Raw genomic sequence first — 137655 nt, forward strand, 5'->3', positions numbered from 1 at the left:
CCCTGCCATCCCTCAAGGGGAAAGAGTGTGATCTGGGCTCATGATGGAGGCCAGTATGTGATGGGGGAGCGTGACCCTGAGATCTCAGCAGATGGCAGGGGAATTCAGGGACATGTATGGATGCCAGGGCAGCAGTGAGTGCTGGGGAGAGCTTGGGGGGCAGCTCCCTGCTTTCTTGGCAGAGCCCCAGACTGAAGTAACCTTAAAAAAGCAATTAAATCACCTTTTAAAAAAAAACCTAGTAAAGAAAAATCAATATTGGGAGAAAGGGGAAGAGAGAGAAGGATGGGGAGGAGTGTGTGGGGGGGAGCTCTGGAAAGGTCTGGAAGTCTACCAGGGAGGGGAGAGTCTGGGAGGGGGCTGCCAGGGTATGGGGCATGGGGGCTGTCTGTGGTCACTTGGATCCAAGTAGTACTGTGGCAGCTGCTTCCAGTGCCAATCTCACTTTCCCCTCTAGGATGCTGTGTCCCAACCAGAGTCAACACCAGACCTGACCCCAGAGGTCTTCCCAGTTTGTCAAGATTCTGATCCTGACTCAGCCTCATGGGGAGCTGTGGGGAAACCCAGCTGTGGGACTCCTGGAAGCCACTTTGTGGAAAGGCTTGGAACAACCTACTTGGGGCACCATGGATGGCCAGGGCTGGGTGTGTGGGCAGACTCCATGCTGAGGTGACCCTGATAGGACCTGACCTGGCCTTGCAGACGGAGTGGGCAGAGCAGCTCCCTGCTCCGGAGGGAACCATCCTTGGGCCCCTCCCTCGGGGCCAGGTGGAGACTGCGGGGCCAGGCCTGTCGCAGGGGAGGGGTGGCCGATGGGCAGGGGTGGACCTCGGGCTCTAATCCCCAGCAGCTGCCGTTTCCCTCAGATCGATTCCCTTCTCACTTTTTTTTCAGCTGCTGGTTCCGCGGCTTGGATCGATGGAGCCGCCTCCCCCGCCCCTCAGAGCTTCCTCTCCCTGCTGCTCATTAGCGCCCCGATTAATCAGCCCCCCCTTCCTCCGGGGGACAAGTGCTTCCTCCCCCGTAAGGGTTCACACTCTCACATGCCGCCCCCCCGCCCAGTACAAGCCACCCATTCTTGCCACCCTCGCCCTGGGGGCCACCAGTGCATTCCCTCCTGGCCGGCCAGCCGGGCCTCTTTCCCCTGCCTGTGATGACAGCCCACGTGCCCACTTCCCCCTCCACAGGAATAGGACAGTCCCCCGGGGTTCCCCTGTCCCTATCTGCCAGGTGGCAGGGCACCTCAGCATTAGTTTCCTGAGGATGGCATTCTCTCCCATGGAAGCCCAACACATCTTCTCCCTCCCTAGGAAATCTCCATCTGGGCTCATCCACTCCATTAGAGAGCTCCCCTCTCCTCCCTGGCTTGTTCCCCAGCACCTCCCCACCCCCCACCAGCCTGGTTGTGGCAAGGGACCTGGGGGACATTCAGGGTAAAAGTGTCCATAGACATGCAAGTCAGCCAGGGTGCCCTCACTTCCAGTCTTATAAGTGGCTCAGAGTGGGGTTGGGGACAAGATGAGAGAGAGGGACCCAGTCTCCTGGAGCAGGGGCAGGGGTCCAGTGGGGTGTTGAAGTCAATAGCAAAGCTCTAGGGAAGCTAGAATCTTAGTGGAGTCACAGTTGTCCCCTAGCCTGTCTCGCATGCCCTTTCTTCCCTTCCCCTCCCTCATTCAAACAAGTGGCTCTCTCAAGGAGTTTCTGGAAGCTGCTGTGAGCCTGTAGTGGGATCAGGTGTTGGCTGGAGTCAGGAGTCAGGGAGGCTGGGAAGTGGAGGACAGAGTTGGCTGACCTGTCCTGGGGTGTGGTTCAGAAAAGTGGCAGAGTAGGCTGAGCACTCTGGGTGTTGCACTCTTGCCTGGGTGCCCCGGGAGTGGGACATCTGGGGCTCCCCATGAGTGGCTAGGGTGTAGCAAGACTTTGGGGGACAGCCCCAATCCTTGGATCCCTGTCCTGGACCAGGGGTTTCCCCTCCCCTGGCCTGGCTCCTGCCGCCCATGCCGCCGGTGAAACGCTGTTGACATGTCCTGAATTATTAAGCACGGGGTGGGCTCCGGAGCACATGCTGAGCGGAGCGGCTGGGGCTGCGCGGCGTGGCGGAGCAGCGCTAGCTCCCTCGCTCACTCGCTCGCTCGCAGGGACACACGCAGGGGCTGACAGCTGTGCTGGTGCTGATAAGGGAAGCCACAAGGAGACGATCGAGGAGAGAGACAAGCGGCAGCAGAGGCAGCGGCGGCAGAAGCAGCACCAGGGCTGCGGAGCTGCTGGGAGTGGGAGTGACGCCCCCACCTCGGGCCCCCACCCTGTCCCTGTCCTCCTCCTGCTTGCCCTGAGTTTAGAAGAGCAGTCGCTGCCACCACCGCCACTCCGGAGGGCACCAGGGCTGCTGGCCAGGGAGGGACAGGGGCAGGGAGGCTCTGGCCAGTCCCAGCAGCCGGGGACAGATGCCGATCGAGATTGTGTGCAAAATCAAATTTGCTGAGGAAGATGCGAAACCCAAGGAGAAGGAGGCAGGGGATGAGCAGAGCCTCCTGGGGGCTGCTCCAGGGGCAGCAGCCCCCCGGGACCTGGCCACCTTTGCCAGCACCAGCACTCTGCATGGGCTGGGCCGGGCCTGTGGCCCAGGCCCCCATGGACTGCGCAGAACCCTGTGGGCATTGGCTCTACTCACCTCGCTGGCTGCCTTCTTGTACCAGGCAGTTGGCCTGGCCCGGGGCTACCTGACCCGGCCTCACCTGGTGGCAATGGACCCTGCTGCCCCTGCCCCAGTGGCGGGCTTCCCAGCTGTCACCCTCTGCAACATCAACCGCTTCCGGCATTCAGCACTCAGCGATGCTGACATCTTCCACCTGGCCAATCTGACAGGGCTACCCCCCAAAGACCGGGATGGGCACCGTGCTGCCGGCCTGCGCTACCCAGAGCCCGACATGGTAGACATCCTCAACCGCACTGGCCACCAGCTTGCCGACATGCTCAAGAGCTGCAACTTCAGTGGGCACCACTGCTCCGCCAGCAACTTCTCTGTGGTGAGTTCTGCCAGCTGGGCCGCCTGGCCTGGGGTGGTGAGGCTGGCGCGGGGCGGGGGTGGTACGTGAGGGCATCCTCAGTAGGGCTTCCCTTCCTTCCGCCACCAGAGGCGGGCCTGGTGTCTCCCCAGCCGGTGTTTCCCGCTGGCTTCCCAGCCCTGGAGCGGTGGACAGTCCTAGGGACTTACCCTGGTGCTGCTGCTCCTCTTCTTGGTCCTGCTGCTGCTGCAGTGCCCAGGGCTGGGGGTCAGGGGCTAGCCTGGGGGTGGGCCCAGGGGTCTTGAAGCTGGTCAGCTAGCAGGGAAGGGATGTACCATCCCAAGGCTAGACGGACTGATCCCCACTTTGCTCTTGCTCCCCTTTTCTTCTGGAGCAACTGGATTCTTCTTCCCACCAAATGAAGGTGAAAGGGAGGGGTATTTGGGGGGGTTGGCTAGCGAAGGACTCGGGGCTCCCTTCTGGGGAACTGGCCTCGCTGGCAGGCTGGGTAGAGATGGTCGGTCTTCGTGTACACTGGGTACCAGTGTCTCTCACTGCCCCCCTTCACGGATACCCTCACACATCCCTCTTTCATGCTCCTCCCGGCCTCGCCTGCCGGTGCCCCCCTCCGTCCCCTGTTCTGGCTGCTCCCTTGCCCAGCTCTGGCTCCTACACTGAGAATCACTCATTCACTCTATGTGCATAATTCACCCTCAGTGCTGGCACATGCACACACACACACTCCTACTGCTCAGGGACACAGTTTCCTGCACACTCCCTCTCACACGCACTCAGTGTCCCTGTCACTACACTCCTGTGCACACCTCACGCCCACACACCCACACACCCAGAGAGCTACTCATCTCCATGCCCATATTCCAACTCTTAGCTGCCAAGGATGGGGTCATGCTGTAGGGCCATCTCACTTCACGACACCCCCTCATCTGCCCCCTGCTCCCCGTTCTCCATGCAGGGGCTGCTGGCGCCATCTCTCACACATGTACGAACACAAACACATGAACCCTCACTGGGAGTGGAGTGTCGGCTCGGGCTGCTCTCCCTGCACACCTCCCACAGTCAGGTGTGTGAGTGCGGGGGGTGTGTCTGGTGTACTGTCTGTCTATCAGCGATCCGTTCACCCACAGTCACAGGCTATCTATTATTCACGGTGCTTGAGATGCCTGTCCCCAGTCCACAGATGACTCCCAGCACTGTGTGTCTGTGTTTTCTTCCTGGTTGCCCATGCAGTGCCCATGCAGGTGCTAATGTGTGGTGTCAACATGGTGCCCACTCAGGCCCAGCCTCCAGCAGCAGTGGTGCCTCCTCATGACCCAGCCCCCAACCCCAAGCTTTCACTCACTCGCTGCCTCAGTGTCACCAGGAAATGCTCTCCACCAGGTTCCTGGCCCCTACCGTGATTGCTGTCTGGGGCCTCCTACCTCTGGATGGGGGCAATTAGGTAGCAACAGAGGGCCAGGAGGGAGAGGATTGGGCTGGGAGCAGAGTCAGAGGACATTGGTCCATTGTCTGGCTATACACCTTGTCTTCTAAGAAAACTCACTGCTCCCCAAAGCCAGGTCTGGGAAAATCCCAATGGAGGAGGTAGGATATAGAGTATGTGGCCTCTAGGATCCGTGGTCTCCTCTGTCCTGCAACCTCACCCCTCCTTATTGGGGGTGTGGGGTGTCCAGTCTTAGCAGGTGCTGTTGGGGCAGAAATCAATGGGGTCTTTGTGTCCCTAAGCAAGCTCAGCAGGAGTTTGTGTCTCAGGCCCCTGTTGGGGGTGGGCAGGAAAGGGGAAGGGTAATGACACATCGGTGGGAGGGAAGGGGAGAAAGAGATGGAGGGGGGCTGAGGAAGTAAAGGGAGGGAGTCAGGGTTCCTGCCCAGCCTCCAGGGAGGGAGGAGGTGCCTGGAGAATACAGGGACTGGGAGTCCCCTGATCAAAGCTGGCGAGTCCCTGGAAATCCTGGGAAGGGCTCGGAGGAGTGAAGATGGATTTCCCATAGGCCCTTTGCTACCCTGGGGCTGCAGAAGGAAGGATGGAAGTTTGTGGGTTTCAGTTCTGGGGCTGCAGCAGAATAACAAGGGGAGGAGGGGCGAAGTGAGCATTAGGGGGTGGATCCCCTTTGGGGTTCTTCTCCCAGTGCCCAACCTAGATTCATACCCTCATGCCCATACCCTGTTCCCATCTGCTGAGTGTAACTTCCCTTGCATCTGGCACTGTCAGGCTGAGCCTGCTGCATGTGCACCAGGGTCTGGAATTACAGATTGGGGCAGGCCCCATGTTCCAGGGCTTCGGGAGAAGATGAGGGCATGTCATCTGAGCAAAACTGGAGGAGGGATACGAAGACATGAGGTCTTTGGTGAGGACATGAGGTCTGTAATGGTCTCTGTGGTGGACATGGAGTCCATGTGGGGATTTGGGGGATCTGTGATGGGGAGATGGGTATCTGAGCCAGTTGGTGGGGAACATGCCAGCAAGTGGGTCGTGAAATGGTCAGTGACAGCGACAGGCTTCAGTAAGGGGCTATTATGTGTTTTCTGTTGCTTTCCTTGTTTCCTCTTTCCCACTCCCCACTCTGCTGTGACCTTTCCTCCGGAATCCAAGTTAATAAATGTCACATTTTCCAGCCTATTTTTACTCCTGGTAATGCGCCCTCCCCCAGTCCCCTAAGCTGCTGCTCTTGCTTCTGTTACCACTGCAACTGCTCTCACCCTGTGCTCCCACATAGCCCCTCACTCATTCCCAATCAGTCCATCAATATGGAGTTTGGTATCACCTACTATGTGCTGGGCTCCCTGCTTGGAGTTGTGGGGGGACAGCAAAGAAGGGAATGCCTAGTCCCTGGTCCCTGTCCTCAAGCAGCCTACAGTCCTGTGGTAGAGCAGGGACAGGGATGCTCAGAAGCTTAAGCAACCATGCAAGAGTTAATCAGCCATGCAAGCGGTGTCATAAGGTGCCAGGATTAATTGCCAGATGAGGTGCATGGATAGTAAGAACCTGAGTTCAGAGAGAGAGGCCACTTGGGCTGAAGAGGGCTGGCGAGGCTTAAGGGATGAGGCAGGCTGGCCACAGCTTGGAGAGGAGGAGAGGGAAGACAGGGGGAAGAGAGAAGAGGATGCTGGGGCTGGGGTGCTCTCCCTTCCCACACTGTCTCCTGCAGCTAGTCCCCAGCTCTCCTCCTCTTTCCCTTTCCCTGCCACGCTTAGTCTCACACCAATCCACTCCCACTTATACCTCCTACTTTCTCTGTCACCTATGTGTTCCCCTGCCACCTTGCAGACGGTTCTCCCTTTCTTCCCCATTCCTACCCCACCTGCTCCCCCAGCCCTGTGCTCCAAGCCCCAGCTCCGCTTTCCCTACCCGGCTCACGCCCAGCCTGCCCGCTTCCTAGAAGGCAGACATCCCCCTTTCCCCCTCGCCATCATCTCTGGCTGTACAAGGCAAAGGTGGCTCTAAAATTCAGCATGTCCTCTTAGCTGGGGATTGTACCCTGGAGGGGTCAACTGTGTGAGTTCTGGAGTCACCCGATTGTGTGGATTGGAACGTTGGCTTTACCCTTTCAGCTGGGTGACTTTGGGGGACCTAAAACAATGCTTCTGTGAGCCTCGGTTTTTGTATTCATTAAATGGGATATTAGAACCTAAACATTTGGGGTTGTTCTGAGGATTAAAGAGATGCCCGTAAAGAGCGCAGCATGCTGCCTGGCACCCGCATCCTATGCACTTCGCAAGTGTCAGCTGTCAGAAACGCCGCCAACCCTGCTCCTGGCTAGCTTTAACCTGACTGTTCACAGCACCACCTACTGGTTTCGAACCCCTGCTCTGGCCTTGTCGCTACTCTTCATCACCTAGTCTTCCCTCCTGTGACCCTCGGGCCCACGCCCCCGTCCGTGCATTGTAGCATTCCCGTTTGATCCAGCCCTCCCAAATAGGCATGCACGTGCACATGTGCAGGAGTGTACAGATACTTTAGGTTAGTGCTAGCCAAAAGAACATTCTGTGATGACAGAAATGTCCTGTGTCTGTGCTGTCCAACATGGTAGTCACTAGCCACACGTGGCTGATAAGCATATGAAATGTGATTAGGCACGTGTGGCTAGGGGCTGCTGTCTTGGACAGTGCGGCTCTGGATGATTCTAGGAATGAGGTTCAGACTGCCTGAACTGGGATCAAGGACATACCGTAATGGCTGTGGATTATAATCTCCTCTCCAGGCTGAGGTCCCAGGTTTAGCTGAGGAGGGTGCCTGGGGCACTGGGACATCTGGATAGACCCAGCAAGCAAAGGCACCTTTGTTCCCAGGTACAGACCAAACCTTGGCCTTTTGTCTTCCATTCCACTGCTGGGAAAATTAAGGCATGGGGGAGGGGGAGAGTCCCTATGGAAGGATGGGTAGGACCCAAGCCCTCTTCATGGGGTCCTCAGGGGTTTAGACAATTCCTGGAGGAGTGGGAGGAGAGGGCCTGCGAGTGCCTCACTGTCCCTGTCCCTTCTTGGCTCCCAGGCTTTCCTCCCCCTCCCAGCACTCCTTCCCCACACGCTGGTGACTGCCGTGACTATTAATCACTCGCCCTGTTCTCTTCCTCTCTACTAATCAGGCACAATTAGACAAGGCCTCTTCCAGCTGGGCAGTCCCCCTCCCTGCCCTCCTCCCTCCTCTCCCAGCCCTACCCAGCCGCCACCCAGGGCAGCTCTGATGCAAAGGGAAGAGCATGTAAGCCTTCTCTCTCTCTGGCTGCCCCAGATCCCCATGTGGGGCTCCTCAGCAATCCCCTCCTTCCAACCCAGCTTCCTCCTTAGCCCCTTCAGTTTCTTGGTATGGTCAGACCAGTACTGCTAGTCTCTGCTCCCCCACTCTACCCCCTGCCCTTGGCCATGGGAGTGGCCACTCCATGCTCCATCCCGACTTCATTCTTTACCTTTGGGTCTGAGGGCCTAAGGGTTACCTCTAGCCCCACTGGCTCTGGAAGGATTCCCAACTGGTCTCAGGGATTCCTGCTGGGGTTGGTCCAAGCCTCTTATATACCAGATGAGCTTAACTCTGACTCTCATCCCCTATGCCCTGTCTCCTCTGGTACCATCTTCTTCCAAGATGTGAACCTTGAGCACAATTAGTTCAACATCTAGTTCAGGTCCTTCAGGAGCAGGCAGTCAGGTCAGGGAGGGTGCACAGTGGGGAAGGGTGGGTCTGGGGAGAACTAGAGATTACTTAGCTTTGAAGGGGCAGGTGCTCCTCGGTTCCAGTTAACTGTTGTTCCATGTGAGGGTGCCCAGTGTTGAAAAGTCTTCTACTTTTGTCCAACGAAGCTCCAAATCTTGCTTATTTTAATAAAACTTTTACTGACTTAAAAAAACAGAGGGCTGCCTACAACTCACCCAGAACCCAGTGTGATCACTGGTCCTGCCTACCTCTTACTCCTGGACCCTGGCTGCTTGCCCCTCAGACCCTCCTGCAGGGGGCGCCCTGAGTCTGGCTTCTTTGACAGTGGAGTTGGTGGACCAGGATTTGGGTGGTGTTGTCCTGCAGGAAAGGGCAGAGACTGTTACTATCATAGAAGGCAGGTCTGCAAGGGTAGTGGGGAGGGTCATGAGGAACGAGCCCCACCCGGCCCCACTCAGCAGCCCTGTGGCCTCTTCATTAATCAGGAATCAGCCCTTAGCTGGGCTCATTATCAGCTCAGCTTCTCCTGGCACTGCCGGAAGATGCTGATTAGCATTTGAAGAAATGGCCCCCACGTACTGTCCCCCTCCTGTCCTCCCTGTTTCTTCCCTACAGTACTCCTTCCTGGACACCCATTCCTGCCCCTCAGCTTCCTAGAAGGAATCTGCTCCCTCTTGTCGTTGGTGGCAGGGCTGCCTCTGTTAGATCAGGGCTGGGGGGCAGAAAGGATCAGGAATGTAGGAGGGCTCCAGGGAGCACGGAGAACACCCAGCCTCAAGGCTATTCCTGCTGAGGCCTGATTCAGTGGGTTAGGGGGTCCGACTGGAGTGGGGGTTGGAGCCTAAGGGTGGTTCAGGACAGAGGCACCCTGGAGGAGGAGGAGAGGGCAGCCTCAGCTGGGGAGTTAGCAGTGTTGCCAGGCCTTCCGGGTTCTTCTGCATCCCACCTCCTTTAAGCAGCTGGGCAGAGGAGGTGGGGACAGCTGGCTCGGTGGGCGGGAGGCCTGAGGGGAGAAGACCTACCAGGGTATTTTGTTGTGGTGGTGGTTTTTGTTTTTGGCAAATCACGGAAGAGGATTTGGGTGTGTTAGGGAGTGGGGTGGGGGGACACAGCCCCTGAGGATGGCGACAGGAAGACTCATTCTCTGTGTTTTCCAGGAAGGTGGTGGGGGTGTATTTCTTCCTTTGGTCCCCAGACTCAGGGACTGGCAGCGCTGGAAATCCAACCCACCCCTCAAATGTTCACGGTGCCCTTGGGACACTCGTTTTGGTTGGAGGGGGAGCAGTTCCAGAGAGATAGGCATAGGCTGCGGCAGCCGAGGCAGCAGCGAGAGTTCAGAGAGGAGCCACGGGATGATTAAGGGGAAATGGAGGATTGATTTAGGAGGAAAGATTAAAGGAGCTAAATCCGTGGCGCTTGGCTCAGCGGTGACTAAGCGTGGACAGGATAATAGCTTACAAATGTGTGAAAGGTGTAAATACCAAACGGGGGGAGGGGAGGCGGCTAGGCGGGCCAGGAGAGCGGGCCCGGGGGCTGGGGAGGCCCACCGGAGGGCTGGGACCCCAGGGCGACTGCTCCGTGGCGCTGACCCCTCCCCAGCGGGGGTGCAGGAGCACGGAAACTCGGTATTTGGGACCCCTGGGTTCCAAGCAAGGGTTTCGTTTCTGGGGCTCAACTTCCCAGGCCTCGTCTGAACTCCACGTCTCATTCCCGCCCGACGAGGGACCTGAGGTCGCGGATTCAAATCCCACCCGTGTCCCTCGGTGCCCCTTAGCACCAGGCCTTCGGGCTGTCCCCAGGCCCGTCGGCCACCCCCAGCTCTGCATGCATCTCCTCGCGACCCTCTCCGGGCTGTCCGGGCTCCCGCCCCCTCGTCCCCTCCCCGGCCGCGGCGGGCGGCGGGCGACGGTGTCTCCCTCCGCCGTGGAAGCCTCTGGCGCTGCTGTGTGCGCGGAGGTCACTTTGCCGAGGAGCCGGGAGCCGGGGGAATGCAAATGAGGCAAACCCAAGGAGGAGAGCCGAGGCGCCCGCCCGGAGGAGAGGAGGAGACGGGAGGAGGGCGCTGGCGCGGTGATGGATGCCTGCCCCGCAGGAGCGCGCGCGGGCGCGGGGAGCGCGGCCCGGGGGTGCGGCCCTCGGCTGCGGGTGGGCCAGGCGTGGGCTTCCGCGGGGTATGTGCGGGACAGGAGCGGGGGCACCGGGGGTCGGAGTTCCTGGTGGGCGCACAGCCACCCGTCGGGTCCCCGCGGCCTCCTCTGCCTTGTTAGGTACAGGCACTCACGCCGGGCGGTGGGTGTGTACCCCACCGTGTCCGCACAACTCTCAGGGACAACTTTGCATGGGAGGGGGAGGTCAGGGAAGGGCTTCGTAACCAATTAAAAACATTCTCGCCTGAAAAAATTGATTTTCTAGGGCTTAAGGCCTAAGCGTAGCTGCCAGGGGAACAGGTTTAACTGTTGACCTGGGTCCTGGTCCTGCTTTCTCCTCTTGGTTGGAAACTGGCGCTTCCTGGACCACGGGCATTCTTCCACCGCTTGAGCTCCTGGCTCAGAAAGCTCTAGGCTTTGACAGTCCTCTTTCCCTTCCACCAAAATGTTCACATTTACATTTAAACAAACACAGGGACCATTGCTTCTTAGACTCACCTTGGGGAGGAAGTGTCCTTGAAAAGCACATGGGTGACAGTGGGGACTAGGGGGCTGTTGACCATAAGGTAATGGAGACCTACACCATGCACATGAGAGCCAGGTCTCCTGGAGAGGGCAAGTGTATTCTCCTGTCTTGACTGTGGCATAATCCCCATGCCCCTCCTGGGCAGTGGAAGGTAGGCCTGTGGTCTTGCTCAAAGAAGCTCTCCCTGACCCGTCAAACCAAATGGTCCTGTTCCACCATCAGAGGCCTTGTCTGGGCCCCATCATAGCATGGACGACAGCTAACAGCCTCTATCTATGCATGGTTGTTTGATTCTTGTGTTTTCTTCCTGTTTGTTGACTTGGCACTTAGAATATACCTGGCATGTAGTACAGGTGCTCATCACTTTTTGAATGAATGAATGCCTAAGAGCCAGATGGCAAATTCCTTGAAGGTAGAGATTATTTTGTTCTAGAATGCAACCCAGCACCAAGCTCAGTGCCTGGCATTGTATAGGCTTAACCAATAGTGTGGGACACGCATTGCTTGAACATCCACCATTCCTTGATCACCTGTGTGCTAGGTGTGTGTTGTACAGTGGCTATGAGTGCAGACTCTGAGCCAGACTGCCTCGTCGCCTGATCTGTCATGCTTCGTGACCCTGGCAGATTCCTTATCTGTGCCTCTATTATCTTGTCTGTAAAACAGAGACAATAGGAATACCTCCTATCATTTTTGTCAGCATTAACAAGCAAATTTATATAAAATACCTAGGACTGTGCCTGTCGCAGAGTAAGCACACATTAAATGTTAGCTTATGCTAACATGTTATGTAATTATCTCTTCCTTCATAACACCTCAGACAGGTACCTATTTTGATTTCCATTTTATAGATGAAAAATGAAAGATCAGAGCAGTTAAATCCCATGAACTGAAGGGCAAGGTCTGGAGGTAAACTAGGTTAGGCTTTCTAGCTAGTTGGAGAACCACAGCTCAGAGCCTGGGGGTTTCTCTCTGACAGACCTCCATCCACTGAGCAGCTCCCAGATTCCAGAGAAAGCCTTTACCAAGCAGTATGTTGCCCTGTGAGGATGGTCCCAGTGGGGATCCAAATCAAAGCTACCATACCATCTTGGCAGGAAGCTCCATTTCCCAAATGGGCTTCCTGCTCTTAGAGCACCTACTGTACATCACTCTGAACTTGTCTCTAATCCTCACTCCTCACCTTAGGAGAATGAATTACCACTCCCCTTTTACAGATGTGCAAGCTAGGTCTCAGAGAGGTTAAATCAAGCACCCAAGATCCTTTGTTCAAGATAGATGGAAGAGGCAGGATTTGAACCCTCTTCTGTCAGGCTCCAAAAATCTGTGCTCCTTTCCCTGTGTTATGAGACTTCTATGTATCTATTTCCAGCATGACATCCAATGGGCAATTCCTGTCCCTAGCTTGATGCATACTGGTCTCTATTATCCCCTTATTACTAATATTGAGGCCCCATGTATATAATTTCATCTCACAAATGCCTTTTTTTGGTATGTGATGGGACATCACTCTGTTGCTCAGACTAGCCTTGAACTCCTGGGCTCAAGCAATCCTCCTGCCTCAGCCTCCTAAGTGGGTGGGTCCACAGGTGCATACCATCATGCTTGGCCTTTTATCACTTTTGAGACTTACAACTACCCTGTGAAATGTCAAACAGGTATTTTTGTCCCTACTTGAGAGATGAGGAAACTGAGGTCTAGAGAAGTTGATAAATCACTTTGCTAACCAAGGTCACAAGCTGTTAATGGTAGAGCTGGAGCTGGGACCAGCGTTTACTGAATCTCAGAGACGTGGCTGAAATGAGTGGAGAATGCTGGAGCTTTTGTGAGGAGTGGAGAGTAGGTTCCAGATTTGAATTTGTCAGTTTTCTGTGTGTTCACTTTGATATGGACCTTGCCAATTTTTTTTTTTTTTTTTTGGCGGTGCTGGGGATTGAATCCACGGCCTTGTGCTTGCAAGACCAGCATTCTACCAACTGAGCTACATCCCCAGCCCCTTGCACCTTGCCATCTTAAGGCTTCTGTTTCTGTCCTGTGCAAAGAGGGTTTAGACTGAGTGACTGCGAAGTTCTGACTGGTGCAAACACCCAGAAGTTTTGAGTTGGTGCCATTTTTCTTCCTCTGCTCCTGGAGAGGATAGAGAAGGAGAAGGCTTTGATCCTGGTCACTCCTGAGTAAAGCCAGGGCCTGGGAGCTGTCCCACTGCAGGGTGCTAGACCCAGTCCGGGCAGAATGAAGATGTACCCCCTTCCACAGGCCCACTCTGAACCCCGGGGCATTGCGGGGGTAAGGGAGTTCATTCCACGGGGCCTGAGTGAGAGGCATGAGGGTGGACTCATCAGAGGAGGGCTGGTGGAATTTGGGGGAAGGGACTACCACGGAAAAGTGGAGTGGGAAGGCGGGTGCCAGGGTCTTGGCAGAAGCAGGGTGCCCAGAAGGTGGTGGAGATAAAGCCTGGGCTGCAGATTAGCTCTGGGATTAGCCTAGTCTGGTCTTCGCTGCTCCTGGCTGCTTCTTATCTCCTGAAGGCCCTCTCCCCCACAGCTCTGAGCCCTGGCCCTGCTAATTGCCTATTAACCCTGTGGGCTCTGTGACTGCAGGGAGGATGAGGGACTGGGGAGGGCCCAGGGAGAAAGCCAGCCAGCCAGCCAGCCAGCCAGCCAGCCAGCCAGCCAGCCAGCCAGGGAGAGCTATCTGAGGAAATGGGAGCTGCGGATAGATGGAGCTCAGGGAGGTGAAGGAAACCATCACTCAAGGGAGCAAGCTCTGGACAGATTGCTCCCAACTCCCAACTCCTGATCATTGTCTCAGACAGACCTGGAGAGGGGCTAGGAGAGAAAGGGGATGGGGCACCTGCAGGGGATGACCTCAGGTCCAGGGGAAAATCTCAGAGGAAGAGAAGAGCCAGAGACCGTGCACCAGACTAAGGGATGGACAGAGAGAGAAGCAAATGAGAGATGCAGAGAGCAAAGGACAAAGAGACCACACAATGTAAGAGAAAGACAGAGGTGGGGGAGGGACAGGCCAACAGAGGGCCAGGGGCAGAGGAAGTCCAGACGGACAGTTGATCAGGTGCCAGGAGCAGATAGGCCGGGGGATAGAGAAGCACTGGAGAGACAGAACAAGATCAGGAAACAGGCTCGGGGGGCAGACTCAGGCTGGGCTCCAGGCCAGCTCCGTATGGGAGACAGAGGTAGTCAGAAGGGACAGGCAGAGGGCTGACCAGAAAGGAGGTAGTAGAGAGGATCCAAGAGAGTCCTGTCGGGGAGCTTTCACCCTGAGTCCAGAGGGGTCTCTGGGAGGCCACATGCTCCAGGTAGGGTCAGACCTGGATGCCCAGGCCCAGAGGAGGGAGAAGCAGACCAAAGGAGGTGGTAGGGGTCTGAGAGTAGAACAAGGTGCCGCGGCTCAGGGCCGGTGTGGGTGATCTAGAGATAGCCTGCTGCCGTCAGGACACTTCTTGGCCTGGGACCTTCCCCTCTAATTGGGTCGTGGACTCTCAACTCCTGTACACACACCATCCTTCCAGGCCAGTCCATGTGGAGGGCGCAGTGGACTGGCAGTGGGACCTTGTGGCTGAGCAGCCGTGCCGTCTCCATGGAGGAAGCTGTGGGCTGTGCTGCCACCGGAGTTCTGCCACTTAGGAGCTGGCGGCCCCACCACTGCTGCCTGGGCCAGGGACTGTCTCCGGGGCAACGCTGTGCTCTGCCCAGCAGTGGGGCCTGACCTGGGCTGTGCAGGTGGCCTGGTCCTTTCTGTCTGTCTTGTTCGTTCCCTGCAGAGTGACCCTCTTAGGCCTGGACTACTTCTACCTCCCTGTGACTCCCCCCACCCACATCACAACTACCTCAAGGGCACATATGCCAGGTAATCACCCGCTTCCCAAGCCAGGGATTTGTTCCGTTCTATATGGGGCTGACTGAGCATCCTGTAGCGTGTGTCCCTCCAATGCTGCCCCACCCAGGATCAGGAGCCTCCAGGAATCACTCACTCACTGAACACCCACCCACCAACCAGGTGTTTCGTGAGCACCTGCTGGGCCTTCACATGGGTCTGTTCCATTTCCATCTTGTCTGTCACTTACTTGCTGTGTGCCCAGTGCCTTTTCTTCTCTGAGCTTCAGTTTGCCTCATCACTAAACAGGGGGCAACACTTACCTCATGTGGCTTCCTTGGAGGCTCAAGAGAAAACAGATCAAGAGCACCTATCAGAGGACCCCGTAGGAAGTGGGCGTGTTTGATGGCGTTTGCCTTCCTCTGTCACTCACCTCTCCTCTGCAAATCTCGATGGGTTCTGAGGATGCCAAGAGGGAGGCAGGACTTCAGGGAATTCACCCACCTCCAAAAGATCTTGGCATTGCCTGACAGGATTCTGCCAAGGTGGTATGAGTGTGGAGGGAAAATGAGTGAACAGCTCATCACCCGGGCCCCCCACACAGTCCAGGCCTCGTTTATCCTCTCAACTGGAGCATGCCCTCAAAATTGGCTATGTCAGCAAGAGCTGATTCCAGCATCTTCTTGGCTGGAAATAGTGTAAGTTGGGCAGGTCGAGACGTGTGTGTGTGTGTGGTGCTGGGGATTGAACCAGGGCCTCACTCGTGCTGGGCAAGCACTCCACCACTGAGCAACATCTCCAGCCCTTCTTATTTTATTTTGAGACAGAGTGTCCTTAAGCTGTCCAGGCTGGTCTCAAATGCTACCTTCCTGCCTCAGCCTCCCAAGAAGTAGAATTACAGGCAGGCACCACCACGTCCTGCTCACTTTGAAATTTTTGCAAATACTTACATATTCCCTCCATCTGCCTTTTCACCACCAGGGATCCAGGGATCTTGCACCCACCCACTTTGGGGTTCCCCTACCTCTGGTGACATGTTGTAAGAGCACAGGTCTCGGTCAGACCATTTTGCTGGCCTCTTTCCCCTTCACCTAGCACCTTTCTTCTCACAGTGTGGTCAGCAGGTTGTTGGAAACACGGAATCTCAGCTCTGTCCAAATCCAACCCCATCTATGAAATCAGAATCTACACTTTAAAAAGGTCCCCAGGTAGCCATTTGGGCACAGTGGCACATGTCTGTAATCCCAGTGACTTGGGAGGAGAGGTTCTAAGCAACTTTGTGAGACTCTGCCTCAAAACAAAACAAACCAAAACAAAAAATAAAAAGGGGATGTAGTTTATTGGTAAAGTGCCCCTGGGTTCAATCCCCAGTATCAAAAAACAAGACAAATAAAAAAGGTCCCCATGTAATTTGTGTGCACATTGGGGTTTGAGAGGCACTGATCTTGGAGACCTTGGCATATCAGTCTAATTCTCTGAGCCTTGATTTCCTCATCTGGAGAATGGGGAGATAATAATACCAACCTCATAGGGTAACTGAGGATTCAATAAACCAAACATGAACCAAACATGCTAAGTGGTTAGCACACTGCCTGGGGCATATAGAGGGCTCCCACTCAGCCCCTCAGATGGACACAGATGCAAGCAGGGGTGATAGGGGTGTCAAGGACTGGAAGGCAGAAGCTGGGGAGGGACAGGTGAAGAACTCAAAAGCAGCAGATATGGAGGGGAAAGAAGGTGGGAGATGAGAGGAGTGGAGCAGAAAGAAAAGAGGTACAGGAGAAAAGACACACTGGGACACATCCAGTCTCATTTCATCTGGATGGAGTCAAGAAGGATCTTGAGGCAGAGGAGGTTTGGGATGGGGATGCCAGCAACTGACTGTGGGAACAGCCAGAGCCCTGCATCGGCTGAGTTCCACCATGCCTGCTCAATGGCTGTGTGACCTTGGACAAATCACTTCCCCTCTCTGAGCTGCAGTTTCTTCATCTGTAATAATAGAGATAATTAAACCTACCTGAAACCAGATTGACCGCATGGATGAGATGGAGCAGCAGTAGATGTTCCCACGTTTTGTAAACTCCGAGGTACTTGTTATGCGTGTGGTTTTGATTTAGGAATTAGGCAGGGTAGCCGGATAATGGAAGAACTAACTGCATGATGGGGAGGAGCAGGTGGGATCCCTGTAGAATTGAAGCTGGGTGGTTAACCCAGCAAGGGAGGGAGGACTTAACTCTGACCCACGGGGTGTCTCTGAGCGCCCTCCGCCCCGCCCTGCTGCCAAGTCTGCACTACATTGTCCTCAACCCAACTCTGTCCTTCTGCAGCGAGGCCTCCAGGAGAGCTTTTCCTTAAACACAGCCTCTTGCCATTTCTCCCAGCTTTTACAGTGTGAGCATGTTCCGAGGTGCAGGGAGGGGGAGGCGGGCGCGTGATTGAGTGCGCTGACCCCCTGCCCCCAGGGAAGGTGCTGCCTGTGATGGGTTTGACCCAGGGGCTTGTCTCTGTGGGGTGAGCCTGGCAGGAGGAACGAGAATCCGCCTCTCCCTCAACCGCTTTCCCACCCCAGCAGCCGCACTACTCGTGGCTCAATCCCCAGCCTGAGCTCGGCTTCCATCTCCGGGACGTCAGCGCCATCTGGTGTCCATTCTGGAGAACTCTCCGCAGAGGAATAGGGAGAAGGCCTTGGCTCTGCAGTAACTGCTTATTAAAGCTTCCCTTGTGCCAGGTACTGGGGAAGGAGAGGGAGACCGAAGGCAGGCTCGCTGCTCCTGTGCAGCCTACGCTCTGGTGGTGGTGAGGAGGTGGACAATGGCCAGGAAGACAGGTAGATGAACAAGATCATCTCAGGTCTTGGTAACTACCAGAGCAAACCAACAAACTGAACATAGGTGTGTGGTGTGTGAGCGAGATGCCTAAGCTCAGGCTTAACAGCTATGCCAAGAGCTATGTGCGTGCCCACACGTTCCAGAAGAGTGAACAACAACAACGAAGACCAGAGGGGAAAGGGAGAGCTAGATGTTTGAATTTGTCACAGATCCAGGGGTAGAGGGGTAGGCAAGGCAGGCAAGGGTCACGTCACATGGAGACTTTCAGGCTAGGAAAGGAGCTTGACTTAACTTTCTGGAAAAATGGGAATCCATTGTTGTTTTTTAAAATAAAATTTATTGTGTGTATTTGAGGTTTATCCCATGATGGTGTGGGATGTAGACAGTAAAAGCCAGCAGGTGGTTTGATGGCGTCTAAGTTTTCTGTCTTCTGTGCAGAGGATGGAGGGGAAGGGATGGATGATGGGAGACCAGTTAGGAGATGAGGGTGGGAGGGGGGGTCACTGGAGAAAGAAGGAAAGAGGAGGGATTCTGTTTCAGCTGAATGGCTGGGGACTCGTGAAGGTTTGGATGTGGGGGTGAGGGAGATGGAGATTTCAAGAATCCTCACTTGGAAAACCGAATAGCAATTGTGGGGCTCTCTATTGGGAAAGAATGGTGTGGGGGGCAGGATTTGAGAAGATATCAAGAGTTCTGGCATTGATGTGAATTGGAGCTGCGTTTTAATCATCGAAGTGGGGACAGTGGTACAAAAGATGGTGCTCAGGAGAGAGTTGAACTGTACTTCAGTTGCTGGGGTAATGGACAGAGGAGGCCTCTGGGGGCAGGTGTGGCCTTGGGGCAATAGGGACAGGGACTTTGGAGTTGTCTCATCTCCTCCTCTTTCACCCTGTCCTCCAGGTCTATACTCGCTACGGCAAGTGTTACACCTTCAACGCGGATCCGCAGAGCTCACTGCCCAGTCGGGCCGGGGGCATGGGCAGTGGCCTGGAGATCATGCTGGACATCCAGCAGGAGGAGTACCTGCCCATCTGGAGGGAAACAAGTATACAGGCGGGAAAGGGACAAGGGCCAACCTGGGGACTGGGGCCTGGGCCCTTTGTCTGGGATAGGTTTCCAAAGATCCTCATCTCTGCTGTGCAGATGAGACATCATTTGAGGCAGGCATCCGGGTGCAGATCCATAGCCAAGAGGAGCCACCCTATATTCACCAGCTGGGGTTTGGTGTGTCCCCAGGCTTCCAGACCTTTGTGTCCTGCCAAGAACAGAGGGTGAGCACTCCCAGCTAGTCTTGGATTGGGCATGTCGTTGGGCCTCCATGCTCAGAGGGGGTCCCAATCAGACCTGCCTTCCAGAAGCTCACAGCCCACCAGATCCCATGATCCTTTCGAGGCTGTGGGCATTGGAGGGCTGGCCAGGACTCCTGGCCTTGACCCCTCATGCCCCACCTCTGCAGCTGACTTATCTGCCCCAGCCCTGGGGCAACTGCCGGGCAGAGAGTGAACTCAGGGAGCCTGAGCTGCAGGGCTACTCGGCCTACAGCGTGTCTGCCTGCCGGCTGCGCTGTGAAAAGGAGGCTGTGCTTCAGCGCTGCCACTGCCGGATGGTGCATATGCCAGGTAGGCACCCACCCCAGCTGCTTCTCTGTGCCACTTTCCCAGGCTCCAGAACCTCTGGGGGTGGGGAGGTGTGCTCTGGCACCTGCAGGTGTACTACATGTACCTGAGTCTTAAAGCCATGTGAGCGAGCTTGTCTACGTGCTTGGGATCTTCTGCATGCTTTTAAAATAGACATTTGAGAATGCATGTTAATATGTATTTGTGCATGGTGTGCTTATATACATGCTGTGTGCTTGTGTATTTTGGGGCATTATGTGCATGTGCTCAAATACATTGTATGCAAATGTGTGTGTTTGTGCAAGGATGTATATTTTCGTGTTTATATGCATGCATGCATTTCCATGCTTATATGCAGGAGTGTGTGTAGGTTCATCTGTGCATGTATATATGCAAACATGTGCATTCGTGTACATATGTGTGCGCATGCCCACACTGGATGTATGGTGAGAGGGAGAGGAAGGGATTGTAGATTCCAGGAATAATGTTCTCTCCTTTCAGGCAATGAGACCATCTGCCCGCCAAATATCTACATCGAGTGTGCCGACCACACACTGGGTCCGTGCTGCCTCCCCCCTCCCCCACCTCTCCATCATCCTCTTCCATCTCTCTGTACACCCTTCCCCTCACTGTCTTGGCTCCTCTCTCAGTCTCTCTCTGGAGGATTCTTCCTGGGAGTTGAGCCTTATCCCACACCTCAGGGGTGTCTGAGAACCTCTGCAGGTGCAGACACTTGGGTAAGTGATGACAACAGGGTGAGGGTTGCGGAGAGCCCAGGACTGGGACTGAAGGGCTGGGCTTCCAATCTTGGTTCAGCCAGCGAGTTCACCTTCTCTGAGAAAGTGAAATGACTTCTCCGTCTCAGGAAGAATGCGTTGCTGCCTGTCAGTGTGGGCCAGGCAACCCCATCTGTCGGCAGGTCTCGCCTGATTTGCAACTCACCCATCCATTCACCCATCGATTGATTCATTCATCCTCCAGAACTTTACATTCCTGCAGGGTGCTAGAGTGGGAGTGGGAGCAAGAGGGAGAGGCCAGCCCTTGCAGAGCTTACAGCCCAGGCGGGCTGTGGACACTGGGGACAGGGAGCCTCGGATGCGACAAGGTCCCAAGGAGGGCATACAGCCCCAGCCCAGGAGGGCAGGGAAGATTCTTAGGAGAAGTGAATTATAGCTGAGGCTTGAAGAGTGCATGAGAGCCAGCCAGCTGCAAAGGACACGTTTTAGGCGATGGAATGAGTGTGCACTAAAGATCTGTCTGCCAGCAAGTGTGCTTTGTTTGGGGCTGAGAAAGGTCAGTGTGGCTGGAAGCAGAGCAGGAAGGGGAGTCTCTGGGAAGCCAAGGAAGGCTTAAGGCAAGGCAGGAATGCCATCGAACTTTCCGAAGGTGAGTCTGTTAGGACTTGAAGCGGGGGCACTGGCCACAGCTCATTGTAATAATCCAGAAGTGATGGGACCCTGGGGGTGGGCTCGAGAGGCTGGGTGGCCGACTGGCACATGCAGATTTTTCTGACCTCCACACTACCTGCATCCATTCAAGGGGTGATTGAAGAATGTTCAATGAAGGAACAGATGTGTGAGCAGGGATAACGGAGACACGAGGGATGTGAGAGTCCACAGAACTAGAGCCTTTACTCTCCCAGGTCAAAAACAGGGAGGAAGGGAGCACCATGGAGCACACAGAGAGACTTGGGGCAGACTGATGGCAGCTGGCCAGGTGAAGAGGAAACACAACCTCTGCCAACCTGCAGTCTGATAGTCAGGAAGCTGGGGGAAGTAACACCCTGGCATCTCCTACCTGGAGTCCTCTGACCTGCCCAATTCAAGGCCAGAGGGCAAAGGAGTCTAGGTGATTCATTTGGCAAATCAGCCTCCTGGGCATGGAACAAGGGAGAGGAGAATGGATCTGAAAGGGCATGTGGAGAAACAGCAGCACAGTGAGCTTGCACATCTTGCCTGCCTGTTTGTTCTGTTGTCTGTCTGTCCATCCATCCATCCTCACATCCTCTCCACACTCACTTGTGTGCCTGAGGCCTCATGGTTGATTGGGTTTGCAGATGGGCTCTGACCTCCCTCTGAGCATGAGGCCTCTCTGTCCCAGGTGGAGGCAGAGGGATAAGCCTATGGGATGGTTCTGCCTACACCTGCCTTCTTGGGTATTCTAAAACTGGCCCAGCAAGAACTTATGACCAGTGTCCTCTAGGAAGTGCCAGGGCCAGCTCTCAGGGTGGACGGACGTGCCTGCCTAGGGACAGCTCCTGTGCCTCCTCCCTGCAGCAAGTGGGCCTGTGGGCCACCCTGCCCCACTGCAGTTGATGCCTCTGTGTTGCAGATTCCCTAGGTGGGGGCTCTGAGGGCCCGTGCTTCTGCCCTACCCCCTGCAACCTGACCCGCTATGGAAAAGAAATCTCCATGGTCAGGATCCCCAACAGGGGCTCAGCCCGGTACCTGGCAAGGAAGTACAACCGCAATGAGACCTACATACGGTACGTGCCTACTTGTGGGCTGTGTGGTGTGTGAGTGTGTGTGGGGGGGTCTGCCCTCAACAAACCTGCTGCATGGTGGAGACTGGGAGTGGTCTGGATCTTTGTTTGATGAGTGACCCTGCAGCCAGCAGGTCAACAAATGCTGAGTGTGGTCTGCATGCCAGGCCCAGTGCTGGGGGGTGGGGACAAATGATACGACAAAAAACCTACATGCCACAATTTGGAACAAGCCATGTTTGATTGTTATTGCTGATTCTGACCCTGGCAGGGGAAGGGATGTAGGGGAGGCATGAGTTGGGCCTTTGAGGACTCTGAGTTTGGAACCATGGGGGAGAGAGGGGAGGCATCCCAGTTGGAAAACTGTGGAGCGGTGGGTGCCCAGAGGAGCCTGGGCAGCAGCGAGGCCGTGTGGAGGGAAGCTGAGAAGAAACGCGTTTGGATAAGAAGACACATCGGAACAGGTCCTGGGACCCTTGAAAGTTGAGGAGTTTTAGAGGGAACCGATGAGCAACAGGGAATTACTGAAGGTTCTAGAGAGGCATAAGGAAGACTCCGCTGCTTTAGAGGAGTCAGGAGCTCTCCTGGGCTTTTGCCAACCCTTCAAAATATGAAGCTAACACATCTGGAACTACCTCCCCTCATAGACCTTAAGAGTCTGAGAGAGTGGTCACAAGCTCCCCAGCACACAGAGGATTTCAGATCAGAATCTTCTAGAGTTGGGGTGCCACTGCCAGCTGCCTCCTCAGGAAGAGTGGCCCCACATGGATACCTAAACTCTTTCCTTTCTCCACAGGGAGAACTTCCTCGTCCTCGATGTCTTTTTTGAGGCCCTGACCTCTGAAGCTATGGAGCAGCGAGCAGCCTATGGCCTGTCAGCTTTGCTGGGTGAGATCTGGCCCCTGCCCCTGCTCCCATGGGGTGGACCAGCCCAGCCTGCCCTCTGACCCTGCCCTCCTGCTCCCCAGGAGACCTCGGGGGACAGATGGGCCTATTCATCGGGGCCAGCATCCTCACGCTGCTGGAGATCCTTGACTACATCTATGAGGCAAGGGATTTAGGAGCAAGGAAGGTGGGAAACCCAGAGCTGGGCAGGGCAGGCTCCTGGTGGAGCTGATCTGGCTGGGCAGTCAGCTGGAGCTGGGCCTGGCTGGCTGGAAGAGCCCAGGGCCCTGAGGAAGCAGAAGGGTTTGGGCCAGAATGATGTGGGATCTTGCGAGTTGCTGGGCACCAAGTAGTATAAGCTGGCCCTCTCTTTACCAAATTTCCTGAGTCTGCTGCTGTTCCCCACTCTGATCCTCAAGGTGTCCTGGGACCGACTGAAGCGGGTGTGGCGGCGGCCTAAGACCCCCCTGCGAACCTCCACTGGAGGCATCTCCACTTTGGGGCTGCAGGAGCTGAAGGAGCAGGTGAGGGCAAGCTTGAAGAGTATGCAACCAGTGCCCTCTCTGCAGGGCACTGAAGTATCTGAGGGGACAAGGAAAGGCTGTCACTAAGTTCCTGTCCTGCTCCCTCTTCATCCTGCAGAGTCCCTGTCCAAGCCGGGGCTGTCCTGAGAGTGGGGGCGCCAGCAGCCTGCTCCCCAACCACCACCACCCCCATGGCCCCCCAGGAGGCCTCTTTGAAGACTTCGCTTGCTAGGATGGTGCTGTTAGAAAGAACCCAGGAGTCTGGAACCCCTCTCTGGATCCTCAGTATTATCTCCTCCTGCTCCTGGGACAGAAGACCTGGGGCAGTGCAGGGCTGAGAGGAGCGGGTGGTGCTCACGGAGGGCCAGGACTCAGTTCTCGCTCTCACCTGATCCTTGCCTCTGCTGCTCTGCAGGAGGGTCTCCCCACCCCCAGGCTGGTGCCCAGCAGGGGTTGGGGACTAGACCACAGGCCCTGTGCAGGGGGAGGAAGGAATAGAGGGAGGTGGAGATAGAGCCCACCCCAGCAGGGTGGAACTCTCTGTACATTTGTATATATTTAGGGAAGACAGGGTGGGGGTGGGATACAGATGTAGAAGGTGGGTGGGGCTACAGGGGTAGGTGATCCGGGACAGCCAGGGTCTCAGAGCCAATGTCAGCCGGAGAGGGCAAATCCCTGGGACTCAGTGTGTTGGGCTAGTCCTACTTCCTCCTCTCCAGGCCCAGCTCCCCTTTTGGCAGGGGGAGTGGCAGCCCAGCAGGTCTGGCCCAGCTCCCAGTCCCCCTGCACCAACCCCTCTCCACAGGGGGCGGGTAGAACTTTCAGAGCTTGACTGAGCTTGGTGGTGGGAAGGGAGCCTTCCCAAGCCTCTCTCCCTCCAGACTGGTTTTATAAAGTGCTGACAAAATTGAAATAAAGAGGCATAAAGAATTCTCTGAGTGTGTGTGTGACCTAGCATATGCCAGTGGCTGGGGCTGGGCTGGGCATGCTTGTGATTTGGTTCCCCAGAAGGAAATGCAGGCCCCAGCAAGGACAAGGCACCTCCATCCTCAGGGTCAACTCCCCACCCCGCACTCCTACCTTTCAAAAACTCAGAATCACCAGTCCACATTCACCCGGTTTATTAAGGGAGCTTCATCAGGGGTCCAAAAGGGAGAAGGTGGGAGATGCCCCCCTCTCTCAGCTCCCCCTGTCTCCAACTCATCTGCAGCCTGGCCCCTAGGATGAGACACTAGGAGACGTGGCTGGCGTCAGGCAGACTGTACTGCATAAATACACAGAGGCCACAGCCTGGATCAGCAGCGTCATGGGGAGACTGGGCTTGGGGTACGAAGGGGTGGCTCTGGGGGGTACCTCCCCCAGGGTTTGTCCTGAGCCCAGGAAAGTCAGAGCAGGGGACCAGTGGGCTGCCCTGGGGTCCGAGGCTGCGGCCAGCCCTGTCTGGTGAGGTTGGCAGGTGCCTCTGGGTTGTTGGGAAAGAGCAGAGCAGGGTGCAGCCATGCCAGGGTGCAGGGGCTCCAGGGTGGGCAGGGTCAGGTACTGTTGCCCTGCTCCTGCTCAAAGAGCAGCATGGCGAGCTGGGTTCGAGAGCCGAGGCCCTCGAGCATGCTCTGGCGGCAGCGATGGTATAGGTCCTCACTGAGCCGCGCACTGCATGACTGGGCCCGGTATCGCTGCAGCAGTGCTGGCTCCACAGCCCGTAGCACGTGCAGGCTGGAGTAGCGCAGAAACAGCTCATACACATCCAGGCTCTCCAGCAGCTCCTCCTCCTGCTCGGAAGCTGCTGCCAGCCGCCCTCGGGCGGTCACATAGTCGGAGTTGTAGAAGCAGGCCTCACTGGCTGCCTGGCGATCAAAGCGGCCTGTGTCACGGCCCAGCTCTGGTGGCCCAGGCCCCTGTGGTGGAGCCACAGCTGGGTGGAAGGCCTGAAAGTGCATGGGAAAGAAAGCCTGCCAACCAGAGATGGCATGCATGCGGCAGCGGTTCAGGAAGTCAGGCGTAAGCACCGTGTCTGGCCCGGCCAGCAGGAACAGTGTGTCCAGTGGGTGCTTCTTGGAGAGTAGATCCATGAGGCGTAGTGGGGAGGGGGCAGCTGTCTGCACACTGAGCCAGGGAACCCGGGCACCAGGGAAACGCCGCTCCAGCTCTGCCACATGGGCCTTGACAGGTGCAAAGACATCTGCATGGGCTGCCCGCTGGGCCTGTCGTGGTTCATACAGTAGCAACAGTGTCAGGGCTGCTGCATCTCCAGGCTCCAGTGCTGCAGTAGCAAAGGCCTCCAGGAAGGCAGGGGCCAGGTCACGCTCGGTCGCAGCCAGAGGCAGCAGCACAGTGAGACGCGAGGCCTCAGTGACATAGGGCACAGGCAAGATCTCCACACGGCTCAGTGGTCGAAGTAGCTGCACCCTGTGGGTAAGGGGCCTGCGGCCACCCTGGGGAGTCAGTGCCTCCAGCTGCAAGTCCAGAGTGTACTCCATACCCCGGGCTGGATCAAAGCGACGGTAGCCATTAACCAGTTGCTGCTTCTGGAGTCGTAGGGCTGGGTGGTAGCGGCGGTTGAGCTCCTCCAGAGCTGCCCCCAGAACATCAGCCACATCAGCCCTGTCAGCCCCACGCAGTGGGCAACGGGGTGAGCCATCAGCACAGGAGAAGGCATGCTGCTCTGTGAAGTAGTCCCAGCGTAGGACCTCAAAGCGCGAGGTGGGGCGGGATGGTGCTGGGATGCCCACAGGCCAGGCAGCAGCCCGCTCTCCATCAGCAGCCAGACGGCTGGTGTTCTGGATCTCCCACTGAGCCAGAGAAACAGGCCATGAGCAAGGCAGAGACCCTGGGACTAGCAAACAGCAGGGGTCCGGGTACATGGCAGGTGTCACGCAGGATGGAAGCCCAGTCCTCTACCCAAGTCTGCCCACCTGGGGCCCCCACCTATTCTTTATGCAACCGAACAGTTATAAGGTGAGGAGGGCTTTTGGAGGCTCCTCAGAGAAGGTGGAAACAGACAAGCACTGGGAAACAAGCTTGTTCTGTGTTTCTGGCTCTAGCTTTATATTTCCTGGGATCTGAGATATTAGGGCCTGTTTGTTCCACACTCTTTTCCTCCCCACCCAACCCCAGACCATACCTGCAACTCCTGGATCTCCTGGTACGTGCGTTCCAGCTCAGCTCGAGCAAAGGCCTTATGCAGCTGGTACATGTGCACAGGGTCACGCACAGGATGGGCTGTCAGGGCGCTTTGGAAGCGAGGGTCCCCCTCCTGCACAGGCTCCCCAGGGCTCAGTTCCAGATAGCTATAGTGTACCCCCTGAAGAGAGGAAGGGAAATGTTCTATAACAGGAAGAACAACTGAATTGTCTTCCCCCTTGTCTCAGAGTGAGTGTCACATCTCCTCATCCTACAACCAATGGTGGACTTAGAGTCAGATTTCTGTGGGTTTGAGTATACTGTGACCCACTGAGCTTGAGTGACCTTGGGCAAGCCTCTGCCAGCTCATCTGTGAACTGGACATGCAACCATCTCAGAGCTGTCCACAGGTTCAAATAAAATAGCAAACATTGAACTCCCGCTGTTTGTAAGGCTCCCTTAATTTCTCTAATCCTTATAATAACCCTGGGTAATAATTAATTCCATTGGCATGTATGAGGATACCAACACTCAGAGTTAGTTTATCTGCCCAAGGTCACAGGGGTAGAAAATTGGCACGAAGAGCAAAGCCTGTATCTCCACCACTCCTCTGCTTCTCAGTGGGGTGTGCAAGCTTAGGTAAGAGGCTCACTTCCTACCTCCTGGTCACCAGTGCAGCCCACCCCAGTGGCATCAAGGATGCAGCGCCCCAGCCACTCGTCTGGGCGTGCACTGACTATGTCATTGCGGCAGCCTTCCAGGTGGGGGCGCAGCTGCTGTAGTAGTGTGCGCGATAGCAGCACCCCAAAGCCACCGTGGCAGTAGCGGCCGGGGGTGGGCTCTCCACCAATGAAGTCCTGGGGTCGGCCAAGATAGAGGTGGGCAGCGGAGGCCAGGCTGAGACGGCCAGTTAGGCGTGCCAGTCCGTGCGCCTCGGTGTAGGTGCTGTCAGGCACGAGGAAGAACCAGTCAAAGTCATCCCCGTGCTGCTCCAGCAGGTGGCGTAGCACCAGGTGCAAGTGCCCGATGGGCCGCTCCTCGCCCAGCGTCACCACAGCCATGCCACTGGGTGTCCGGCGGCCCCGCGATCCAGTCAGGAACACCACACGCTCTAGTCGGTGTCCTAGAGTGCGGTTCACGGCAACGCCCAGAGTGGGCAATGTGGCCTGTGAGGTCAGCACCGCCACCAGCAGCCTCTGCCTGATGCCCAGTTCCGTGCTGATGTAGCGGGTCCTGGGGGAAGAGACAGGACAGGATTATTAAAAAAAAAAAAAAAAAAAAAAAAGACACCATACCTTCTCTGGGCCTGTTTCCTTGCCTATGAATAGGATAAGAATAGTATAGATCTCCAGGGGTTCATGAGGCTTTAAGTGAAACACTGATCTTACCCACTAGTACTTTTTGCATTGGGGAATGGCAATATCCATGCAGATAGGAGAGATATATTATGGCTCTGATTCCTTATTTTATTACTTAGTAGTTGTGTACTTGAGCAGAATTTAACCTGAGCCAACTTTAAAAGGGGATATAAAGGGATAGCATCCATTTAAAGCACTTAGCCAAATGCTTGACATAAGTATATACTTATTTCTACATAATATTTTGTAATAGCACAAGCACATCACATAAATGATGTAAAGGAATATATGGCACTGGGGTGTATTGTATTGTGTTCTGGGTAAGGACAAACTAGGACAGGAACTCACCTTTGTAAGGCAGAAGGTAAATTGTAGAACTGGAATTTGAACCCAGTGTTACTTAGGAGAAATGATTTCAACTCATGAGCAAGGACATTAATGAGTACATTCCCCATTCCACCCCAAGGTGGCCCCTGTAATCCATCAGGAATAAAAAACAGGTAGATCTAGTTTTCTCCTCTCTTTATACACTTATTCTATATACTAGTGATTTCTCCAACCCCAACAGTCCAGACAAGGACCTAAGAAGAGATTTGGGGAACCACAGGGTGGAGCCGGCTTAGGACAGAAGCGGGTAAGTTCAGCTCACGACGGGTTGGAGCCCAGAGAGGGCTTCAGACTGGCCCCAGGGTTTCAGGGAGGCAGGGCCATCGGAAGTTATCGGGGCCCAAAGACTTCCTGGCCGGCCAGCCCCTTCCTTCCGGAGCCTGACCCGGCCTCCGGCGGCCTCCCCCACGCGCGCGTCCAGGCCGGTGCTCGGGGGTGGGGCAAGCGGAGCTGATCACTACCTGACGGCCTTCTTGGCGGCCTGGCCGGGCTGTGCCGGGTGGTAGGGCAAGACACGCGGTTCCCAGTTCTCTGCGCCAGCCCCGGGCCTCTCACGCTCCGCTCCTGGTTGCACCGAGTTGGGTCGGCGAGCCGCGTTGGTGTTGCCGTGAGGCGGCAGCTCAGAGTCTCCTGGTTGCGGGGGCCCTGGGCCGCACGGCTCCTCCACCCAGGTGACGCTGAGCAGGCTCAGGGTGAATCCCAGGGAGATGCCCACAGCCACGGGCCCTGCGGGCCGCAGCACCGACAGCAACAGCGATGCCCGCATGGCGCCCGGACCGCGGGCCCCCGGCCCCAGCGCAGCCCCAGAGCAGCAGCAGGAGGCTCCGAGGGGGCGGGACCGGGGAGGGGGCGGATCCGGAGGGCCGGGGCCCAGCGGGCGGGCCCGCTCCCTCCCCGCCGAGCGGAGCCAGCAGCCCGAGCCGAATCCCCAGTGCAGTGCTTCGATCTCCCTCCAGTTGCGCTCGGCGCGGGAGCCTCGGCCGCTGCAGCCGCTGTCCGACGTGTCACTGCGAGGGCCCCGCCCCCGGGGTGGGGTCTCAGGCTCCAGCTACCGGAGAGGGAGGAGAAGGGGGAGGTTAAAGGGGAAGGACCCCCGGAAGTGCCCCCTCCTCAGTGCCGGAGAGGGAGACGCCGGGGGCGGAGTCCCCTACCTCCCCCTGGCGTGGTTGGTGCGTCCCGGGTGACGTCAGAAGCAGCCCGCCCCTGCTTGGATGGTGCGCCCTGAGTGACGTCAGGAGTAGAGGGCCGGAGCTGTCCATCAGCACCAAAGGCCGCGGGCGGGCTCAGGGCATGGGGCCGCGGCTCTGGGGCAGCCCGAGCCCCAGCTCCTGCTCTTTTCTCTTTCCCGGGGTCCGTCCTGAGTCCCCGAACGCCGCGGGACTGGACTGCCAGCCGGCGTTGGAGGTGGAGCGGCGACGCCGCCGCGCAGAGACCGGTGTCTCCGGCCCAGCAGCCCCATTCCCCACACGGCGGACTTTCCCTAGACCCCTGTCAGTTGGATCCTCTGGCACCCCGCAACCCCGGCCCCTCCGGCCCCTGCACGGCCTCTTTCGCTCAGAAGCCCAGGTCGCCTCCAACCCAGGTAGATCTTGGACAATCTCAGATTTAGCCTCCCACAGACGGGTCTCCTGGCTGCCCCCTCACCGACTGCAAACTGCCCTCATCCCCCCCTCCCCCAGTCCCACTTTTAATTTCATCCCAGCCTCCTCTACTCAGGCACTTTTGTTTCCCTTTGTCTTTGCTCCCCACTCCAGGGATGCTTCCCGAGCTGCATGAAATGGGCACCGCTCCTTTGTCCACCTTGTCCTTGCTGAGTTCTCCTATTCCCACCCTCATCCTAGGGATACCCAGGACTCTTCCTTGACTTCAACTTCCTATCTGTCAGGTTGATCTGGGAGGGCGATCCCCTTCCATTCCCAGCACTATGCCGGGCACTGTGGAGACACTGCGGTTCCAGTTGCTGCCCCCTGAGCCAGATGATGTCTTCTGGGGTGCACCTTGTGAACAGCCCCTGGAGCGCAGATACCAGGCACTGCCAGCCCTCGTCTGCATCATGTGCTGTTTGTTTGGAGTCGTCTACTGCTTCTTTGGTGAGATCCCTCTCATTCCTCACCTGGGTTCCCCACTGCTTCCCCCAGTTCTTTTCCTGTGGCTTCTCAAATCACCTCCAGAATCCCTCCTTTCATTTCACACGTGTTTATTGATCATCTAGATTCTAGGGAACACAAGGTTTTGAATAAGGTATGCTCGACTTGAACCTGGCTCTGTACTTTACTGATTTAATGCCTTGGGTATATTAACTTTGTCTGAGCCTCAGTTTTCTCTGTAACAAAGGGAACAATGATATTTGTCTCACATAGACTTGTTAAGAGAATTAGTAGGCACCCAATAAATAGCTATTGTAGTGGAGAGGAGTTTGGGTCAATATACTAGGGAGGCACTGAAAACACTTAGCAAAGTGATTGAACATGGTCCCTTACAACAGGGCATACTGCATGATGGGGGAGAGACTCCTAGAATAGTCACACTTGTGATACATATTAGAGTGGGCTGGATGGTAGTCACACACATGGAGATCGCCTACAAGGCAGGCTTCAGTAATCAGGGCTGCTGTGAAGAGTTGTATAGGATGGGTACTGCAAAAGGGAGCTCAGTTGAGTAGGCAAAAGGGGCTGAAATCCAGCTCATGCTCCACTTGCCAAACTTGAGGCATTGACACAGGCTCCCTTTCTAGAGAACAATACACCTTTTTCTAATCTTCACAAAGTTATCACATGGGCTAGTGGCAGCCTAGAATAAGTGCCCAGGGGTTCTACAGAAAGAATTTCAGAAAGAAAAAGTGGGTAGGGACCCAAAGAATGCCTCAAGCAAGAGGATTATAAGTGTCTGGAACTCAGGAGGCTGGTAGGTTTAGGCAAAGGTGTGGCAAGGCTTGTCTCTGCAACCTATGCCCTAGAATGGGTAGGCAGATGGAGTGGGAGTCAGACGGTCCCTCCCCTTCTCCTCTACAAACCCTGGGCTGAATAACTGCAGGAGGAAGTACTCCCCAAAAAGGTTCAGAACAGGTTCTGGTCCTCTAAAGGGTCTATATCCACTATTCACACCTACTCCCTCTGCATGGTGCTCAGTATGGCCTCATATTCCTTTTCCTGAGGTTGCTCTAATGTCCTACTCCTCTTCCTAGACTCTGAGACCTTGTCTAAACCCTACTCCTCTCTCTGACCTCAGAAACTTTTGGACTCTGATACCTACTCTCATTCTTGGAACTGAATCTCTTCTTTATTATTGTTCTCTTTGGCTCTCCTTGACCCCATCTCTGACTTCCATCTTCCCAACTGCTCAGGATCTACACCTTCCTCACTCTTTCAGGTACTGCTAAGGCCCTATAACCTCCTTTTCTCCTGAAACCCACAACTATTATTTCACCCTTTACTCCTCTTTCATTTCGTATTGCCCATTACAAGCCCTAGTGACCCACTTCCCAGCTATCTCATTACCTTCCATCCCTCTGAGCCCCTCTATGGCTTTTAGCTCTGATCTCTCATTCCTACCTCTTTGGTCCCTGTAACCCCATTAGTAAATCACCCCTTTCCACACTGATCTCAGTGATCACATTTCTCTGGTCTCAGTGTTCCTATCTCTCACAAACCCTTTAAGAGTCCCAATGATTCCAGTTCTATCAATTCCCCTGACACCCCACCCCACCCCATGGACCTTCAAAGATCTCATCTTTTGGAACTCCTCTCCAATAACCTACCTCTGTCCTCTTTGTCACCTTCTAATGATGCTTTATCTCTGAAGCCCTGCGACCCCCTCAAAGATCTCATCTTTCTGAACCATTGTGACGCCTATTTCTCATGCTCTGATTCCCAAATAACTTATCTCTGAACAATTCCTCTCCAAAGACCTCAGTGACTCTGTTGTTGATCCCCTTGTGGCCCCAATGACCTATTTCTCTGAGCTGTATGATCCCAAAGACTACAGTGCCCCATTACCAATTCACTCATGACTCCATCATTGATGCCCTCATGACTCCAGTAATTCCCAATTCTCTGATCTTAGTGTCCTCATCTCTGATTCTGCTGTGCTCCCATGTCCCTGACCCCTCTGAGCTCCTCCCCTAGCCCGGTCACCTCGTTTTGGCCCCTCACTGGCCTCTGTTCCCCTCTAGGTTACCGCTGCTTCAAGGCAGTACTCTTCCTCACTGGGCTGCTGTTTGGCTCAGTGGTCATCTTCCTGCTGTGCTACCGAGAGCGGGTGCTGGAGACGCAACTGAGTGCCGGGGCGAGTGCAGGCATCGCACTGGGTATTGGGCTGCTCTGCGGGCTGGTGGCCATGCTGGTGCGCAGTGTGGGCCTCTTCCTGGTGGGGCTACTGCTCGGTCTGCTGCTCGCCGCTGCCGCCCTGCTGGGCTCTGCACCCTACTACCAGCCAGGCTCAGTGTGGGGCCCACTGGGTCTACTGCTAGGGGGCGGCCTGCTCTGTGCCCTGCTCACGCTGCGCTGGCCCCGCCCACTCACCACCCTGGCCACCGCGGTGACTGGTGCGGCACTCATCGCCACTGCTGCTGACTACTTTGCTGAGCTGCTGCTGCTGGGGCGCTACGTGGTGGAGAGACTGCGGGCCGCACCGGTGCCTCCCCTTTGCTGGCGGAGCTGGGCCTTGCTGGCACTCTGGCCCCTGCTCAGCCTGATGGGCGTTCTGGTGCAGTGGCGGGTGACGGCAGAGGGGGACTCCCACACCGAAGGTGAGAGGGCAGAGGCCAGGGTGGGCCTGGGAAGAGGGGATGGCTAGGGATGGGGGGGCAGGCGCTGGGGGACTTTGGGGAAGGGACAGAAGCTGTACACCTTGGCAGCAAAAGGCTCAAGCTCAGGGTCTGGGAGGATGGGACCAGGTGCCACCATTCATTCCATGACAACGTATGGAGCATTGGTTCTGTGTCAACCCCATTCCAGGCACTGGGGATTATAGCAGAGATAAAACAGAAGAGGAGGGATGGGGAGATAGCTCAGTTATAAGAGTGCTTGCCCAACATGCACAAGACCCTGGGTTTGATTCCCAGCACACAAAACAAAAAACAGAAAAGTTTCCTGCCCTTACCTGTGTACAGCTAGGGCAAATGAGAGATAATAGACAAGCAGACAAACAAGATAATTCTGGTTATGCAGAGTGATATGAAGGAGATACACAGGAAGCGATTATAGTTAAGATGGTCAAAGAAGGCTATTGAGAGGAGGTGATATGTAAGGAGAGGCCTGAAGCATAAGGGGCAAGCATGCCAGGAACTACAGAAGTGGGAACAGCAAGGGCAAGGGGCCTGAGAAGGAATGAGCTGAGTTTATTTGAACAAGAGGGCTGGATTATGGTAGGTGAGGTTGGGGAGTTGGGCTGATGATGTGGGTCTTCTGGGCTATGAGGAGAACTCTGGATTTTATTAGGAGGGCATTGAGTTCCTACTGGAGGGTTAAAGTGGGGAAGAATATAATGTAACTCAGTGTTCAGGATTCTTGTTCTGCTGCTGAGTGTAGAAAGCCCTAGAAGGAGGCACACGTAGGGGGCACTAGTGAGAAAGCCATGTGGCTGTCCACTTGAAAGATGGTGGTAGCTGGCCCAGGAGAGTCACCTGTGGCTTAGGATTGGAAGAGGAACAGCAGCCATGAAGGGTGTACCTAGAAGTCTAAGAATCTTACATAAAGACCTTTGGAAGAAAGTAACAACTGCAGGAAGTCCTATCTGGGAGGTGGGAGACCAGGAAAGGAAGTGATAGGGTAGTGGTAGGGGGTAATGGACAAGAAGAATCTGAACGCGTGAAACACCAGCTGGGAAGTAAGGGGAGGGCTTTGAGGAGAAGAGGCATGTGGCTCTGAGACCCTTCTCTGTCCATCCCTCCACAGTGGTCATCAGCCGGCAGAGACGGCGTGTGCAGCTGATGCGAATTCGGCAGCAGGAAGAGCGCAAAGAGAAGCGGCGGAAGAAGAGACCCCCTCGGGCTCCCCCCAGAGGTCCCCGGGCTCCTCCAAGGCCTGGGCCCCCTGACCCTGCTTATCGACGCAGGCCAGTGCCCATCAAACGTTTCAATGGAGACGTCCTCTCCCCGGTGAGCACCCATCCAGCCTGGATGGGGAGGAGGGAACATGTAGACTCTGCCTGAGCGTGATCGGGCTTCCCCAGGGCTGGTCACTATCTTGAAGGCCTGGTGTTGGCCTGTCCACTGGAACCCCTGAACCAAGGGCGGGATGGAGATAGCTTTGGGGTTGGGAGAATGGTGTCCTAAATATGAATTTTAAGTGGTATGTGGTGGGGTTTCAGGGCTGCAGACTCTGGGAATGGCAGTCTAGGGGAGTATCAGGCTGGTGGAATTGGGGAGAGAAGTGGGTTTCAGGACAAGGGTCTGCAGTGGGACTCTCACACCTGTGTTTATTTCCCCACAGAGCTACATCCAGAGCTTCCGGGACCGGCAGACTGGGAGCTCCCTGAGCTCCTTCATGGCCTCACCGACAGATGCAGACTATGAGTATGGGTCCCGCGGACCACTGACAGCCTGCTCAGGACCCCCCGTGCGGGTATAGCTGTATCTCTGCCTGTGTAGACTCTGCAGTCACCAGCTCTGCCAGCCTATGGAGGCTTGCCAGACCACCACCCAGGCTGCCTGGCCCTGCGGCCTTTGGCTGTCCCTCTCCCCTCCCTGGAGAGGACTGGCTGGCCACTAGAAGGAAGATCTATCTCAGGCTAAGCCTGGCCTGAGGGGAAAGCTCCCTTCCAAGCTCCCAAGGGACTCCTGGGGGACTCGGGGTGTGAGCCCCACTGGGGTGTGCTCAGGGGAGTGAGTGTGTCACCTATGTATGAGTGTGTGTGAGGCGGTAGGCTTGGAGGGGACACTGGGACCCTTGCCTTAGATTTCTGATTGGTAGGGCTTCTCTAGGGCTGGCCCCGCTTCCTCTCCTACTGCTGGGGTCCCATGGACCATGCTCCTGCATGTCTACATGGAGGAGGCCACCTTCCTCCCTCATCACTCCACCTCCCAACCATTCATCTAAAGGTTCTTGTCCCTGTCTACAGGGCAGACTGCAGCACCCTTCACCCTAGTCCCCTGGCCTCTGCAAAGCCACGTGCCTGAGGGCATTGTCAGGGGATGGGGTGCTGCTGTGGGCTGGGTTGGGGGGGAGGGTCAAGGGAGAGGGGCTTAAATGCACGGTGCATGTCTGGTGTCTGTCATGCCACCCTGGACACCTCATGCTTCTGTCTCTCCCCACCCCACCCTGTTTTACAATCTTTTATAAATGTGCCAAACTGCATGGCCTCTGCCAGGAGTGGTGGTCTTAAGTGGCTGGCACTTCTGTGGGCCTTGGCCCTGTGCCACTTACTACAGGGGCTTCAGGCAAGGTCTGTCCTCACAGAGAGGCACACAGAGAGGCAAGAAAATGAGCTGCAGCACTTTTATTGTTTCCCAACACCTCTGGTTCCCATCGCCCCACCACTGCCCTGGGTAAGGGCAAACGCCTTCCAAGCTGTCCGAGGGCACCTGCCTGGTCTTGGTTGGGTCCTGCTAGTCACCTGCAGAGGAATGACTCCACGTGGGGCTGGGGGAGAAGGGGCCACTTTCCTCCTCCCTGGCAGAGCCTGGGCACCCACCGGGGGAGAGCTGGGCCCTCAGCCTCTGCCTCACCCTTTCACAGCCTCTGTCAAGGCTGTCTGTGAGGGCAGGAAGGTGGGGTCATTGAGGGTGGGACAGAGCAGGGCATGTAAATGGAATGCAGGGATTTGGGGTAGACTGGCAAGGTATCTCCTACATGGAAGAGGAAGAAACGAGACTAGCTTAGGAGCCCTTTGTCGATGTTGAACTTGCTTAGTGAGGCAGAAGCCAGCCTGGCAGGGAGCAGGAGGGGTAAGTGTCAGTGTCAGTACAGCTTCTGGTGGATAAGTGGGAAAGAGAGGAACTGGTAGAAACGGGGTGTTCAGGAGAGCCAAACAGGGTCCAGAGGCAGGAGGGAGTCAAGAGAAACCTGATGGAAGGATGGGTAGGAATATGGGGACAGCAGACCTGTAACGAGTCACTCTTGTTGAGGAATCAGGTCTCCCTCCTCTCAGTCCTGGTTGTGATCTATCACACCCTCTCCCGCCCCCACCTCCAACACACCCCAGAACTGACTACTATGAACCTTTCCAAGTCCTGCAAAACCTTTCATAGGGGTGTCTCAGCCCAGCACCTCCAAAGCACCCCCTCCTACCTGGCCAGCCGGCCTGCCCCTCTGACCTCTGCCCAGTGGGCTTTACTCACCCTCTACCAGCAGCCGTGTGTTAGCACTGTCCTGGCCAGCCTGGCAGCAGTAAGTGCCCTGGTCCTCAGGTCGCACGTCATGGATAACCAGGCTGTGGGTGGGACCGTGGCTGCGCATCTCATACTTCTCTCCCGGGCACAGCTCGACCCCCTCCCGCAACCAGCACACGTGGCCCCTGGAGCGGGACACGGTCACCTCCAGCACCGCCCGGCGGCCAGCAAGAACAGTCTTCTCGCGAGGGGGGCGGCGGCACATCTGGAGAGGCAATGCTGGGAGCGGTTGGGGGGAAGGAGCTTAAGTTAATAGAAACACCCATGGCCCCAGGAGGAGGAAGGTATCTTCCCTCCCTATGGCCTCCACTCCTGGCATTAGCCCTTCGTACCACAGTCCATTCCTCTGCATCCCCAACCCACAGTCTCTTCTTCCCCAGGAAACGCGTTGCCCTCTGTGACCCGCCCTAAGACGCCCTTCCGAGAGAGGGGAGGCAGCGTTACTAGGAGGAGCCGCCAGTCCGCCAATCCCAGGGCCGGGGTGATGCCCACTACCCTGTCATCCCCGCCTCAGTAGCTTACCCTCCACCTCCAGCAGAGCCAAGGACTGGGCGGGTCCCGCCTGGAAGCGGACATCACCGGCGTCCTCCACTCTCAGCTCGCTCAGCACCAAAATGTGTTTCTTCCCTGGGGTGATGGGGGGCAGCTAGCAAGGCCGGAGCCGCCTCTGGGAGGGTTAGGGGACGAGGGTGGAGCTAGAGAAGGCCCCGGGTGGGTTGGGACGCGGAAGGTGTGCGTTGGGATGCGGAGCGGGAAGAGGAGCGCTCGGGGACTCAGAGCTGGGGGCGGAGAAAAGTCCTGAAACCCGGTTTGTCGGGCCGTGGGGCGTGGCCTATTCGAGCTAGAGGCGGAGCTTATTGTGGTGGGCGGGGTCTGTCTGGACCTGGGGCGGGGCAGCAGGCCAGAGAGGGTAGAAAGGCGGCCACACCTTCTTGTCGGATGCGGACGCGGCCTCCGGGTCTCAGCGGGCGGCCTCCGAGCTCCCAGCGCCCCGTGGTCTCGACCTCCGACACCGTGCACTCGAACGTGGCGCCGTCGCCTTCGCGGGCGCGCACGGACTGGAGCTCGGAAAGCACTGACACCGTGCGCTCTGGGGCGGAGCCGGGGCGTGAGGTGGGGTTGAGTGGAGGGGGAGGCGCCCGACCACGTCCACGCCCCGCCCCCTCTCTGAAGCACCTGGGGTCAGCCGAGCGGAAAGACCGGTCAGCGGTCCCATAGCCCACGGAGCGTCCAGCCCCCGATTCGCCCCGTACCCACCACGCACGGTCAGACGAACCGGCCCGGCGCGGGCGGTCCCCACCACACAGCTGTAGGTCCCGGCGTCCGAGGAACTGCAGCGCCGCAGCTGGAGAAGGCGGCGCGACCCAAGGGCCTGGAGCCGGAGCCGGGGGCTGGGGCTGAGTGCGCAGCCGTCCTAGGGGTGGGAGTTGCAGTCTGGCCGAGCCCTGCTGAGTGCTGGCAACCGCGGGCCCTGGAGGGCGGCGCCCTCTGTGGATGCCAAGTAGTCTGGAGGCGAGTTTACTTGGGCCTCCTGTTCCCAAGCTAGGGTCGGGCAATCCCTCGTCTTCCTTTCCGGGCTGCGCCAAGAGCCTCACTTTAGGGACTTTAGGGCCCAGAAGGGGCACCACAGGCTCAGGAAGCCAGATCACGGGGCGGGGGGGCGGGGGGTGAGCGAGAATTCTAGAATTAGGCAAATCTGGATTCAAATACGGGCTGTAGCCCTTTTGTCTGCCCTTGGGCAAGTACATTCATCTCCTTAGCTCAGTTTCTTCCTAGGCAACAAACACGGTGGAACCAAGACCTACCCGTAAGGGTTTCAAAGATTAAAGGTTTAAATGTAATGTCAATCTTGGTACAGTGCCAGGCACATTCATTCAGTGAGTATTAGTTGTTCTGTCCAGGTCATTACTGTGGTTATGCAGACAAGTTTGCACTGGGGCTGGGCTCTGACCTTCTCCCAGGTAACATCAGCCAAGGCCTGGGAAAGCTCGCACTCGAATGTAGCCGTGTCTCCCTCAGTCACCTCTAGGTCCTGTGGCCCCTGCACAATGGTCACTGGAACCTCTGAGAGTGGGAAAGGAAGGTCAGTACACAGGAATCATGGACAAGGGCAAGATGACCCAGCTTGCAGGGATGAGGAGGACACATGTGGGCATAAGGGGTCAGTGTCCAACACATTTAGACAAATTATCAGTGGGGGCCACTGAGTGGGGAGGGGACATGCAGGTGCAAATGTTTTAAGGGGGACACAGCTGGGCCAGAGGATCAATCAGGTGGGTGTGGCCAGCTGGAAGACACACTTTAAGGTGGTCAGTGGGGGACATGCTGGGAGACAGAGGGGAATGCGGGAGACTGGAACAGAGGTGTCCGTTAATTCATGTGCAGACAGGCCTGGTTAGTCGGGGGCCATGCTTGGCTGTGGTGGGTAGCAGCAGACACTGGGCAATGGGGCACCCTAGAGTAATCTAAATGTGGTCAGTGAGGAGCACACTGGGGCTAGAAGCAAAAGTGGGGGACGTTCAAGCAGGGTCTCTAGTGGAATCACCGATAGGCACCATCAGTGGATCAGAGGAACTCGGGTGGTCACAGGGACTACACTCAACCAGGCACAAGGGCTGCAAGAGGCAGGTGTGATCAGGGGCTCTTTTCAGGCAGCCAGCCAATAGGGACCACAGTGGCATCGCCATGCTCAAGGTGGTGAGGTCAGTGGGTTTTCAGGGTCTGGCTGGGGCAGTGGGGCCACACACGGGACTGGAAGGGTCAGAGGAATCACACTCTGGCAGGTAGGTCAGTGAGGGCCACACTGGGACAGGCAGGGTCAGTGGAGGCCACAGAGCTAGTAAGACCAGGGGTCACACACAGGCTGATCAGCCGCACCTCTCACAGTGAGTCTGGCAGCGCAGCGCAGGGAATCCGCCGTGAAGGAGACACAGCCCGAATCCGCCAGGCCCAGGCCACTGAGAGCCAGACGGTGAGTGTGGCCCTCCGTGTGAATGTGGCACTTGGGCCCGGGCTGCAGCCGGACTCCACCCCGGGCCCACTCCCCAATCACACCCTCCTGGGACAGCTGCAGCTGGAAGGTGGCACTGCCCCCTTCGCTGACTGTCACATCTTCCAGAGGCTGCAGTACTCTCAGCTGCCGCGCTGGTGTGGGAGGTGGTGAGAGTGAGCTCCAGCTCTGGGCAGGGGTCCCAGGGGCTCACCCCCTGGCCCTGCCCCCAGTCCCCAGCCCCCAATCTGAGGCTCTGACTGCAGAAGTTGAGAAGCGGTGGAGGGGGCAGGAGGGGAGCACAACTGCTGGACTTGTGGGGGTGCATACTGGGTTTAGGAACAGAGGACACATGAATCTGGTGAGGTGTGGTTTAGGGGGTTGAGGAATCTGGGTGAGGAATGCTGTGAAACTACACAGAGCAAATTTTGGAGTCAGACCCACTGGGATTGGAACCTAGCTTTGCCATGTAGTTTGTGTGCTGTGTGGGCTCAGGCAAACTGCTTGACTTCTCTGGGTCCAAATTTCTCCAATTGTACAAGATAAATAACATTAAAACATGAATTTATTGTTATGACTAAGTTAGCAGAGAACATGGATCACCAACAATAACCATTTACTAAGCTCTGTGTGAGGTTTTTCATGTTATCTCAGTTAATGTTCTTAAGACCCTGAAGGTAGAGATCAGTCTCATTTTAAGGAGATTTGGCTCAGAGAGGTTAAGTAACTTGAGTGAATTCACACAGCTAATAAAGAGCTCCAGTTGGGGTTAAGGGGTGGAAAGTGCTATGTGTCAGTCACCCCAGGTTCTTAAATGGGCATATGTATCCCTGGGGCATGTGACTAAAGGTTAAACACGAGAGTCTTTTTGAAATATAATATTTATGTGTATAGCAAAGCCACCTTGGAAATATGAAATGGAATGCAAAATCCACATGGGCTTCTGAGGTAAATAGAAAACATTAGAAAAAGAAGATTTGCTTTGGGCAGGCTGCTTCAGGTTCCTCCCCTGGACCAGGATGGCCAGGGCCGACTTTCCTCAGTGGCAAGGGGCACTTTGGTGGGGGTTTCAGGGACTCTAGGACAGTCAGCAGAGGTTGTGTCATGGGTGGGTGATGCGTTAGGAGAGGACGGGGCACTCACGCCTCACGCTGAGCCTGGCCAGGGTGCGATCGTGGTGGCTCTCGCAGCCGTAGGTGCCCTGGTCGGCCAGCACAACGCCGTGGATGAAGAGGCGGTGGACATGGCCATCCTGGGCCAGGGACAGGCGGGGGTCATGGGGTAGGGGCTCCCCGCCACGCATCCAGCGCACGGCCCCTGCCGCGCTCACTCGGCCGGTCTCCACTTGCAGGCACACGTCTTGGCCCTCCTCTGCCCGCACATCCTGCAGCCGCCGAAGGAACAGCAGCTCCGTCTCTTTGGGGAAGCAGAGAGGAGGCCATGGAGCCTGTTGGGCGCTGGAGCCTGGGGCCTCGCTAGGTCCATCCCCAGGCAGAAGCGCCAGGCTGCTGGGGCCAGGGCAGGAGGACGCCCACCTCGGACGTGGAGCCGGGCGCTTGTGATGCTGCCCCCTGCCCGAGCGGTCACCGTCCCCGCGTCCTCGAGCCGGCAGCCTCGCACGGTCAGGGTGTGACTTGAGCCATTCCTGGACGTCTCCAGCAGGGGCCCTGGAGTGACAACGAGGCCGTTGCGCAGCCAGGTGACCTCTGCCTCTGGAGGTGAGACTTCACACCGGAAGGTGGCATCGTCACCCTCGTGGACCGTTAATGGTGTCAGCTCGGAGAGAAGCTTCACTGGAGGTGGCTCTGGGGGGGGCAATGAGCCAGCGGATTTCCCCTTCTCTCCTTTTAACCCCCACCCCCACCCCGCCTCAGGGACAGGCCCTGGCTCCCCATCATTTAGCACACCTTTGCTGAAGACCTACTGTGTGTGGGTTAGGATGCCAGCTCCCTGCCACTCACTCCTGTTAGCCAGGTCCTCTCAGTCCCAGCCTGTGCCCACCCGCCACTTGGTAATAATAATATCATTTACCACGGATCCTATTTGTAGCACTTAATTGTCACAGCAACCTTCTAGGACAAGCACTAACCCCCCATTTAAGAGTTGGGGCTCAGAGAGGTTGAGCTTAGCTCACTAATGTCACACAACTGGGGAACAATCTGGTTGGAACTGAGGTGGGTTGCCTCCATGGCTGCTGCTCTTGGCCACTGGGCCATGCTTTCTCTTTTTTTGAGGGCTCCTAGGACAGGGAGCCCTGTGCCCTCGTCCAGGTTTGTTGTTGTGCACACACTGGTGGGAGCCAGAGGCTGTGAGGTGGGCTGGGACATGAAAAGGGTCCAGAATAACAGGAAGTGGTCTTTGGGTTGCCAGGGGTCAAAGGGCGTGAGGGGCGGGTGCACTGTTACCTTCCACGCTGACGAGGAAGATGCGGCTGTCCTGGGGCGCATCGCACAGGTACTCCCCTGCGTCCCCGCTCCGTGCCCCCCGCACCCGCAGCACCTGCCTGGCCCCGGCCTGCTCCAGCTGCACCCGCCCCTGGCTCGCCAGGCGCTCCCCGTCCTTGTACCAACGCGCAGGGCCCCCCCGGCCCGGAGAGGTGCACCACCAGCTCCAGGTCCCCGCCTGGGGTGCTTCGGACCCTCGTCTGGGCTGCCTCAGGGGCCACCACCCGCACAGGGGGCTCTGTGGGGTCAGAGCTGGGGGTCACCGGACGGAGAGGCTCCAGGCCAATGAGGAGGGGAGAGGGAGGCATGATGGAAAAGGAGCTGAGGGCCAGGCAAGGGGTGGATGAGGTGTGCTACAGAGGAGGCCCATGCGTTCTGGGGTACTACTCAGGTTTTCTGCCCACGCTTGACTCACCAGCCACCTGGACGGTGAAGCTCAGGCTTGGGGCCTCCGGGGCAGCCCCAGTCTGGCAGGTATAGAGACCTGCATGGGTTGCATCTGCAGCCTGGATGCAGAGGACACGGCGGGGGCCCTCGGCTTGGAGCTCCAGGCCCTGGCCCTCCTGCACAGGCCTCCCGTTGTGGCTCCAGAACACAGGGGCACTAGCCCGGGACAGCTCACAGATCAGCATCACTGGCTCCCCAGGGGCCACGCAGAGCGGGCTGGGGGCTGCCTCTGGTGCAAGGAACTGCACCGGGGGCTCTGCGCAAAGAGAGGAAGGGGTGAGCCCGAGCAGGCCTCCAGCTCCCCGCCCGGGGCCCGCTAGGAGCACCTACCAGCCAGGCTGACGTTGAAGGTGACAGCCTCATCGCGGGTCTCACACACATACTCCCCGGCATCCTCGGGCTGCGCATGGGGCAGGGTGAGGGTTCGGGCAGGGCCCTCCGCGCCCAGCTGCAGAGCATTTGATGCCTCCACCTCCAGGCCGTCCTTGTACCAGCGCACCTGGGACCCGGCAGGGGCCACCTCGCAGCGCAACTCCACGCGCCCTGGAGCACCAAACTGCAGTTCCAGGGAACGGGCTGCTGGATGCACGATCCTCTCTGGTGGGGCTGGTGGGTGAGCAGAGAGGGGCAAGGGGTTGCCCAGCAGCCCTCTGCCCGCCTTGCTCACAGATTCTCAGCCTGCTCCATCTGCAGCACAAGCCACGGGCACCTGCTGTGTGCCAGACACTGTGCTGAGCACCTGCAGCTCACTCCTTAGCTGCTCTGGACGACTGCGCTGCACAGATGAGGACCTGGGGTCTCCACGGAGGAGAGCGACTTGTCCAATGTCCCACAGGCAGAAAATGTAGATCAGATCCACACTCAAAACTGATCTCGACATACCCCCACCTCCATCTGCCCTCCTCACCTCCCTCTCCTTCCCCTACTTTACCTCTGGTGCATTTAGCACCACCCGTCAGTGCACCCTCACTAGAGTATAAGCTCTGTGAAGATAGGTTTTGTCTCATTGGTTTAGCACCTAGAACAGTGCCAACCATATAGTAGTCGCTCAATAAATATTCGTGAATAAATGAATGAACGACTGGTTCTAACTGCTGGGATTCCTTCCACCAGGCCTGCAGTCCCTTTCTCAACTTGATTTGGGATAGCAGGGCTCTGCGAATGAAGAGGCTGGGGAATTCCTAAGATACAAGAATTTGGGACAGGTGAGTGTCTGTCCCTTAGTTCCCTGCCTTGCTACCTCCCTGTGTACCCCGGAGTCTGCCCACCTGTGACAGTGACAGTAAAGAAGGCCGAGTCATCTCCAGCATCACACACGAACTCGCCCCCATCCTCAGGCTGGGCAGCGGGCAGCACCAGCCGGCGGTAGGGGCCATCACTCTCCAGCACCAGGGCCTCACTCTCCTCCACCTCCAGTCCATCTTTGTACCAGCGCACCGGGGCGTCCTCTCGAGACAGCTCACACATCAGCACCACACACTCCAAGCTCACGGCGATCAGGGTCACCTCATCCCGAGGGTATATGATCCTCACGGGGGGTTCTGCAAAGTGGGGGTAACCACAGGCTGTCGAAAACTCAGTGTCAGCCTCCCTGGAGATATTTGGCAGCATGAAGCCCTGTTGCCCGTATGATGATAGCAGTGAGTAGAACAGTAATAACAACAGGTCCATGATCTGCTCTCTGTAATCTCCAGCACCAGAGGTGTTCACAAGGCTGTGGATTCTAGAAATGATGCATTTCTCATATATCACATACCCTCAGTCCCCTGGGGCACCTCTCCCAATAATCAACCCCATCAACCTTTCTGCAATGTAACATGTATTCACCCTAAGTAGGATATATGAAGAGATTCATGTTCTAGATGTAAAGATACACATACATTGACTCTAGTAGATAATTAAAGAGTAGAAATGACTTCATAGCAATTAAATTCAGGGTTCACTGAAATGAGTTTGCATACTAAACTTACGGAAAGCCTTTTGATTTTAAGAGTTTTCTTTTTTCTCTTTTTTCTTTTTTTCTTTTTTAGAATTGTGAATAAGGGGTGGTGGATCTGAAATAGCGAACACTTCTATACCACTTCCTAAGGTTTCAGGACCAGTCCTTAGCACAGTGCACATTTAAACTTCACAGCAATCCCAAGAGGTAGGTATTATGTGGTCTCCATTTCCCAGATGAGGAAACTACGGTGCAGAGTGATAAAGCAACTTCCTCAAAGTCATAGCTGGCTACAGTTACTCAAAGGCAGAAGGAAGAACATCATTTGTTCAAAGGAGGTGCACACTCTGCAAAAAGCTGTAGGATTGCACACCTAGGTTTGGAGGAACTCAGTAATGCTTTTTGCATTCGTGTATGAGAGTTGCCAACACCTAAGAGTTCCCAGAGTTGCCATGCGCTAGATCCTGAGGGCTCATCTCCAAGTGCTGGTCACTCCTCCACTGAAAGGAAGTCATGGCCCTATTGGAAGTGACCAGTGCAATGAGCGGAAGCCTATCCACATCCCCTGGTCCCCTTGTTCCCTCAGGATCTTCAGGTCTTCAGGAAATTTTAGTACCTTTCGCCCCCTTGTGGTAGGGCCGGGGAACTGCTAGCTGCCGGGCCAGGATTTTTTTTTTTTTTTTTTTTTTTAAGGTGTGTGCATGAGCAGAAGTATCCAAAGCGCGCACTGAGCCTTCCGCCTCCATAGGGACTGCTGCCTTGAGCTCAGGCAAACCCGCCTCCCTACATGGGCTTGCTCTAAGATACTGGAGGATGCAGCCTAGGTGTCCGGGGCCCATGGAGGCTGGTAGACTGCAGAGAGTGGTGGTTATGAGAGCAGGGTTCAGTGATGGACCTGCACAGCCCTGGGATTTGAGCTTGGGGTGGACTTGATTCAGTCTGGCCTAGAGCTGAGGTGGTGTTTGTGGGACGCCCAGGTGCAGGCTGGAATTAGGTGGCTGTGGCCATTATGTCTGGCCAGGGCTGGGGGCGGAGGGAGTGAAAGTGGACGGACAGAGGCTAGAACGTGGGCACAAGGCCTCATTGGCACTGCAGCCTGGGGTGCCATGCTCAGCTATCTGGGGTGCAGGGAGCCGGGGCCCCTAAGCAGCTCAGCTGGGCTAGGCGTTGCTCCTAGGGCATGGCAAGGGAGAAACAGGAGGGTACCAGCAGTGGGATGGTCTCTCCAGGACAGCCATCAGGGTTCTTCTGTCACCCAGAACTTCCTAAACATCAGTCACCCCATACACACACTGGAACTGGTGCTGTGAGCTGTGAGCTGTAGCCCCAAGTCTCCTGTATGGAACCAGTATTACTGCCCCAGTCATCCTGTGCTTTTCCTGTCTAGATTGTTCTCTGCCCACCCCCATCCCCACTAAACTCTGCTATCAGTTCTAAAGGCACTGCCTGCTGCCCTCACCAGGGGAGCAGCCCCCCGCCTTGGGATTCCTATGGTGGCCCTGGTCTACCCACTCTCTGCCATGTCTGGCTTTCCTGCCAGGCTGCGCATGCTGGGAGGGCAATGACAGTTTTCTGCGAGGTGCTAAATATTCGGAGCCCAGCCCAGACTGGCCCTGTGTGTGCAGTGGCAACTTCCTCTGAGGCCCTCCCTGCCTCTCCTCTCTGCTCTCAAGCCCTCTTCCCTTACCACACTTATCACGAGTGTCACTGTGTGTTTATTTGTGTGTTTATTGGTTTAACACAGGGGTCGCAAACGCAAAAGCCCACAGGGGCCAGGAACATTAGGTCAGTAGCTGAAGCAGTCTGGGGAAAGGCAAAAAGGAATGGCAGAGAGGGCAGGACAGAGGAATGGGGGCCCCGTCCTACGGGGCTACTCAGCACCAGCCGATCGTCGCCATGGGGGGAAGCGGGACCAGAGCCGCCGGGTCTTCGGCTTTTTCAAGAGGACGCATAACTCCGGATTGTTATTTGAACTGTCCTGACTTTGGTAAGACTCTGCAGGCCAAACAAAACACATCCATGGGCTGCCTGGGGCCCCAGGGCCTGCCCGTTTGCGACCCCTGGTTAACAGCTGCCTCCCTGCTGGACTGGCAGCTCCCGAGGTCAGAGACTGTCTATGTCACTCTCCAATTACTCCTGTGCCTGTCCCAGAGACAGTGCTCAATCGATGAGCTGGCAGAGCACAACCAGTCCTGGCCTTGGCACTGAGGAAGGGCCTGTTCACTGGAAGGGGCGTCCTGGCTCTTCCCTGCAGGGGCCCTGGTACATGCACCCGTGCCCAGGCCTTCCTCCTCCCGTGCGCATGCAAGCAAGGGGACAGTCGGCCAGCTCCCCCAGGGGTCAGGACTGTTCTCTGGTCACTCTGGGGAGTTGGGGGGGACCCACACCTGTGACCGTGACAGTGAAGGAGGCTGACTCGTCATCAATTTCACACAAGTACTCGCCGGAGTCCTCAAGCTGCACAGCGGGCAGCACCAGGCGACGGACAGTGTCCTCCTTCTGCAGAAGCAGTGCTGGGCTCTCTACCACCTCCTCACCATCCTTGGTCCAGCGCACCTCGGCCCAGGGCCGGCACAGCTCACAGGTCAGCACCACGCGCTCCAGGCGCACAGCTGCTACATACACCTTGCCGCTGGGGTACACAATCCACGAGGAGACATCTGGAGAACAGGGACAGCCACCACTGGGCATGAGGGGCTGGGGCCAGTGTGCCCTCCTGCCCTCCCTGATCCAAGCCTCTTCCCCATGCCTGGGCAGTAGGCCTGTGCTGAACAAGAGGAGCCTCCCTTAGGTGCTCTCAGCTAGAGACACAGTCTGCTGAAGACAGCTGTCATGGCCAGGGGTACAAAAGTGCAGTCACCAAAGCATTCAAGGCTGTATGAAGGGTGGAGCTGGGGGTCACCTGCAGGCCTCTGAGATCTTTTGGCCCTCTAGTCCCTGGGACTCCTGGCCCTGAAGTATATTTGCTATCCCCAAAGATTCCCCTTGGTGGGGTCTCCAGGACAATGGAGAAGGTAGGGCTTCCCTGGTGACACATAACCAGGACCAATGTGCTCACAACACACTTCCAGACTATGGCTTGGCCTCGGTGGAGAAAGGGAGGGGGTCTGATCAGCTGGACACAGGATTGAGTAGGACAGTGCTGCGGCTGGCCCCTGTGGCCTGCTGGCCCCCCACCTGTGATGGTGACAGTGAAGTAGGCTCGCTCCTCTCCAGCGACGCACTGAAACTCGCCCCCATCGGGGGGCTGAGCAGCGGGCAGCACCAGGCGATGGTGGGGCCCCTCGTTCTCCAGCACCATGAAGTCGCTCTCCTCCACCTCCTGCCCGTCTTTGAACCAGCGCACAGGGGCGTCCTCTCGGTCTACCTCACAGGTCAGCATGACACACTCGGAGGTGATGGCATGCACGAACACATGCTCCTGGGGGTCCACGATATGCACTGGGGGATCTGGGGTGGGGAAAGAGATGGATCACACAGACACCTGCACACGGAGACAGGAGTCCAAACTGGCCTCGAGGCAGGAGACACTGTCTCTGCATGCGAGGACACTGCCGGGTGTTTAACGCTGCTGCATAGGAGGTTCAAGGACAATGATATTGGTTTGGTTTTTTTGTTTTGTTTTGTTTTGTTTTGTTTTGTTTTGTTTTGTACTGGGGATTAAGATGGAACCCAGGGCCGCTTAGCCACTGAGCCACACCCCCAGGCCTTTTTGTATTTTATTTAGAGACAGGGTCTTGCTGAGTTGCTTAGGGCCTTGCTCATTTGCTGAGGCTGGCTCTTGACCTTGTGATCCTTCTGCCTCAGCCTCCCAAGCCCCTGGATTATAGGTGTGCCCCACCGTGCCCAGTAATGATACGGGTTCTTGATAGCATGGCAGGCGAAGCCATGACAAAGATCATGTGGCCCTTGAGTGTTCCATGGGTCCCCAGTGGATCAGAGGTAGCCGGATGGGGACATGGAGGGAGGGAGGCAAAGAGTTCACACAGAGGCATCCACATTTGTCTGGGCAGAAAGGAGGTCACTGCCATGAGCCACACTCACTGAGCTTGCTGCTTCCTTCACAATAAAGTCCCCAGGATGGACAGGAGGTGGAGAGTGATTTACTGGTGGCAACTAGCTGTTCCTATGGGTAGTCCTATGGTTTGATATGAGTAGTGTCTCCAAACACTCCAGTGCTAAAGGCTTAGTCCCAGGGTGGACCTTTAGGAGGAAGGGCCAAGTGGAAGGTCTTTAGGTCACTGGGGCATGCCCTCTAAGGGGCCTGTGGGACCCCAGCCTCTTTCTTTGCTTTCTGGTCATGAGGTGGGCTGTTGGCCACTGTCACTAAGCACCACCAGCAGAGGTTCAAAGCAGTGGATCCCCCCGATCTTGGAATGGAAACTCTACAAAATATGTCTCCTCATAAGTTAATGATCTCAGGTATTTGTTATAGTGACAAAAGGCTAACACAGTAGTGAGTTCCCTGTCATGGGGTGCACTCAGGCAGGGGCCACAGGATCTCCTGGCAGTGGTGTCGAGAACAGGATTTCCACTTAAGAGGGACAGGATGAGCAGGATGAGTACTTTCCTACTGCCCTCCCTGAGAGTTGACTTTGTTAAGAGGACCCTCAGGCCCTCAGGCCCAGTCCTGGATGGTGGCTCTGGAGAGCCCAGGAAGCCTGGGCATATGCTTTTATAATAAACCTCCAGAGTGGTCCCAAAGCAGTTGGACCAGGAATTGTCTGCTGAGGACCCCTAGACCAGGCACTTAACACTTCTGTATGATCTGACCACCTGGAGCAGGAAGCAGAGGCTAGTCCTGGGTGTGATGTAGGGTTTGCTGGCTACATAATAAAGGGGTAAGTCACATTACCTCTTTGAGCCTCAGCCCCTTTGTGTGAACTGGAATTGTTTATCCCTCATGTAGATGTGAAAATTAAACCAAATAGTATATATCTGAAGTCCTACCATAGCACTAGGCTCAGAGTGAGATGCCCAGTAAATGTTACCTTAAACAGTAAACCTTTTCTTCCCTTAATTGCATTTTGTTCTTTCGCCCACCTAGCAGATGGTGTGCGGGGGTCAAGTGTGCCAGAAGATGATGAGAGGGTAAAGAAGCATGTGCAGCATGATTTAAACTATGTACCCACGAAGCCCTCCCTCTAAGGGAACCCCAAGCATACAGATCAGGGGGCAAGGCTTTTCCTACCCCAGAATTGGCCTCAGCTAGAGGCGCCTGGGCCAGTATGGTTCCTGACCTTGGACGGTGGTTCCTGACCTTGGACGGTGACACCGAAGAAGGCCGAGACCCCTTCTGTTCTGCACTCAAACTCGCCGCTGTCTCTGACTTCAGCCTCAGGCAGGATCAGACGGTGTCTGCGCCCATCCATCTTCACCACCAGTGACTCGCTCTCCTCCACTTTCTGCCCATCTTTGTACCAGGTTGCTGGGAAGTCTACTCGCGAGAGCTCACAGGTCAGCACCACCCGCTCAGAGGTTGTGAAGGTCAATGACACCTTGTCCTGAGGGCTCAGGATATGCACTGGGCTCTCTGCATGGGGAGAAATAGTCATACCCAGTGTCCTCAGCATGCTCTGCCTCAGATAAGCACCCCTCTCACTGTGTGCGTGAACGTCAGGGAAGACAACTGCTATCTGTGCATTTGGTGGCATTTAAAAATATAAGTCTGAGTTTTTGTGTGGTCTGGAAATGATTTAAATAGGAGCCCTAAAGGTTCATAGTAGCTTGGTCTTCACTGTGGTGGTACTGGGGACCCTTCAGAGAGAGAGCCGAGTGGGAGGAATCGAGGTCGCTGGGAGCATCACCTTTGGCAGAGATCAGTGTCATTCTCATAGTACCCCAGTTAGGTCTCGAGAGCAGCTTGTTACAAAGTAAGGCCGCCTATGCACTTGTCCTCACACAATGCCTTCTCTTTCCACCTTGCTGCCATGTTGTGACTCAGCCAAGAGGGCTCTCCCCAGAGGTGGCCCCATCTTACGCTTTCAGCCTTCAAAATGGTGAGTGAAACGAATCTCTTTTCTTTATAAAGTACCCAGCATCGGGTTCTATTATGGCAACAGAAAACCAACTAAGAAAGCCTCACACACCAACTCTTAAGAGCAGTGGTTTTAGGATACCTAAGAATTCCTAGAGAGCCTACCCAAAATGCAGATTCTCAGAAGTCTGAATATGCAGGGGCCAGAGAATCTGCATTACCAACTAGCCCTCCGGGGGAGTCTGACGTGGGGAATCCTGGGTGCTGCTGCAGCTGCTGTTTATTTCTCCCCTACCCTATGCTTGCTTGGTTGGCAGCTGGCCCCCTCAAGGCCCCATACTTGGGTACTGCTCAATTCTTGATTGGTCTTACAAACTCCAGTGATGATGAAATGGCAAATGCTAGCATGTTCCTTGAATTTTCAGTCACCCTACTCCAACTATCCTTGGGGATGCCTCATCCTCTGTCCTTCCTTGTCCCAATAAGTGTCATGAGGGAATTCTGGAGTCAGACTGCCTGGGTTCATGATCCAATACTACCACTCATTAGCTTTGTGATGCTGGACAAGTTATTTAACCTCTCTGTGCATCTGTTTTCTCACTTTTAAAATGAGGATGACAAAAGATACTATGTCCTAGGGCTGTTGAGAGGATAGTGTTCATTAATGTCAAGGGACTAGTACGATGCCTGGCACATAGGGAGGCTGCTATGACAGAGCAGGAAGCAGTCAGGGACTAGAGGCCAGGGTCCCTGCCTCCCAAGTAATATGACAAAACGCTCCAGAGAATTGGGATATGATGCTATGGAGAGAATGAGTGCCCGTATGTCGTACACAGGTTGCAACTGGCCTATTGGGTCTCTGAGCACTCAATATGAACCTATCGTGGATGCTTATTAGTCTGTGAGAAAGGGGACCAGCATTTGCTGTGTTTGGCCAACAGAACTTCTGTGTCTCAACCCTGCCTGTCCCCTCGGGGCCCCATCAGCACCCACCTTGGATGGTGAGGGCAGCTGAGTCCTGTACACCAGGGCAGCTGAAGCCAACCAGGGCCCCACTGTCCTGGTGCTTGACGGCTTGCAAGATAAGTCTGTGCTGCAGGCCCTTCTGCTCCATTCGGTACCTCAGGGCCCCAGGCTCCACCTGGCCTTCTGGCTTGTTACCCTTGAGTTCTTCCCCGTTAAGGAACCAGGTCCCCTGGATGATGGTGGAGAGATCGAGGGAGAAGACGGCATCTTCCCCGTCGTATACCTGCACATCCTCCAGACCTGCCACCAGGCGAGCTGTAGGCACTGAGGTAGGGACAGAGTGCAGCCATATCAGAACCAGAAAGGGGACAGAGTGCAGAAACCAGAAAGCGAGGACTGTGCTGACAGATGGAAGAATACGAGGACAGGGACGAGGGCAGGGAAAGGGAGGAGAGGTGATGGAAGGACATGACTTGGGGCACAGCCACTGACAGGCAGGGTCTGACTGGACTCACTCACCAAGGTGAGCAGAACCATGGAACACAACGTGGGGACTGCGACCATGTTCGCTGACGGTGCAGACACGGAAGCGGTAGTCACCCTCGGAGGGCACACAGTCCCCGGGCACCTCCACGGCTCCAGCTTTCTCAATGCTGAAGCACTGGACCCAGTCTCCAGAGCCCACCTCCTGCCGCTCCAGCCGGTAGATAAAGGGGGTCTCAGGAAGTGGCTCAGGAGGCTTCCAGGTCAGTAGGACCGTGTTCTTGTGGCCCTTGAACATCTCAGCCAACACAGGAGGTCCTGGAGGATTATGCTTGACGCCTGAGACAAGGGTGAGGTTTGCACTTGAGTCTTGCTCAAGCCTCCCACAGCCCTGTCTTTGAATATACTTTGCTGACCCAGGCTCTGGCATCTGGTCACCCTCCCACCCTGGCCTTCCTGTGCAGAGGCCTTCATGTCCTCACATTTGACTCTGAGCAGAGTGGTGGTACGGGAGTTGCCCAGGCTGAAGGTGACCTCGCCCGCATCTTCTCGGGTGACCCCTGGAAGGACCAGGGCGTGCATGTGACCAGAGCTGCTCTGGCAGGTGGCCGGCAGCTCCTCCCCATCACGGCTCCAGCGCCCCTCGACCCCAGCCTCTCGTGTCTCCACCAGCAGCACCGCGTTCTCTCCCTCCAGCACATCGAGCTTCCGGGGCAGCCTCTTCAGGATGGGCCCTGGGACGTGCATGGGAAGCTGTCAGCCAGGTCTAGGCACCTGCCAGCCACAGTCTCAGCCTTGATCTCCTCCCACTGGCCAGCTGACCTTTGACTGTCACATTGGCTACTGTGCGCACCCGGCCTCTCATCTCGCACAGGTAGACGCCATCGTCATCTGCCTTCAGCCTGTGGATGATGAGGCGCCTGACGGTGCCCTCTTCAATCTGTTCATACTTGCGGCAGGGCAGCAGCCGCTGGTCCTCTCGGAACCAGGCTGTGGGGATGCGGGAGTTGGGCACTTTACACTCCAGCACAGCAATCCCATGCTCCCGGCCCTCCACGTCCTGCAGGGGCCTCGAGAAGCGGAGGCGGGGCTCTGCGGAGAGGGGAGAGACAAGAGAAGGGTCTGGAAAGAGGCCAGCCCAGGAAGAGGGCTCCTAAACACATATGAGGCCATGCTGTTTACTCTTTCCCCAGAGACAGCAGGCATGTGGAATCGTAAAATCCTAAATCACAAGAAGGTAAGTCAAATGATGGCCTTTTCATCTGGCCCTGACACTTGCTAGCCACATCACCTTGAGCAACCTGTACCTCAGTTCCCTTACTTGTAAAATGGGGAAAGGGAGGGGAGAAGTTAGATCAGTCCAGTGATTTTCAAACTGTCCCCTCAGGCCTCTCAGAGGCACCTTGCAGGGTCCAAGTTGAATTTCATTTTTAAGGTATTCTAATCATTTTCAAAAACATAGTAACGAGACAGAAAGAGAGAGAGAGAGAGAGAGAGAGAGAGAGAGAGAGAGAGAGAGAGAACAGAAAAAACAAAAAAAGAAAAAGAAAAAAATTAAAAGACATATGATGCTGGAAACTACCAGCAGGTTAACTTGGGCTGCTGGAGAAGCTAGTTTTTTTATGGCACTCTGGGAAGTTCCTCTTGCCTTCCCTCTGGGCTTTTCTTTCTTGATGAAATTCCAGTTCAGCACCGGCCTGGCGAGTTTGTGCACATCAAGCTGTACCAGTGAAGCCAACGCCACAGCCCAGGTGCCACATGCTTGACTGAGTGCCAGGCAGGGCTCAGAAGAATTTGTCAACATTTTTTTCCCAGCGAGAAAGTTGGGTAATAACCAGTGAAGGTTATAACCCCTCAGGTTGTGAGGAAATCTTATTATGGAGAGCTTTAACTTCCATTGTGAGTATGGGGTGTGTTTTTGTTTTCCATAAATTTTCTGTTTATGAATAATGTGGGCATTTATTAGATATTATTGGTGATTCAAGTTCGAAAAATAAACTTTCTCCATAACCTTTCTCTTTTTTCAAACTTAAAAGATCAGTTTAATGAAAGAATGGCCAAAATTTGTGGACTATCTTTCCTGTGAATGGGTAGTTTCTCTAATGTCAGCATCAGGGCCTTCCCATAGGTTCAGAGGCTAACCCACTGTAAGTACAGTCTCCACTCCAAATGTGTGCATTCAGTATGGCAGCCCCTTGTTCTCACTGATTATTAGCCCTATACATCTAGACCTAGCCTTATTCGTTTAGACAAAGAAAAATGTTCCTTTTATCTGTCTTACATACTGGGGTTACGAATGGGAATCCAATTGAGGAAGCGCTAAAGTACCACAGGTTGGAAACTACTGAAGGAGAGGTCTAGGGTTTTCACCGTTTGCACATCAAACATTTCTTGGTGACTCGGAATGGGCTAAGAAATTCTCGAGTACCCTGGAGACCTATGAATTCGAATCCCTGAGGGTGAGAAGCAGGCAGGAAACTAATATTTAATGTTTCCACCTGTCGCCCAGTCTCTGGGCAGAGCCGGGCACCAAGCGGGGGCACGAGGAAGAAGGGCCTCGGAGGGCGCTGGAGGCCCCTCCTCAGCCCCAGGACGCTCAGAGGGCGCTACCTTTGACGTGCAGCTGCACAGCGCTGAGCGTCTGGCCCGCAGAGTTCCGCGCCGCGCAGACATAGAGCCCCCGGTCCTTGGCCTGGCAGTAGAGCACCTTGAGCACAAAGCCGCCATCGCGATCGCGGTACATGAGGCGGCGGCGATCAGGGAGCAGGGGACGGCCCTCCCAGTGCCATTCGATCTCGGGCTCAGGCTTGCCCATCACGTAGCAGCGGAACTTGGCGTGCTTGCCCTCGTTCACCCAGAAGGTCTTGGGCGCGCACTTGAGAGGCTCCACCACCGGAGCGGGGGCCTCTTCGGGGTCCTCCGGCGGGCTCTCGGGGGGCTGGTGCACCTGGAGCAGCGCGCCGGCCTGCGCGTGGCCGTGCGCGTTGCGGGCGTGGCACACGTAGACGCCCGAGTCTGGCAGACGAGCCGCCAGGATGCGCAGCGCCAGGCTCGCGCCCGGGCCACCCGCGGCGCGGCCGGGCTCCAGCACAAAGTGACTGCTGTCCCACACCTCGTCCAGGGCCATCCCATCCTTCTCCCAGTACAGCGTGGGCTCGGGGAGGCCCCCCACCTGGCACGTCAGCACCACCTCCGCCCCGCGCAGCACCCACTGGGACCGGGGCCCCGTCAGGAACACCGGGGTTCCCTCCCCGGTTCCCGGCGGTGGCAGCGGGTGCTCGGCGGGCTGGGGCTCGGGCTCGGGGGCTGGCGGCTCCAGCACGGTGACCGCGGCCGCCGCGTAGGCCTCTCCTGCCGCATTACGAGCGCGGCACACGTAGACCCCGGCGTCGGTGGGCAGCGCGCCGCTCAGCAGCAGGCCATGCTCGGCGCCGTCCGCCGGGAAGCTCAGGCGCTCGGAAGCGGCCAGCTGCTGCCCGCCTTTCTCCCACACGACAGTGGGCGGCGGCTCCCCCAGGACCACGCACTTGAGCTCGGCCTCCGCGCCACTTACCACCCGCACGGGCCGCGGGAAACGCAGGAAGCACGGGGGACTCCCCTGATCCCCTGAGACCGCCTTCATCGCGGTGGCTGCGGATGGCCTGCCGCGGCGCGAGGGAAGGGCGGGCGGCGGTGGCGCCGAGGCCCGGAGAGCAGCGCGAGTCCCCGAGGCGGGAAGTTGGGGACCCGCGGAGCTCTCCTCCGTCCACCCCTTCCCGGCTCGCCTCCTTACCCTCGGCCCCGAGCAGCAGCTGTGGCGCGCGGCGGAGACTCCCCGGCCCAGAGCCCAGAGCTTAGGGGGCAGTCCTTCCTGTTTGCCTTTCCAGCAAGGGGCCCCGCAGCCTCCTCTGCCCGCGGCCTGGCTTCCTGCTCTCTTCCCAGCCCCCTCCCACAGCCTGGGCCTCTTTCCCCTCCTCCCTCCCACCTCCAGCAGCCAGGTCCCAACTGCCCGCCAGGCTTGGGCCTGAGTGGCAGAGGCGCCTGCAGCTGCCAATCCCAAAAATATTCTCTGATGACACAGCTGGAGGACAAGAGCCCAGACTGGCTCCTCCAGGCTAAGTATAGAGCAGGCTGGACCACCTGCCCCCTGCCCAAGCCCCAGTTCTAGTTGCAGCCCCAACCCTTCCCACTAGGCCAGCCCAGCAGCTGCTTGGTTGAAAGGGGTCTCAGAGGGTCTAAGGGAGCTGGCATTTTCCCTTCCTGACAAATGACACTTTCAGAAGCTGGCCAAACCCAGCTCCCAGGCTACTTCTGTCCCACCTAGTGTCACCTCTGTGCTGGGTGCTGAGATGTGAGACTGTGTGTGTGTGTGTGTGTATGTGTGTGTGTGTGTGTGTGTACCTGGAAGGGGCTGTATGTTTGTATGTGTGGGTCAGGTCACCCGGGGTGAACATCCTCCCCAGCCCCCTCCCCCACATTCTTGGCAGGAGTGGGAGATAAGGCTCAGGGCCACAGACCTGTGCGTCACAGATAGGAGGTCTCAATGCCATGGGCAGGGGTAACTTGGACTGCAGGGCGTGGGCAGGGCTGGGGAAGACGGGTGAGAAGGATAGAAGAGGGCAGGTGGTGGGATGGGGAGAGGAGGCTGCAGAGGCCTTGGGCAGACCCTGATAGAGAGGACGCAGGACTGGGTGTGGTTCCCCACAGGGCAGGGTGTGGGTTCTCCAGTTGGCAGGGCCAGGTGAGCTATGGTGCCTCAGCTGCCCCTGCTGCTCCTCTTGCTGTTGGCCCCGCAGGGTGGGCAGGGCTGCCATGGGCTAGAGCTGGACCGGGAACTTGTCCTTGCCAAGGTGAGGGCCCTGTTCTTGGATGCCTTGGGGCCTCCAGCCGTTATGGGGGAAGGTGGGAGTCCTGGAATCAGGCGGCTGCCCCGAAGACACGCCGTGGGTGGCTCCATGCGCAGGGGCTCTGAGCCCGAGGAGGAGGATGTCTCCCAGGCCATCCTTTTTCCAGCCACAGGTAACATGGGTGAGGGACCAGCAAGGTGACTTTGAGAAGCAGCCTGGTACTGCATGGGCTTGGGAGCAGGCTGACCTGGGTTTGACTCCCAGCCCTGCCACTCAGCTGGCTTTGCATCAGTGGGTCAATTACTAAAGCCCCCTGAGCTTCTGCCTTCTCATCTGTTGAATGGGCAATAATGTCCACTTCTTAGGAGGGAGTGAGCTGGTGAGCCTATAGAGTGACTGGGACATGGGAGGCTCCTAGAGGCAGAGCTGCCTGGGCTGGGCTCTTATCTCTGCCTCGGCTCCCTGCCCCAATCCTGGTTTCTTCAGCTCCAGGTAGCTGAGACCTGAGGAGATAGCAGGGAGGCGGGAGGATGATTTGTTGGAAGCTCGTCACCTTCTTTTGAGTTCCTGTCTCTCCCCATAGGTGTCTTCGTGTTCCACTGACTGAAAGAATAAAGCCCTCCTCTGGGCATGCCTTCACCTCACCTGGCCCACCTTTCTCCCAGCCCACTTGCAGCATGCTGGAGAAAAAGCGTGGTTCCGGAATCAGGCAGAATTCCAGTCTGGCCACTTAGAAGTTGACTATCACTTCATCTCTCTAAGCCTCAGTTTCTTATCTGCAAAATGAATCAATTTTATGAGTTTATAATGAGAGAACCTGTGTAATAGTATAGCCCCAATTCCCTGGGGCTGGCTCATGATTACTTACTATCATCTAGGTATATGTTGGGGCAAAGATGCCAGCTGCTCTTTCTTGGGGAGGATAGCCCTGTATTCTGTTATATCCCTAGTCCTCCTCCTCCTTTTCTTCTCTTTCTTCCTGTCCTCTGTGTGTGTGTGTGTGTGTTAATCTGACTTTTAAAAATGGAATTATTTTAAAGAACTTATCACATAATGTCTCTGACATTCCCAGAGTTATGAAGAGTAATGTAGCAAACACCCATGTTAAGTCTAACAATTCTAAATATTGGTGAAGGTAGAGAGTGACAGGGACCTTTCTTTCTTTCTTTCTTCCTTCCTTCCTTCCTTCCTTCCTTCCTTCCTTCCTTCCTTCCTTCCTTCCTTCCTTTCTTTCTTTCTTTTTTCCATTGGTACCGATGTTTGAATTCAGGAACAGTTTATCATTGAGTTACATCCCCGGATTCCCAGTTCTTTTTATTTTGAGACACTGTCTTGCTAAGTTGCTGAGGATGGCCTTGAACTTGCAATTATCCCCCTGAATTGCTTGAATTGCAGGTGTGTGCCACTGAGCCCAGCTGACAGAGACTCTTACATATTGCTCTTTGGAATATTAATTTGAAAACCACTTCAAAGAGAAGTTGGTGATATTGTGTGTGTGTGTGTGTGTGTGTGTGTGTGTGTATACACTTTTCTTTTTTCTTTTCTTGCAGTGCTGGGTGTTAAACCAGGACCTCATGAATGTAAGGCAAGCACTCTACCACTGAGTTCTATACCTCAATGCCTATTTTGTATTTTTTTTTCTGTCATATAATTCTGCTTCACTGAGGATGATCCACAGTGGTTGGAGGGCTTTGGTGAATTGAATTTCTCCTGTTTTGGCCTTTCCTTTCTCTTGCTTTCCAAAACATTTACCAGGTAAACATATCTTCTTTAAAACCAAGGAGTTTTATTCTAATTCTAGGCCTGATATTGTTTTCCTTTTTTCTTCTTTTTATTTTTATTTATTTATTTATTTATTTATTTAGATATTGGGATTGAACCCAGAGGCCCTTTACCACTGAGCTCTTTTTATTAATTTTTTTGTTTTGGGATGGGATCTTCCTAAGTTGCTGAGGCTGGCTTCAAACGGGCAATTCCTCCTGCCTCAGCCTTCCGAGTTGCTGGGATTATGGGAGTGTGCTACTGCACCAGCTCTGTTTTGCATTTTTTAAATGCTTTAATAATGAAGTGAAAAATGGGAAGCCTATGTCAGTTCTCCCAAGACTTGGGAGGAGCTGCAGGTCAGAGAGGGCCCTCAGCAGAGCATATGGCATATCATTAGCACTGTGAATACTGGCCATGTCTCTCCTGAGGAGGCAAGGAGAGAGGGTTCCAGGGCTTTCTGGTCAGGGCTGCCCTTTCTTTTTGCTTCTGTCCCTTTCAGGTATCAGCTGTGAGGACCAGCCAGCTGTTGGAGGGCTGGCCCAGGAGGCTGAGGAAGGTGTCTTCACATACGTTTTCCGGCCATCCCACCACACACGAAGCCGACAGGTGACTTCGGCCCAGCTGTGGTTCCATACGGGGTTAGACAAGAAGAGCACAGTGGTCTCAAATAGCTCTGGGCCCCTGCTAAGCCTGCTGGTGCTGTCATCTGGGGGACCCATGGCTGTGCCCATGTTCTTGGGCCAGGCACCCCCTCGCTGGGCGGTGCTGCATCTGGACACCTCTGTTCTTCCTCTGCTGACTCACCCTGTCCTGGTGTTACTGCTGCGATGTCCTCTCTGTTCCTGCTCAGCCAGGCCAGAGACCACTCCCTTCCTGGTGGCCCACACTAGGGCCAGACCACCCAGTGGAGGGGAGAGAGCTCGGCGCTCTACTCCCCCAATGCCCTGGCCTTGGTCTCCTGCTGCTCTGCGCCTGCTGCAGAGGCCTCCGGAGGAACCTGCTGCCCACGCCTACTGCCACAGAGCTGCACTCAACATCTCTTTCCAGGAGCTGGGCTGGGACCGCTGGATCGTGCACCCTCCCAGCTTCATCTTTCACTACTGTCATGGTGGCTGTGGACTGCCCACCCCACCAGACCTACCCCTGCCAGTCCCTGGTGTTTCCCCTACCCCTGTCCAGCCCCTTTCTTTGGTGCCAGGGGCCCAGCCTTGCTGTGCTGCCCTCCCAGGGACCATGAGGCCCCTACACGTCCGTACCACTTCAGATGGAGGTTACTCTTTCAAGTATGAGATGGTACCTAACCTTCTCACGCAACACTGTGCTTGTATCTAAGGGGTTCCGCTTCCTTAGCCCAAAGCTGGTGACCAAACCCCAATGATTGTCAGCTGGAAGGAAGGGCAGAGTGCAGAAAATAAATGGTTTCCCCTCCCTTCTTCCTTCTATTTCTCTGCCAGAGGCCTCCCCTCCCCATTCCCCCTCTGTCCCATGGGTATCATGTGACAATAAAGAACAGTGCATATGACTTGGCATGCATTCTCAGGCTTCTCTGATATGGTGTAGGGTAGGTTCGGGTTCCAAGAGCATAGGATTGTGGGATTTCAAGTCACTTAGCCACATTTGACCTCATAGATCTGGGATCCAAGAGCTGTAATTGGGTTGGTTTCTGTTGGGAAGTTACAAAGGTGTCCCAAGCTCCTTGGACAGCCACTCTGGAGAATTGGCCCTCCTGCAAGCTGACATGTCATTCAGGCTGCCTGCCCTGCCACACCTAAAAGAAACTGCTATACTCAGTATCTCCATCCACTATGGCCATAAGCCCCTTCCTCTGCCATTCTCTGTCCTTGTTGAGAATGCCTTGCTCAGAGTCAGGGGATTTATTGCCTGGCCTTTGGAACCCCCTGGAAAAAATTGTTCAGAGCTAGTCAGATCTTGGGATCTTTCGGGAGGCTGGCTGGGAAGAAAGGGACAGATGTACGAGTTGGTGGTGTCAGAAAGAAGTTTAAAAGGGCAGAGAGGTGTTAAATCAGATCACCAGAATGAATTCAGACCCAGGAATGAGGTCTTCATGAAATTTGAATTTTGAGGTTCCTGGAATCTGAATCTTCCCCTGGCTTTTGAGGTAGATTTCATGAGACCTTGCTGAACTGGGGGTCTGGCTCTTGAAATTCTTGGCTCCATTGAAGCCCCTCATATATCTTTAGGTAACTCCTTAACTTAGTACTTAATACCAGAAGGGTGGAAAGACAGAGACCACTGCTGGGGGACTTGCACCATGGAGAGGGCAGGGCATAGTGCCAAATGACCCTTTTCTTTTCCCATTTGTTTCCTATTGTCCATTCTGTCTCTAGAGTTGGGATAGGGACACCCCCTTCTCTGGCCTTCCTCTCTTCTTTTGTTATGCCCTCATTGTCTCCAGCTTATTCACTCCAGGGTTCTGGCTCTCAACTGATTGGTTCCATTATCCAATCTGTGTGTGTGTGTGTGTGTGTGTGTGTGTGTGTGTGTGTGTAAGAGGCTGGGATGTTCCATCTATTAGAAATTCAAGAGCACTGTCTGATACTGACTGCACAATTTCAGTGTGTATTTGACTAACAGAGTCTGATTTGTCAAAGGCTTCCTGCTACCAGTTCAGCTCAGCGGGTGGGTGAGGAAGTGCCTGCCTCAACAAGGGGGAATGGAGGGGAAAGAATCTCAACAGGTCACACTTGTGCTAACACCCTTCCCCCCACCTGAGCAAACCTGAACCGCAGCACAGGGGCCCTCCAGAGCAGCCCAAGTGCACTGCGTGCTCCAGCACAAACCCCAGGTTGTGTTCACAAAGTCCCCACTTCTGCCCTACACTGGAGGGGCGGAGCGTTCTGTTCATCCTCTGGAGTCTCCCTTAATCTCCACCCAGCATTGCAACTACTTGTGCCCAGAGCCAGTGGGGGGCTGGAGAATGTCCCTCAAGGCTATTTTTGTTCCCAGTTCCCTGCCCTTCCCTAGGATACTGGGGCCTCTAGGTCTCTGAGCTCCCTGTCCCAGGGAGGTGGATAAGCTCTCAGGGCTGGGGACATTCTACTCAAGGTCACAGGACTCTGCATTAGGTCACCGAGTAAATTGGTGTTGTAAGTAAAGTTTTCGTGTGTCTGAGGCAAAGTGAGAAAAGTGAGTACAGCAAAATAAATCACAGTGCCAAGTGTATTCATTTTAGAGGGCTGTTCTGTACTCTTGTTACTTTTTCTGTGTGTGTGTGTGTGTGTGTGTGTGTGTGTGTGTGTGTGTGTGTGCATGTGCATGCATGCGTGTGTGTATGAGAGTTATTTTCTTTACGTGCTGGGGCTGTGGCTCAGTGGTAGAGCGCTTGCTTAGCACATGTGAGGCACTGGGTTTGATCCTAGGTACCACATAAAAATAAATAAATAAAATAAAGGTATGGTGTTCATCTACAACTAAAATTTTTAAAAAGAGTCATTTCTTTTATGATATTAAGATGGTAGAAGGTAGTGGGCTTTTTACTATTTTTTTTTTTTTTTTTAAGTTTCTACTTAACAAAATTAAACTTAGCAACTCTAGTTTGGATCCTAAGATTTTTCTTTAGATTTTGCTGCATGGTGAAATCCCAGTCTGGATCACTGTTCTGGGCCATCCTTTTGAAGTCTCTGAGTCCTTAGATTCTGCTAATTTAGCAAATCAGAGATCTATGACCATCCCTTTCTGAAAGGGACCCAATAGTGGCTAAGGACATCTTTTTCTTCTTGCTCCTCATCATGAGACTAACCCAAGAGCAGAGGACTTCAGCTACACTCCCTGTTCCCAGTGCTGATCATTAGGGCCACTCTGTGAAAACTCTTAATACAGACTCAGATTAAACAGAAACCTGACATGAACAAAAAATAAATTAAATAATAACTGGATCATTGGCTCACGACCTCCACATGTACCACTGGCTAAGGTATGGCTTGATTCTAGGTTCGAAAGATGCTACCAGCATGTACCTGCAGGAGCTACTTTGCCTGGGTCAACTCCATTCGAGGTTTAGGGTAACCCTGGGTAGCTCAGGTTCCCATCAACACACCACTTGGTCTAGCATCAGGGAGTTGGCTTCCAAAATTCCTGGGAGAGGTGCATCCTCCACATGACTATGTGCTCATGTCACTTAGGTGACTTAAAATGCTGTTTACACAAAGTTTAATTTCTTTTGTGTGGTGTGGAAGTCTTTGGCAATCTATCCTAAATCTATCTTTGCAGCCTGATTTCCTGTGCATTTTTCTCTTCCTCTTTCTACCTGTTATGGCCTGAGTATTGGTGTCCCTCCAAAATTTGTATGTTGGAATTTAACCCCCAAGGCGATGGAATTAAGAGGTAGACCTTTGGGAAGTAATTGGGTCACCAGGGTTCTGCCCTACTGTGTGGGATTAGTGCCTCTATGAAAGGACCCAAGAGAGGAAGTTTATATGCTTCCTTTCCTCCCGTCCATCTTGTGAAGATGCAGCAGCAAGATACCATATATGGAGGACACAGTAAATCCCCATCAGACAATGACTTTGTCAGCCCCCTGATTTTGGACTTCCCACTTTCCAGAACTGTGAGAAACAAATTTCTATTATTTATCTGATGCAGTTCAAACCCAGAAACTTGCACATGTCAGGCAAGCATAGTACCACTGAGCTTTCACCTCCAGCTCAATTTCTATTATCTACAAATCACCCAGTTTAAGGTATGTGTTATAGCAGCAGGAACAGACTAAGACAGCATCCAACCACACACACCCAGACTCTGTGGATAGTAATCCTGGTCATTCCTCTAATACATCATTATCTTTTCAAGCAGCCCTGCCTTTTGCATGTCTCCATTTCTTAAGCAATGCCTCCTTTAAGACATGATTCTGATGCCATCTATTCTGTGACTCTTTCCTTGATTCCAGTTTTTCCTTTTTCATTGCTTCCTGGACACTTCTTTTAAATTTTAATTTTCCAAAAAAAAGTTACTTTTTTAAAAAAAATTCATAAGTAGCATAGATCTATTCTCAAAGTAACAATTCAAATATTGAATATAAAGCTGAGGTTCCCCTTGAACATTACTATTAATTTCAGTTCCCTAGACAGAGACAGGTATCCTGCCACACACTGTTCTGAATTTACATATGTAAACATACCTTGTAGAAAGTCTTTCTCCACAAATGGTAGGTATCATGCCATAGGTATTGAGCTGCAATTATTTTACTTTGTGAATTTTCATTGACTTTATTTTCCAGTCTATTACCTTTTTTCCTGTAGTAACCCCCCCAGTAAGAAATAAACTTCTTTTGTTAATTTTATTACTTATACATCAAGTGTTGATATAGCACTATGTGCTAGGCACATTGCAACTGAAAGCTCAGAGCAATTATATGAGGTAGCCATTGATGTTTTGCCCACTGTATAGATGGAAAAACCAAGGCATGGAGAGATTAAATAATTTATCCAAAGTCGCATCCCTGGTAACTTGTGGAACCAGGATTTGGACTGCAGAAGCCTAGTTTAAGATTCTGTGTAAGATCCATAGTATGTTCCTCCCAATGTTTTTCAAATGTGATTCCCGAGATGAAGTTATTTCTGTCCATTGATGGAAACTATGACATTCCTGTTTCTATGGTAGTTCTGGAAATGGCAATTGTTTTTAATCTCTGAAATTTATTTCCCTCCCTCTCTCCCTTCTTTCCTCCCTTCTCTTCTCCCTCCCTCCCTCCCTTCTTTTCTCCTTTCTTTCCTCCCTCCCTCCCTTCCTTCCTTTCTTTCTTTCCTGGTGGTTGAACTCAGGGGCACTCTACCACTGAGTTACAATCCTGATCCCTTTTTTTTTTTTCTTTTAATTTGAGACAGGGCCTCATTAAGATCTGAGGTTGGCCTCAAACTTGCAATCCTCTTGCCTCAGCCTCCTGAGGCACTAGCATTACAGGTGTGCACCAGCTCACCCAGCTTAATCTATGAAGTTTCTCATCCTTTTATTGTTTATTTTTCTTTCCCCTTCCCTCCTTTCTGCCTCTTTTGTCCTATTCTTGTCTTATTCTGTGGTTTGAACAAATCTACTAAAATCTTTGCTCATATTGCTTTTCACCTCTTATTCTCCCTTGTGGATTCATTTTTCTTGGTGCTGATATATCCCTTTTACTATTTATTTCAGAGTATGTCTGTAGGTGATACTTTATGAGTCCCTGCCTAACTAAAAAAGTCTTTATTTTTCACACTTGAATGATGACTGGGATGTGCATATAATTCTAGATTCAAAGATATTTTCCTTTGAACTTTGAATTTTTTCCCTTTCCTTCTTGCACCTTCTGTTCTTCAATGAATGACTCTGTTTCAATGATTCTCAGACCTTTGTAGCTCATCTATTTTTTTTTCTTCCCTCATTGGATGTTTTCAGGATTTTCTCCCTATTATGGTATCTGAAATTGTATCATATTAGAGCTATATGTTAGTTTTATGAATGGATCCTGGTTTGATAGGGCCTTTCAAACTGAAGGTTCATGGTTTTCCTCAATTTCAGGACTTTTAAAAAATTATTTGAATATAACATCATCTCACATTTTTTCCATTTTCTACTTCAGAACCTATAGGTGATATCATAATATCCTCTGCATATTTTAGTTTTTTAATGCACTTTCCATATTTCATCTTGTGCTACATGATAGATAAATATATTTGCTCACTCTTTCAGGTCATGCACATACATTTTAGCTGTGCCCTTTCTGATCATCCTACTGAGTGAATATTGCTTCCTAATTACATTCAGTTTTTCAGTTGATTTTAAAAAATGAACAGAGACGGGCATGCTGACCCACACCTGTAATCTCAGCAACTGGGGAGGCTGAGGCAGGAGGATCAAGAGTTCAAAGCCAGCCTCAGCAATTTAGCAACTGAGATCCTGTCCCTGAATAAAATATAAAAATGGGTTGGGGATGTGGCTCAGTGGTTATGAACCCTGGGGTTCAATTCCCAGTCTGAAAAATAAAATAGAATATCCTTCCATAATTATTCCAAAATAATTTTTCTAAAATCCTGTTCATATACTGTCAGCAATTTTACTAAGGGAAAGTTCTTTGAGATGTTGGATCTGATATTCCTCTTTGGAAATGTTGACTTTCTTCAAATGTTGGGTACTTACTGGTTGGGAGTGTCTTTCATCCGAGATTCTCTGTGAGCCTGTTCGCCATCTCTGTTTGTATACTCCTTGGCAAACAGGGTGTGAGATAATCCATGATGTATGCCATAGTCTATTGTCAACAAATGACGGGGATGGGATATATTTCTGAGTGGGGCACTTTGGTCTTCTGTAAATGGGTGCTTCCCTTTGCTCTCCTCCTAGGTGTCATTAGCCACTGGGAACACTGTCCTTTTTTCTACCTAATTAATGATTTCATATCCCCTGCTCCCATCTCCAGGCAGAGAGCTCTACCAGTGTTTCTTGGCACCAAGAAGAAGTGGGACATGGAGCAGTTGACATGTTTGGTGGTGCCTGTTATAGTATCCTAAATAATCAGTGCCCCGTTGGTTGCTCTGAGTACCCTGCTTCTGGAGGAACCCACCTCTGTTGAGCATGCAGTACCATTGGTGCAGTTTTCTACTCTTGGAGCAGTATATTGCTCTGCATGTTTTGTGCTGTGGGTTTTTTTCTTTGACTGGTGTCCACCTGCCATTCATCTTTCAAGGACTTCTCATAGTTCTGGTCTACCCAGGGCTCTCCTTTTTATTCAGGGTGATTATGAATTATTTTTATTTCTAAACATCTTTCTATGAATTCTAAGCATCTGGGATGGGAGAGAGAGGCAAGAGCATGTATTCAGTTTGCAGTCTAGAACTGGAATCATCTCCCACAGAACTTTGTTTATTGTAACATGCCTCATGTTTGTGCTAGATGGAAGATAGCCACATCCTAATCCTCAGCACCTGTGGATATTTTATGATGCCTGCCAAGGGAATTAATTGCAGGTGGAGTTAAGGTTGCTAATCATCTGACCTTAAAATAGGGTGATTATCCTGGTTTATCTGGGTGAACCCAATGTAATCACAAGGGTCCTTAAATGTTGAAGACGGAGACTGAAGAATCAATATCAACAACATGTGATGTGGGGATGACTCAGACAGCCATAGCAAACTGGCAGCCACTTGGAGCTGGAAAACACAAGAATACATATTCTCTCCTGGAGACTGCAGAAAGGAATATGTCCTTGCTGACACTTTAATTTTGACCTACTGAGACCTATTTGGACCTCCTGACCCTTAGAACTGTAACACATGGGTCGTTTTAAGTAACTAATGTTGGTATAATTTGTTACAGCAGCAATAGGGCACTAATACAATGTTGTCATGTGATTTTTAGGGACTGTCTTTTCCACTACAAGGTCAGCTTCTTGAGAAAAGGGTCATACCTTTGTCTCCTTTATTTACCCAGAATCTATATGTCTGGCACATACTCAAGGCTGAGCAAACAAAGAACAAAAGACTGCTCTTACTCTGGTTCTTTGGAGGGTTTAAGATTACAAACCAACTCCTACCTGTCCCATTCCCCAGCCCAGGCCTAGTTGTGTTCTCATTTTGCTTGTTTTGTGTTGTGCCATGTGTCACTTTGCAGGTTTTACTGCTATTGCACTTGCAGGTTGTTCCTTTGCTGTGGCCCATTTCCTGCCTCTCTCTGGGTCTGTGTGCAGGGAGAGTCAAGATGGAAGGCATGTGTCACATATGTATTTGGTTTTCCCAACAGGCTTTTGGCAGGCTATCCCTGAAATGGTCTTTTCCTACTTCGTTCAGATTCTGTCTGCTTTCCTTTCCTCTCCTCTCCATAGCTGCCCCACCTATATTTCCTCCCAAATTTCTGCTCTTTTCAAACAGTTTGAATGGGTAATAATGTAGTCTTCTCTCCTTTTTCTTCCTATGTCCTGAATTAAGTACATAGTCCTGGTTTTTCTATTTTTCTATAGCTCTTCTTTACCCGCTTCTCAGAAGATTCCATGGATCTCCAGGATAGGCAGTGAAGTAAATTAAGCCACTCTCAGGTTCCCTCAAGGAATTCCTCTGCTTATTTTATCCAGAACTGCAAAGTCCTGCCAGGATGAGAGACCAGAGCTGATACTAGGTCCCTGTAGTGGCTATTTTTGTTGTTTCCTTCTCAGTCATTCTCAGGCCCAAACTTCTCTGATTTGAAATTGAGCTTGACTTCTGGCTCTCTCTTCTGGCTCTCTGTGTGTCTCAAGTTCAGTTCAGTCTCTCCAGGAACCAGATGCTGGTAAGCAGGGTTGGTGATGGTCTAAAGCAGAGTTCTCAGCCCAGACATCCTCCAATGCAATTGCTAGGTTCTCTATGTTTGACTTGGGCACCTGGCCCAATTCCTGTGCCAATCTTTTGTGGTCAGGTCTGGTAGCAGAGCCAAGAGACACAATGTGGCAACTCATCTAGAAAGGACTGGCTCTGACTGCTCAATCCTGGTGCTGAGGATGCTGGACACACGGACTTTTTCTAGTACAAACGCTTTCACCAAACTTTATTTGTAGAGGTCATTCTTTTCAATCTGTCTGCCTTTCCTGCTACGTGAAGACAGCAAGTTGATAGAACACATAGATCATCCAATTCCTCTCCCCAATTCTAAGTGTAAACTTCATATTTTGAAGGAATCCTTAGGTCTCAGACATCTGATCTGTTGAAGGTTGTAGCATCAGAGGGTGAAGGTAAGGACAATGGCTCAAGTCCCAAAGATAAACTATGACCTCTCTTACTCTGTAGACAACATTCCTGGGTCTTATATGCTTCAAACTATCAGAAATAAGCAAGCTTTGGACCAGGTTCTGAGGTCTGTATTCTCCTGTAGATGACTGTCATTCTTGTATGAAAATACTCCTTTTCTCCCTTCTTTTCATGCCAGCAGCTTAAGCCTGAGATGAATACCTTTTCTCTTCTTCCTTCCATCCTTCCCTTCTTCCCTCCCTCCCTTCCTTCCTTTTTTTTTTGGTATTGGGATTGAATCCAGGGGCTCCTAACCACTGAGATACACTCCTATTCCCTTTAATTTTTTAAATTTTGAGACAAGGTTTTGGTAAGTTGCATAAGGCCATGCTAATTTGCTGGCTGGCTTTGAACTTGCACTTCTCCTGCCTCAGTCTCCCACGTCACTGGGATTACAGGTGTGCACTCCTGCTCTTGGCTTACCACTTTTTCTTAAAAGCATTTGCAAAGGCTACTCCAGGGAACTTAGGGGTGGCAGGGAAACTATTAACAAAAGGGTTCTCCTCATGCAACCCGAGAGTGGAAGGGGAGGGAGATGAGTTATAGATCCATGTCTGGGCTGAGAAGTCTTAGTCACGTGCTTAGAAGGATCAGTTTCACATTTCTGATTTTTGGTGATGTGTTACTCTTGGGGACTAAAACTCAGAAGAATGTTTAGAAGTTAAGGGTGTGATATAATCTCATTTCTTAGAGAAAACAATTTAATGTATGATAATAAATTATGCAATGCTATCATCTAATAACAATTTTTTAAAATGGCATTACCTTTTTTTTTTTTTGTGGTGCTGAGGATTGAACCCAGGGCCTTGTGCATGCAAGGCAAGCACTCTACCAGCTGAGCTATAGTCCCAGCCCAGCATTACCTTTTAAAATAAAAAAAAATCTTAAGTAAATTAGTTTCAAACTTTTAAGAGTGCTTAGATTTAATTTTTAAGAAACTGTTTCTTTAATCTTTCTGGAATTGAATGTGCAGGATGTAAGGGAAGAAACAACTTTTTCCAGATGGACATTTAGATGTTTCAAAACTATTGAATAGCTCATCATTTATCCGATTGATTTACAGTCAATTTTATCATGTAGAGTAAAAAAATTCCCATGTAATCATGGCTGCTTCTGTGTTGCGTCTCACTGATCTATTAATATTTGTCTATTTCTTTGTCATTACCACACTGCTTTGGTCACTGTGACTTGATAAGACATTTTGCTATCTGGTAGCACAAGGCTCCCACTTGTGCCTCTTGTTTTGTTTTATTTTTCTTAGTTTCTTGGCTATGCTCATGTGTTTAGTCTTCCAAATGAATTTTAGAATCAACTCGTCAAGCTCTAAAATCACCCCACTGGGATTGGGATTGAAATTGCATTGAATTGACATCATTGCAATATTGAATCTTCCCATGATGAATATTGAGTTCCCTTGTTTTCTTCATAAAGCTCTGGCATATTCTCAAAATGCTTCATATATATATATATGTATATATATAACGTACATGTATTTTAGGGCACTGTTATAGTAGACAGGGCTTTCGTTTTCCTTTTGACTAATTTTTAAAAGGGTTTAAAAGCATTTTGTCTTAGTCAAGATTCTTATGGTAACAATTTACAGAAGTATACTCAAGCTAACTTAGGCTGGGGGAGAAAAAGAATTCTTTGGAAGGCAGCCAAGGCTCTGCCTGTAGGCCAAGGGCAGAAAGGGGAGTGGGCCTCACAGGGGGATGGGAACACGAACTACTTTATCTCCCATTGCTTTTTTCAGTAAATCTGTTTTTCTTTCCCTCGTAATTCAGTTTTCTTTGCTTCTCTCTGTTTCACTTTCACAGGTCTGGAAGCAAAGGGATGTAGAACAAACCTGGCTACAGTTGCTACCCCTATGAATGGAGCAATTCTCAGAAAATAACTGTAGACTGGGGAGGTCAGATGAAAACAGTTCCTGCAACATTAGGAACTTCAAATCTGTTTTTTTCCTGAGATATTGAGTTGGTAGTTACAGTGAGGGAGACCCTGCCCTCCCCAGTTCCAGGTGATTGATAAACAGGGACTGACAATCACCAAATCATAGGATTAACAATTCAACAAAGATTTATTGAGGCTCTGTTCTGACTTTATATTTGTGTACCGCTTTGCTGTTCATGACACACTTATTTAACCATCTTTTAGGCTCTTGACTCAGATCACACATAATATGCTGTGAACACAAAATTAATGTGGTTTAGGGGCATACATTGCTATTTCAAATATGTCTTTAGAAAATAAGATCCTTTAAATTTGGCAATTAAAGAAAAAGATAACTGAGCCTATTCCTACTCTCTACTGTCTTACAATTCATTTTTACTCTTCTGTGCAAAAAAGGAGCACGTTATAAAAGAAACCCTTCCAGAAAACCAGAAATTGTTGACGTTTTTCTTAATCTACTTCAGTAGCTGACGTTAGCATTTGACCAGAAGTCCAGTAAAAGCTACAATGGGAACTCGCAACCAAGAAACTTTTGCAGTCTTGGCGCTGTTGGTTACTAATTGAATGACCTTGGCAACTAACCTGGCCTTCACGAACCTGTTTTCTCATTTTCAAACCCGGGATGATAATTTTTCGGTTCAGGTGTGATGAGACCAAACAGTAAAAACAAAGGGCTAGGTTCACGTGGAGCATTGCCAGCGGCCAATTTGAGAGCCTGATATTGCTTAAGGAGGAAAATAAAAAAAAGTTTAAAGACTAAGAAAAGAGACAGAGACCCCAGAGGTGGCACCTCCGCCAGCCTCAGTTCTTTCACAGTTACCGAAAAACTCCTGGGGTGGACACCCTTTAATTGGAAAACAAGTGTCCGCTCTGAAAACGTTTTTTCCTAATTAACAGAAAAATCCCATTTCTCCGAACTGCTTCCCCTCCCAGTCTGCAAAAGAGTCAAGTTTTCCTCAGTGGCCCGAGTGACGACCGCGAGCCAAGCCGAGCAGGGTGGGAAGGTGATGAGGGGCCCCCTATTCTGGGCCAAACCGCACCTCCCGGCAGAGCCCCCGCTACCCCGTCCCATCCGACACGTTTGCGGGCCTTAGGGCGTGGCTTCCGGTAGTAGAGGCAGCTCTTCCGGTCGTCCTCGACTCACTTCCCTTCCGGGGCGGGACTTCCCGTCCATCACATCTAAGCGCCGGGCTGCAGGACTGGTAGGAGGTCGGTACTCAAGGCTGGGACTAAATGGACCAGGCCTTATGCTCCTCGAAAGGGCGCCCTGGAGGACGCTCTTTCTCGCTCCTCTTTCTTGCTTTACTGTCCACAAGACGCCTTGGTTTGCGTTGACACCCTGGGCTTTTGGCACCACCGCCCACCTGAGGCTCTTCCGCTTCCTCTTTTCCTAGGCTCCGCCTCCCGCGTCCCGTGACCATGACGACCGCTTCGCGGGACTCGGTGGTGTGGAAGCTCGCGGGGCTGCTTCGGGAGTCCGGTGAGTGGACTTCCGGTTGAACTGGGCCTCAGGCGAGGTGGGGTTCTCCCTACCTTCCGGAGACGCTCCCTGAATCATGGAGTTACGACCAACAGGGTTAATTGGTGTTAGGGTTCATTCATGTCTTTTGTCCTACGGGTTTTTTTTAAAACTGTTTGCAGTGCCCTTTGTCTTTGACAGTTTAAATTCTAGCCATCCATAGAGGTCAGACTCCAGTGTGACTTCCTCCACGCATTCTCTCATATCGCAAAGGGAAATGATCCTTACTTGGAATCCTCTGCAGACCAGGGGCAGATCGTAATCACTGTTGTATAGCAAGGCACCAAGTGTGGTACCTTTTAACTCTGAAATTAAAAGCACGAGATTTGGAGTCAAATCCACTTAGATTGAAATCTCAACCGTCTTTCAAACTTGGTCAAATTGTTTTAAATTTTCTGAGCTTCAGTTTTCCTCAGCAGAAATCAGACATAATCACTGTACTTAACTGGAAAGTATAAAACATGTAATACGGTGTATGCACACTTAGTGACTGTACAAAATTGGAAGCTTTTATTGTTATAGTTGCTTTGGAACTTCAGTAGTTGTTTAATACAAGGTTGGCATTAGTTGCGATAGAACAAGCCTTGGCTTTGAGACCAAAAAGAATTAGCAACTCCTACCAGTCATATGATCGCAATCAAGATCCTTAACTTTGTGACTCAGTTTTCTCTTAAGAGGGAGTTAATAGTGCTTCACTTTGGGAGATTCTGATGAGACTTAAATGAGGTAATGCAATCACTGGGCACATGTTACCCAGTTAATATTAGCTGTCCTCTCTCTCACTCTGCACTCCCATTGATGGTATCTGTGGAATCTCTCTTTATAGCAGTGGTATTTTCTGGTTTGTATTAATAACTGTGCACATGTCTCCTTTTCTAGACTGGGAGGCTCTTTGAGTGTGGAAAGAGGCCTTGAACCCTGTCTGTATATATCCTAGTGTTTGGTACATAGAAAATCCTTCATGCAAGTTGTAGGATTTGTTTATGTATTCACCAAAAATGTGCTATGGCTCTAGGGTTAGAAATGATGTGAGTTTGTGACTATTAAGTAGTAGTGGGAGGCAGATCTTTTTGGTGATGGAATAGTTTTGTATCTTGATTGTGGTGGTGGTTGCATGAATCTACACAAACAATGTAGAACTGTGTATTGCACAGCATATTGTAGCAATATTAATTTTTTAAAAGTTTTAAATAACTATTAAAATACATTGTTATATTTGTTTTATTTTATAATTAATTACTGTTGTTAGTCTCTTATGGTGCTTAATTTGTAAATGAAACCTTATAGTTATATATTTGTAAGAAAAAAACCATAGCACATATGTAAAGAGTTTTATACTATCCATGATTTCAGTCATTCACTGAGGGTCTTAGGAAATATTCCTTATGGATAAGGAAGATTGTTGTAATATAGTCTCTCCTTGTATTTGAACTGCTTCCTGATTTTAATTCAGAAAATTTTATAGTGGGAAACAGTTTTCCTTTGATGATAATAATCAGTTGGACTGATTCTCTACCAAGCAATATCAATTTTTGATATTGACATTGTACTATAGATACATAAAATGAAAACATTGGGTGAAGGGTATAGTGTAATGTACAAAGCTGCTCCCCCTGACTCTTTGGTCCAGCCATTTTCCCCGCCTCCCAACCACTTGTCAATCTTGGTTCATCAGTAAGCTTGCAAGTATCCTTCTCAGATATTGGTCCCCTGTTAGCCCTGCGGAATTCAATTGCTTTACTGTAGCTACCCCGCCATCTTTTCTCATCCTTCTGTCTCTCCTCCTCACTTTCTCTATCCTCCTGGCTTTCACACTCTCTCTAGTGCACGCCCTTTCTCATTCTCTTTCTTTTCCTCTCATTTTCTCTCTTACCCTGCAGGGAGACACTCTGTTTGCTTAATAAACTCCCTTATGTGATGTCCCGTGTCCGGCGTGGTTTCCCGGGGATCCCTTACATATAGTATTTCTGTAACATCCTTTGGTTCTATCCTTATTTTCTAGAAAAAGCTTTTTCAAAATTGTCCTTGTGTAGCTTATAACTGTACTTTAAAAATATTTTTAGTAGTAGATGGACCAATATCTTTATTTATTTTTATGTGGTGCTGAGGATCAAATCCAATACCTCACATATGGTAGGCAAGCTCTCTACCATTGAACTACAACCCCAGCCCCATAACTGCCCTATTTTAGATGCAGTGACCAAAAGATGGCAGGGTGACCAAAAGATGCACTCAAGGATAGCAGTCTCATTACAGAGAAGTTTTTACATAGAGCATTAACAATACTATAGCACTCTAAATGTAAGATTATTCCCTGACATTCATTTTAGTATTGTTTGAAAGTTTCTATAAATGCATGTATTACTTTTGCAATTAGAATAAGAGCTCAAGATAAAACATGCATTTGACTTATGTAAAATTGAGTAATTGCAGCATGGAAAGTTCAGCAGTATTACTTACTCAGAAGACTTGAAAAGGGAAAGACCCTTTCAATATACCCTCCTTCCCATCTGTCCCTCTCCCTGCAGGGGATGTGGTCCTGTCTGGCTGTAGCACACTGAGCCTGCTGACCATCACACTGCAGCAACTGAACCGTGTATTTGAGCTGTACCTGGGACCATGGGGGCCTGGTCAGACAGGCTTTGTGGCTCTGCCCTCCCACCCTGCTGACTCTCCCATCATCCTCCAGCTTCAATTCCTCTTCGATGTGCTGCAGAAAACACTTTCACTCAAGGTTCTGTGGGTGGTGATGGGGCAGGATGTGCAAAGAGCTTGGGGGAATGATAGAGACTGGGGGTGGGATAGTGGTGCAGGGAGTCTGCCGGACCAAAATCCAGATATGGGCGGTTGTGCTGAGAGGGGGATGCCAAGGAAAGGGATGCTGTGCCTCAGTAACCTGTAATGATTTTCTTGTAGCTGGTCCATATCCCTGGTCCTGGCCTCCCAGGGCCCATCAAGATCTTTCCCTTCAAGTCTCTTCGGCAGCTGGAGGTATGGGGGTGTTGGGGGATGTTGTTGCACAAAACCGAATGTGAGGTATTCACTTGGAGGTAGGGATAGAAGTTGGCCTCTTGGAGGAGGGGCAAGCCTGAGTGTGCCACTGCTCTGCAGTAATGTGGTGTCCACTCTCTTCCTTTGCACATTTCCCTGAACTACAGCTGAGCTTTGTCATCTTCTCCCTTCTCCCCATCGTGGGAGATAGGGATGAGATGTTTGTCTTCTGTGCAGTTCTGCCTCCCCCCATTTCCTTCCTTGCCTTAGCTCCGAGGTGTCCCCCTTCACTGCCTGCATGGCCTTCGTGGCATCTACTCCCAGCTGGAGACCCTGATATGCAGCAGGAGCCTCCAGGCACTAGAGGTGAGGAGGGTGAGGGGTGGGCCTGATGCTCTGTCCTGGGGGACACAGAAGGCCCAATCTCTGGGGACTGAGGGGGTAGCTCAGTGATAAAGCACTTGCCTAGCATGCTCAAGGATCTGGGTTACATCCCTGGCACTGCAAAAAACAAAAATAAATAAATAAACAAACAGTAGTTCAGAAAACAAAACCAAGCTCAGATGTTCTCCCTTGCTCCCTCCCCTGTGACTCTACAGCTCTCTGTACCTGTCCATATATTCACAGTCACACCTGCCACACTGTATTAAATTCTAGTGTGTGCCTTCCTATTCACTCCACAGTACAGCCCTTGGGGACAGGGACCTGGGTTTTCTTTGAGTCTCCATGTCCAAATGAAGTCTGGTATTTAAAGAATGAGTGAATAAATGATAGAGGTGTGGTCAAAAGGGTGAGAGTGGACTAATGAGGTGCTTTGCTTGTCCTCTGCCTAGGAGCTCCTCTCGGCCTGTGGCGGTGACCTCTGCTCTGCCCTCCCCTGGCTGGCTTTGCTTTCTGCCGACTTCAGCTACAATGCACTGACTGCCTTGGACAGCTCCCTGGTGAGTTCTTCAGAGGGGAGGTGGCTTTGGGCAAGGACAAGGTTGGGTCTTTAGGGAGGAGGGCTTGCTGGCCAGTGCGGTGACCTTGTATGAAGATCTGTTCTCTGCCTCCTCTTTCCATCCCCCTCAGCGTCTCTTATCAGCTCTGCGCTTCTTGAATTTGAGCCACAATCAAGTCCAGGACTGCAAAGGCTTCCTGATGGTAAGTGTGAGCAGCCAGGTGGCTGGCATGTTTGGGCCTTGAATCACTCTGTTCTCACCATGCTTCTGGACCCACTTGTCCTCTCCTTTCTCTTGCCTTCTGGGTGGAGCCACATCCTCCTGGTAGTGTTTTGGGGTTGGGCTCTAGCATAAGACAAGCTGGAGCTCAAATCACAGTTTCTAATACCTGTGTGGCTTGGCTTAGATTAGTTAGCTTGTTGGTTTGTTCACCGATAAAGTAGAAATTGTAGGAGTACCTGCTTTTGTATGGATGGTTGTGAAGAGTGCCCACTGTTACTTAGTGTAGGCCAGCTCCTGCAGTAGTAGCTTTTGTGATGATGATGGAACCCTTCTGTATCTTTGCATCCCTGTAAAGGATAAATAAAGCTGGGTGTTAAAAGTGGTAAGGAGGGATTGGGGATATAACTCAGTTGGTAGAGTGCTTGCCTAGCATGCACAGGGTCCTGGGTTCAATCCCCAGCACCACCAAAAAAAAAAAGTGGTAAGAAGGGGCCGGGTTTGTGGCTTAGTGGTAGAGCACTTGCCTAGCATGTGTGAGGCCTTGGGTTTGATCCTTAGCACCACATAAAAATAAAATAAAGGTGTGTGTTTACCTACAACTAAAAAACAAAATATTAAAAAAAAAAATAAAAGTGGTAAGGACAGATTTTAACCACACAGTAAACTGTAGCAATAGGGAAGAGGGTTCACTGTGAACTGAATTCCACTTTGATTCATGCAGAGATGCCTGGATGTTTTAAACAAAGAGTAGGGAGGGAAAGAGATGGTCTTACCATTGGGGAAGTGCAAATTTACAAAAAGCAGGAAAGGGGGTATTATCTGCATCAAGCCCATCTGTATTTGCTAATTAACTGGCACTTACCAAAGTTAGGTCCCTGCCTTCCACAGAGGCTGGGAGATGGGCCTTCTTCAAGGGTTGGCTGGAACAAGTGGTACATTTTGTCTTGAGTTTTCCCAGGCAGGACTTTCAGGGGATTGGAGTCACCATCCCTGGTTGCACCCTGGAGCTGTTAGGAACTATGCTGGTGTTTGTTCAGGTCCTTTGATGTGGGGGTGAGGGTCGGTGAATTCATTTGTGCTGAGAATTTGCAGCTTTCATAGGTGGAATGGGAAGACCCTTGCCAAGAAGGCCCAGTGGACCCTGACGAGAGTTTGGTTAAGGTGAGAACCTTTGTCTTTCCTGTCCCCCTGAAGGATTTGTCTGAGCTCCACCATCTGGACATCTCCTATAATCGTTTGCACTTGATACCAAGAATGGGACCTTCAGGGGCTGCTCTGGGGATCTTGATACTTCGAGGCAATGAACTTCAGAGCCTACAAGGTGAGTGGGAAGTGTGGTGGGGCACATGTGGAAGGGAATGGGGGAAGTTCGAGGCGTGAGATAGCCCAGGGACTACCTGCTTCCTGATAGGTAGGGCCGGGGCATTCTGATACACCTTTCTTCTGTACCCTTCCAGCACACACCACCACACCTACTCACACCCACACACACACTCCAACGCTGCTCCTCCCTTGCCTCCACCCTAGGCCTGGAGCAACTGAGAAACCTGCGGCACCTGGATGTGGCATACAACCTGCTGGAAGGACACAGGGAGCTGTCACCACTGTGGCTGTTGGCTGAGCTTCGCAAGGTGAGACCTGGGTGCTTCAAGGGTTAGGGAGCCACCTTTGTGCCTGATCCTCCTATGGAGGTCAGTGCTTTCTTCCCACAGGAAGAGACTCAGGCCTGCCTCATTCTCCTCTCCTGCCCCTCAGCTCTACCTGGAGGGGAACCCTTTGTGGTTCCACCCTGCCCATCGTGTGGCCACTGTCCAGTACTTATCACCCCGGGTTAGGGATGCTGCTCACAACGTGAGTGATTGCCTTGTGTCCACTCTGCTTCCCCTTTCCTGCCAAATCTTACCCCACCTCTGTGCCCTCCTGCCTTCCTGGGTGAGGGGCTGGAGACCTGGGTCCCTGTTATGTTGTTAATATCTGACCTCCTTGGGGATGGCTCTTCCACAAGCCCTCCTCCTCTTTTGTCTTTATGTAGTTCCTTCTTGATGGTGAAGTCTTGTCACTGAAGGATTTTCAGGTCAGTGAGGTAGGGATGGTGAAATGGAATGCAAGGCTGATGGGTGAAGACGTGAAGGGAGGGTGCTGGCTGGGGTGACAGAAGTGGCTGGTGGCTTCCTCCTTTCAGTGGCTTGAAAGTAGTGTCTGTTTTTTGACCAGGTTGGGTGGGGCAGAAGTACTCCCCTGATTCTGGCCTCTTTCTTCTTCCTGTTGTCATACACCAGACCCCGGCATCTTCAGGGCCTGGCCCCGTGGTCCCACCTCTGCCCTGGTCAGTGGGGAGTACGACTGAAACCTCAGGTGGTCCCGAGCTGAGTGATAGTCTCTCTTCAGGGGGCATCATGGCCCAGGCTCCGCTGCGTAAGGTTAAGGTAAGTGGCACACTTGGCTGCCACTTCGTTCCTAGGGTTGGGTTTTTTTGTGGAGACTCTGGGGTCTTGATAGACTGGCAGTAGTAGGGCCTTATCCTTGCTAGTAGTTTTGTGGTTTTGGTAGGGTGGGTGGGTGGCATGTATGGCAGGGCTGGAGGCTTGGCTTATGTAGATCTCTGTCCCTCTGCCCAACCTAGAACCGAGTCCGTGTGAGGCGGGCAAGTATCTCAGAGCCCAGTGATACAGACCCAGAGCCCCGAACTCTGGATCCCTCTCCTGCTGGTAAGTCAGCTTCACCCACTGACCATCTCCTGCCCTATTCCAGCTCTCTCTAATCTTAATGTTATATGAAGGTCTGGTAGGAGACATTTGATTTTCTGGTGGTATAAAGCACTGCAAAGGGTTTTTTAGTCTGTCTTCTAATCTTTAAGAAAAAAAGAAGGAACTGCTTCTGGGCAGCATTTTCCAAAGCTTTTTCAATAAGCATTAACTTTGGGGGGCATCAAAAGGCCATAATAAAAGGATCTTGTGGTCAGATAAGTTTAGGAAGTGCTAGGTTAAACAAAAAATAGGTTTCTTTCCTGTGGGCCATCTCCAGGTCTGACATATGCTTCTGTTTTGTGACTCTTGAGAAGTAGCAGACAATGTACAGACAATTGTGTGACCAAAGTGTTCCATAGGACATACTTGGGGACATGCTGCTGGGAGGAAGCCTATAGTCCCCCCCGCACTGCTTTACATTGAGGAGTAACCATCGAAAGAAGCTGGGGTCTTTGGAGTAGGGGTCTGTTCAGCACTGCCTCTTCCCCGCTTCCCCCAGGGTGGTTTGTACAACAGCATCGGGAACTTGAGCTCCTGAACAGTTTCCGGGAGCGGTTTGGTTGTGACTGGCTGCAGTATAGGAACCACCTGGAGACTTCTGGGAGCCCCCATCTGGCTACCTCCAAGACTCCTGACCTTAGCACCCCTCCGCTGGATGCTCTGGGTCTGGAGAGTCTACCTGGTCCTCTGGCCCCAGAGAAGGATACCAGAGATCCTGAGGAATCACCACAGAAAATGTCTGAAGAGGGTAGAGTGGAGCTGAAGCCTCTGGAAGAAGAGAGGGAGGAACAGGAAAAAGAAGAGGGAGCAAAGGAGAGACAGGAGGAAGAAGAGGAACAGGAATGGAAGGAAGTGGAAGGTGAGCACCTTGTGACTATGGGGAAGGCTGGGGCCAAGCAGTGTTGGAATGTCCAGGAGATTCCAGAAAGACCAGGTTGATGAAGGGTCATCCATGGGAGGCAAAGACTCTGGGTTCATTTCCCTACTCCAGGGCTTTTCTCTTGGTCTCTCTGCAGCGGAGCTCTGTCGCCCCATGTTGGTGTGCCCCTTGCAAGGGCCCGAAGGTGTGCGTGGCAGGGAGTGCTTTCTCCGGGTCACTTCCACTCACTTGTTTGAGGTGGAACTCCAAGCAGCTCGAACCCTGGAGCAGCTGGAGCTGCAGAGTCTGGTGGTGGCTGAGCTAGAGCCGGAGATGAGAACCCAGAGCGAACCGGTGCCTGAGGTGAGTGGTGGGGTGGGGTAGGGTTCTGGAAGAGATGCTGGGCTTTTTCAGGAGTCAGCTGACAACATGGTGGAGTTCTGTGCCAGCACCAGACTAGGTGTTTCCCACCATCTCTCGTGGGCATTTGGAGCCTAGGAGAAGTACTTCAGGGGGTCAGAGTACAGTGGCAAGCAGCGTAGGAGTCTGAGCTGAGGAGGGATCTGTGCCATGGCTTGGGTGCGCAAGTCTCTAGCACTTAAATGGGGTCTGCAGTTACTGCTCTCCTCCATATTCAGTGTAACCATAATTCCCCTACCTGCTACTGTTTTCTTCTGCTCTCCCCTTCCCATGCAGGGCTCAGGTCTGCTCCCCAGGGCCCCTGTACTTGTGCTGCGCTTCTCCTACATTTGCCCTGATCGGCAATTACGTCGCTATGTGGTTCTGGAATCTGATGCCCATGCAGCCATCCAGGTGACGGGGCTTAGGAGGTTGGGAAGGAGGTGGGAAGAGCCAGAGGCAGCAGCCCCAGGGTTCTGTTCTGGGTTCCACCTGCTCACAGCTGCCTTCTGCCTGCCTGCTTTTAGGAGCTACTTGCTGTGCTAACCCCTTTCACCACTGTGGCACAGCGGCAGCTTAGGGAGGCCAGGGACCCACTGGGGACCAGATTCCAGTGTCTGCGTTGTGGCTGTGAGTTCAAGCCAGAGGAGCCCAGATTGGGACTGGATGGTGAGGAAGGCTGGAGGCCTTTGTTCCAAAAGACAGGTACCAATCTTGGCCTTGTCCTCCCTGTCCACACATCTTCCCCACTGCAGGGAAGGCAGTTCTGTGTGGGAGAGTATGGAGGAGGAGCCCCAGGGAGGAAGGCCTAGAGGACTGGGGGCCACCCATTCTGCCAGTAGGACAAGTAAAACTGCCTGCCTGCTATGTTTATAAAAAAGAAATCCGAAAAAGATGAAACTGTATCTTGAATTTTTTTCCCTCTCAGTCAGGAAATGCAATCCCTAACCATGCTTAAACATACTCATTAATTTTTAATAACTTGAAGGCTTTTGGGGTGTTTTTGGCTATTCTTTCAGAAATAACATAAAACCCAATGAGCCCTATTGCAGAGTCAGGCTGTAATGTTGCCCTCTGAGCATGGTGGCTTTTGAGTGAGGTGCTTTGGGAATTGGGATAGTTTGTCCTTCCCTGACTGACCATGTAAGCTACTTGATAGAAGATGACCTTGTGGCATCTCTTCATATTCTGTTCTTTTAAACAAGAGGTCTTCCCATTATAGACAAATCAAAAAGCCAAGTCTTTGAAGACAGGAGTATTCTGGATAATAACTGTGTTAAGTGACTTTTTTTTTTCATACCAGAGATTAACTCAAGGGCATTTAGCCACTGAGCCACATCCCCAGCCTTATTTATTTATTTGTTTGTTTAATTTTTGAGACAGGGTCTCACTAAGGGCCTTCCTAAATTGCCAAGGCTAGTTTTGAACTTTTGGTCTTCCTGCCTGAGCCTCCCCAGGTGCTGAAATTATAGGAGTACACTAGTGCACCTGGCAGAAACATGGTTTTTTATTAGTCACTTTTCTCTTCTTGGCAGCAGCTACAGCAGGACCTTAAGTTTTTTTCAGAAAATTGAACCCTACCCTGGTCACCTCCCAGAGCCTGCTCTAGTGATTATAACCCAGTAGCCCCAGGGAACATATGCAGTGGAAATAGCCCCACTCTCTACCGGGCCCTGGCTGTACTCCATAGCCCTGTGGCTTCTGGGGTCCCTCCTGTGGCAGCATTACTAACGAACATTACCATGTGCTGCATGCTCCTTTGATTTGGGCCCCAGTTACTTTATCTGAACAAAGAAGAAAATGACCACCCCTCACCATGGTGCTCTTACAAGATTTAAATGTGACAGTGCCGAGCATAGTGCCTGGCACAAAACTAAGTTCATCATGTGACTGCTGTTGTTACCCAGTGTAAATTATCTGATCTTTTCTTTCCTCATTTACAAATGGGGTGGGGAGAGTTTTGATGGGGCTGCGGTGTGATAATGTGGTGTGGGAGCTAGCACACACCTAGCATCTCCGAGCTGCTCAAGGTTTCTTCTGTCATTGTGGATCCACGTCCTGAATTCTGTACCTGCTTCCACTTAGCTGACCCACCAACCCTGTAATCCTCCTCATACAGATGAGGCTCAGAGAACAGAGATGACTGGCCCGTGATTATAGAGCCATTGCAGTGGAACCTGGACTAGACCCACATCTGGCACCAGAGTTCTCCCTGCCTTTCTCAGTCTTCATTTTGGTTTTTCAGACATTGATGGTAGAGCACTGAAGTACTTGGTCAGCCCACGGCTGTGGGAAGGGACCAGAGCAGGGCCTCATTGAGTTTAACCCAATCTGAGAGGGCCTAGAGGTAGAAGGTGGGGTGTGTTTTGAGGAGATTGTAGGCCATGAGTCAGCTCAGCGCCCACTGGGATGGGGGGTCATCCATCAGCTACTATGCCTGGAGATTGGGTTGGGGTGGTTTGGGAATAGTGCTCACATATGAGGCTGAGATGTGGGTCCTGGGGAGTTCCAAGAGTGGCAGGTGCACTGTGAGTGTGGTGGGGTGTGAAGTGTGGGCAGGCTCATAGGACTTTGTCCATCCCTCTCTCCAGAATCTCCTGCTGTGTGTCCCAGCTGTGGCAGTGACCACGTGGTTCTCCTGACTTTGTCTGAGGAAACCTCCAATAGGGAGCAGAATCATAGACAACAGTCACCAGTTTCCTCTCAGTCTTCTAGTCCTGTCTGTGACCCTCCTGGCCAGAGTGACCACCCCAGCAAGGCTGACAGCATCCCACCTCAGGCACCTGTCTCCCATGGCCACAGCAGCTGGAGCCTCAGTCCGCGTGAGTAAAGGCAAAGCAAGGTGGGGATGGGCTTAGGGGAGGGAAGGGGCAGTAGAGATGGGGCTGGGGCAGGCTGATGGCTCACGGGTTGCCCTCAGCCCCTGAGCGCTGTGGCCTCCGCTCTGTGGACCACCGACTCCGGCTCTTTCTGGACGTGGAGGTGTTCAGCGATGCCCAGGAAGAGTTCCAGTGCTGCCTCAAGGTCTGTGCCACCTGGTACTGCCCGTGCCCCTAACTGACCAGGGTGCCTACTGTCTCTACTGCTCCAAAGGGAGCCTGGCCACGTGCTTGGGAACCACCAGATCTGGCTTCTGATTTCAGTTGTAGCAGTTCCTTGCTGTGTGGCAGTGAACACAGTTGCCCACCTCACAATGGAGATAATGCTTGCTGTCCTACACAGTGTGGTGATGAGAGCTATTGTTTGTCAGCTGCTTAGCATGGCACCTGGCACTAATACATGGGGCCTTGAATCATTACAAATGCACCATGTCATTAGATCCTTCTCTTGACACCTGATGTGTATGGAAACCAAGGATTAGTCTTGTCCTTAGTCTTGGAGTCTGGTATGAGGAACAGACAAGATCATGCAACGTGAAAGTGCTGTAATGGGGTAGGTCCCAGGAGGGCGTCTGATGCAGCCTGAATGGGCCAGGAGGCCTCCCTGGAGGATGATGTCTAAACCAAGTCTTGACGGATAAGCTAGGAGTAGGAAGGAGAAGGACATTACAGGTGGAGGAAATGGCAGACGCATAGAGGTGTGAGAGAGACTGACTGGTGGGCAGAGCTGCTGGGATGGGGCAGCCCATGTGCAGAGTGAGGGGCAGGTGTCTGTAGGTGAGTCTGTTCAGGAGCAGCTGGTGTGTCTGTCAAGAGTTTGGAGTGGATCCAGGGGCCATTAGGAGCCACCCCAGCATTTGAGGAAGGGGAGTGATGTTGATTTTTGTGATTGAGGACAATCTGGCAGAGTATGGAGGGCAGGTCAGGGAGCCAGATGAGGGGCAGGGGACCCAGTTGGGGATCTGAGTGAGGATGGTGCTGCGAGTGGAGAGCTATGGGACTCAAGGTCACCTTAACGCTGTGATCAGTGGTGGGAAGAGCAACTCAGCTTTTGGTCTAATACCTGCTTTCCTGGTTCTCTTATTTTGGTTTCTCATTAACTTCCTCTTCTCCTTAGGTACCAGTAGTATTAGCAGGCCACTCAGGGGAATTTCTGTGTCTTGTGGTTGTGTCTGATCACAGGCTTTACCTGTTGAAGGTGACAGGGGAGATCTGGTGAGTGAGCCAGGTGTGCGGCCAGGGCAGCATTGGGGTCTCCCCGTCATTCTCATTCTGTCCTTATTCTTGGTCACTCTGCACCCCCTCCACAGTGGGCCTCCAGCTAGCTGGCTCCAGCCGACCCTGGCCATTCCCCTGCAGGATCTGAGTGGCATGGAGCTGGGCCTGGCAGGTCAAAGCCTACGGCTGGAGTGGGTGACTGGTGCAGGCAGCTGTGTTCTGCTACCCCGAGATGCCAGGTGTTGCCGGGCCTTCCTGGAAGAGCTCATTGGTGAGAAGGAGGCAGCAAGGGTGGGGCAGGGAGGCCAGATGGGACTCGCCTCTTAAAGAAGTTTCTGAAATCTGGTACAATAGAGAACAGGCGGGTGTTGAGAATTGGAGAGGTTGGGACAGAGGAGAGCAGAGCCTTCTGAGGGTTCTTGTCTCTGGCTGGCTCTTTCTAGGTGTCTTGCAGTCTCTGCCTCCCACCCGGAGGAACTCTGTCATTGCCACAGAGGAGGAGGTAACCCCCCAGCACCGACTCTGGTGAGTAGACAGGAGCATAAATTGGGGGTTGGTGCCAAGCCCTCTCCACAGATCTAGACACGGTCCTATGCAGGGCATGCCTTGAGCCTGTCCCCAGTCTTTGGGTGCACACCTCCCCATAGGCCCTGAGCTCCTCCTGACCCACTTCCTCCCTTGAAGCCCTTCCTACCCTGGCTGACCCTCTTCCTGTGTCTGCCACGGCCCCCAGGCCATTGTTGGGACAAGTCGCTTCCTCAGAGGCTCCCCAGTTCTTCTATCTTCAGGCGTTCCTGGTTGAAGGTGAGGCGTCCATGCCCCAGATATCCCTGGTTTCAATACCCTGTCTCATCCCAGGCCCTGGCCAGCCCCCAGTGTCTCCACGGCACCCCAGTAACAACTCTCATTTTTAGGAATCTGGAATCTCCCTTGTGAATGTACCCCACATAATAGCTGGGTCTTCTCCGTCCCTCTGGGTGGGGCCCTCAGTAACTCAGAGGCCTTTGCTTTGGGGTCCAGTCTCCCCTGTAGTGGGCTGGTTGGCTGGGTCTATTTCCTTCATCCAGAGAGGCCGAATGGGTCCTTGCTTTTGGGCAGGACAGCTGGTGAGGTGGGCTCCTTTTGTCTCGCCTCTCAGAGGTTTCAAAGTAGGGATTCCTGTACTTTGGGAAGGGGAAGGCTTTGGCCCAGGGCACAGGCTCCTTTGTGGCCCACTCCTGAAGAGGTTCACACCTCTTTTGAGTAGTGCTGGAACACAGTCCCCTAGAATCCAGGCCCTCCATAGCTTTCTACTCTGGGCCTCACCCTGCCTCTTTCCCTCTAGGTCCCTATACCTGCCCTGTGTCCCTGTTGCTGACGCTGGACACTCTTTACCTGTTAGATGAGGACCCTGTAGGGTCCCATGCAGAGCCCCCTCTCCCAGCAGCATCTGGCGAAGCCTCTGAAAAGGCCCCTCCCTTGGTGCTGGACCCTTCTGTGCAGATCAGGGAGCAGCAGCCACTCAGCAGCCTAAGCTCAGTGCTGCTCTATCGGTTGGCCCCTGAGGATCTGCAGCTGGTCTTCTATGATGAGGTGTGTGTGTGTGTGTGTGTGTGTGTGTGCGCGCGCGCTCGTGTGCTCCCGTGCACAGGAGGTGGGCAGTGTGGAAATGGGTCTAGGAAGACTGGGAATTGCAGGGAGGATGGAGCTGAGGGATGGGCCAGCATAGTGGAGGGAACACAGAATTAGGGTGTGAGAAATCAGGGGATTCATTGGGTTTGAATAAGAAGCAAGTAGAGAGCATGGCAGCTATAGGCAGTGGGAACATCTGGCCTTGGAGCCCTTTGTTAGCTAGGGAGCCATTAGTGAGGCACTTGGCTGCTGTGATCAGCCCTCTGTTTGACCTTCGTAACTACCAGGTGAGGAGGAGATATTATTTTTGGTCCTATTTTACAGAGGAGAAAACTAAGGCTTGGGGACATTAACCAACTTGCTCAGGTCACAAGTGGTAGAGCCAGGAATCGAACCAACACAATTCCTTGGAATTGACTCCAGAATTTATATTCTCTGTAGCAGGGAAGATTAGATATGAGACAGTGAATGTGAAACCCTCTGGAGGCTTGGACTCTGTCTATAGGGCTCACGGTCAGCATCTTTTATGGGGAATGGGAAGAAATGATGAGCCAAGGAGGTTGGGGTCCTTCCCTGAGGCCTCCCTTGTCCCCACCCTGGTTCATCTCACTTCGCTAACTGCTTGACCTACCAGGTGTCCCGGACGGAGAGTTCCTGGGCACTCCGCGTTGTATGTCGGGAGCAGCTGACAGCTCTGCTGGCCTGGATACGGGAGCCCTGGGAGGAGTTGTTTTCCATTGGACTCCGGACTGTGACCCAGGAAACTCTGGACCTTGACAGATGATTTCCACGCTGACCAAAGCCCTGACCTCAGGAGCTATGCTGCAGAGGTTCCCTCTCTTGGTCTCTGAATCTGGCTTCCAGAATCTGACTGTGGACTTCTCCAGCCTTTGTGGATTGGTCAGTGACCTATGGCTGAAGGGAAGGGCAAGAGAAATGATCTGACCTCTGGGTGACCTGGCCTGAGGGGACAGGCTAAATGGTCAGTGAGAATGGTTCTCACGAACTTTTTCTCAGGTATGAATAAAGTAGTTTCTATTACAAATGTTGTGGAAGGTAGTTGAAGGTGTCGTTCATAAGGCCTACCATTCCCCTGACCTCTTCTTGAATGGGCATCCCTGAACAGATTTCTTTGTACTGAGACCCTGTCTCCAATCCACCTGTGACCCCAGCTTATGGGATCAAGTAGGAGTCCTGGCCCATGGGCACCCAGTCCTCCAGCTGGCAGCAGCCTGTCATGTGACAGTCATGGAATCACTGCCAATGAAATAACTGGACCTCTTAGATCCTCACTCTTGAATTTCATTTGGGAACTAGAAAGGACCGCAGGCCACTGCAGAGGGTGTCTAGGGAAAGGAACTGTGGTGCTGAGTTGCGGCAGGGAGGAGTTGGCATCTGGAGCTTTTTGCTTTTGCCTTCTTGTAGCACTGCCTCACATAGCCAGTGGCTTCATTGGCTTGACTCACTATTTTACCTCTTTCTAGGTCTGGCTATGGGATTGGCTCAGAAATGCTCTTGTGACCTGATGTGGCCCCCCAAGGCCCAGCCCTGGTTTTGGCTAGAGTAACCCACCCAAAAGCCCAGTTTCTTCTCTGAGGGTTGCTGAGAGAATAGATTGGAGCTCTTAGCCACTGGGGGAGAACTTTCCTGAAAGTGAAGTCATGCAGAGAGAGGAAGATGGAACTGAGATGGAGCAAGTACAGTCAAAACCTGGTGATGTCTTTGTGGCCCCTGAACTAAAGGAACTCTCTTTTTTCTTTCTTTCTTTTTTTTTTTTTGTTTAAACCAGTTCAGTGTGAACCACTGGAAGGATCCTGGCTAAAGAAACCCCCGACTCCAACTTGAGCCAGCTGGGGTGGGGGATCTGTTTCTTACACTCAAGAACATGGCAGGAATAGTGATACCCATGTATTTGCATCTGTAGGCCCTGGCTTTAGGTTCCTGTTTCTGAGTGAAGCAGTATGATTAATCCAGCTAACTTTGGGTCAGGTCATCTAAGGCCTTGACTAGTTTGTGGCCTAAGTGCTTAGTGGGACAGCAGGGTGGAGGCTGTGTCACAGTTGCGGCCTTATACCTGGAACCCTGAGCTGTTCAGCCCACCACATCTCAAAGTCCTTGGGATCAAAGTATTTACAAAGTTAGCAAGGGACATTTCAAAAGGTTTTATTTTAAAAGTTTTTAAAAATAATTTTATTTTAAAATTTTTTGGGAAAGTATTGAATAAACAGAAAAGTTTACATTGTACCTAAGAATATACAGCAAAATGTGAGTTGCTTTCATTGCTGCTGATCCCTAAATCCCCTCTTCAACCAAACATTATCACTCATTTTTTTGTGTATCTGTCCAGAAATTTCAATGCATATACATTCATGTGCACATTTTCCCCAGGAAAGGGTAGTTAAGCCATTCAATGGCCTTAAAAAAAAAAAAAAAAAAAAAAAAAGATTACTATTTAAGTTTAGTTACTCCCCAGGTAGTGCCTTGTCTGGTTTGGCAGGAGGGTGGGATGCTATGGGCTTAGAACCAGCCAGCTGGGAGATGGGTAGAGGTCCCTTGGTAATAGGCCAGCTGAGAGTGGGGGCCTAAAGAGGCCTGTACAGAGGCTCAGAAAATAAATTCACCTACTTCTATTTTGCTCAGAGCTGCCCTGAATTTTTAATTGAAGCAAATTAAAACTTCCCAAAAATATTAGTTCACTTTCTGTATCATGGTACCTGGCTCCTTCCCATTAGTATTTTGGTCCTGAGGAAGGTCTTTCTGGCCTCTGACCCAAAGCTACACTTTACTATGGACCTCTTTGCAATTACTTTTCCTTAAGCTGGGGGTCATGGTTCAGAGGGGGCCCAACAATCTCCAGTCATTTAGGGTGATTTGCAAAGAAGTGTGAAGTGGGAGAGTTGAAGACACTTCTTCCAATTCTTTGTGCTTCAAGTCTCTGAATGTCCTGTTCTCCTTAATAATGCAAGAGTCCTCTGCAGCCTCTATGCAAAGGTGTTCTTTCTATGATGACCTAAAAGATGGTTTGTTATCAGGAGCAAAACCATCAATGTTTTTTAGTTTTGTGCCTTACCAGGAACAATATGAATACACCTCCTCCTGAAACCCTGCTATACTCTGAGCAAAGGTGACAGCTTGCTTGCTTTTTTTTTTTTTTTTTGGTACCAGGGCTTGAACCCAGGAACCCAGGGGTGCTTAATCCCTGAGATACATCCCCAGTCCTTTTTTATATTTTATTTAGAGACAGGGTCTCACTGGGTTGCTGAGGCCTCACTAAGTTGATGAGGCTGGCTTTGTACTTGAGATCCTCCTGCCTCAGCCTCATTTTGAAATGTCCCTTCTTAGTTTTTAAATACTTTGATTCCTGCCTCAGTCTACTGAGCTGCTGGGATTACAGGTGTGTTCCATTGTGCCCTGCTTTTGACACTGACGCTAAGCACAAGTTTCAGGAGGTACTCGCCTCACATTTCCTGGACTTTCCCCAGAGGTTGGTTTGTCCATTCAGTCTGGCCTTTCTTCTCCAGCAAGTACTAATTAATTGCCTGGCCTCTGTCTCACCTTGGGCTGATTTGGAAGGGTGCACAGTGGAGGTGTCCCGACTCCTAGAAAGCCATGGAGAGAGGATTGGTTTGCCTGAAACTACATCACAACACCATGCTGCATTTTCTGCAGAAAGATGGTGGAAAGGAGTAAAATACAAGTTCATATTTGCTTGTATTTGTATAAGTAAATTCCAGAGGGATAAATGAGAAATAGATGGTGGGAGATGAAGAGGCAAATAAGGCAGAAGGTAGACGGGGGTGGTATTTTTTATTCTAAAAAAATGTAAACCCTCTGAATGTATTATAGATGCCCAAATTACATTTTAAAATTAATGAGACCCTATGGAATCTGTGACCAGATGGAGTGGTAAGAACATTGATTCCTAAGACTTTAACAGTGGTGAGCAGGCTAATTTGAAGGACCCATCTCTTTCTCAAAAGAGATTCTCTTGTCTTTGCAGATGAATCATTTCACATGGAATAATGGTTGACCTTTCTCCTTATCCTTTGACAGGATGCCGGGGATAGCTTTGAGACCTTAACCACATTGCTTAGCTGCAGTTGGAAATTCAGCCATGGCTATAAGCTTTGCCCATCTCTGAGTGTGTACAATATTTGTCATCCGGGGCTGGGGATATAGCTCTGTTGGTAGAGTGCCTGCCTCACATGCCCAATGCCCTGGGTTGAATCCCCAGCACCACAAAAAAAGAAAAAAATTGTCATCCATCTACAGGGGTCATTGAGGTGTGGTTGTGGTATAAGAAAAGGCATAGAGGGTTTTTTAAAAAAATTTTTGTTGTTGTCAATGGCTCTTTATTTTATTTATTTATATGTGGTGCTGAGAATTGAACCTAGTGCTTCACACATGGTAGGCAAGTGCTCGGCCGCTGAGCCAGAACCCCAGCCCCTAGCATAGAGGTTTTATATCTGAAAGATCCAGGGTTGTGCCTTAGTTTTGTGGTTCACTATTTAGCCAAGGGCGAATAACTTACTCTGACTCCCTCATCTACAGTATGGGGATGAGACTAATCAATAACCTACTGAGTTCACAGAATTGTGCAGAAATGTGCATGAAGTGCTGAGCAAACCATAAAGCATTAAATAACCTCTGGTTAAAAAACCTGCCTGCTAGTTGCTACATGTTGCTTTGTTGCTTAGGAATGCTCCTTGTAATCGGAAGATGGAATGCCTGCATCTTGTCGCCCATGTGTTTATAGTGGATATTTCCCCAGTGTGCCTCTGGGGGAACCTCAGATGCTTCTGGGGATAGGAGCGAGCCAGGGCATGTTTTCTTGGCCCATCCTTTGTCATTTGATCATTCTGGACCCGGTGACTTCTCTGTCCTCCACAAAGACATTCTTCAGTTTATTAGTTACTATAATTACATGCACACTTGTTTTCAGTTCCACAGATATTTACTGAGCTCTTCAGATGTTAGGCTCTGCTTGGAGATGAGGGGAGGGATGAAAGGAAGAATGAGACATGCGCCTGTTTTCAGGGAGCTAAAGCCCAGGGGAAAGGTGCCCTGGAGCTGGTGGTAAAGAATGGGAAGTTTGAGGGAGGAGAATATCCTCCTAATGAACATTTTTGAAGATGCTGGTCAGCATCTTTGACATTATTCACTCTACCCTGAAGGAGAAGTTGATCTCCATTTTGCAAGGGAGGAAGCCGAAGCTTAGGTTTATAAGTGATTTCACCAAGAGGATGCTGGGGAAAAAAAGGATGCTGGAGCTCTGACTTGGGCCCATTCTCTACCAAATTTGTGCTCTTTCCTTTAAACCATATTGCCTCTTAGGTCTAGAATGTCCACCTGGTTCATCCTCCAGTTCTTCTATATCTGTCCATAGTGGCACCATCCTACCAGCAAAACACCATCTTCATTCAATATCCAGGCAGAGCCATTCCTTCTTGCCTGCAGGGCCTTTCCCAGGTTCTTCCTTCTGCCTGGAATGTTCTCCTCTCCCCAGCTATTCCAGCTCACCCTTCATTGCATGGCTTGTCATTTCACATCCTTCAGGTCTTTGCTTAATTTTTACCTCCTTACAAAGGATGTCCTGAGCTCTGCCACCTGAATCTCCTCTGATGGGACTTCTCTTCATGGCACTTGCCATATTTCATAATTACGTTTGCTTGTTTGATGCTTGTAAGCTGCCCACTTTTTTCACCAGATGTTATACACAACACTTGGCATGGAGTGTAGAGACAGAATGGGCCTCACTTTACGTACTTGGATATGCATGAAATATTAGTTTACGACATTTACAAAAGAATCTAACTTTTATTTGAAGCCCCCTTCTAATGGGGTTGATAAGATTCCGTGATCTCACTCTCTACCTGCTCTACATCTTGGGGAGCCTCCTTCTGCTTTACTGACTGGGAAGAGCAAAGGGCCTGCTCCTCCACCCCTCCTCAACTTCTGGCCAAGATGCTGTGTCTCTTTTGCTAACCCACTTCATTTTTCTTCCCTCAAAGCCTCTCTTGGTATTCTTAGTCTTTGGCTCTGGATGAAAAAAAAAAAAAAAGGCGGAAAAACTGGTAGGCTATTTTTGCATTCTGTCTTACCCAGGTTATTTGCCCAGGTAGGGGTAGAGGAGGAGTGTGAAAGATGAGTAGACTCCTATTGCAAAATGCCATGCTAGCCACAAATGCATGAGGAAGAACAGGGTAAGGTGGATTCTGCAGCGTGAGAAACTTCAGGATTGGATTTCTGTCAAAGCTGAGTTCAGGTTTACTGAGGGACATGTGGCTTATGATGGGATAAACCACTGCAGAGTAACAACAATAGTAAATAATGTGTGACATTTATCAAGCATGTATTTGGTGCCACGCATCAAACTGGTATTTTGTATATAGCCTCTCTAACTCCAGAGTCTGGTCCTTTTCTCAATGCTATGCCACCTTGCCTGTAAAACTAAGATCTTACTCAACACAGGCCAGTCAACAGCAAATGGCACTGGACTCTCTGCTCAGGGGAGCAGGGAGATACTTTCATCAAAAGTCTAAGTAACAATCTGGGGCTTGTCACTATCTTATAAAAGTCTTTAGTCTGCTAATTTAGGGTTACCAATGAAAGATTGGTTCACTAGAGCATGGGCCATAGCTCACTGGGAGATGTGCTTGCCTAGCATGTGCAGGATCCTGGTCTCAACTTCCAGTACAAAAAAACCCCCCAAAACAAAAAAACTGGTCTATTGGCCAAGCAATCTGTCTCATGGAGGTAAAAAACCATTCTGAATGTCCCCACCTACTTTGGTTTGCATGATTGACATCTTTAATATGACTCTAAGACTGCTTATGTGAGCTAACTTTCACGTATGTTGTGTGTGTACTTACCATTTTTCATGTTGCAAGTTATCTGAGAACTTTTGGGAACTAGTGTGTCTTAGGTGTGTCATAGTATTGCACCTAACATTTACTGAACATGTACTATGTGTCAGTCACTGTCCTAAGTCCTTTACACAGATGGACTCATTTTATCTTCTCAGTAACCCCATTGTTACACCATTTTACAAAAAGAGAATCTGAGTCCCAGAGAGGGTAATAAATAATTTTCTCAAGGTCACACAATTATCTAGTGGCCAAGTAGGGCAATGAAGTGAGGCCACTTGGCTCCAGGGCCTTTAGTAGCAAAGATACAGGCTTCTCAAAAAATGAACCTGGGAAGTTAGTGGTATATTATAGTCACACATGGCACAGATTTTTTTTTTTTTTTTTTTTTTTTTTTTGGTGGAAGGGTTCTGGGGATCAAATTCAGGGAATCATGCATCTCAGGAAAGTGCTCTACCACCGTGCCACATCCCAAGTCCTGGCATGGAAGGTTTAATGGTTGCAGGAGGGCATTAAGACATGGCGGTGGGGTGGTGGTGTACTGTGCAAGATTAAACATTGGACATGAAATCAGAGGTCCTGGGCTCACTTCTTGGCCATGCCTCCATGAGCCCTGGATCTTGGGTAAATCATTTATACTTCCTGAGCCTCATTTCTGCACCTGTCAAATAGGATGCTGTGCCCCAGAGAGTAGTTATGAGGGATCAATGAGAATATGAGTGTCAGAGTGGCTCATGTGCTGGAAAACTCTGCTTCCATTTTGGGTGCTGAAGTATCATTTTTATCAATGAGAATGAAGGATGGGGATGATGAGGAATGCCTGGTAATCACAAGAGACTTGGGGCTCCCCGTCTTGTCGATAAGAGGGCTACTCTCACATTCTCTCCACCAGTTCCCTGATGTTAGCACTGCTAGTGCCTGATTTCTGCTCAGCCTGTGACCTGGACTCAGAGCCTGTTCCCTCAGTCCATGAGCCAGGGGACCTGTTGCAAACAGCAGCTATCTTAAGCTGGAAAGGAATTTATGAAAGGAAATAGAGAATATTAGTATTTGGGGAAGGAACAGAGAGTCAAGAATCATGACCAGCTATCACATGAGCAACACTGTTTCTCAGGCACCCAAGCCTCTGCCACTGCTGCTAGGAAAGATCCACTTGGCTTCACTACTCTGCTCACAGAAGTGGGCTGCCCATGCACATTGCTCACTTCCACATTCAAGTCTTATGGGGGAGCCTGACTGGTAGAAACCCAGGTCAGTGTCTGTATTCTAGCTACAAGGGAGTCTGGGAATGTGGGTTTTCTAGCTTCTATTTTGGCAAGAGAGGACTTGTTAATGTGTTACCAAAATGTAAGAGAAGAGTTTCAAAGATTTTGATGGCCACAGATGACAAATATCTGTTACACTGGTCTAGTTCCTGCCATGTTGGTCCCCAAGACAGTGATACCAGGGAATGGCTGAGAGAGGAGTCCACCCCAGAGGGCTCTAAATCTGTTTGTGAGGAACGCAGAGAATGGTGTGTTTGTGTCTCCAAATGTAAGTGGTGGGATGGGGTGGGTCCAGCTCCCTTGGACATAGGGGACGGGGTGTCACATGTGCCAGACAAGCATTCTGGGGTTTCAGCATGCAGGGTGGGAAGTTCAAGTCAGTCTGGACTATGGGGAAGGATGCGAGGGGTGATGTCTGCTCTGAGCTTGACTGTTTCTGGCTTCTGCCTTTGCTGTCACCTTTTGTGTCACCATCTGAATATTTGACATGCACCCAGAGTGGCCATCTTTTGTGCATACAATGGACACTTTTGTCATAAAAATGAAGACCACATCAGGAACACACTAGGGGGTTGACAAGAACGGGTGTGTGCGCTGCAGACAGGATGCCAGGAGACCTGCCAAGACGATGAAAGCATACTTTATGTCAAATAGGAGGAGATGGTAGGAAACAAATTGGGGGTGTCAGCATCTTTGGCTCGTTCTGCCGTGGAACAAGAGATGAACTTGAGCTTCTGAAGTCCCTTCCAGTGCTACACGCCTGTAATCCCAGCCACTTGGTCAGTTTGGGCAACATAGCCAGATTGTCTCAAAATTAAAAAAAAAGGACTGGGGATATAGCTCAGGGTAGAGCACCAGGGGTTTAATCCCCAGTATCACAAATAAATTAAAATTAAAAAGAAGCAAATAGGGCTGGGGAGATAGCTCAGTTAGTAGAGTGCTTGCCTTCCAAGCACAAGGCCCTGGGTTCAATCCCCAGCAAAAAAAATTTTAAAAATTAAAAAATAAATAAATAAAATCCCTTCCAGGGGAAATTTTATTCTATCATTCCAGAGGGGCAGAGGATAGAGGAAGGTGCTTGTGAGGGTACTCTGGGTAGGGTAGAAGTCTCCCACTGGGCGCCTGGAGAGAAGGACCCATGATCAGCATACTGGGGTGAGGTGGGGTTTTGGACCAGTCTTGTAATACCTTCAGTATACAGGATATACAGGGCTCAGTACATCAGGGCTCCCCGGCCGCAAGACCCCTGCAGGCTGTCTTGGAATGAAGGTGGCTGTGGTCTGATTTTATAGGCTCTAAGAGAGGGACTGGTCTACAATGTTGAGGGTAGACTGATAATCAGAGGGAACTTCCTGCAATATCCCCACAAAGGAAGATTCTAGCACTGTCAAATCTCTTTAAAGAAATGACACCCTGTGGAAATGACACAGGGTAGACTTGGAAAGAGGACATCTGGCTCAGAGGGGATAAGGAGGGGTAGAATGGACTAGTTTGCTAGAGTTGCTGTAACAAAATACCACAAATAGAGTAGCTTAAACAACAGACGTTTACGGTCTCGCAGTTCTGGAGCCAGAAGTCTGACATCAAGGCGTCCACAGGGCTGGCTCCCTTTGAAGATGCTAGGAAAGGACGAGTTCCAGGGCCCTCTCCCAGCTTCTGCTCATTCTTTGGCTCATGGTAGCATAAACTCCAGTCTTCATATGGTGTTCTCCCTGTATGCCAGTATCCAAATTCCTCTTTTATAAGGACGCATCATATTGAATAAGGAGCCCACCCTACTTCACTGTAGCCCTATATGAACCCCAGCAATGACTCTCTTTCCAAATAAGGGCGCACTCTGAGGTACTGGAGGTTAAGACTTCAACGTACAAATTTTGGGAAACACAAATTCAACCCCTGACAGATGGGCTCACATTCAGAATTTTGGGACATGATACACATTGGCGTCTATGCACAGCTGACTCCGATGAATGGCATCTTGTTTCAGTTCCTTCTCATCATCCTGTGAACTGGGAGGGCAGTGGGTGGCCTGGAGTAGTGAAATGGCCATGGCTGGGACCATCGCTTTCAGATTTGATACCTGAATCTGTCAGCAGCCTGCTTCCCAGTCATGACATGGAGGTTAGCATGTTAAGGCGCTATTCCAATATCCCAAATAAAAACACCCAGTCCTTCTGAAGGAAAAGACAAAGGATTTATTCTGGTCAGGGTAGAGAGAGCAGAAAGTAGACGGTCCTGCACCTCTTGACCACCGCATGAGGGTTGACTGCCACTTAAAATGTGGAAAACCGCAAAGAAGGGGGGAGAGAGAGGGTGGCAGTTACAACCACAAGTTACATTTCATAAAGTGGAAAAAACATTCTTAGAAATTACACCTTTTGAACATACTCAGAAAGGCAAGCTTATATTAGCTCTATAGTTCAAAGTGTGGTCAGGGTGCAAGTGGGTGAGGGTAGGAGTGTTAGTTTCTATGCGAGTGGGCCCGTGAGGAAAGGGGGGCTGATTTTACATAGGGTGAGTGAGATGTCTGAACAAAAAGGGGTCAGCTTGGCTTAATTTTCAAATCAGCCCATAACGAACAAGCCTCCCTGACTCTCCCCCTAGCAGCTGAAATGGGGGCCTCCACTCTCCCACAGGTCTGGAGCCAGGAGTCTGACGTCAAGGTGTGCACAGGGCTGGCTCCTTTTGAAGATGCTAAGAAAGGACGAGTTCCAGGACCCTCTCCCAGCTTCTGCTAGTTCTTCACTGAGAGGATGCAGGGAGTGTGGAGAGGGCCTACCTAGGAGGGAGCCTCCTAGCACAGGGCAGCAAGCACAAAGCAAAGTGGGTGTCCAGTAGATCCTAACTCCCTTTCCTTCTTGCTCTTGGAAGGTTGTGCATGCAGAAGTTCTTTCCTTGGTTGGACCTAAGGTTCTAAGGAGGGCAGGGGTCAGAAAAGTGCCCAAGGTCTCAGGGCCTGTCTCTTCTTCCTTCGTCTCCACTCCCCTTGCAGATCACATTTGCTTCCCCTGCTGGGCCTGGCCATTCCACCTTCTGCTGCCCATCAGTTCTACCCCCAGTTCTTCCCCCTCATCATGTTTGTCCTGAGGGTCCAGGAACGTGGCTTCAACAGATGTTTATCAAGGAACTGTTACATGTCTTGCGTTGTGCTCGGTGTCCAGTTTCACAGACCCGGGGTTGGTCAGATTGGGGTCCAGTAGCTCCTTCCAAAGGCCTTTGCCCTTGGAAAATGAGATGTGACTTCAGAAGGTGCGGGTGTGGGGTGATGTGGAAACTTAGCCGCAGGATCTTAAGAGTTGAACAGAACTTTGGAACACTCCTGTTTCAGCTTCCTCTGGCTACAGATAGGGAAACCAAGGCCCAGGGAAGGGAGGTAATATGCCAAGGTCAAATGTTGGGTGGTGCAGGGTGCCAGAAGCCAGGCCTTTGAGGTGCATAGGCTGTCCTGAGACGTAAGTGGAAGGTGGTGGGTGCTTCGGGGGTCAGTGATCTGTGTTCCCAAGGTTGAGGGACTTGCGTTTGCAGAGGGGATCGCTTTCAGAGTTCTGGAGCAGAGGAGAGACTAAAAGCAAGGTGGCGGAGCGTGTTTGGGGATTGTGGGAATTTAGGGCCGTGCACCCGCCCCCAGCAATGCGTGGGGCGCCTGGAAAAGGGGCGCGTGGGTAGGTGGGGTCCTGCGGGGGCTAGAGCGCGGGGCTCGGGCCGGTCGGGGCGGGGTGAGTCACCGCCCGCCCGCTCCCATTGTGCGGCCCCGCAGCGGCGGCGGCGGCGGCGGCGGCGGCGGAGCCGAGCGCGAGGAGGTGGAGCCGCGGGCTGCGGGCTCCAGCGCCTGCGTCCGCCCGGCCCGGCTTGCGCGGCGAGAGGCCGGACGGGAGCCCGGTGGCCGCGCCCGGGAACGCGTGGGGAGGGACATGGGGCGCGCCCCGCCCCGCCCCGGCAGGCTCCCGAGCCCTCAGGTACCGCGGGGCCAGCGCGGCCGCGGGGAGGGGCGGGGGCGGCGGGCTGTCCCGGGCGTGGCCCGGCCTGAGGGGCACTCGGGCCGGGCGACCGAGCCAGCCCGGGAGGGGGCCGCCAGCGCGAGCATCCTGACCCCGCCCTCTGCCCCCAGGGCTCCCCACTAGGCCTCCGCAGCGCCCCCTTCTTCTCGCCCGGGGTTCGGGTCCCTTACTGAGCGAGCCTCCCAAGCCGCCCGCCCAGCCATGGCCAACGGAGTGATCCCGCCGCCCGGGGGCGCCTCCCCTCTACCCCAGGTGACTGACGCGTGGGGGAGGGGAAGAGGGGCGGGAGGGACCCTGCCGAGGCGTGGTGCGTTTTCCCGCCGACCTGGGACCCTCAGATCCGCTTATCGCTCTGGGCTGGTGGTGTGGAGAAAGAGGGGTCTTTGGTGTTTTTCAGATCCATGGCCCACTTTTCTCCCAAGGCCTGGTTGCCTGCAGAGGGTGATTTCTGGGATGATGACCCAGGCAGGGGCTCAGGGGGTCGAGGGCTGTTGAAGATGGGGCCTGCTGGTCGCCCCCGCCTCCAACTGGGGCTTGGAGTTGGGGTGGGAGTGGGGTGTTCACAGGCCAGGGGTCCTTAGGAGATGCTGTCTGGGCCTGCAGGTCCGGGTGCCCTTGGAGGAGCCCCCTGTAGGTCCAGACGTGGAGGAGGATGATGACTTGGGCAAGACCTTGGCTGTGAGCAGGTTTGGGGACCTCATCAGCAAGCCCCCGGCCTGGGACCCCGAGAAGCCCAGCCGCAGCTACAGCGAGCGGGACTTTGAGTGTGGGTAGCTTGGGGACCCCTAGTGTGGCTGCCCTCACCACCATCACCTTCATCGCCACCATCACCGTGCTCACCTTCGGCTTGGTCACCCAGTGCCATCCTGTGCTGGACACTGTGCTGGACTCTGTGCTGGGCCACCATGCCATGTTAAGTCATTCTGCCTCTCTCACCCATCACCTATTCACCTGCCAGGGAAGCGGGCCCCACACCAGGAAAGATGTAGGAGATGGGCCTGAGGCCCCACTCTGTGACCTTCATCTTCCCCTTTCGCCCTGCTCACCCTCCTCACCCTCCTTTCCCTCCTTTCCCTCCTCTTTGCCATGTGGTATCCCCTCTCAGCTCCTCTTATGTGTCCTTGCTGTATCACATCTTCCCCAACCCCAGGCTCTCTTTTGTGACCTTCCCTCTCCATCACTCTTGACCCCACTGTCAGGCCTCACCAACGACAGGAGCATGGACACAGATGTTGGGGGGAGGCAGGCCCTGGAGGAAGGACTAGGGTGCCCTCCTTTGAGGCCTTGAGCTAGAATAAGGTGTGTGCCCCTTGGGCGGGGAGGCTCCCTACTCTTGCGGGGGCCTCACCCGCTCTCCTGCACCCCCAGTTCACCGGCACACATCACATCACACCCACCACCCGCTCTCAGCGCGCCTGCCTCCACCACACAAGCTTCGACGACTGCCCCCCACCTCTGCCCGGCATACTAGGAAGAAGGGGAAGAAGGAGAAGACCTCTGCTCCTCCCTCTGAGGGGACCCCTCCCATCCAGGAGGAGGGGGGAGCTGGAGCAGATGAGGAGGAGGAAGAGGAGGAAGAGGAAGGGGAGTCCGAGGTAGAACCTGTGGAGCCCCCACCATCAGGGTCCCCACCGAAAGCAAAGGTAGGGGCCTGCTGTTTGAATGGGGAATGACTGGTCAGGGAGAGGTGCACAAAGGATGGAGGAAGACCGGCTGGGGCCAGGCTTGCTGAGAGGTAACATCTGTCTGCCCGTAGTTCTCCATTGGCAGTGATGAGGATGATAGTCCTGGCCTCTCGGGGAAGGCTGCCTGCACCAAGCCTCTGCCCTCAGTGGGCCCACGCCCTGACCAGAGCCCTCAGCCTTCGCTCAGGTACTGGTCTCAGCCTTCATTCAGCAGGATCTAGCCCAGCCCAGAGCAGTTAGGCCCAAGGCTCCTGAGTCAACTCCTTGCTGATCCCAAGGAGTATCCCCAGGTGTGACCCAGAGAGGAGGGGAAGGGGAGGGGAGCATTATATGTCTCCATAGTTTACAAGGGGGAGAGGACAAGAAGGGAGAAGATAGGAAAGAGCAGAGCCAAGAGTTCTCCAGGCCTGAGGTGTCAGAGTGGAGAGGACAGGGTATAGGCAGGAAGAGGAGGGACCGGTCCTATGGGGAGGAAGGCCTCTGTCTGGTACCCAGGTGTCTACTCCAGGCCCCAAAGCTGGAGAAGGTACTGGAATCTACTAGCCTAGCTGTCTCCATGGCCTTGCCCTGTCAAGTCCAGGGTGCATGTTGTCTCCTCAGCTCCCCTAGTCCCCGTGCTCGGGCGTCCCGAGTTGCTGCTGAGAAGAGCCGTCCCTGGAGCCCATCGGCCAGTTATGACCTGCGGGAGCGACTGTGCCCAGGCAGTGCCCTGGGTAACCCTGGTGGTCCAGAGCAGCAGGTGCCTACTGACGAGGCAGAGGCCCAGATGCTGGGATCCGCAGACCTGGATGACATGAAGAGTGAGTGACATCCTATGGCAGTCCCTCCCACTGGCTCCCAGCCTGCCAGAGACCTTGAAGAGGCCTGTGCTTACCCCCACCTGGGGCTGAGTCCCCTCTGCAGTGTCCCTGTCTGCTGGAATGTGACCAATGACAGGGAGCTCACTGCTTCACCAAGCCATCTCGCCTCTGATTGCCAGAGCTGAGATTTCCGTCTGTGACACCTTTGGTTCTGATTCTGTCCTCTGAGTCACCCCTGAAATAAGGCACTCTCTTTCCCTCATGGCATTTGAGGACATCATTATACTCCCTTCTCTCAAGGGCCCTCTTCTCAGAGTAAACTCTTGAACCCTAGCTTCTTACCCCAGAGTAGACCAGCTCTCTGAGCCTGAGTCAGACCCAGGCCCCTGCTCCTCCCTGACCCAGGACCTCTGTCACTCCTGTCCCACCACCCTTGGCTGGGCCTGGCTGTGATTTCTGTACATTCCTTCCATCTTATCAGTGCCCTGGCTTTGGTGCCACCTGTCATCACCCATGGGGCTCTGTGCCCAGGCCAGGGGCATCACTGGCCCCGCCCTCCTTCTCTTCAGAACCACTGGATGTGTTTGGGGGGGCAGGGTAGGGTAGGGCTTTGAGCTCAGTACGTCATGGAAAGTTGCCAGGGCCTGAGGACAGGGACAGGAACAATCCGATGGCAGCAGTAGCAGCAGCAGCGGCAGCGGGATGGGGGGGTAATGGGGAGGGCGTGTTTACAGACCCAGGGTGGGGGCTGGAAGCAGCAGGGAGAAAGCTTGGGGACGTGAGGAGTTGGGGTCAGGAGGCCTTGCTACCTCCAGCTTTGCTTGGACAAAGACCACTGTTGCCCAGGCTCCCACCTCTTGGGAGAACCCAGGTTCGGGGAGGGAGCAGGGGCTGAGGCCTTGGCTGCGGGGGAATGACGAGCCCGTTGGAGGAGGTCATGGAGCCCAATGGGGCACTGAGCCCTGGACCCAGGGACGCTGAGGGCCAGACTTCTGGGAGGAATCCAGCCTCCAGCCCTCGAGACTTGCTGGCCTCAGAGGACTTAGAGATGTTTGTGCTGGACTTTGAGGACTATGGCCTGTGGGAGCCCATCAGGGGCCAGGAGAGCCCTGTGGCAGGGGCACCAGCTGGTGAGTAACTGGACGGCCAGCCTGTCCCAGCTGCTGACCTGGGAAAGGGCAGGCAGAAGTGTAACCTGCCTGAGTCTGTTGGGATGTGTACTCATGGGGCATGGGTGCTGGGAAGTGTTGGGGGCTTGGTGCCTAGGGGCTTGGTGTCAGTCATGCCCCCCTGCCAGGGGGAGAAGTGGCAGGGACCAGAAGGTCCAGCTGGGATTATGGACCAAGTTAGGGTCTGATTTTTTGTTGTGATTAGGCCAGTGGTTCCCTGTGTGATAAAGGGGGTATCTTCCCCCTTCCTGTCAGTCTCTTTATCCATGAAATGGCCACATCAGATGATGTGACCCTGGCAGTGTGGCCTCATGGTGACTGTCGTGCCCACCAGGTAGACTGGTTGGGCAGAGCAGGGGATTGGAATCTCTAGGCTGTGAGCTCAGGGCCTGAGCTGGACCTGTGGGACCGCCAAGCCCACCTTCTCTGCAGGTCACCGGCTGGAGGACAACCCTGGAGTGCGGCGGCACTTAGTGAAGAAGCCATCCCGGACTCAGGGAGGGAGGGGAAGCCCGAGTGGCCTGGCCCCCATCTTGCGCAGGAAGAAGAAGAAGAAGAAGCTGGACCGGAGGCCTCACGAGGTGCAGGAGCCTGAGGGTGTGGGCCTGGGGCTTCCTCACCTGCTCTGCCCAGAGCCTTCCTTTCTCTTCTTCCCTGCCCTTCCCTGGAGTGACATCTCCCATGCCATCCTGTTCCACCTGGCAGCCCCCAGGCTCTCACCCTTGGCTCCCACCTCAGGTTTTTGTGGAGCTGAATGAGTTAATGCTGGACCGAAGCCAAGAGCCCCACTGGCGGGAGACAGCCCGCTGGATCAAGTTTGAGGAGGATGTAGAGGAGGAGACGGAGCGCTGGGGGAAGCCCCACGTGGCCTCCCTCTCCTTCCGCAGTCTTCTGGAGCTCAGGAGGACCATTGCTCAGGGTAGGGATCCTTAGGCCTGCTCCCCTCAAGACCGCAGAGCTTAGCCTGTGCCAGACTGCCCAGCTCTCTGGGCCTACTCCCTGGAGGCCAGGGCCCAGGCAAGGAAATCTGGCCACCACTTTGGGGTCATTGAGTCCAATTGCCTTGGCCATTCATAAGCTCTGAGGGGCAGGTCCCTGCTACTGTACCTGTTGCCCAGTGGACGTTCCCAAGTTAGGGGAGGTTGTGTGCTACAAGTTCATGGAAGTCCTCCCTGCCTTGGTGAGGAGGGGCCTGTCTGCTTCTGTGCTTTGCTTTCACACCCCTTTACCAGCCAGCCCATGGCCATAGGGGGCTGTTTCGGCTTGGATGCACTGGGTACTTGTCTTGTCCAGTACCCATGCCTACCCCTGGGGGCAAGGGAGCATGGGAGGTGGTTTCCTATCTGGACAGGATGTGCTCCCTCCAACTATATTCCTAGGAGCGGCCCTCCTGGACCTGGAGCAGACCACCCTGCCAGGCATTGCACACCTGGTGGTGGAGACCATGATTGTGTCTGATCAGATCCGACCAGAGGACAGAGCCAGCGTCCTGCGTACTCTGCTGCTAAAACACAGGTGCAGGCAGGGCACCTGGGGGCAGGTCTGGTATACTGGGAGCTCATTCTCTTTTCATCTTCCTATAGCTCCAACCATTAGAAAGGTCTTACACTGAGGCAGAAAAAATGGAGGCTTCGATCTTCCACTTCTTACCTCCTTATGACCTCAGACTACCTTGTCCCCTTTCTTCAGCCATCCCAATGATGACAAGGACAGTGGCTTTTTCCCTCGAAACCCATCGAGCTCCAGTGTGAACTCAGTCCTGGGGAATCATCACCCAACCCCCAGCCATGGCCCCGATGGTGCAGTGCCTACAATGACTGATGACCTGGGGGAGCCAGCACCACTCTGGCCACATGATCCTGATGCCAAGGAGGTCAGTGGCCTTGCTCTGACTTGGGCCAGGGGACTGAGAGGTCATCCAGTTTGAGTTGAGGTTATCAACAGCTTCATTGAGCAGGTTGGGAAGGACCCTTGCTTGGCACTGTGCTAGGCATGTGGGGGATCTGGAGGTGACATGCATGAGGGTTTCCTGTGCTGGAGACATGGGGGTAAAAGGCCATCGTGTGGCAGATCCCTGGGATCCAGATCTTGGCATGATCCCTTCTGGATGTGAATCCACGATACCAGTGGTCCTGTCTTGGCTGGGAGGGAGAATGCAGGCCCAGATCCAGGGCTAGAGTGAGAGATGGGAGGGCCTGCCACGGCCTCCGGTCTGGGTCCCAGCCCTATTCCAGTTCTGCGTCCTCAGAAGCCCCTCCACATGCCTGGGGGAGATGGTCACCGTGGGAAAAGCCTGAAGCTGCTGGAGAAGATCCCTGAAGATGCTGAGGCCACCGTTGTGCTTGTGGGTGAGCAGGGCAGGGTGCTGGGACCTTCCCCTATGGCCTGCTGATCTTGAGCTCTGTCTGGAAGCCGTTGCCTCCAGCTCTTTCTTTCCCCATCCCGTTCCTGCTTCCCATCTTGCTAGTCCATATAGCAATATTGTGAGAATTAGAAAAAAGAATCCTTATTTAATTCTCATAATTTCTTTCTGTTGGTAAATTGTAATAAATATATAAGTGCATAAGTTAATAGAGTCTTTCAGATTGGAGTTTCTTTGTGCAGTGTGCATTCTGCTCCACTGTGCATAAAAGCCCCAGAACCCTATCCAGCATGATTTGCCTTCCTCTTCCCCCAGGCTGTGTGCCTTTCTTGGAGCAGCCAGCGGCAGCCTTTGTGCGGCTGAGTGAGGCTGTGCTCTTGGAGTCTGTGCTTGAGGTCCCTGTGCCTGTCCGCTTCCTCTTCGTGATGCTGGGGCCCAGCCACACCAGCACCGACTACCATGAGCTGGGGCGCTCCATTGCCACTCTCATGTCTGACAAGGTGGGCTCTGTTACCCTTGGGCTGGGCCGTAGGCCTATTTCCCTGGGCCCTGCTTGTTCTCTGGGCCACTCAGTGCCTGTGGAGGCAGGGGTGCTGAGGCCATGCTCTGGAGTGTGGTTGGCCCATGCTAGAAAGGGGCTGGGGTTTGGGAGGAGGGATGATGTAGGGGAGAGGAAGTCCAGACCTTGAAGTTTCAGATGTAAGAAAGACTTGAATGGGAGGGCTGGTTGTGCTGGGTCTTCGCTGTGTTTCTCCTGGACTTGGATAGGAAGGTCCTCTAGCCAGGGGTTGTGTTCAACCAGTCACAATGGTTCTGGAGGCCCCTGCTCTGCCCTGTGCTACTGCTGTAGTTGCTGCTTGTGGAAAAGTCTGGAGGCCCTGAGGAGAACAGAGGGCATTTGGGGAAGTTCAGGGCAGTGCTGCGCGCAGGCCTGCAGGGACAAGTGCCAATATTTTGACAGTTGATATTGCCAGATTGGCTCTGTGGCTGTGGCTGCCCGTCCACCCTGCCCCTAGCTCTGTGGTCCAACACCTCCTCCCAGGAGCCCTCCTCCAAAGGCCTCCTTCCCCTTCCCTCCTGTCCCCTCAGCTGTTTCACGAGGCTGCCTACCAGGCAGATGACCGGCAGGACCTCCTGAGTGCCATCAGTGAGTTCCTGGATGGCAGCATTGTGATCCCCCCATCTGAGGTGGAGGGCCGTGACCTACTGCGCTCTGTGGCCGCCTTCCAGCGAGAGCTGCTGAGGAAGCGCCGGGAGCGTGAGCAGACCAAAGTCGAGACGACCACCCGGGGCGGCTACGTGGCCCCTGGGAAAGGTCAGACCCCCATGACACACCCTTGCCAACCCCACGACCTGCAGCCAGGCCCCAGCCCTGTGCTGACTGCCCCAGTCCTTCCTGCCGGCTTTGGCTTCCGTCCCTGACCCCATGTCTCAGGCTGTGCAGGGCTGAGCCTGGGGCCTCCAAGCTGGAGGGATTGGTCCGTGTTCCAGCAGCCTCTTGTTCCCCAGAGCTGTCTTTGGAGTTGGGGGGCTCAGAGGCAACCCCTGAAGATGACCCCCTGCTGCGGACGGGCTCGGTGTTTGGGGGGCTTGTCCGGGACGTGAAGCGGCGCTACCCCCACTACCCCAGTGACCTGCGGGACGCCCTGCACTCCCAGTGTGTGGCCGCTGTGCTCTTCATCTACTTTGCGGCCCTCAGCCCTGCCATCACTTTTGGGGGCCTGCTAGGTAAGGGGTGGGGGAGTTGGGGCTCCTGTGGTCACTTTGGGGGTTCTGGGTTACCTGCAGGGTTTCTGGGCCACAGCGTCCTAGGGGTCACTTTAGGAAACCAATAGAGGAGCTTGAAAGGTGTGACTACCTGTGGGAGCTGCTAGGTTGGCGAATCCTAGGGATCACTTTTGGGGGACTGTAAAGTGAGGTGAGAGGAGAGGAGAGGGACCTCACAAAGGGTGAGGTCCTGTGATCACCTTTGGACTGGTGGGAGGGGCCCGGGAAGAATGAGGGTGGGGAGGGGTCCCTGTATATCACTCTGGGGGCCACTCTGCTTTTGCTGGGCCCCCCAGTTTAGGATAAACTAGAAGAGGAAGGAGGCGGGTATAAAGAGCCAGGCTAGGGTCACCCGATTGCCACTGCTCACCTCAGGAGAGAAGACGGAGGGGCTGATGGGCGTGTCAGAGCTGATTGTGTCCACGGCTGTGCTGGGCGTCCTCTTCTCTCTGCTGGGTGCCCAGCCGCTGCTGGTGGTTGGCTTTTCTGGGCCGTTGCTTGTCTTTGAAGAGGCCTTCTTCAAGGTGAATCTCCGCTGTCCCCTGTCCCCGGGCTGCCTGCCTTGCTCTGCTTCGCGCCTCTTTCCTTCCTCTCCCCATCGGAGTCCACCACTTTCCATCCCTTCAAGGGAAGATGGCCTGTGGGTGACTGCCACACCTCTGCCCCTAGTTCTGCCGCGCCCAGGATCTGGAGTACCTCACTGGCCGGGTGTGGGTTGGCCTCTGGCTGGTGATCTTCGTCCTCGCCCTGGTGGCCGCTGAAGGCAGCTTCCTGGTCCGCTATATCTCACCTTTCACCCAGGAGATCTTTGCTTTCCTCATCTCGCTCATTTTCATCTATGAGACTTTCCACAAGCTCTACAAGGTGGGGGTCTGGACGAGTGGGTTGAGATAAGCCTGGCAGGTCTCCAGGGAGTGGGGGAAGGCAGGTTTGGAGTTGCGGGGCAGGGGGCAAGGGGAGGGGCTCTGCTGGGTGTGGGTGTTGGCGGATCAGGGACACCTAGGTCTCAGCTGAAGGGGAGGGGCAAGACCCAGAGAATGCCATCGTACCCTGAGAAACTGGAGGCTTAGCCATGTGAATCTACCTGCACAGATGTGATGGAGTAGGGGTACTGGTACCACTAAGAGGCTGTGTGTCCTTGGTTCACCTTCTGTAGGGGTGTGAGTGTGTGTGTGTGAGATGCTGAAGTTGTGGATTACTGCTGTCTGCTCAGGTGTGTGAGGGGGCACCCCCTCTTAAACAGGGGTACTGAAGGTGATGACATCAGGCTCACCTGCCCAAATGGGTGATAAGGTTTCCTTGTTGTGCTCACACAGGTGTTCACAGAGCACCCGCTGCTGCCATTCTACCCTCCTGAGGGGACCCTGGAGGCTGGCCTGGAGCCGAATGGCAGTGCCCTGCCCCCTACTGAGGGACCACCTGGCCCCAGGAACCAGCCCAACACGGCTTTGCTGTCCCTCATCCTCATGCTTGGGACCTTCCTCATTGCCTTCTTCCTGCGCAAATTCAGGAACAGCCGCTTCCTTGGTGGCAAGGTGCATGGCACCCCCGTGTGGTGCCCTCCCAAAGGGTCCTTGGAGGGCCAGACTGTGCTCCAGAGAGAGGCTGTGTCCCTCTCCTTTCTCCAGCCAACCTATGGGCTCACTCCAAGTCTGGGCAGCCCTGGTACCCCATTAGAAACCACCTTCTAAAGAATTTTTTCATTGCCCCCCAGAGAAGTTTCATCAAGATGATAATGCCCTTCTGGGTGCAGTTGGCACCCACAGGAGGGGCTCAGAGAGACAGGTTGGGGGACTTCTGGCTTCTGGAAGGGCAGAGGTGGGGTGGTAAGCCCATGTCTACAGACTCTCATTCCACCTCTGCTTCCTCCTGACCGGCCCCCTGCAGGCTCGCCGCCTCATTGGGGATTTTGGCATCCCCATCTCCATCCTGGTGATGGTCCTGGTAGACTACTCCATTACAGACACCTACACACAGGTGGGTGAGCCCTGTCCCTGCTGCATATGGTTCCCACCCAGGGCCAGGACCACCCTGGATAAAAAGTAGGGCTGCTCTCCTAGTAGAAGGGTGACTTGCTGCGGCCATGCTGGGAGGGTGGGGCTGGGCTTCCAGGAGCAGCTGTTTGGTTGGCCAAGGAAGGAATCCTGAGGAGCCGGTGTGGGCTGGGGCGGGATGACAAGTCTCCCTGTGGCAGGCCTCCCGACTGCTCTGGAGCTCTGGATGAAGGTATTTCATTTCCTTTCCCTCTACTGAATCCTTAGAAGGACAGAGATGTTGGAGAATACAAAATGAATTTCCCCATTCCCCGAAGTTCTGGTACTGGGGACACAGAACTTGGCAGGAGCAGCTACTGCATGGGCTTTCTGCATGGGGAGGCTGTATTTCTGAGCCCAGTCTTCTTTCCTGTCCTGCAGAAGCTGACCGTGCCCACAGGGCTCTCAGTGACCTCCCCGCATAAGCGCACGTGGTTCATCCCACCCCTGGGCAGTGCTCGCCCTTTCCCTCCCTGGATGATGGTGGCAGCTGCTGTCCCTGCCCTCCTGGTCCTCATCCTGATATTCATGGAGACACAGATCACAGCGTGAGAGGGCTGGGGTACCTGGGGGAGGAGAAAGGGGGAGGACCAAGGCCGGGCATCTGTTGGTCTGGGGGTAGCAGGAGCTATGGCAGGCCTTGAGGAGGGGAGCGTCAGGAGCTGGTAGGGGTGAGGAGGAGGGGGTCAGCAGGGAGCAGTGGGGGACGTGGGGTACGGGCAGGGCATGTGGGTCTGGACATGATCCTCCTGGGTAGTTCGATAGGATCCATGTCTGTTGCCACCAGGGTTTGCATGGTGGCACTTGACAGACCTCAGAATGCTCTGGCAGACGGTCTCTCACCCAGGGATGCTCACATGCATCTGAGTTTGGTTAGACCGAAACAATGTGGTGAGATTTGGCATCTGGCTTTTGTGGTGTTTTAGATATTCACAGTATAAGAATTTGGCTCAAATTTGCTGCAATGTGAGAACTTCAATTTGGGAACTTGAAAGAGGAAGCTGGGGAGAAACGTGTCTGCACATCCCTCGCCCACATTCCTGTCCTTGTGTGTGTGTGCAGGCTGTGTCTGCTGCAGGCCCCCAGCCAGCCAACCCTGTTCCCCTCCCCGCTGCAGGCTCATCGTCAGTCAGAAGGCGAGGAGGCTGCTCAAGGGCTCTGGCTTTCACCTTGACCTATTGCTGATTGGTTCCCTGGGTGGCCTCTGTGGGCTGTTTGGGTTGCCCTGGCTTACAGCTGCCACCGTCCGCTCTGTCACCCACGTCAATGCACTGACAGTGATGCGCACTGCCATTGCACCTGGTGACAAGCCCCAGATCCAGGAAGTGCGGGAGCAGCGGGTCACCGGGGTGCTCATCGCGAGCCTCGTGGGTGAGACCCCGGCCTTCCCTGCAGACCTGCCTGGGGCCCTGTGGCCTGCAGTTCTCTGTCCCAGGCCTGACTGGGTTGCCTCTGAATCTGCAAATGTGTCACATCTGGCTGCTTCTCTGACTCCCAACCTACCTTCTCACCTTGTGAGCCCTTCCCTGAGCCCTTTCCTAGTTCTCCGTCCCATTCCTCTTGTTTGTGGCCTAGCTGACCTGTCACAGGGTCCATGTCCCATTGTTCCCAGGCCCATCTGTCTTAACGGAGGCTGCCTGAGGGGTCAGGTAGGCCTGTGTCACCTCTTCCAGGCCTGTCCATCGTCATGGGAGCTGTGTTGCGGCGGATCCCACTGGCTGTGCTCTTTGGAATTTTCCTGTACATGGGCGTCACCTCACTGTCTGGTATCCAGCTGTCCCAGCGTCTGTTACTCATCTTCATGCCGGCAAAACACCATCCAGAGCAGCCCTACGTGACTAAGGTTGGGCCAGGAGGCATGGAGGTGGGGAAATGGGGTAATGGGGCCAGAATCTGGAGAGATTCCCGAGCCAGAGATGGACAGGATGAATATGAAGGATCAGCTGGGTCTTGGAGCCAGGTTCCCAAAGGTGTGGGTGGGAGGTGACTGGGGCTGCTGGGTGGTGAGGACTGATGCCTGTTCCTCCAGGTGAAGACATGGCGGATGCACCTGTTTACCTGCATCCAGTTGGGCTGTATTGCCCTGCTCTGGGTGGTCAAGTCCACAGCGGCCTCTCTTGCCTTTCCCTTCCTGCTGCTGCTCACGGTGCCTCTGAGGCGTTGCCTTCTGCCCCGGCTCTTCCAGGACAGGGAGCTGCAGGCGGTAAGGGATGGTGGTTTGGGGTAGCAGACTTAGTGTGAATGGGCACTGGAATCAGATACTTGGGTTCCAGTATTTACTGAGCCACCTGCCAGTTTGTATGACCTTAGCCAAGTTAGCCATCTGAAATCTCATTTTCATCTGTCTAATGGAGCTGATAACAGATTCTACCTTACATGACTATTGGGAGGATTAATACTAATCCACATGAAGCGCTTGCGTGGTTTGGTGCAAGAGTAAACACGGGGCTGCTGTGGGCAACAGTGCATGTTGTGCCCTGAACAAAGGCATGCAGCTGAGGGACAGAGAGGTGGGGGTGGCATGGTGCTGAAGTCCATCATGAACCCTGTTTTGTTGACTGGAGAGAGAGACATCTCTTTGCAATTCATCCATACTTACATGCGGCATGTAGAGGTGCCACAGAAAGTAGAAGTGGCCTAGGAGGGAATTTCACACGTTGCACTTGCCGTCATGATTATTATTATTGCTAAGATTTTGGTCACAGGAAATGCTTCACTCTGGGGTCATGGTCCCTGCAGAGAGTGAGGCCTGGAAATGGTCTGGGAGTAGGGAAGGAAGGTATGGGGAGCTGTTTCCCTGCCCAACCTCATGCTCCTTTCTGCAGCTGGACTCAGAAGATGCTGAACCAAACTTTGATGAGGATGGCCAGGATGAGTACAACGAGCTGCATATGCCTGTGTGACTGACCTTCTCGGATGGTGCCCCTCACAGACCCTTCCTTAGTGATCAACACTGGGGCCCCAGGCCAAGCCCCGCGCTAGGGCCAGGGATGTGCCTGGAGTTTGACTGATGCCAGGCTAGAGTGGCCATCTGACTTCAGCCCAGGACCTTGCACAGACCAGACGGGCACAGGCTTTGAGCTCATTATAACCACACTCCTTGTCTTGTGTCTGCCTCACTTTCTTGGTGCCATCTCTGGTCTCTCAGGTCACATTATCCATCTGGAATTGGAAGAATTTTATTATCTGGGTCATCAAAACCTGGGAGAGGTTTAAGGCAAGGACAAAGTCCTTGAGGTGAAAAGGGAGAATCAAGACCACAGAAGGTCAGGGCTGGGCCTTATCATCCCTGCCTCAGGCCCCTCAAGAACAGCTGAGGAGCAGGAGGCTCAAGGTCTGCTCAAGGTCACGTGCCCTGCATAGAAAGGGGGAGGGGGGGAGGAAGAGGGAGGTGATTGCTTCACTTTCGCCCCTAGGAAAATTAGAGCGCCTCCAATGGCTGTGGGGCTACAAAGAAGAATGGGAATGTTTGTCTTCTTTTCCTGCTCCCTGGCATTCTTGGGGGGCAGGGACAGCTGCCCAATCCCCTAGATGCCAGAGTGGTGCTGACTTGGGGATGCCTTGGACCATTTTAGTCTCCAGGCTTAAAAGAGAGACAGTTCTGGGAGTCCTGAAGCCACTCCGTGTGCAACAGCCTCTGTTTTGCCAGAAATAACCTGAGAGGCCTTGAGGAGGGTGGAAACAGGAGCCTGTTGCGTCACAGTTGCTAGGCAACCAGCAGCCCGATGGAGCCGGTCGTTCCACGTTGCCCTCTGGTGGTCAGTCTCGCGGACTGCAGGCTCTGTCCGGCTGAGCGGAGTAGCGCTGCCACCTGGTGGATTCGCTGCGATCCAATCCCGTTCAAGTGTTCTGTTCCTCCCAGGGAGGCGTGCAGGGTGGGGAGGTTCCCAGGAAGACCGCAGCTCTGAGCATCCAGGACCGGGAACCCTCAGCCTCACATTAGCCGTTCCCTCTGGAGCCGGCCCTGCTTCCTCTGTACCTTTGCCCCATTTTCCTCCCAGGGCCTCCGAATAGCTAGTGCCCTGAAGCTGGTCAGGAAAAGCAGGGCAGAACGCTCTGAGGCTGTTTGTTGTGTTTCTAAGCGCTCGCTGAGCCTTCCAGCTGTCCCGGATTATGATCTGGGTTGCGGCCTTTCATTCCGGCCCCACTCCCTTGGTCTCTGGCGCCTCGGTGCCTCTAACTGCTTCTGGTCACTGCCAGACTTCCCTGGTCCTTCTGAGGACAAGATCCCTTTTCCCTTAGATTGGCCAAAGATAGGTGGAATTTCAAAAGAACTTTGCCAAGGAACTAAGCAAAGGTCAAATGAAAAACCTATAACAGATGTGTGCAGAGCCAATAATAGACATGAGATGATAGGACCCATGAGAGGACAAGGCTCAGAGGTGGCATGTGGGAACCCCACTCCCTGCCCCAGCCAGGATCTCCCTTCTGAGCCCTGATGCTGGTGGGCTCTCCCGTCTGCTTGGTAGGTTCCTCATGAAGGACCCTACCTCCTTTGGTTGCAACCCTGCGAGGAAATGGCAGCCTGAGCCAGGAAGGCTCTACTCTTCATTGGGCACAGATTGTGTCAGTCATTTCTGCTTGGCCAATAGCTAAGAGGTGTGGTGTTCTGCAAGGCGGAATACAAGGGGAGGGGCTTTTCAAACAGGGGATTTAGTCTTTGTACTGGCTGGTGGGTCAGGGTAGCGACTGATAAAACTAAACCCTGAGGTCTTAGAACAAAAATCTTTAGTGAAAGGTTGAGCCAGATGTAACCTCATATCACCCAATATGGAAAAAATGAGTACAGTCTAAGAATGTGAAGTTAAAGACCCCACCCCCACTCCCCACCCTTTTGCTACCATCCCTGGCAGGGTCCCAGAGGCCAAGTCAGCAAATAAGTAGAGCTAGGCCTAGTCCACGAGGGAAGTTCCTCCCTACCCACAGCGAATGCCTGAGGAGGGTTTGGGAAAAACAAGGGGGCTGTGGCAACTAGTTTACCGGGACTGGTACCTGGAGGGACAGGAGCAGAAAGTGGCAGTGGGGGCCAGGTTGGGTGTGTAAGAGACTAGGGGTGACAAGACATACCGCAAACTCAGAGAAAGGCAGCTGGGCCTGGCCTCAGACTGGATGATCACAGAGAATATGATTTGGGGACATTGGGAGTTTGTCCTGAAGCCTTGAAGTCCCTGTATGTCTTCTGATTTTCTCTTTATAGGCCCTCTAGCTTTACCTTTTTTGGGCCTGGGCCCCTCAACTGAAGCCTTTTTCAAGGCGGGAGGAGAGCCTACAGGAGCCTCATAGCGTGTCTCTGGGGGATGTGACAAAGGTGACTAAACAGGGGTTACAAGCCACGGTAATTTTGAACGACCCTTCTACCAGCTGCTTTGTTCTAGAAGTGACTTGGGGGAATGAGCATATGCAGAGTGGCAGAGGACCCTCCAATAAGGCTATGCAATAAGGCCCCTGCGACTTTCCCAGTTATGGCTACATCTTGGGCAGCTGCCCAAAGCTTTCATTACCCTTGGAAAAGTTCAAATCCACTTTAGGTCCAGAGGAGTGCTAGCTCATTCTTTTACCTTGAGCAAAGAGGGTGACTGTCATTTTCTTGTTCCATGCTGAGGATTTAGCTCACTCAAGATATCTGATGCCCTCATGACAGCTTTTGGCGGTCAGCACCCACAGACCATCTGCTTGGATTGCCCTGGGCCCCTCCTTTAGGGCACAGAAGCTGGCAGTAATGTGTCCCATTTGGCAGGTGGTGTGACATCTCTTCTTGTATCATGTCAGGTGATTCAAATAATGATCATGCCTGTTGACACTTGGCGCTCCCCAAGGGAATTCTAACTAAGCAGCAAAGGAAAGATGAAACAAAACTCAAGGGCACTTGGCCAAAGGCTGGCGGCACAGCTAGCGATGGAGCTATTGCTGAAAACAACAGTAAAACAGGTTCTGGAAGCACTGAACAGTGGGTTGAATCCATTGTGGCAAATTAGGAAGTACAAAGTGAGAAATTTGGTTTTCAGATAAATAAGTTACACGATCCTTTGAGAGATTTTGGTGGATTGTGTGACTCACCATTTGTGCAGACTCCATTGTTGGTAGGATTTGTGTTTTGTAAGGAAGATTTAATGTTTGAGACCGCTTCTGGGACGTTTTAAAATTGAACAGTGCTTTATCGAGCACTAACTGAGCAAACAGACATTGAGATGTTCTGTGGGTGATGGGTTTAGGTGATGCGGAAGAGTGGCACAGAGCTCCTTAATGTCCAGTGTGCCCTGGATAGGCCTTGGGACCATGGGAGTTGAGGACAGGAGGGGGGCACAGCTGGAGCTGGGGCATGGCCAGGTGCAGCAGAGCTCAGAGCTAGTGGAAAGTCGGAGCAAAGGGAAGGAGGAGGCAAAGCCAGGCATCCTCATGACAGTCCCTTGGCATTCCCTATCAAGCTACCACTCCAACTGGAATCCCATTGCTTGTACTTATCCGCCTCCCTCTAGGAAGTAAGATAGGTAGAGAGACGCAGTCTGAGCTGTCTTTGTACCCGTAGTGCCACCCATAGTGCCTGGCCACAGTGCGTGGAGGGCATAGGGTGAGCAGGTGTTAGGGCAGGGAGGACCAAGAGGCCACAGACTCTGCCCCATCTGGGATCCAGTGAAGGCGGATGGTGACGCCAGTAGAACGTCTAAAGAATTCTGAAAATGTTTTGGTTTTCAGGTTTGTTCATTTCAACGACAGCCGTCATGTTCTCTGTGCCTGTGAGCGCTAATGCTCTCAAAATCCAAAGAGCCAGATGGAGGGAGAGATGTTGGTGATTCTACGTCCTGCATGTCAGGTTGATGAGTTGACAGTGGCAGGGTGGCTGGGGGGGGGGGGGGGTTGCCACCACACTAGGAACTGCAGGGATAAGATGGAGCTGGTGGGAGCCAGCCAGGCCTGAGGGCTGACGCTGGGGCTTGAGCCAACAGGCCCCCTGGTCTGCCTAAGCTTCCTACTCCACTGCTGACTCTTCACAGTCCTAAAAGCAGAACGTCTTCTCCATTATGGTTCTCAGAGGGCCAGTCATCTACAGGGTGTTTGTAGGAGCTTTCCCAAGACTGGGGTCCTTAGATGTGGCCCACAGGCTTTATTTTCTCCCTTTCAGCCTCCGTTCTCAGGGGTTCAGCCTTACCTCTTCCTCTCTGGCAAAGTTTCTTATCATGTCCTAGGGTCCCTCTGCATCTCAGTTGCCTGAGAACTTGATAAAATTGCCAACCCTGGACTCCATCCTGGGGGGCTGACCTAGTGAAGCCTTGCTAGACCCTGTTTCCTGATGATCTCTGATACCCAGTCTTGATGAGCCTGTCTTGGGGATCTTTGGAGCATACTTTAAGGACCACTCAGGGGCTTTCTGCTTTCCAACCTGTTCTCACGTGGTTCTGGTTTTATTGTTGATTTAGCAGGGATTCAAGTCCAACATCGCTTTGTGTCTCCTCCCTAACGTGAAATCCTTCTGTGCTTGGTCAGGAGAATTTCCAACGGGAGTGAGCTGTGAGGGGCACGTGCCAGTGCTTTCTTTCCCCAGTCTTCAGGTCACATCCCTGTAGTTAGAGGCCTCACCCTACAATGGCACAGGTAGGACAGTGTGCAGAGGCCCCTTGTCCTTCTGGGTGCGTGCCCTCACGCTCCAGGTGTCCGAGGGAGGCCCCACAGCTTTTCAAGGGTTGGGTAAGGGGAAATAAGTGAGTGGGAATTCAGGAAGAATGTACTCTCAGAAAATGGTGTCTCCTCCAAGGACAACCAAACTAGATTGTAAGGCCTGGAGTAACTGGCCAGGACATCAGGTGTTTAGTACAGGTAGAGTGTTCCAATAAGCATGGCCCACACCAGCAGACAAATTTTTGAAATAACCAAGTGTGTCAATAAATACAGAGCAAATCCCTAAAACAAGTGGAAAGAGCCCAGAACTAGGGGACATTTTTCTGAGATCAGGGAAGTCCCCCTGCAGTGCTTCCCCAAGTGGAGAAGGATAACAGTATTGGTGTGTGAGATAGTTTTGGATAGTGTTTGGCTAGTTTAACTGTTCACAGTTACACATTTTCATGTGTAGTATTAAAAATCCCAATGGCTTAGGAGGTTGAGGCAGGAGGATAGAGAGTTACAAGCCAGCCTCAGCAAAGGTGAGATGCTAAGCAACTCAGTGAGACCCTGTCTCTAAATAAATACACAATAGGGCTGGGGAGGTGACTCAGTGGTTGAGTGCCCCTGAGTTCAATCCCTGGTACCCACCTCCCCTCAAAAAAATGAATGCATTAGCCCAGTGATTTTGCAGATAGCATAGTGTAGGACAAGGCTGAAGTAAGTATGTAAATTGTAATTAAGTGAGTTGACTTAGAGAAAAAATACAGATTTTCTAAGTGTACATTTAGTAGGTGTGTACAGCACATAGCGTGATAATGGGAGAGGACTAGAGTTTCAGAAATCTTTGCTTTAAGCTAGATATCCTTAACTCTGGCTATCACTGGAATCAATAAGAGTGTTATAAAAAATATGAATATCTGGATGTTACCCTACAGGTTTGCACTGATATTTTTTAAAAATGTGCCCCTCCCCCACCCCAAGTTCCAGCGGTCTAATTTGAAGTCAGGGTTGAGAACCACTATCTTAAACCAATATGTTCTTTTCCATGGATGATTTCCACCCCCATTCCCATTATAGTTGAAAATTATTTTTTATTATTGCTGCTTTTTAGTATGGAAATACAAATACACAGTTTGCATATTTATTTTAGAAAAGCTCGAGGGCAGGAACTGTGCCTATTTTCTATTCTGTTTACCAAGCAACAGAAAGAGCTGAACATTGCAAATTCCAGTGTTGGGCTGGTTGGGCTGTGATCTGGGAGCACCCACCTCTGGTGCTGGTTTTGCTGTTATTAAAGGTATATTGTGTGGTTGGGCGGCCAGAACATAGGGACTGGGAGGAGGGAGCCCTGAGGTCTCGCCTTGGCTCAGGTAATAGCTGGCCACTTCTGTTATGTCACCTCATTCTCCTAGGGGATGAAGAATTTGGTGCCAGGGCCTTCTGCATGGACCTTTTTCTTCCAACAGAACTTGACCCCTGTCGAGCTTGCCCAGGAGAGGTGGGAAGCAGGGGCTGTAGTGACACGGGAACCCCCTGTTAAGTGATGCAGCTAGAGACTTTCTTTAGTCTATCAGGTGGAACACAGCACAGATCCTGGGGTAGAGGCACTTTTGCATTTCCAAGGAAGTCAGGAATTCAAGGACCTTAGAGGATGAGGTAGGGTTATGGGGTGGAGCTGAGTCATGACCTTGGAGAATGACTTCTATATCTCCAACAAAGCTCTGAGAGATAAGTGGAATTCAATTTAGATAAAGTTTTAGTATCCATAAGAGTTGTATGATCCTATGAGATAGGAAACATGTAAAGAATTCTTTGGAGGTAAATGAACAAATATATAGTTTTATATCTTAAGGGTCCTATCAATGTAAATCAGGTGCAGAACCTGGATGGGGGTTGTGGAGCCCACTTTGGTTTGAATATTAGTTGTCACTAATTTGAGGAAGTGGGCTATTCAGTCCCTCCTATCTTTAAGTTATAAAGTTAGAGACTGGAAACAGCCCTCAGTAGGTCTCACAGAGTCTCCATCTAGGAACTAGTCAATATCTCTCCCAGAGCCTCTGCTGATCAGGAACCTTAATTAGCTGGGAAGGAAGTCATCTCCCCTGTGGGTAAGCATTTAATAACCTCAGGAATATTTAAAATTATGCATACGAATGTTTAAAGGAATCAAAACTTTAGTTTTAATATCTCTGAGTTAAAGAATTTGTGCATATGTCATTTATGTATGTACAAATTTAAAGAGAATTTGGCCATTAGGATAATGCATCACCTTGGATATTCTACTTTAATGTTCATACTTGAATAATTGATTGATATTTGTGATTTTGAAATTGAAATCTTCAAAGTTACATCTAGTTTGGACATTTAAGAGAATTCAAGTTTCACTGTTTTTGTATGCTGAATTTATTAAATCTGTGAGAATCACTTTTGTGCTTGGGGAGGTTTATCAGTCAGATGAAGCACTTAAAAAGGAATTGAATATATTAAATTTGTAAATGCCATTTAAAATGTTAAAGAGGTTTAATTAACTAAGTGTATAAATGGGACTAAGCATTAATCAAAAGTCTTCTCAAAGTGATTGTTAATATTTGCTAGGCTTATAAATAGGATAATAAGATTCCTAAGCTGCTTTTATAAGCTCAAGGAAGAAATGCACCTTTCTGAATCTATAAGTTTAATAAATTAAATATTACTTTTCAAAACCCAAGTAGGTTGAATTTTGAAACAAAAGCCACCCTTAAAGATGTAAAAATCTTTCCTTTTACTAGTGAGTCTTCATCAGTTCAGGAGGTGAGCGGAGAGGGAGCAGAGAAAGGAAAATAAGATTTCTGGTTTATGGAAGTCTTGTTCCCAAGGATAGCCTTCTTAGTATATCCCACCTGGTGCCAAACTGCTCATCTCACTGGAAAAATCTTTACTTATGTGAGTGCTCATTGTGTGGGGGTATTTGCAATTAAGAAAGCAGATTGTGCCAGTTGTATTTGTATGGTGGACATATCCTGTAGTGCAGATGATGTGTGCATCTCTTCCCAATTCCTCAGTCAGTGACATTACACTGATAGCCAGAAACTGGCCTTAATGGGAATATTTACATCAGAGAAATGAGGAGATACTGAAAATTAGCCCCTCCTTCATAAAAGGTTATGCTTACAAGGTAGGAAATTTCCCATAAAAAGAAGTAGATGTAGGTACTAGATGACTCTCCCTTCTCTAAGTAACAAATGTCCATCAAAAAATGGAAAATGTCTCTGATCTAAGAGGAAAAGGAATCTGGACTCCTCCTAAGGGCTTTTCTTTCTACCTTTATTTCTACAAAGCAGTTACAGGCTTTGATTGGGGTGGATGCTGGGGAATGGAATCCTGGCTGTTTATAATCTCAGTTTTTGAATATTCAGCAGAGAAATGGGAGGATGGAGAAATGACAGAAAATTGGAACTTTATGAATGCTCAGATCTGGTTATAATTTCCTGTTGGCAATGTCCTTCCTAGTGTCTTGCTATCAGTACTGATCCTTTGGTTAACACTGGATCTGGAGTCCATAGAACCAGCTACTGGCTTTGTTCTTCCATCGTTTTCCCTTTCCACGCTTCTCCACTTAGTCATCAATGGATGAGAGGTGGGCCTGTGGATGGGCTCTGATCAACCATCTTATTCTATACTGCAGCTATGAAGATTGGTCCGAAGTGTGGTGCACATAGACAAGGGGATCTACGAACGCGGGTAGGAGCCCTCTTCATACCTGAGGGCTGCCCGTTTGGCACTATCAGCATCTGCAGTCCCTGATGCATGGAGAGGGTCTCTCTGCAGCCACTGGGGCCTACACAGAGCTAGGCAAAGATGAGATTTACACAGAGTACTTTTTGGGCCGAGTCCCTGGGAACCCCTGAGTTCCTGGTACTTCCTAACGAAATTCTAGTTCATCCTTCCTCGTTTGTCCTTCTTAACCAAATTCTATTTTTGGTCTAAGCAAGTTCTAGTTGAGTTGTTTGGCACATGCAGCTGAAAAATTCCAGATAAACACACATGTCTTGTAGAGACCCCCCGCCCCCAGTTTCTATAGCTTCTCTCCCGTCTTCCGACTCCCCTCTATTTAGAAATTACATGTGTGGTCTAAAACTGTCCATCACAATCTGAAACCGTGGGACAGCGCCTTTCCCCCCTTGAGATCTGGTGAACTTAAAGATAAGCTTTGGGGGTCCCCCGAGAAGCTGAATTTCTCCTCTGAGTGTCTTGGGCTGCTGCGCCCAGTCACCAAGTTGAATCAGAGGCAGGGTAATGGCACAATTCTGCTGTTTTATAGCCTGAAAGACACATTTAGATGGAAATACCTTTTTTTCTCCCTCAATGTAGAAGAAACCTCCAAAAATCAAACCAAATGTTTTTGAGAAACATTTTGAAGGGGGAGATTAACTCGCTGGGTGCTAAGATACCTCTGTCTTCGGCTCCGTATTCCTTAATTTATTTTGGCATTAGAATGTCTATAGTGCCACCATCAAGCCACATGTTAATTTTTTTTTTTTTTTTTTGTTTAGGCAAGGGTGTAAACTGCATATGGTTTATTTCAATTAGCTTAATTGTTTTTGGTATTTAATAGCTAATTGTTCTAATCAGCTTCCAAGGCACAACAATGCCTACTATGGTAATGACTGCATCTTATCCATATGGTTACAGAAGACAGATGAGTCAATTTCCCACCCTCAGGCTGTGTGAGTCCCAGGAGGACAGGGCAGATGCGAGAGGAGGAAGATGGAAGTCCTCGAGAGAGCTGACCTGGCCTTGAATGCAAAAATCTGAATATTAAGAATAAAGGAGGAGGTGATGGACAGGGAAATAAAATAGGAGAATGAAGGATTTATGGAGGACTTGAGTCATCTATTTTCTTAATGTAGATACCATGGAGTGATGCTGGGTGAATAATAATAAGAATAACAACAAATTTCACAGTGCCAGCAGTCTATATTGGCTCTGATCTGAAGTGGCAATGTTTGAAGACCAAATTGTAGGATATTGAGAGTGAGAAATGCCCTGCGGTGAAATCTGTCTTAGCAATAGCTGGTACCAGTCAAAGCCTGGGTGACATTTCTCTGGCAAATCTGGCTCAGAAGTAGTTCATAGCTAGTGCCTGGCATATATTAGGAGCTTAATATATGTTTTAATCAGCACCTGTCAGGAAATCCTATGGGTTCAACCTTCACAATATATCTGGAGCCTGACACTTAGCAACTCCTTAACTAGTATTATCCTGGCTTGATCCGCCATCATCTCCCTGCATCTACCCTTAGCTCTTACAGTTTATTCTTAACATGGCAACTGACTTAGGCCATTCCCTGGTGCTATAACAAAATTCCCCAGACTGAATAATTTATAAAGAATAAAGTTTATTTGGTTCATGGTTCTGGAGACTGGAAGTTCAAGAATGTGGTGCCAGCATCTGCTCCACATCTGGTGAGGGTCTTGTTTTGCATGATAATGTAGTGGAGGGCATTGCATGGTGAGACAGAACCAGCATGCTAGCTGCGTCTCTTCTTCTTCTTACAAAGCCACTAATACTATCAAGGGAGCCCCACCCTCATAGCCTTATCTAATCCTACTTATCTCCCAAAGACCCCACCTGCAAATGCCATCATGTGAATTTGGGGGTTTAGTTATCAACACATGAACTTTTGGAGGACACACTGAAACCACAGCAGCGCTAAAGGAATCTTCTAGAAACATAAATCATATCACATCACTGCTTTTCTCAGAACCCTCTGATGGCACCCGTCTCACTCAGATGACCAGCAAGGCTGCATTGCATTCAGTCCCTCATGTTCACGCCGCAGGGCTACGCTGCCTGCTTCACTCTCACTAGCCACAGGCAGCCATTTACATTTAAGTAAAATAAAAAGTTTGGTCCCTCAGTTGCACCAGCTACATTTCATGGATCAATCACCACAGGCAGCTAGAGGCTATTGTATTGGACAGGAGGACAGAGAACATTTCCACCATCATAGAAAGTTCTATCTCACCAGTGCTGCTTGGGAGAACTTTTGAAGATACCCACATGGCAAACTTCCTCAACTTAGGAGTCATTGCCCAGATGCCGCTGTCTACACGAGGCCCACTCTGACCACTCAGTTTAAAGTCTCAGCCCACATCCCAACTCAGGCCTCCAAGTACTCCTGCCCCTAACTCTGCTCAATGTTTTTCTGTAGCCCTTAGCATTTTAGAGCACATGATACAATGTAGTTGTCTTACTCATTGATTATTGTCAGTCTCTCCCGAGAAAATGTATGCTCCAGAGAAGGATTTTTTGTGCATTTAAGTTTTGTCCACTGCTGCATCCTCAGATATAGAAGTGTCTGACACAGAGTAGGAACTCACCAAATATTCGTGAAAGAAAGATGGTAATAGGTCAATTTACTTATTGAGCACCTGCTGTCTTCAGGCTCTGTGCTAGATCCTGGGGATACATACAAGACAGACCTTGTTTCTACTCTCATGGTGTTTCTATTCTAAGGGGAGAGTAAACAAGTAAACATGGAAGGTAAATTCTGGAAAGTTCTATGAAAGAAAGAAACACAGAACAGAGAGAGAGAGAGAGAGACTTCGATGCAGACCAGCCAGCTTGATAAGGAATAGTGAGGGAATGGGTTGCCAGAAGGGATGGAAGTATATTAGGGAGGAAGGGCAAGTGCAGAGATACTAACGCAGGCAGGAGGCAGGAATGCAGGCATGGCTGAGGCAAATGGCTGGAGAGATGACCTGGGAATTGTGAGTCATTGTAGGTGGGTCACCAAGTGGGGTCTGCCTTCCGTTTATGACTCAGAGTGTGGCATTGACTCAGCAGTGTGGCATCATTTGGGATCTTGTTAAAAATACAAATTCCGAGGGCCAGCTCAGGTCTTGGGGTTCTGTGTTTCAACAAGCCTTGCAGGTGATTCTGTTCCAGAGCACTGTATTCCTCCACAGGATCCTAGCAAGCACGCCTTGTGCACATGGGCATTCGTGAGTGAGTTTGAATGAATGAATGAATGAATGAAGGGACATGTGTAAATCCCCCCACAATGCCTGTTCCTTTTCTTGTTCTGATTCTTTGGCAGAAACTCAGATGATCCTTAGCACAAATACAAAGGACACTTTCTTTGTTGAATTCATTAAATGAAAGGGTGAAGGAGAAGGAAATACCTGAGTGTCACAGGAATTCAGAGATTCCTGTTTTGAAAGGAGGGTGAAAGGCATTCCTGAGGGGAAAAGCCAAGGTTTGCGGCTCAGAGGAGCGTGGCTTGATCTGGGGCGAGAGGAGGAGCCCACTGGTCAGAGCGGCAGTAGGTGTGGCTGCTGCTGGAGGGAGACGGGTTCTGGACAGGATTCTGTGGTAGGTAAAGGGAGCTGGTCTCTGGGTACTTTTTAGGCAGGTGGTGTCATCATTTGCAAGGGGACTGGAGTGACAAGATGTTCGGAGGTCTGAACATCAGTCTCAGATCTACCCCAGATCTGTAGATTTTGGGGGGGTCTGAGGTTTAGACTATTTTAGGAGTCTTCTTTAAGAAAAAGAATACAAGGACCGGGGATGTGATAGAGCGCTTGAGACTCTGGATTTGATCTCCAACACTGAAAAAAAAAAAAAAAAAAAGTCGTACTTTTGCAGAGTAAGTTTTACAAAATTATTGACCATGTGGTTCATACCCTCTCTGTGTCCAGGGGAGAAGCCTATTTAGCTTTTGGGATGTTTGCCTCTGGGACTGAGCCTGGATTTCTGGCCTTCCAGAGTGGATGGCTACAGGCCAGACAAGCTGCCTCCTACTTATCAAGCCCCTCTTAGAGCAAATGCCAAGTGCATAGATTTGCCCCTGGAACCTCCTTTTCCATCTTGCAAAGCCTGGGGGCAACCCCTTTATCATTCTAGCTTGGAAAGGATAAGAAAACTCTATCCTGCCTCAACAGCCGTTCACCGAAGGACCAGGCAGGAGGCCGTGGCTCTGCAGTGAGTCACAGCAGGATCCCACTGCTGTGTACTGAGACAAGTGAACTCCTTCCTCGAAAAGCTGCTGGTATTTTCCTGGTGGGACTCTAATTGCCAGGCTGCCACGGGCTGTAGCAGATGACCCTCTGTCCCTTTTGCTGACTCATATTTAGTTCTGCACACAATTTGTAAGCATGGTCCAATCAGGAAGAGATCTGGTTTCAGCTTCAGCATGAACCCGGCCTTTTTTTTTGGCATGCTGGGGGTTGAACTCAAGGCCTCATGCATGCTAGGTGAGCACACTGTCTCTGAGCCACACCTCCAGCCTGCAACTGGCTTATTATATCAGCAATTCAGCAGATAGCGAAACTGAATATGAAGCAAATCTTTCTCCAGATCCCATTTGGACCCGCAGGGCTGTTCCAGGAATGTGTTCTGACCTTTCTTTACAGAGGTACCTGGTCAAGGGGTTTTGGGATGTTTGGACAGGCCGATTTCAGACAGGAGAGGCAGAGAGACAGGCCAGTGGTGGGAGCCGGACCTGAGGGTGGGAAAGTAGGGAGAGGCTGGCAGGAATAGGAGTTCAAGGTCATACGTTTTTCACCACTATGACCCCTAGATTCTAAAGAATGCATGTGCCGCTCCAAAGAGGATGCTGTGTGGTCTCAGCATGTGCACTGTGAACTGTCAACTTTGCTGTGTGGTCCTCCACATGGGCCTGTACTTCACTGTGACCCTCCTGGGGCTAACAGAGGCCATTGAAAGCCCTCACTTGATATTCAGATATTCCCTCTTTTCATTTACTTCTCCCTCTCTCTGAGGAAATTGACTGTAAATGGCAACTTCACAGACAGCTCTGAGCTGCAAATTAGAGCTAAACCAGCAGCCCTGGGATTTACTGTCATAACCTCTTGGAATTGAACTATTAACTAATCCAAACACGAGTATATTATACTAAGTCGCCAACCCTGGCTTGAGCAATTACCAAAGTCCCCTCTTCAGTCGATAATTCTAAAAATGGCTGAAATTGCAGCCACCTCTTTAATCAGATCTCAAGCTTGGGGAGGCTAGGTATTCTTTTCTTCTGCCCCCCTCATGTTTTTCTAAAGATTGTGGGGGTCTGTGTGGGATGTCTTTTTTCCCCCCTTCCTCCAGGAATCATGTGATAAAGCTTGAAGCCTGAAGATGCTAAAACTGAAAATCAAATGGTAAATGTTCATGTTTTTTGAAATGTGCCTCAATCCTTTTAAGAAGGACCATATTATTTGATCAAGAAGCAGAACAACAAACTGTTCACGGGGAAACTGACATGATGGGTGAGTTGTAAAGAAATATTTGAAGTAACATGTTCACAAGAGCAGGGCTATTTTTTATTAAGGTCATGGTGGGTGGGGCAAATATTTCGTAGTGAATGTTTTTATTTGTTTGTTTGTTTACTTCTTTATGTAGAGGTGGGATCTCACTGTGTCACCAGGCTGACCTCCAATGCCTGGCCTCAAGCTATCCTCCCGTCTCAGCCTCCTACGTAGCTGGAACTGCAAGCATGTATCACCATGCTTAGCCTGGGTTTTGTCCTGCCTCTAACAATGTGAACTGGCCCTGGCACATATCCCTTCTGATTCAGGTTACCCTGGATCAGAGGCTGCTAAAGTGGGGTTTTAGGTGATGGAGCCATGTCTTTAAGCAGCAGGAGGAGAAAAGGATTCTGTTTAAAGTCAGACTGGATTCTTGTCTGGTCATTTACTGGGTGAGTAATCTTGGACAGGTTATTCAATCTGTGTGCCTCTGATTCCTCATTTCTCAAGGGTGGAGACTGACACTTGCCTTTTGGGGTTGTTTGAGAAGTGTGCCTGGAGACAGCCACTTGAGCATTTCCTGTTATGGTGATGAATTCCCTTTCAATCTTTCTGATTAAATAGGAAGTCTCAGTTTGGTGATAAAGTCTTTAACAACCCCCTTTGGTACCTGTTAATCTCCATTTAACAGAGAGCAGGGATTTGTTTTTTTGAGAGTTAGCTAGAATGTATTCATATTGGTTTTCATTCCATTTATTTTTATGGTTATTTCAGATCTCACCTTTATAGGCAAGTGAAACTGAGTTTTGCTTTTGAACAGTGACAGAAAGTCTTTTTTTTTTTTTTTTTAAAGCAACTTTGTTGAAAATTTGAGTTGATTTAGGAAAAAAATATTAAGAAAACAGATACAAGTGGAAAATGGAGATGGCAAAGATTAGGAAGTTGGGACCCAAGTGACAGGATTTGGGGAGCAGCTGACGAGCCATCTCACCTAAAGGAGATTCCAGCACAGACATCTCTGGGTGGAGGGTGCATTTGGGCCTCTGTCTGTAGGTGAGGGTACTTGGTCGGGATGCGTCCTCTGGCTTCTCCTTTCCTTGCCCTTTGTGCATGGCCACAGAGCTGAATCACTGGGTCAGGCCAATGCCTGCCACCCCCTGCTCACCACCTCCCTGCCTGTCCTGCTACCCCTGACTCCTGGGCAGATTCTGTAAATCAGCGCATGGCATCTGGGGAGTCACACGACACTGGGGATTGAAACCGTGGACATCTAATCATTTCTACCAACTGTGATCAACTGGTATGGTTTGGTTGAGTTTGACAAATGGTCCTTAGCTGGTTCCATCAAGGAAGGAGATGGCAAAATGGAATGAGGGCAGAGATACCCAAAGAACATGTGTTTTTAGGTACCATGGACAAATAGATAGAAAAAGATCAAAAAGTAAAATTCTGGGAATTTTATTCTGAGTTACTACAGAGAGGTAGGTTTGTGGTCCGTGTAAAGAAGACCTGAGGAACAGAAGCCATAAATTAATGGCTCAAATGGGTGGTTGAAATAAAGGCCTTTAATGAAACTCTAGATGTGAGGATCTGTTTCTACAATGCTCCTGAGGCTGCCTGGGGATCCATCCTACCGTAGTTTTAGATAAATCCTGAGCGGAGGTTGGCTACAGATCTCTGTTAGCGTATCCTGCTATTTCTGTAACCTAAATCATCCTTGCTGTCCTTTCTCCAAATTCCCTGTTTACACCCTTGGCATTCCTGTTAGAGTATCCCCAGGTTAGAAACCTTTGGGGACCATCATTCAATTTGCCTTCTCTTTTACTTCTCCACCCATCTAGCTATTTAACTCCTCCTGTTGTGGGGCATAATTTAAGAACAGACTGATCACCACTGAGAAGTCCAAATCTGAGAGCTTTATTAGCCGGCTGGCTGACTGTCACACACGACACCCAAAATGAGTATTGGGAGGACAGCCCAGAGCATAGTGTTGCAGGGGTTTTTATACCATAAGTAAAACATGTCAGTACATCAATCATAAGTGGCTGTTGCTATGATTCAAAACTACAAACTAACATCATGAGACCTAAAATTATAAGCAGAAGGGGAAGTGGGTCAAAACCATCTTAGTCAGGTACAAGTTAAAGAATGGTTACTAACATCTAGACAGTCGTTCTTTGACAGAGTACATTGCCCAAGAAAACTAGGAATGAAAAAAAAGAACAATTTTGCATTGTATAAGAATTGCCATTTTGTGTTGTCAAACATGCTATGCTGAGCAACTGTTGATGGGTACAGAGGCAGGGTGTTCCCACAGGAGAAGCATTTCCTACATGAGATGGCATCTCAGGGTAAAATGGAGTCTGGTTATTGTCCATACGGTCTGGCCCATAACACTCCAATGTTTTCTGTGTGATTGCCATGAATTTAGTGCTCTCTGTTCATTCTTTCTAGTCATGATACCCTTTTCTTCAGTTGATTCTTCATTCAATAAACATCAAGCACCTGAGGTGTGTTGGACCACGACCTGTGTGATCTCATGCCGGAATCCTTCATCTGGAACTCTTGTGGGTTTGAGCACCATGCTGGTATAAAATGGTGCCCTGGAAGTATTTATTGAATTGGTCTCAGAGTATCTCCATCTTCTCCTTCCATTTGGGGATGTTTTTGTTGGTTTGGTTAGGTGAGAAAATCTCTCATGAGACCCTGGCCCATTCTGAATCCCTGGAGATTCTTTGAAACTGACCTCCTCCTGGGGCTCAGGTTTGAAGATCCACCCCAGCCCTTCACTGTCCTCCTTAAAATATCCTTAACTGTATGAGAGGACAGCTGGAGAGTCATGGAGTTTAATTCACTGAGTGCCCAGATGGTCAAATAAATGAAGGTATCAGCTGCAGGAAGCTGAGAGTACAACTGCTTTGCTGTGTGTCTTTGATTTTTTAAGTTACTCTATCCTCTGATTATTTTTCTGCAATTATTGGACCTTTCCGATAATCCTTCTCTGTTAGGCAATTAATCCCTGTATAGAGAAATACCTTGTTGATGTAAGTATGGTGCTATATTATGGATAGATATATTTGTTCCTTGCTCATGAATAAACAATCAGATAATAATCCTATAGGTACATATTTAAATTGAGAAAAAATCACTTTAACTTTCCATGATAGAGTTTTCAATAGAATCTTCTCATGATAAATATTTTTTATTCTGGAATAACATATCACAGTGTTTACAGAAAGATTTTCTATTCAATAACAAAATGGCTGTTATTTTGATTACATTCTCAGTCCTTGGTAATTGTCTCATTTTCCTTTTGCAGAAGGAATTCAGACACCTAACACAGTTGTACCTCAACACCAGTTCAGATCGTTATGAAGAATTCTGCCAATTGAATTCAGTGGGTCATGAATAACTTCTTTGCCCACATTAGGTTTCCTCAAATCATCTGCGATTCATAAGTAGCACAGATGTTACCAGCTGCTGGAAAATGAAGCTTGAAGTTCATGCCGATAAGAAAAAAAAAAAAAAAAAAACCAAACCAGACCTAATTCAAATTCCAAGAATTATTTGACCTAAATCAGTTTCAACTTGAGAAAATGGGGTCAACTCTCTGTACCCCATAAGAACCACCCTGGTGATTAAAAAGTAAATCTTGAAGAATTAAATTATGCTGCTGTTCAGCTTTCCTGTGCACACTTAGGAGAGAGAGAAAAAAAAAAAAAAAGAAAAAAAAACCAGAGCATCAAAGGCTGTCGGAATAACTCAATTTAGTGATGGTGCAAAGCGTTGCTGAAGCAGGGCTTTCCGGGCTGCAAGCCTGGCTCCGGGGAACTGCTGCACACTTCAATTGCTATCTGAGAGAAAAGAAGAGGTCTCTCTGATGAATAATTTTATGACTTTCAACCACACACATACTGCTTGAATATCAAATTATTTTAAATGAGAACTTCAAAAAGATCCACCTGTTAAATGAGTGAAAAGCTCTAAACAGCTGCCTAACAGAACAAAGAAATTTGGATTGAAATGCCAAACAGAGATGGGAATGGGGCCGGACTCTATCGTGCCAGGAGTCCCAGGGTGCATATCCAAGGTCAAGTTCACCTTCTGATGGGAGTGGGGGTCTCTCTCATTCTGTTCTTGTTGCTATAACGAGATACCTTAGTCTAGGTAACTATAAAGAAGTTCAAGATCAGGGAAGGAGCAAACTCATTCCTGTTTTTTTTTTTTTTTTTTTTAGTTGTACATATTTATGGGGGTACAGTGTGATATTTGATTACACTTGTATAATGTGTAGTGATCAAACTGGAGTAATCAGCTTCTCCATCACCTCAATATTTATCATTGCTTCATGTTGGGAACATTTAAAATTCTCTTTTGATTATTTAAAAAAATATAATAAATTGTTGCAAACTATATTCGCCCAACTGTGCTATAGAACACTAGAACTTACTCCTTTCTAACTATATATTTATACTTGTTATCTAATCTCTTTCTCTCCCCACCTGCCTTCCCAGGTTCTGGTAGCCACTATGCTACTCTCTACTTCCATGAGAGCAACTTCTTAGCTTCCACCCATGAGAACATGCAGCATTTGTCCTTGGGTGCATGGCTTGTTCACTTAACATAGTGCACTCTAGGTGATGCCATCTTTTAAAAGGTCACTAATCCCATGGAGAGCTCTCATGACTTAGTCACCTCCTAAAGAGGCCCCAAACTCTTAATACAACCACATTGGTGATAAAGTTTCAAATTATGAATTGTTTGGCAGGCGGGGGGCGGCGGCAGCGGTGGTATATTTGGACTATAGCAGGGGGCATTGACCCTCAGGATTTTTTAAAAATAGTTGATCAAATCCATTCCTCCCTGTTTTTCAGGTGAAAATACTGAGATCAGAATACAGGTGTCCGGCCAGCTCCCTCCTCTATTCGGTGTCTAGTCTAGACACGTCCCAAGTTAGCATAGCAGGGAGAAAAATTAGTGATTGATGAACTGCTTTGGACTGTGGGATTAATGAAAGACAATGATTTATGTGTCAACCTTCCTAGATGATACTGGAATTTTAAAGAAGGACTTCAATAGCTTCAACTCAAAGAAATGAGTGAAGGTGGGGGTTTTTCAGGCAGCTGGATCAGGATAGGAGTACACCACCCTCTTCCTCTGGTATCTTCTGTGTCAAACAAGCAGATACATATTTATCAAGTTGTGAATTGAGTGTTGGGGGGAAAAATTGCCTTGGGTCAGAAAATTTGAATTCTTGTCCTGCTGTCATGCAGTATGTGTGTGGTTGAAAGTCATAAAATTATTCCTTTGAAAGGATCTGACCACCCAGTGAGCCACCTGTGACCCTGCCAATTGGTTTACTCAAGTTGAACTTCAGAAAAATGGGTACACGGAGGTTTGCCCTGGGTTTTTTCCTCAGGGAAGATGGAAGCAAGATATAGGCTCATGGGCTGGGTATATAGCTCAGTTGGTAGAGTGCTTGCCTCTCATGCACAAGGCCCTGGGTTAGATCCCCAGCATCACAAAAAAAAAAAAAAAAAAAAAAAAAAGATATAGGCTCATGAAAGTGAAGACACTCTGTGACTGGGACCTGAGATGGGGGTCTGATTTTCATTCTACTGGAATGGGGACCCACTTCTGCTCATGGTTTTGTCTTTGCTGCCCAGAGTTCATATTTGCTGGCTTGCTCAGTCCCCTGGTTGCCCTTAAGCCACCTGGGTGTTCTAGATACAAACTAGGGAAGAGAAGAGCCTCCGAGATGGCTGGTGCTGCTATGGAACCAGGCCCATTTTGTACACTGCTGAGTGTGCCGCCTATGGCTGCAACAAGTATTGAAAAAGATAAAGACTTTAGTTCACATGTAGAGATGGGAGAGGGTATCAAATCTTCTTTCCCAATGATGGGGTTTAGGGAGATTTAAGGGATCAAAAAGCAGGGTGGTCTATGGTGTGGAGGTAAGGAAAAATGAAGTAGTCAGTGGTCTGGACATGTGTAATCAAGTTTCATAGGAACTTCGTAAGACAAGTGTTTAGAAAATCGTGGCACTGGCATGCTCTGAGGGTGGAGTTTTTGCCCTCTGACATCAGGTCACCCACTAGACACTTGTACAGGCCCAAGTGAAGGGGTCAGTGGTTTCAACCTGTTTGACCTGCCTCCAAGTTCCTGAAAAATAATGTAGGCATGCATTTTACCATTGTTCGCCATATGCCAGAAGTATTATTTATTTTATTTTTAATTTTTTAAAAATTTAGATTCATTGTACACAAATGGGGTACAACGTTCATTTCTTTGGTGTTACAGGAAGTAGAGTCTCACCGTTTGTGTACATGGGGTAATGATGTTTGTCTCATTCTATTATCTTTCCTTCCCCGCCCCTCCCCACAGAGGTATTATTTTAGCAAAGCTAATTGGAGTATAGTTGTTTGGTTATGACTTCTAAAATTGATGCTAAAAGCGAGTAGCTAAAAACAAGTGAAGCTAGAAGGCTTATTCAGATATTCCTGCCTTTCAGTGAACAGACAGATCAGTTACTCGGCACCTGTGTTGAGACCCTGGGACCTGGGAAGGCACCTGCAGTCACACTTCACTGGCCCAAGAAGGCAGACAGCCATTGCCTTTCCTCCTCTTTATTCCCTATTTCTCTTTTATCCGTCTTCACTGGTCTCTGATCTCCACCATGTGCCAATTCTCCAATCTGCCTTATCAGTGGCCTGGCTTTGAAAAATTTATGTAAGGCCCATATTAGAATTTAAACATTTTTCTTCATAAAGATTCTGTATATATTTTTTTATTAGTTTCATCCTTAACTTTTTAAAAAACTCTTTTTTGTGGCTAATATTTAAATAGGATTGTTCTTTTATTATATTTTTGAATTAGCTATTTGTATGTAGTAAGTTATAGATTTTCATATGTCCATTTTTATGGCTAGCTGCCTATTGAAATCTATTGATTTTAACAGGTTTTTTTTTTTTTTTTTTTTTGTTGTTGTTGTTTTAATTCGATTCTCTTTGATTTTCCTGGTGTAGAGTCAAAACCACTTGTACATGAATGTAATGCCTTCTCACTTATGTTGATGGCTTTCACTCTTCAGCAGTATTGGGTTACAGTGGTGACAGTGCCCTTTGGCTGATTTTCCTGGCTGTTCAATTTGTTTTCTGCTGAGGATTCTGTCTGTTTGATTTTGCTTATGATTTGGCATCATGAAACCTGAATTCTCTTCTGGGCTCTCACTGATTCTTAGGGGTGCTTAGGGTTTGTGGCCCACAGTGTTGTTGGTTTGCTCAGTCCAGCTGTCTTGGATCTGTGTCCCATTCCAACCCCTCTTCCTTGGAGCCTCCTCCAGCTTGACTTATATTCTTGGGGGCTTAGTAAATGATTTTAGGGGAAAGGAACAGCAAAAATGAAATGATCATGAAACTCTAGCATTACGTCAATGTGCAGATTTTATAATTAGGGAAATACATATGGATGTATTTATAAGTATGATTTTGCTTTAAAAAATACCATTGAAACATTCACAGAAGTCAAACTCAAACCAGCTTAAATTTTAAAAAGGAGAATTTCTTGACTCCTAATACCAAACTGCCGAAAGGTGAGGTGGTTTCTCAACTTACTCTCATGGCTGATTTCTTTGAGGACGAACTTACTCTCTGTAGGTTGGTGGATTGCACATGGTCAGCAGCTCTGGGGCTGCCATCTTGAAAGTAAGAACAACCGTCTATGGTGTTCCATTGGTACTATTCTAAGCATGTGGTATACTTGTCTCTTTTAATCCTCATCGTGAAGCTAGGAGGTGGATGTGGTTATCCCCACTTTAGAGAGGAGGAAATAGAATCCTGGTGAGGAACCTTCACAAGCTCACACAGGAAAGGGACTTGGGATTTGGAGTCATTTTGATAGAAGAACTCAGACTCTCAGGTTGTGTGGGTTCTCCTGCCTCTCCTCTTCCCACTCACTCTTGGCTAGAATTGGTGAGCCTGGGACCCACGCCAGTCCAAGGGCTGTAGAGTACCTGGTGGGTGTGCAACTGTTTCCCAAAGAAGGTGGGTGTGTGGTTCTGGGCAGGGGCACAATAAACGGCCCCTACAATTCCCAAGCCCAAATTCTGCACTCTAGGAAGAGCAGCCATTGCAAGACTCTGGGATCCAGCCAGCACATTCCCGCCTCCTCCTCTTCATACATACCATTCCCTCTCTCTGGAATGGCCTCTTTTCCCACGTCCTGGGTGACCTGTCCCTTCTTTCTGTGTGCAATACCTTTCTTAATGTAGCACGGAGCTATTCTCTACTGCTGATTTTGAGGAGGATCTCTACAGATTTCTTCAACCATTTGATTAACAAGAAGATGGTTTTATATTTTGGAGGAAAAAACAAAAAAGGAACAATGTCCTCTGTTCACATTTTCTGATCTTAGTCACCCCTTAGAACTTTCCAGCTGATGGAACTTTGCTGGCAAATAAAGCAGCTCAAGGTGCCTGTGCCAAGATATTAGCATATTCTGCCCCAGGCAAAGACACTGCTGGGGCGCTCCATCTGTTTTGCCAAGTTCTCTTATGTAAGTGACAGCTGAGGGTATATTTAAAGAAACGTAGTGTTTGTGAATGAAATGTCTTAATAGAGGAACAATGAGATACAGCAGCATGCAGAGCTTGCTTTGTGGGAGCAGGTTTGTGCTGGAGGGTAATTTGGAGGTGAAGAGATGTTCAGGAGGAACGCAGTTAAGGCAGGCTGTTGGGTAAGTGACAGGAGAGCTCTTTTCATTTGTCAAAGGTTGTCAGCTGAGGCTTCTCTGGGACACTCCTCATGGGGCAGGGTGGAAACACTCCCAAGACAACCCTGGGTGATTTTCTGGGGCCACGCTATACCATCTTTTGCTATCCAGATCAGAGACCCCCCCCCAAGCTTAGCTCACCAGTGGTTCTAGACGTAATCTCCAAGCTTGGAAGTAATTGTGTTTATTTGGTGAGTGCAGGGGTGGCAAAAGTTGGCACCAAAATTATTTGGTACTCTTTCTATTAAAGGGTGGGGTCAGGACCCTCCCTCTTGATTCTGGGACTGTCATGACTGCCTTGACCAGTAGAGCATGGTGGAAAGCTGGGCCAGAAATGGTCATGCAGTTTCTGCTTGGTGCTCTTGTGGTTCTCGCTTTCCAGAACCCTCACCTCACATCAGGGAAGCCTTCCTTCAGAACCTAACTACTGTGCTGTGAGAATCCCAACCCCCACAGACAGGTCATATGTAGATGCTCTGACCGGTCCTTCAGCCATCCCAGCTCAGGCACCAGCCTTGTGAGACAGAAGCCACCTTGGAAGCTCTGAACTTCATGTGCTTAGATTCCTGATCCCCAGAATCTGGGAGCCAAATAAAATGGTGGTTGTTTTATGTTCTTGTCTTGGGCTTTTATTATACAACCAAGATAATGGAAACAGGTCTCTTAGATATCAACTACAACTGAAGGCTGGAGGACCCTCTTCAGCTCCCCAGTGCCAGGGACTGTCCATGCAGAGTGGGGTTCTTTGCAAATGACTGGGATCCCAGGTTATTTGGCGTTACTTCAAAGGCTTCCAGAATGTACAAAAATGATGACATCTTGTCCAAGAATATTTCCCAGTTTGGGATCTGCCACACTTCCTGTGGCATTTGGGCTCTGTCCTACTTTATTAGTCTCCATAAAAGATTCCAACGGACCTTTTCTTCTCTCAGTGATCTTTGGTCTCTAAGAACCATCCCTAGGGTTTGTCAATCACCCAGAAGATTTGATCTCAATAACTTTCTTCCTCCTGCCTTACTGTTTGTCTCCCAGACACAGAATATGATACTGGCTTTAGACCATTGATGCTTGAAGGATTTCTATCAGCCCATCAATCAACAAATAGTGACTGAGTGACTACTCTTTTTAAGGGCCTGTGGAAGAAACAACTTATGGCTCAGTCCATGCTCTCAAGAACTGGTAATTTATTTGGGGAAAGAAGACACAAGCGTGTAAAGTGAAGTAGCACAAAGATTATACTATTTCCAGTATTGATTTAGCACTCACACCTAAGAGAGTGGGTAGCAGGTACTCTTCATCCTCCTGTGTGCCTGGTGGAGTCTGGGATCTCTTTTATAATACACAGCACTGTAAAAGAAAATAGCCTATTGAAAAATGGCTCTCCAAACACCAAAACACAAAACCTAAGACGATTTGTGGATGTAATGACAGCTTCTCTTCTGTATTAACCCATTAGATAACAAAATCTAGCAATAGTTTTATACTAATTTTGAAGTAGTTATAGTATAGACTGTGTATTCAGATATGGCAACAACTGTAATGTGATATTAAATATCTAGGACTTCTATGGGTGACAAAGTGACAGGTACTGTTAATATTTCCATGCTTCATCTTAATTAGGGGTAAGTGCAGACAAAAAGGGGTCCATGATCTGCAGCCCTGGCTTCATACCCAGAGATTCAGATTTAATTGGACTGAGTGTGATCCTCCAAGTTGCCCAGGTGACTCTATCCTGCCACCCTGAACTGGGAACCATGGCCCTGCCCAGGCAGCTTGTGGGCTTTCATGGAGTTGAGTCCAGACTTCCTGACCCACTAGATCTGTGACCCTGGAGCCTCAATTTCCCCATCTAGAAAATGGGGCAATGATAGTACCAGCCAAGAGGGAGGCTGAGAAGATTGAGACAATGTGCATGCTGTGAGGCTTGACCGGCAGCTGCCCTGATGGTCAGGTTGTTGCACTATATGGACGAGTGAAGGTGGCAGAGAGCATTTGGGCATTTACCCCTTGGGCTGTGTCCTGTGTGGGTCTGGATCCAGCACCCAGCATGCACCAACCCTTGTGCCCAGGAGAAGGCAGCTGGGCTGTCCTCAGCCCCCGTGCCTCAGCAGGCCACAGAAGCTGGGGATGGTAAGAAGACATTTATTCCCCAGGCAGGAGGTGTCAAAGAGGAGACTTCTGCATTTGAAGCACTTTTACTTTATGAGGGGCCTTTCTCGTGTGAAAAATGCTCACACAGTCACTTTCTACAGTGGCTGCATTACCATTATTTTCAACACTCTGAGGACAAAATGAGATTAGGTGTGGGGAAGGGGCTGCGGTAGGATGAGCATTCAAGTGCTGGATTTAAATCCAATTCTGCAGGTTGAGCCCGTGTTAATGCACTATTATAGGATTTGGAGGCAAGGGCCTCTGTGGTTTAATCCAAGGTTTCTCCAACATCTGGGTCGTTGGCAATGTCACTGCTGCTTTTATTCTAACTCTATCAAGGGGATAGTCAGGGAGAGAGCTAATTCTTAATTCCTACAACTGCTTGCCTTGAAGGCACCAAACAGACACTCCTGCCAGTGAACCTTTCTTGATCACAGGAGGCCTTGAAATAGAAATAGTTTAACCCTTTGTGATGATTAGAGATGATACGGGAAAATACATGCCTGCTGTCTTTCCACTCCATCCAGATGGATTTCAGACAGAAGAGCTCAGGGATCAAAGAAGGATGCACATTTAATTACCCTGCTGCAGCCACAATCTGCTCAGCCTGTCAGGGGTCCCAGGAGCCTGCGGGAGAAGCAGCAGCACATTCACTACGCGGGTGTTTATCAGAGTTATGTGGCAAGTGGTATCATGCCTGGGAATTCAGCCCCTTCCTAGAGGGAGATTAGAGTTTAGCATGCAAAAACTACGACCAGGCATTAAGAGAGCAGGGTGGACACCGTTCCCAGCTGATCTCAGAGCCATTCTCAAGCTCCAGGGAGTTAAGTACTCACTTCTTACTTTCCATTACAAGTACTAGTGGCCAATGATGTGGTTTGAAATCACGAGTTATAAGTAGAAGTCTACTAGTGGGTTTCAGGAAAACTTTTGTCCTCCTTATAAAAGAGAAGTAGCTGTCCCGACTGCTTCTCCTTTCTTCTATTTGGAAAACAAATACAACGCCTGGATGTGTGGCAACCATCTTGCAACCAGGAGGCTGTGCAGCAGGCTCACCAATAACCAGTCCCAAAGGAGGACTCCCACTGTGTGGGTGGCAGAGATCATCATTATACCCATTACCAGAAATAGGATCCAAACACTTCTGCCCTCTGATTCTGAGCTGCAGTTTTATCAAATCATCTGAGTCATGGGTAGCAAGAACACGTGCAACAGGTTACATGAAGTGGATTTATTACTTAAAGATAGGAAACAAGGGACACAAGTAGCCCAGAATCCAATGGGAAGCCAGGTCTCCAAGGCTCAAGAAGGCTGCCTGGGGCAGGGGGTCTTGATTGCTTCACAGAAAAGGCTGCCTACCCCGGCGATGTACCTTTGAGACTCTGTGACTCTCTGGGAGAGATGTGAGGAACATCCTGCTTCCAGGGAAGAGAGGAACAAACCCCAGGCTGTCAGGGGCAGTTCCTCCCTAACTCAAGATGTCACATTCCCTGGCAGGGATGGGAACATGGCCCAGGTTGCTTTAGGCAGCTCCTCCCTATCTCAGAATATTGCTTTCCCAACACAATCTGCAGTTATTTTGAGAACTACATGCAAGAAGGGGAGGCGGGGAGAGATTGGGTCAGTCAAGCTATCTGGGGACTGCCTGGCAGAGGCAAGGAGCCTGAGACAAAGGCCACTGTGAAGATGCTGTCCCTGCCATTATCAGGCCCCCAAATAGAGGCCAGAGGCTGCCTCTCTTGAGACTTCTTACTAGGTGAGAAATAAATCCCTATTTATCTAAGTTGCTGCAAGTCTGCTTTCTAAAGCCTGCAGTGAAATGTCACCCCAATAGACACAGAAAAGTGCAGATAAAGTGTCATGCAATTGGGAGATGGAGGAGGAGATTTGGCACAGGAGGGGACCTGGAGAGGCTTCCAGGAGGAGGTGGTAGCATATGAGTTAGGTAGTAGGTAGAGACAGGAGGAGAGGGCCACAGCATGGGTGAAGGCAGGAGTAGGAAGTGAGGTGTGGCTGGGGACAAGTGGTGAACTAGCACTTGCTGTTTCTGCAATTTGTAGGAACCAAATCCAAACTAGAATGAACGACCTGGACAATTATTTACTCATGAGATTGGGAAGCCCAAGAATGGACTGGCATGTAGGGGTCCAGAAACAGATTGCAGACTTTTTAGCTTTTTTTCCCCCTTTCTGATTTTGTTCTTGGGACTCTCTTGAGTGGCAGACAAGATGATCAGGATCAGTGTCTGACCCATATTCTCCCTCCTGAGAAAGAGGACTTTGAGCTCTTCATGTCCACGTATCATGCTCTGCCAAAACCACCATTGGTCTTGGTTGGGTCACTTCTGATCAATTCAGCACAGACAGATATTGGGCAGGGGTGGGGTGGGGGGGGAGACGGTCTTTGAAAGGGGAGCCTGGGCAGGGCTGCTACTTGTCATGTCCCTGCCCTGCTGACAGCCCTAGAGTCCACATGGAATGAGGGTGGGCTCCCAAGGAGTCAGGAGAAGATGGTGCATCCTGAGTGGACACACCACGGTGATGTGGACCTTGAGAAGTGGGTAATTCAGGTGCATGTAGAACAGGCAGAGGAATGTGCCAGATCTGCCTCCGGTTCCTTGGGCTCCTCGGATCTGTTGTAGCTGTCACCCTACCTGCACTAAGATTATAGGGACTAGGAACCACGGCAGGGCCCTCTGCACTGTGCAGCCAGCAGCTCCTCCAGGGGAAACTGCGAGGCTTCTCATGAAGCCAGTCTCTGGAAATTTCTCTCACATTTATCATTTCTCAGCCTTCCTTCGCTTGCTTTCCAGTTGGCCATTTTCTCTCTCTCTCT

At 51.5% G+C, this 137655-nt stretch overlaps 7 protein-coding genes across 12 annotated transcripts; 5 read left to right on the top strand and 2 right to left on the bottom strand.

Moving 5' to 3' along the window:
- The first annotated feature begins 2261 nt into the window (after positions 1-2261).
- ASIC4 (acid sensing ion channel subunit family member 4) lies at positions 2262-23572 on the top strand. Its single transcript, XM_079131278.1, has 10 exons — positions 2262-3026; positions 18408-18552; positions 18651-18778; positions 18964-19126; positions 19625-19681; positions 21455-21608; positions 22402-22493; positions 22574-22653; positions 22910-23014; positions 23133-23572. Exons 1-10 carry the CDS (start codon positions 2445-2447, stop codon positions 23244-23246), a joined length of 1620 nt encoding a protein of 539 aa, XP_078987404.1. The 5' UTR covers positions 2262-2444; the 3' UTR covers positions 23247-23572.
- Positions 23573-24118: 546 nt separating this feature from the next.
- Positions 24119-28918, bottom strand: CHPF (chondroitin polymerizing factor). Its single transcript, XM_079131277.1, has 4 exons — positions 28341-28918; positions 26794-27367; positions 26136-26315; positions 24119-25803 (listed from the first exon to the last, which is right to left on the bottom strand). Exons 1-4 carry the CDS (start codon positions 28643-28645, stop codon positions 24547-24549), a joined length of 2316 nt encoding a protein of 771 aa, XP_078987403.1. The 5' UTR covers positions 28646-28918; the 3' UTR covers positions 24119-24546.
- Positions 28919-28933: 15 nt separating this feature from the next.
- Positions 28934-35263, top strand: TMEM198 (transmembrane protein 198). Its single transcript, XM_079131283.1, has 5 exons — positions 28934-29461; positions 29765-29969; positions 32051-32626; positions 33774-33976; positions 34311-35263. Exons 2-5 carry the CDS (start codon positions 29804-29806, stop codon positions 34446-34448), a joined length of 1083 nt encoding a protein of 360 aa, XP_078987409.1. The 5' UTR covers positions 28934-29461; positions 29765-29803; the 3' UTR covers positions 34449-35263.
- Positions 35264-35301: 38 nt separating this feature from the next.
- Positions 35302-55348, bottom strand: OBSL1 (obscurin like cytoskeletal adaptor 1). The gene is given in 22 exon segments (XM_079131276.1): positions 35302-35433; positions 36158-36427; positions 36731-36835; positions 37137-37298; positions 37466-37622; positions 38160-38272; positions 39086-39352; positions 40341-40733; positions 40736-41002; positions 41603-41780; positions 41782-41879; positions 42057-42344; positions 42419-42694; positions 43357-43629; positions 46415-46687; positions 47205-47477; positions 49288-49560; positions 50998-51294; positions 51490-51792; positions 51936-52187; positions 52276-52545; positions 54064-55348. Coding segments are annotated over 22 exon segments (5808 nt in total). The 5' UTR covers positions 55076-55348; the 3' UTR covers positions 35302-35425.
- Positions 55349-55834: 486 nt separating this feature from the next.
- On the top strand, positions 55835-59570 carry INHA (inhibin subunit alpha). 3 transcript variants are annotated; one of them, XM_079131282.1, is made up of 3 exons: positions 55835-56034; positions 56229-56451; positions 58543-59570. In XM_079131282.1, the coding sequence occupies exons 1-3, from the start codon at positions 55981-55983 to the stop codon at positions 59373-59375; spliced, it is 1110 nt and encodes a 369-aa protein (XP_078987408.1). In that variant the 5' UTR covers positions 55835-55980; the 3' UTR covers positions 59376-59570. The 3 variants fall into 3 exon arrangements, with proteins under 3 accessions (XP_078987408.1, XP_078987406.1, XP_078987407.1); XM_079131280.1 differs by lacking the exon at positions 55835-56034 and having other exon boundaries at positions 56044-56451; XM_079131281.1 differs by lacking the exons at positions 55835-56034; positions 56229-56451 and adding an exon at positions 57909-58034.
- Positions 59571-70854: 11284 nt separating this feature from the next.
- STK11IP (serine/threonine kinase 11 interacting protein) lies at positions 70855-86167 on the top strand. Of its 2 annotated transcripts, XM_079133167.1 has the most exons (25): positions 70856-70942; positions 71128-71213; positions 73781-73986; positions 74169-74243; positions 74514-74609; positions 75077-75184; positions 75315-75386; positions 76601-76727; positions 76934-77037; positions 77162-77257; positions 77439-77480; positions 77686-77832; positions 78030-78114; positions 78653-79012; positions 79170-79375; positions 79709-79825; positions 79939-80116; positions 82003-82233; positions 82332-82435; positions 83408-83505; positions 83601-83779; positions 83952-84033; positions 84242-84312; positions 84833-85080; positions 85754-86167. In XM_079133167.1, the coding sequence occupies exons 2-25, from the start codon at positions 71153-71155 to the stop codon at positions 85901-85903; spliced, it is 3243 nt and encodes a 1080-aa protein (XP_078989293.1). In that variant the 5' UTR covers positions 70856-70942; positions 71128-71152; the 3' UTR covers positions 85904-86167. The 2 variants fall into 2 exon arrangements, with proteins under 2 accessions (XP_078989294.1, XP_078989293.1); XM_079133168.1 differs by lacking the exons at positions 84833-85080; positions 85754-86167 and having other exon boundaries at positions 70855-70942; positions 84193-84314.
- Positions 86168-97044: 10877 nt separating this feature from the next.
- SLC4A3 (solute carrier family 4 member 3) lies at positions 97045-110167 on the top strand. 3 transcript variants are annotated; one of them, XM_079131286.1, is made up of 23 exons: positions 97045-97206; positions 97359-97500; positions 97852-98014; positions 98617-98891; positions 99005-99120; positions 99534-99733; positions 101335-101483; positions 101641-101821; positions 102282-102417; positions 102592-102775; positions 103151-103250; positions 103580-103764; positions 104354-104579; positions 104774-104992; positions 105407-105555; positions 105701-105895; positions 106348-106566; positions 106919-107008; positions 107446-107612; positions 108182-108435; positions 108738-108907; positions 109094-109267; positions 109890-110167. In XM_079131286.1, exons 2-23 carry the CDS (start codon positions 97450-97452, stop codon positions 109965-109967), a joined length of 3681 nt encoding a protein of 1226 aa, XP_078987412.1. In that variant the 5' UTR covers positions 97045-97206; positions 97359-97449; the 3' UTR covers positions 109968-110167. The 3 variants fall into 3 exon arrangements, with proteins under 3 accessions (XP_078987412.1, XP_078987413.1, XP_078987414.1); XM_079131287.1 differs by lacking the exons at positions 97045-97206; positions 97359-97500 and having other exon boundaries at positions 97884-98160; XM_079131288.1 differs by lacking the exons at positions 97045-97206; positions 97359-97500; positions 97852-98014; ... (1 more) ...; positions 99005-99120; positions 99534-99733 and adding an exon at positions 100466-100863.
- The last annotated feature ends 27488 nt before the right edge of the window (positions 110168-137655 follow it).

Source organism: Sciurus vulgaris (genome assembly GCF_902686455.1).
Source record: "Sciurus vulgaris genome assembly, chromosome: 3".
Lineage (NCBI taxonomy): Eukaryota > Metazoa > Chordata > Mammalia > Rodentia > Sciuridae > Sciurus > Sciurus vulgaris.

Excerpts from the sequence above, each read along its gene's own strand:
- ASIC4 (XM_079131278.1), top strand. The coding sequence starts at position 2,445 with ATGCCGATCGAGATTGTGTGCAAAATCAAATTTGCTGAGGAAGATGCG. Across the intron at positions 19,127-19,624 it reads CCGGATGGTGCATATGCCAG|GCAATGAGACCATCTGCCCG; the intron begins GTAGGCACCCAC and ends CTCTCCTTTCAG. Across the intron at positions 22,654-22,909 it reads TCCTTGACTACATCTATGAG|GTGTCCTGGGACCGACTGAA; the intron begins GCAAGGGATTTA and ends CTGATCCTCAAG.
- CHPF (XM_079131277.1), bottom strand. The coding sequence starts at position 28,645 with ATGCGGGCATCGCTGTTGCTGTCGGTGCTGCGGCCCGCAGGGCCCGTG. Across the intron at positions 27,368-28,340 it reads GCCGCCAAGAAGGCCGTCAG|GACCCGCTACATCAGCACGG; the intron begins GTAGTGATCAGC and ends CTCTTCCCCCAG. Across the intron at positions 26,316-26,793 it reads GCTGCACTGGTGACCAGGAG|GGGGTACACTATAGCTATCT; the intron begins GTAGGAAGTGAG and ends TCCTCTCTTCAG.
- TMEM198 (XM_079131283.1), top strand. The coding sequence starts at position 29,804 with ATGCCGGGCACTGTGGAGACACTGCGGTTCCAGTTGCTGCCCCCTGAG. Across the intron at positions 32,627-33,773 it reads GGGGGACTCCCACACCGAAG|TGGTCATCAGCCGGCAGAGA; the intron begins GTGAGAGGGCAG and ends ATCCCTCCACAG. Across the intron at positions 33,977-34,310 it reads ATGGAGACGTCCTCTCCCCG|AGCTACATCCAGAGCTTCCG; the intron begins GTGAGCACCCAT and ends ATTTCCCCACAG.
- INHA (XM_079131282.1), top strand. The coding sequence starts at position 55,981 with ATGGGCAGGGGTAACTTGGACTGCAGGGCGTGGGCAGGGCTGGGGAAG. Across the intron at positions 56,035-56,228 it reads CAGGGCTGGGGAAGACGGGT|GGTGGGCAGGGCTGCCATGG; the intron begins GAGAAGGATAGA and ends TTGGCCCCGCAG. Across the intron at positions 56,452-58,542 it reads CATCCTTTTTCCAGCCACAG|GTATCAGCTGTGAGGACCAG; the intron begins GTAACATGGGTG and ends TGTCCCTTTCAG.
- STK11IP (XM_079133167.1), top strand. The coding sequence starts at position 71,153 with ATGACGACCGCTTCGCGGGACTCGGTGGTGTGGAAGCTCGCGGGGCTG. Across the intron at positions 73,987-74,168 it reads AGAAAACACTTTCACTCAAG|CTGGTCCATATCCCTGGTCC; the intron begins GTTCTGTGGGTG and ends ATTTTCTTGTAG. Across the intron at positions 79,376-79,708 it reads AGAGCGAACCGGTGCCTGAG|GGCTCAGGTCTGCTCCCCAG; the intron begins GTGAGTGGTGGG and ends CTTCCCATGCAG.
- SLC4A3 (XM_079131286.1), top strand. The coding sequence starts at position 97,450 with ATGGCCAACGGAGTGATCCCGCCGCCCGGGGGCGCCTCCCCTCTACCC. Across the intron at positions 98,892-99,004 it reads GGTCCCCACCGAAAGCAAAG|TTCTCCATTGGCAGTGATGA; the intron begins GTAGGGGCCTGC and ends GTCTGCCCGTAG. Across the intron at positions 101,822-102,281 it reads CAGGAGGACCATTGCTCAGG|GAGCGGCCCTCCTGGACCTG; the intron begins GTAGGGATCCTT and ends CTATATTCCTAG.